Source organism: Megascapheus bottae, chromosome 6, assembly GCF_031878675.1.
Source record: "Megascapheus bottae isolate mThoBot1 chromosome 6, mThoBot2.hap1, whole genome shotgun sequence".
Classification (NCBI taxonomy): Eukaryota; Metazoa; Chordata; class Mammalia; order Rodentia; family Geomyidae; genus Megascapheus; species Megascapheus bottae.
The window spans coordinates 73,112,894-73,240,020 of NC_143514.1; the positions used below are offsets into that span (position 1 = coordinate 73,112,894).

Here is a 127,127-nt window from a genome sequence, read left to right on the forward strand (position 1 = left end):
TCAGTTAGGATTACAGGTGTCAGCTACCAGTGCTTGGTAATTCTTTTACTTTTAATCAATTTATGTCCTTGAATGTAAGAATGTGTGCTCTTATAGACAGCAAATAGTTGGATCTTGTTTTTTATCCATCATCTACTCCCTGCTTCTTAATTGAGACATTTAATAAATTTACATATAAGGTAATTACCAATAATAGAGGATTTTATATCTGCCATTTATTGTTTGTTTCCTATATGCTGTGTGTGTGTGTGTGTGTGTGTGTGTGTGTGTGGTGTGTGTGTGTACACGTCAGTCCTGGGACTTGAACTGAGGGCCTCAGTGTTGATCCTGAACTCGTTTGCTCAAGGCTCATGCCCTACCACTTGAGCCACAGTTCCACTTTCAGCATTTTGTGGTTAATTGGAGATAAAAAGTGTCACAGACTTCCTGCCCAGGCTAGCTTCGAGCTGCAGTCCTCAGATCTCAGCCTCCTGAATAGATAGGGTACAGAGATGAGCCATTGGCTTCTGGCTCATGCGGTGTCTGTTTTATTTTGTTCAGTGGATGAGTTCCAAATCAGGATAAATAAAGAGAACCTGCAAGTAGGATCTTTCACCGAAACAAAGTCTTCCACTGAGGCCAGGTAAGACTGACAGCTGGAAGAAATTCCAACCCCTGGACCCAATCAGTGGCTGCTAAGCAGTCACTGGAGCTGTGAGAGCTGGTTATCCTGGCTGCCACAGAGCTGGAGGCTGGAGGAAGACATTCAAGTTCAAATACAATTTGCTATCCTTTCTGAGAGCCAGTCATTTTTTTTCTTGAGCAAATATTCTCTGCATTGCTAAAAAGCCTTTGGCTAATTTTCAGAGCTCTGAAAGGTTAGTGTTAGCCATTTTTCCTTGTTGCTTCCACAAAGGACAGAAGATTCAGAGACTTTCAACTCTGACATTATCACTGACTTTTCCTGGATCTCACGATTAATACATTCATTTCCTTGGCCAATTCCCAGATCTCACAAATCACCCAGATATTGCCACCACAGCAATCCGGGGCAGGTTTCCTACTCATCCCATGCAGACTCTGACTTCCCATGCTAGAACATTCTGGTCACCTCACCAGAGACTCTGACACCACACCCTGGGTTACACCCCACGTGAACACCCTCCTCATCCCGCCTGGGATCTGATAGCAGATCATATCTCGCAGATGCTCGACTCGCTTCACTGAACTGTCGGTGCCAGGCTGCCAGCACAGGAACGCCCTCCCTGCCCACTCTCATCTGCAGCTTCCTGCCCCAGGCCCTGCCTGCCTATTCAGACATCGGTCTATCTCAGCCCAAACTAATCATTTTAGGACTAAGTTATTCAAGGAAAGAAAGTAGTCAAGAGCAGTTTTCTCTCTCCCTTTTTCTTTCTTTCTTTCTTTCTTTCTTTCTTCCTTCCTTCCTTCCTTCCTTCCTTCCTTTCTTTCTGACAAGAAAATGAAGGCTGGAATAGGCACCAGTGGATCACACCTGTAATCCTAGCTACTCAGGAGACTGAGATCTGAGGATCACAGTGTGAAGACAGCCCAGGCAGAAACATCCGAGAGACTTATCTCCAATTGACTATTTAAAAAGCTGGAGGTGGAGCTGTAGCTCAAGTGGTAGAATGCTAGCCTTGAGCGAAGAAGAAGAAGGAGGAGGAGGAGGAGGAGGAGGAGGAGGAGGAGGAGGAGGAGGAGGAGGAGGAGGAGGAGGAAGCAGAAGCAGCTCAGGGACAGCTTGCACCTAGGCCCCGAGTTCAGGCCCAAGACTGGCACAGAAAGACAGACAGACAGACAGGAAGAAAGGAAGAAAGGAAGAAAGCAAGAAAGCAAGAAAGCAAGAAAGCAAGAAAGAAAGAAAGAAAGAAAGAAAGAAAGAAAGAGGAAGAAGAGGGGAAAAGGGAAAGGAAGGAAGGAAGAGAAAAAGGAAAGAAAGAAGGAAAGGAGACAGAGAGAAGAGAGAGGGAGGGAAGGAGGGAGAAAGAGAAGGTGGAAGGAAAATAAAAGAAAACTATGGATAAGATGCCCAAGACACATGATGAGGGCAAGGTCAAGACTTCTAGTAAATTTGTTCGAAAGAACGAATGAACGAAAGAAACTGAGTATTTTCAGGTCATTCAAATCTCAGTTTACATCTTACCACTTGACCCGCTGATCTAAATAGTCACCTATGACCAACTCTCCCTGCTCTTATTGTGGTCATCCCGAATTAATGTCTTCCTACAGTGCAGACTTCTTTATTTCCATGCTCCCATTGACCCTGGTCGTCAGCACCAGTCTGACGACTGCTTCCCATGTGGAGTGTAGCATTATTTGGTGAACAGGTAAATGAACCATGGGCCAGGCACAAACTAGTTTCTCTTATGCTTATCATAAGACAGGTATCAGTTATCAAAGAGCTTTAGTAATTATCCCAAGATAGCACACTAGCAAGGGATATAGTTGTTAGATTACATTTCTGCAACGACCAGTAATACAATCTCAGATCTTGATTTGGCACTAAGCTTCCTAGGCAAAAACTACCTTGACTATCCTCCTTTGCGGGTAAGGATGACCACGTGACTAAGCTCTAGCCAGTAAGATGTGAATATGGTGGTTCTGTGCAATCTTGGGGAGCTGTCCTCGAGGGTTAGGCTGCTGTCTTCTACTGTCCCTTTTATTTTTCCTTTCTGTTGACTAGAATGCACATCTGAGCAGCCGTCTTGGAATACAGAGTGCACTTGGGAATAGTGGCCAACGAAAGTAGAGCAAGAAACTCGGGGCCTAAATCCATGACTATGTGGATACTATAGCAGTTCTGCATCACTGAGCGAGTCTTTATGAGGTACAAAAATAAACTTCTTTTCTGGACTGTGCTTGGGCCTCCCCATCCACTCTGTCCATACGTTGAAACCCAAACCCTGATAACACTCTCTGTGGAGACAGAGCCTTTAAGGAGATAACGGGGTTAAATGAGGATATAAGAGTGGCTCTGGAATTCTGTCTTTATGAGAAGAGACCCTCAGAGTCTGCTGTCTCCACATCTACACAGAAGAAAGGTCATGTGAGGTCACACTAAACAGGTGACTGGCTGAGAAAAGATACCTCCTAGAATAGAAGCTGTAGCTTAAGAGGTAGAATGTCAGCCTTGAGTGGAAAAAGCAAAGCAAGAGCCTGAAGCCTGCGGATTAAACCTCAACACCAGCACAAAATAAAAATTAAATTATCCAGGTGCAGTGGCGCACACCTAGCTACTCAGGAGGCTGAGATCTGAGGATGGAGGTTCAAAGCCATCCCGGGAACTAAAGAACTCTTATCTCCAATTAATCACTAGAAAATTGGAAGTGGTGCTGTGGTTCAAGGGGTAGGGTGGTAGCCTTGAGCCGAAGAGCTCAGTGACAGTGCCTGGGCCCAGAGTTCAAGCCCCATGACCAACAAAATTAATTAATTAATTAATTGAAATTTTCTTTTAAATAAAGAGTAGGTAAAAGAAGACATATCTCACTGGAAGCTAGCCCTGAATAGAACTCTCATCTTAGGTTTCTGGCCTCATAACTGAGAAAATAGATTTCTGTTGCTTACACTGTAGTCTGTGATATTATATTATGGCATCTGAGAAGACTAATACAGCTTCTATCTTATTTGATAGTGGTAGATTGCTTGCCTAGCACGCACAAAGACCTGGGTTCGATTCCTCAGTACCACATACATAGAAAAAGGCTGGAAGTGGTGCTGAGGCTCAAGTGGTAGAGCTCTAGCCTTGAGGAAAGCCCAATGACAGTGTTCAGGACCTGAGTTCAAGCCCTAAGACTGGCAAAAAAAAAAAAGAAGAAAGAAAATGAAAAAAGACCATGAGCCTCATATCTCCAATTAACCACCAGAAAACCAGAAGTGGCACTGTGGCTCAGCGGTAGAGTGCTATCCTGGAGCTGAAGAGCTCAGGGACAATGCCCAGGCCCCAGAGTTCAAGCCCCACAGCCAACAAAAGTAAAAAGAACAAAAGAAGCTAGTAGCTACCTAATAACCTAAAGAACACAGAGACACTGTGACAGTTACAGATATCTGTTCATCAACAAATATTTCTTCAGTGCAAATTAGGCACTGGGCTCTGCCTCTCACCTAACCACTGTGAAATGTCATCCAATAAGAATAAGAGGCTGAAGCCAAGATCAAAGGAACAAAAGGCACATGGTCTCCTTTATATGTGGATATTAGATCCAAACAGTACAAAAGTGATGACTCAATACTTGGATACTCAAGGTCATTGACATGAACTTGGAGATATAAATCTATGATGGGATAAATATTGTAAAGATATATTATTATATATATCTATATGTATCTATGACATACAAACTCTCAGCTTAATTTTAATTTTGTTCTTAAATTTATGTGCCAGTGATTGCATCTAGAGATTCCATTCTTGAATACCTGTTTGTTAAACTTGACATTTGAAATATGAAGTAAAAAAATCAATGTTAATAAATTCTTTTTTTGGAGGGGGTCATAGGGCTTAAACTCTGGGCCTGGGCACTGTCCCTGAGCTCTTCAGCTCAAGGATTCCTCCCTACCCTTGAGCCACAGCCCTATTTCCTATTTTCTAGTGATTAATTAGAGATAAGAATCTCATGTTCTATAGTGCCCAGGCTGGCTTTGAACTGTGATTCTCAGATCTCAGCCTCCTGAGTAGCTAGGATTATAAGTGTGAGCCACCATGCCTGGCAATAAAATCTTGTAATTAAAAAAAAAAACTGAGAGACTGAAGTGAGACAAGCCACTCATCTCACATCCTTTGCAAAAGTCAATCAATAACCCAAATGCAAAACATAAAAAGCTATAAAGCCTCCTAGAAAAGAAAATAGAACACTTCAGTGAGCCTAGCTACGGCAATAGCTTTATAGCTCCAGCGCCAAAGGCATGTTCTATGAAAAAATCATGAATAAATAAGACACTTAAAATTGTACATTTCTGCTCTGTGAAACATGTTGTCAAGAAACAGAGGGTTGGGAGTGTGGCTTAATGGTAGAGTGCTAGCCTAGCATGCTTGAAGCCCTGGGTTCCATTCCTCAGTACCACCTACACGGAAAAGGCTGCAAGTGACACTGTGGCTCAAGTGGTAGAGTGCTAGCCTTGAGCAAAAAAGCTCAGGGACAGTGTCCAGGTTCTGAAGTAAAGTCCCAGAATTGATGCGCACATTTGTGTCCGTGCGCGCGCACACGCGCACTCCCACCCACACACACATACTCCTTGAGTGAATTAATAAACTTTAGTCCATGGAATTTAGATCATGGAATTTTACTTAGTGCTGAAAAGAAATTCAAAGCATGAAAAGACAAGAAAAAAACCTTTAAATACATATCATGAAATGAAAGAAGTGAATCTGAAAAGACTAAATACTGTGGCAGTGCACCTGTACGAAGCTCTAGAAAAGGCAAAAGTGAAGTGTCGTGGATTTCCTGTGGAGGGAGTATGTAGGTGGACACAGGGCTTTGGGAAAGCTTCAGAGCTGTTCTATATGATACTATGTCTTTACACATTGACCGTATCTGTAGATCATGCACCAGAGTGAAGCCTAACATAAACTATGGACTTTAAATGGTATATCAGTGCAGGACCACTGATTATAACTAGTGTACACTCTAGATGTCCATGTTGATCATGAGAAAGGTTATCTCTGTTTGGGGGGTGGTATTTGGGAAATCCCTTCATCTTCTTCATTGTGCTCCAAATTTAAAACGGTTCTTCAAGAATGGTTTGTTGGTCATGGGGTTTGAACTCAGGGTCTGGGTGCTGTCCCTTAGCTTTTATGCTTAAGGCTAGTACTCTTCCACTTGAGCCACAGTGTCACTTCCAGCTTTTTGATGATTAATTGGATAGAGGAATCTCATGGATTTTCCTACCCAGGCTGGCTTTGAACTGCAACCCTTTGATCTCAGGCTCCTGAGTAGCTAGGATTGCAGGCATGAGCCATTGGAGCCATGCTTGCAAACAAAATCTGAGATGAACAAAAATCCCTCTCCTGACTAATGAGAAAACAGGCCTGGAAGGAGCCAACAGGATGGCCACATGGCAGAAACTCACAGAGGAGAGACAGTGTGACACAGTGACCATCAACTCAGCAGCCAGACTCCCTGAAGGGTGTTCCAGCTATTAGCTGCTAGACACATAAGCCAACTTAATCTCTCTATGACCCAGTTTTCTCACGTGCAAACCAAGAATATTTACTTCTTAGGTGTGTTATGTGATGGCTCACTAATCCTAGCTCCATTGAGAGCCACGTGATCACGACTCCCCAGATCTCCCCAGGGCCTCTCAGTCCCCAGAGTAAAGACACACCCTCCCTTCTTAGGTGATGCTATCTTACATTGAGTTTCTCCATTCTTAGGACCAAATCATTCCTGGCCCAAACACCACACCACGTTGATCTCTATCCTTTTGGCAGAGAGAGTAAAACTGAAACTCAGAGAGTGCAAAACGGCTGCTGAGAGATGCACAGCACAGATTGGAAAACCATCTGTTTAACAGGCCAGTGTACTCCAAACACAGCCATTCAGCCTCACCTTAAAGGCCTTGTCCTCAGGACCCTTGATTATTCCATGGGGGGCGAGGGGAGACTGGACATCTGTTGGGAACCAGGGAGCTGGAGTGACCGCCTTCTGACCTTGAGCTGGTCTCCATGCTGAGTAGTTAAATGGGTCGGGAGCCATGCTTGGGAGGGTTAGTTTTCATATGGCCCAGTGGTCCAGATGCCAGCTCTGTGCTCCCTGGAGTGTGGAGAGCAGAGGATGGGTGGAGAAGATTCTCTTCGAGGCACACTTCACCTCCATGCTCACATTATCCAGGACAGCATGAGCGGACAGAGGTGGAAGCCCAGGGTGGATCTTTTACACAACCCTCTCACACTCTCCTCACCACTTCTGCCCTCATTCATAAACTCAACAACTCTTTCTCTACTTCTTGTTTTCCCAGTTGGAATTATTTATAAGAAAAAGATTCAAGCTGGGTGCTGGTGGCTCATACCAATAAACTTAACTACTCAGGAGGCCGAGATCTGAGGATTGCAGTTGGAAGCCAGGCCAGGCAGGAGAGTATGTGACACTCTTGTCTCCAATTAACCAGCAAGAAAGCCAGAAATGGGAGTTGTAGCTAAAGGTGTAGAGCACTTAGCCTCAAGAAGAACAAAAACAAAAAACCTCAGGGACAATGCCTAGGCCCTGAGTGCAAAACCCCAGGACCAGCAGAAAAAAGAAAAGTATATTCCAAAGAATATAAATAAATAATAATGTATCAGAAGTCAGGATCAGTAAACCATAAAATTGGTTAGGAATAGCTGCAATTTTTGAGCTTCCTGGTGCTCAAAGCAAAACTGAAAAACAAATTATGGAATTCGGAATATTTGAGTAGCATAGATCAACAATCTGCTATCCAAGGAAGCAAAAAGCTTTTTTCAGCACTCAGTCCTTTGAGGAAAGTCTCACCCACCGTGTCCAAGTGACAGCCCTGCCACGTATACCTTGACAATGTCTCTAAGTACCTCTGCAGTCAGGAACAGGTTTCTCCTAACCTTATTTAGAATACTTTTTGAAGGATAGTCACGAGTCTTTAGAAGCACAATCAAATGATTTAACTTAATCAGCAGCCTGTCTCAATTTCTGTAACTCAGAACCACAGAGCATTAGTCTCTTGTAACTCAGGCATGTAATGCATGCCTATAGTATCAGCTCTCAGGAGTCTGATGCAGGAGGATTGCACATTCAAGGAAGGCCTGCCTGGACTACATGATGAGAACCTGTCTCAGAAAGAAAGGAAGGAAGGAAGGGAGGAAGGAAAGAAGGAAGGAAGGAAGGAAGGAAGGAAGGAAGGAAGGAAGGAAGGAAGGAAGGAAGGGAGGGAGGGAGGAAGGGTGAGAGAGGGTGAGGGAGAGGGAAAGGGAGGGGGAAAGGGAGAGAGAGAGAGGGGGAGAGAGAGAGAGAGAGAGAGAGAGAGAGAGAGAGAGAGAGAGAGAGAGAGAGAGAGAGAGAGAGAGAGAGAGAGCGCGAGCTTCAGGGATGAGAATGTAACTGAGTGGTCAAAGCAAGACCTTGGGTTTAGTTCCTAGCACTGCCAAGAACCAAGGCTACGTCAAAGGCTCTACAGGCAAATAAGTCAAAGATAAAGATAAGATTAAAGAAGATTAAGCAGAGGTTTTAACTGCAGCCGAACTCTAAGGAACTCAGACCCAGGAATTCTGGAACAAGACTGTGAGCAGAGGTGGCCAGGCATGGTAGTGCATGCCTGTAATCCAGCACTTGAGAGACTGAAGCAAGAGGATCTCATATACAAAGCTAGAGTTCACTCTATAAGCAAGCTTGAGGTCAGCCTGAGCTCCATAGTGAAGCCAGGTCTCAAAAAAAAAAAGAAAAAAGTCAAGAGTGTTGATAACCAGCCCAAAGGGGAAAAAAGGCAAGAATGGGTGAATAACAATGCAAAATATATAGAGTGAGGCTGACCACAGACAGAGAGGCCAAGCATGGGTGACTGTCTGACCTTGACCTTGAGACTCCCTGAACCCTTGCTCAAATAGATTAAATTTGGATGCGGGCACGGGCTGTTACCTGCACCATGTAATTCCCTGGTGACCTGTGTCCACCAGCAGCCAGGCTTTGGCACCTGGTGAGGTGTGAAATTCCACCCTCCTCCGGCCCACGGTATCGGCCTTCAGTGCACTGTAACCCAGGCTGTGAAAAGCCTCAAGGTAGAAGAAACTACATCCCAAAAGAGAAAAAAAAACTGAAAAATGAATTTGTAGTTGTACAATTAAACAAATATAAGATTGGGGTGTTGGTTTGAGAATTGGAGGGATTCATTTGTGTCTGGGGAATACCAATATCAGAGCAGGTGCAAATATCACACGAACTTAAGTTACAGCCCAGGATACAAAATTTACTGAGCAGATTCTGAGGGTCTAGGAGGTGGGAGGGGGGCACCTACCCGAACCTCTGTTTCCTGAGGTGTTGCTGTCTCCATTTTATCAAATTGAAAAGCTAAGCCTCAACACAGTTGAAATTCTTACCCCAAGGTCACTCAAGTAGCAGAGTGACAGATCCAGACTTCTAACTATAAAGCTGGTACAGGTGTTATTTAAATTCAGTTGTTTTTGTTTATTTGTTTAGTTGCCACTCCTGGGGCTAGAACTCAGAGTCTGGGCACTGTCCCTGAGCTTCTTTTACTCAAGCTAGCACTCTATCACTGAGCCACAGTACCTCTTCCAGCTTTTTCTGTGTATGTGATACTGAAGAATCAAACTCAGGGCTTCATGTATACTAGGCAAGCATTCTACCACTAAGCCACATTCCCAGCTCAATCCAGTTGGCTTTAAAAAATAAAGTTGAGTACTGGCAATGGTGCTTGAACTGAGGGACTCATGCTCTGAGGATGTTTTGTAGATACTAACTCCAAATAATTTCCCTTTTCAGATTTCCATCTTCCCCAACCACCTCCTGATAACCCTGCTTTCCACTGAGCTGGGTAGGAGAGAGTGAGAAAGAGGACTCTGTATCCATTTGTTGCTTAATTCTTTTCATTATCAACAAATGTGGCTGGGCAAGTTTTTTCCCTCCTCCTCCTATCCCTAAGCCTTCCTGGCTTCTAGCAAACACAAAGGCACATTGTACAATGCAAGTCAAAGCCAGGGGAAAGAACAGTCTCTTTCTGCATACTAACACACAGACCTTAGGTCACTCTGTATACAGAATCTATCTTACCAATATCTGTTCCCATCATCAAGCAAATGAAGGCTTCTTTACTTTTGAGCAAGTATTACACAGAAGTCTTTTACTTGCTTGGGGGAAAAAAATCCAATTTGAATGAACTTAATAATTAGAGGTATGGCTCAGCTGCTAGGGTACTTCCTTAGCATGCACAAGGCCCTAGGCTCAATTCCCAGCGCTATAAAACATAACAAAACATTGGGATTGATTTCATAGGTTAATAGAATCAAAAGATCCTGAGATAGATTTCTCTGACTTTGGATATGGCTGGACCCAGGTGTTCAGATGATATCTTTCGGCCTCTGTTTAACTCTTTGCTAGTCTTTCTTTCGCATTTACCTGACTCTTTCCATACACTGTAGTTTTGAAAACTCCATCCCCAAGCTTGGAAACACAAAAGAAAGTTTTCAGGAACTCTAACAAAATCCAAGTGTGGTAGTACAGGCTGACAATACCAGCACTTAGGACCCTGCTTCAATAAATAAATCAACAAGCTAGGCCCCAGTAGCCTACACATATAATCTTAGCTTCTCAGGAGGCTGAGATCTGAGGAGCATGGTTCAAACCAACCTGGACAAGAAAATCTGTGTGATTCCTACCTCCAATCAACCACCAGAGAGTCAGAAGTGAAGCTGTGGCTCAAGTAGTAAAGCACCATCCTTGAGCACAAAAAAGCAGAAAGACAATGCTTACCTAGGCCCTGAGTTCAACCCCTAGCACCAGCACCCCACTCCCCTCCAAAAAGTTCCCACAAAAGTCCCAGAATTGTCATATTTAATAAACAGGCATTTAAGAAGGGAATCTCTATATACAATCACTGACACATAGATTTTAGAACATAATTAAAATTAAGCTGTCTTTGTATATCATAGATACATATTAATCTATGTAATAAAACATTGAAATATGATATAAAAATCAATGTTAATAAAACCTTGAAGAAAAAAAAAAAGTCCCAGAGTTGAATCTCATTGGCCTGGCTTAGAGCACCCACCTATATCTGAACCAATTACGGCAGCCAGAAGAAAGGAATGCACTGATTGGTCCGCCCTGAGTCACATGGATTGCCCACCTCCCACAGAGCCAGAGTGAAAGAACAGTCCCCATGGACCCACCCAGAACGGTGGTGAGGAACTGAGTTTCAAACCCAGAGGCCCCCATGAAGCAAGAGTCACTTCATGAGGATTAAGAGCTTGGGCCAGGCCACCCCTCCCTAGGGTGAGACACACTGTGGCCTGCATGTGTGCCACCCTCTGTGGGAAACAGATCAGATATTCCTGACCTCCATGCTGCCCCTATAAGCCCTGCCAGCCTGCCTAGATGCCCGTTGCATCTATGTGGACAGATGAGGCTGGGTTCCACAAGATTGGGCACCAGACCTTGGACAGCCAGTAGGTCCTGCCCCTGTGGAAGGCCTCTTGGCAGCCAGCCAGCCTGCCCTGGCCACTCCCAGGCCCTGCACACCAGGCCTTCGTTATGAGGCCAGGATTCCAGGAGATTGCAGAGGAGGGTCCAGAGCCAGAGTTATAAATGGCAGGTGTTTTTACAACTGCATGGCTACACAGCTGCACATCAAGCATGAGACTCAAGGCAATGATTATTAGGTACTTGTATATGCAAGGCACATGAATTGGGAGATGCTAATATGATTGTATTAACCACTGAATGCAATGTTGGGGGGCAGGGGAAGGAGGTTTGCTAAGGCCCTGCTGGAAGGGTTTTCTTATTCTGCCAGTATTGGGGCTAGAACTCAGGGCCTGGGTGCTGTGCTTTTTCTACGCAACCTTTATGTTCTATCACTTCAGCCACAACTCCATTTCTGGCTTGGGGACTCAGGGCCTAGATACTGTCCTTAAGGTGGCATGCTACCACTTGAGCCACAGCTGCACTTCCAGCTTTTTTTGGTGGTTAATTGGAGGGTTTTTCTTTGTTTGTTTGTTTTGTTTTTAGGTCTTGCGGGGATTTTCTGCTGGGGCTGGCTTTGAGCTGTGATCCTCAGTTCTCAGCCTCCTGAGTAGCTAGAATTACAGGCATGAGCCACTGGCACTCGGCTTCACTCAAGGAACCCACCAGCCACCAGCATCCAACACTGTAACTCTGTTTTTCTGTGCTTCTTTTTTTTTTTTTTTTTTGCCAGTCCTGGGCTTGAGCTCAGGGCCTGAGCACTGTCCTTGGACTTTCTCAAGGCTAGAGCTCTACCACTCGAGTCTCAGCACCATTTCCGGCTTTTTATATATATATGTGGTACCGAGGAATTGAACCCGGGTCTTCGTGCATGCCAGGCAAGCACTTTAACCACTAGGCCAAACTCCCGGCCCGTTTTCTGTGCTTCTTGACTACTCTACTTCTCTCACTACTTCAGGCTCTCTTATAAGGCCCTTTGCTTACAAATGTGCCCAGGGAGCAAGCAAACATTTTTTTTCCCCATTCATCTTAACACCCAAAACCCTAGTGCTGGAAAAGTTTCTCAGCCAGCCCCAAGATTATACTATTATTCTGTGCATCCAGCTACACATCAGAATCAAGACAATGTTAGTTAATCCTGCAGAAGTTTACAAGCCTTGCAGAACCTGTTACATCTTGGTCTGTTGGTCTACAATTTAGAGACATGCATCTTTAAAAATGTTGCCGAGTCAGGTTCTAGTGGCTCAGGCTTATAATCCTATCTACTTAGGAGGTTGACATTTGAAGATCATACTTTGAAGTCAGCCCACGCAGAAAAGTCAGGGAGCCACATATCTTCAATTAATCACTCAAAAGTTGGAAGTGGAGCTGTGGCATACGGGATAGAGTGCTAGCCATGAGTGAAAAAACGAAGGCACTGTGCTCGGGGCCTGAGTTCAAGTCTCAGAATTGTCACCAAAAAAAAAAAAATATTGCCAGGGCACTTGATAGAGGTTTCTGGTTGGTGCCAAAGCTCATCAGGATCCAGGAAGGTTGAGGGTTATGAGGGCCCCTCACCAAGCAGGCAGCTTCCCCAGCAGCAAAGTCCTGGCTCATTAGGCTCCGCCCCCGCCCTGGCCCTTCTATCAGGCAATTCAAAGTCTCCAGAGCCGCGAGTTACTGATTAACCTTAGGTTTCAAGTAAAGAAATGACTGAAGGAGAGCGGAAGCCAAGGAACAAACTGGGCAGACTGGAGAGATTGGTGCCAGACGGCTGCTGTCAGATGGCACCTGGCAAATAAGAAGAAGGCTGGATGGACGTGTCCCATCCTGTGTGGAAAGCCATCCCAGTCGCAGTGACATCAGCTGACACTCTCTGTGGATATCCAGGCCCTGAGCTCTGGTGTCCCGCTGACTCAGAGTCCAGAATGTCCTGCACAGAAGCCCTGAAGCAGCCCCAGCCCAGCTCATCAGGAGATATCACCCCATCAGCCGCCATCACCACCATGTCAGAGCCCGCTGGGCATTATCACAGCTCCACAGAAAGCGATCTGGAGTGCTTGGTATGCCGAGAACCCTACAACTGTGCCCGATCACCCAAGCTGCTCAGTTGCCAGCACACCTTCTGTGCCGTGTGCCTGAAGCTGCTGCTGTGTGTGCAAGAAGACACTTGGTCCATTACCTGCCCGCTGTGCCGAAAGGTCACCGTCGTCCCAGGAGGTCTCATCTGTAGCCTCCGTGATGAGGAGGCCCTGGTAGGAAGGCTGATCCGGCGGGGGGCAGAGGTGCGGCTCTGTCCCCAGGGACTAATGGGTTCTGCTGCCTTTGCACCAGGGCACCCCAGCCTGGCAGGAGAAGATGAGCAGGAAGCCATGAGTGCCAACCGTGTGGCAGCCAGGCGTCTGGCCGTCCACCTGCTTCTACTGGTCCTGCTCATTATCCTTATCCTACCCTTCATCTACCCAGGCATCATCCGGTGGGTGCTGGCTTGTATCGTCGCCCTGGCCCTGCTGATGTCCACCCTCTTCTGCTGTTACCCACAGAGCCAGGGCATCTGCTGGCTCTGCCCTAGGACTCTCTTCTGTAGGCAGCAGAAACCTAGCCAGATCACTTCGATTGCCTGATCAGGGTCCTGGGCCCCAGCGATCTTGGTAACCCTTTGGATTTTACCAACAGGGTAAGGAACAAAGAACTGAGGCTGAGATTATGTGCCCGCTGGACTTGCCAGGCCAAAAGTCAGAATGGCCATCTTGGGTCAAGAACTCTATATTTTGACACTGAACTCACCCTTCTAACAGCCCGGCTCTACTGTAAGGGGTGGGAAGGAAGGAGGGTTCTTGGTGTCACAGCCTGGGTGACACCAAAAGGGTTTTCCGTTCCTCTTTTCCAATGTGCTGGGCTTTTCTGTCTATAACTCAATGAACACATTGCCATATTGACCTTATGGCAGAGCAAATAGAACTGGGACCGTTCTTGTTTTTGTTTTGCAATTGGTGTGGCTGGCTTTATTTTCTCTTATGACTTTGGTTTGGCTTTTTATATACTTGGGCATTGTAGGCAGGTTTTGTGTAGTTTGGGCTGTCAGACATTTTCCCTCCCCTTCTTCCCCCCACTTTCTCTAATGTTGCACCCCATATCCATCACAGTCTCTCCAGAGCTTTTGTTGCTGGGGTAACCCAAGGCCAAATCAACCCCAGGGAAGCTGCAGGGGTTCCCACGTTTAACAAGCAGAGCTGGGGTAGGGCTGGGAATGCCAGATTCCCCAGCTCCACGCTAAATAAAATTACATAAGGCATTGACTTAGACGGAGAATCACAGGATGTTGAGAACTGACCTCCCTTCTCCCCTACCATGCACCAAGGGTCCACCTGCACTTTGGAAGCCCAACCCCAACTGCAGAACTGACTCTTGATGGGTGGTGCTACTCTTGTGAAGCATCTCACATCCTTCTGCAGCCTTCCTTGTAAAGATAAGAGGCCTTGTAAATCCAACAGTACTCACCAAGAACCCCACCTGGTGACCACACCCTGAGAAAGGCAGGCCCTGTTGCTCTCCTTTCAGGACAGTCTCAACATCTGTCAGTGAGAATAAGACCCTGTGGGCTCTGGAATCAGGGCTCAAGCCAGGCAAATATGACTTACTTCTAAAGGCCCCATGAATGAATGGGAACGGGGAATAGGCTTGAAACCCTGGAGGGATTGACAAGACCACAGACTCTGGTCTGCTCTGTTTACCCCCAAGCCGCCTGTGAAAGTGAAGGGGGGAGGGGTGGCACCCAGTCAGGAGGAACAAAAAGAAATTCTTCCATCCAAGCATGGGGACTCAGCCTTCTCTATGGAGTGGCATGTAGCTGAAGAAGTTATTTTGCCTCTTGGAGTTGTGAATGAATTATTCCCAAACACCTAAGAGCTGAGGGCACAGCTAGGCTCCAGGTCATGAAACATTTGCCCTGAGAAGCCTATACCTCTCTGTGCGTTTCTGCTTTTCAAATCGGGTGACCCCTGGGGTGACAGAGGGAGAGGGAGGGCTGCCTGGACCCTCACATTTAAGCCAGGCCTTGGAGGCTTGAAGAACGCCCTGTCCCCTGAGAGTGAGTAGAAGGAAAAAGTAGTCAGTATCTCCTGGCTTAGCCTCAGGCTGCTCCAGCTTTGAATGCCTGCCAGTCTGCCAGGGAAAGAACAGTGTCTCCTCATTCACTCCTCCAGTCCTGCTCTGCCCCGATCTCAGACGCTTCACCCAGGCAAAAATCTCCACCAACGCTTCAGTGGCTAACGGCAACACCATTTCCACTACAGTCCTAGCAGAAATAGAATCATATTTCTCCTGGGTCCCACATGCCAGGTCTGGTCATGGGTTCCCATGCACCGAAGAGACCAATGGTGACAGAGAACAGAACGAGCAGACTTTCTGACTTGTGCTGGTGCTAAGGCTTGAACTCAGAGCCTAGGTGCTATCCCCTAAGCTTTTTCCACTCAACTTGCACCACAACTCCACTTCGGGCTTTTATAGCTGGTTAACTGGAAATCAGAATCTCACAGACTTTTTTTAGCTTCAAACTACAGTCCTCAGATCTCAGCCTCCTGGAGTAGCTAGGATTACAGGCATGAGCTGCCAGCACAGACCCATTGCATGGCACGGACATGCTGTGGGAAGAAGGGGGAAGGAGCACTGCAGCCTGTCTTTGGGGTACAATTGTGAGCTTTAGGCTTTGGAGGACGACATGGGGCAGAGGAAGGAGAAGGTATGCATAATTATTAAACAGTCCAAGGCCAAATGTGGCCTGGTGGACCATGATTAGTGAGTTCTATCACTGTCATTGCTTGAGGGAAGAAATCTGGTCACCATAAGCAAATTGTTGTTATCTGGGAACAGCTTCCAGTCCTGTCACAAGATGTTTAACCGTCAGTCCAATCCTTCCTGGATTACAGGGGAGAAAGGCTTGGCACAAAGGGAAAAGCTGTGAAGTAGAAGCACAGAGGCCAAGCTTGTCTTTGGCTTTTAGTCATTCCTTGGGGTTTCTCAGGGCCAAGTGGAGTGTCCTCACTCTTCAACTGTTAGAAGAATCACCTTGCTAACTGGATACAAGGCAAAGAAAGAAAGAAGGAAGGAAGGAAAGAAAGAAAGAAAGAAAAAAAGAAAGAAAGAAAGAAAGAAAGAAAGAAAGAAAGAAAGAAAGAAAGAAAGAAAGAAAATTAAGAAAGAATAGGACAGAAATGACAGCCTGGTTGGTCTTTGGGCCCAGCTCTGACCCAGCCATGGAAGGCTGGCAGTGAACTATCTTCATTATCATTTTTTTTCTTTTGTGCATGTGCCTGGGGCCTGAACTCAATGCTTAGGCACTTGTCCTTGAACTTTTTGGCTCAAGATTAGCACTCTACCACTTCAGCCACAGTTCCGCTTCCAGCTTTTTGGTGGCTAATTCAAGATAAGAGTCTCACAGGCTTTCTTACCTGGGCTGGCTTTGAACCACAATCCTCAGATCTCAGTCTCCTGAGTCGCTAGGATTACAGGCGTGAGCCACCCTTGCTAGGATTCATCACCCATTATTGAGCCTGGTGTGGTGGGTGTATTAGGCCTTTGGGGGGCTGACAGCCATCAGCGGGCCCAGCCCTGATAGGGGGTGGGGAGAAAGCTGGTGTAGAAGTTTCCTCCTAGGCTCCTGGAGAAGGTCCTGAAGATGAAGAAGAACCAGAAGAGGCAAACTCCATTCTCATGGCTGTGGCCTGGGAATTAGATACATCTGGCTTAAATTCCATCCTCACCACATGGTGTCACTTCTGTCTCTGCATCTCAAGTTCTTCTCCACAAAATAGAAGTTCTGACACCTTCTTACCACACTGTGAGGGAATTCCTCACAGTACCTAGGCCAAGCTCTTAGGATCAGGAGGTAGAGACAGAGAAGATGACTTCTAAGAAAGCACCCCACAAGGGTGATTAAAAAAAAAAACAAAACAGACTCACCTGTCCAAACGTGGGCACTATTGGGAGACTGAGGCAAGAGGATTATGGGCTCAAGGCCTGGGTAACACTGGAAGATCCTGTCCTATAAAAAGAAACAGAGGGAGCCGCCAGTTTGGCCTTGTGGTAGAGTGCTTGCCTAGCGTACACAAAGACACAGGTTCAATTCTTCGGTACCACATACACAGAAAAAAGCCAGAAATGGTGCTGAAGTTCAAGTGGTAGAGCTCTAGCCTTGAGAAAGTCCAGGGACAGTGCTCAGGCCCTGAGCTCAAGCCCAAGACTGGCAAAGATAAATAAATAAAAAAGAAAGAGAAAGAGAAACAGAAAAAGTAGCAAGAAAAATGGACGAGAATTTACCTCCTACCTTACTGGACTGTATCTACTGGAGCTACATTCTCAACAATAATATAACAACAATAATAGTAGTAATTGTTACAATAACTGCTAACACCATTTGACATTTGGCATGGTGAACATATTACATACATTATTCCACATACTATAAGATAAATATGATTACTACCTCCAAATAATCAAGAAGAACCAAGAGTCACAGAGAGCTTAATAACTTGCCAAAGATCACACAGTAAAATTTGGTGGTGAGACCAAGCAAGGTTAGACTGCAGAGTCTTCATACTTTGGGCTTTCATTCACTTTGTTGTACTAGGCAAAGCACCGCTGGAATGTAATAAGTGTTCCAGGAGCATGCTCCCTGGCCCCAGGGGTGAGGAATTAAGCATAGCTGCTTTCTCCATTTGGCTGTAGCTTCCTGACTTAGCAGTTGGAAAGAATGAGGAGGGAGAGGGACTCCACTGGGCCCCTCTCTCTGACTGTCCTGAGTCTTAGCTAGGCCCTTGTGTATTTCTGGAACCACTTCCTAAATGACTGGAGGAAATATTTCAACCTTTGCTAGGACAATAACGTCTTTGTTCTTTGTCTGGAGCAGGGCAGAGCAATTCCAGGAATGAGGGACCAGCCTGCTGTGGGTTTGTTTGGGTCTTACACTCAGCAGAGACCCTAAGCTGTTGACTCTGTTCTGGATTTTACCTTCTTGTTGAAAGATTCCAGAGTCACCTCAATTAAACAGATCTTGTAGCCAGGCACAAGCAACTAGTAGTTATCCTACCTACTAAGAAGGCTGAGATCAAAGCCAGCTCCAGCAGGAAAATCCAAGAGACCCTTACCTCCAACTAACTAGCAAAAAGGCAGAAGTGGAACTGTGGCTCATGTGGTAGTGCCAACCTTAAAAAGCCAAGAGAGTACGGCTGGGAGTTTGGCCTAGTGGTAGAGTGCTTGCCTAGCATGCACGAAGACCCGGGTTCGATTCCTCAGTACCACATACATAGAAAAAAGCCAGAAATGGTGCTGAAGCTCACATGGTAGGGCTCTAGCCTTGAGAAAGCCCAAGGACAGTGCTCAGGCCCTGAGCTCAAGCCCAGGACTGGCAAAAGAAAAAAAAAGCCAAGAGAGTACCCAGACCCAGTTCTCAGTGGTAACTAAATGGGGCTTGCCTCAGGGGCGAATAGAGAACTCTGAAGAATTCAAAACACTGTGGTGTATTGGAGCCATCCATTTTACTTATTTATCCAACAACTACTTGTGGCTGTTCTGTGTATGGAAGCAGGCATTTAAACTTCAATGAAGAAGGAAAATTTACCTGTACCTCATTGAAAATATCTTTAACTCTGTACTGATATTTAGGCCTAGGGGAAGGCAGGATAGTAGAATTAGCGAGGCCTGGGCTCAAACCCTGACTCTAAGGCCAGGATTTTGGCCTAGTGATAGAGTACTTGCCTAGCATGCATGAAGACCTGGGTTCGATTCCTCGGTACCCATACATAAAAAAGCCGGAAGTGGTGATGTGGCTCAAGTGGTAGAGCTCTAGCTTTGAGAAAGCCCAAGGACAGTGCTCAGGCTGTGAGTTCAAGCCCCAGGACTGGCGCAAAAAAAAAAGTTCAAATCCTGACTCTATCACTGCTGGTTCAGCAATCCTGGCCAAGCACAGACTTCTCCTCTGAGAACTGGGGTTAAACAATAGTATATACTGCTTAGAATTAAGTGATATGAACTATAAACAGGACTAGTTACAAAGACAAGAGCCCCTAAATAGTAGTTGTGGTCATTTCCATCATTTCTGAGAAAATTGAATCCAATAATTCATCTGTTCCCGGCCTGACTGATCTTCAGAATCATCAAGGGAGCTTGTTAAAACTATATATCCCAAGGGAAATGGGTACCAAGACATGTGAAAGGGTATCAATGTATGTGAATTAATGCACCTTCTATCTGGCAAATATCATGTAATCCTTTTACTAATTACAATAAAAAACAAAAAAGGAAAAAAAAAACAACAAAAAAAAACTATATATCCCATATGGGTACCAATGGCTCACACCTTGATCTGAGGATCAAGGTTCAAAGCCAGCCTGGGCAAGAAAGTCTGTGAGACTTTTATCTACAATTAAATCACATAAAAAGCCAGAAGTGGCAATGTGGTTCAAGTGGTAGAGGGCTAGCCTTCAGAAAATAGAGCTCAGAGACAGCACCCAAGACTAGATTTCAAGTGTCAGGACCAGAAAAACACACACACACACACACACACACACACACACACACACACACTCCATACTCCTAAGAATGAGAATTCTAAAATCAGTTATTCTGATGGGACAGAATCCAGTATCTAGACCTCCATTATAGATTTTTATTATTGTTACTATGCCTAGCCCATAGCAGGTACTCAAAAAATGCAAATCCTGGTGCCAGGAGTTTGGCCTATTGATAGAGTGCTTGCCTAGCTCGGTACCACATACATAGAAAAAAGAGCCAGAACTGGTGCTGAGGCTCAAGTGGTAGAGATCTAGCCTTGAGAAAGTCCAAGGGCAGTGCTCAGGCCCTGAGCTCAAGCCCAAGACTGCCCCCCCCCAAAAAAAAATACAAGTCCTTCCTAGGTCTGGACTATTGCAACAGCTTCCTAGACAGGTATTTCTAGACCCTGGTCTTCTCAAAGCAAACAATGGATCCTCTTAAAAACTGACACTGCCCACCCCTTCTACAATTCTATCCAGACCCTACGTAGCATTTTCTGACTGTAGGCATACATTAGGAATGCATGGTAGAAGCCAGGTGCCAGTGACTCACACCTATAATCCTAGCTACTCAAGAGAATCACAGTTCAAAGCCAACCTGGGCATTAAAGTCTGTGAGACTGTTTTTTTTTTTTTTGCCAGTCCTGGGCTTGAGCTCAGGGCCTGAACACTGGCCTTGGACTTTCTCAAGGCTAGAGCTCTACCACTTGAGCCTCAGCACCACTTCCGGCTTTTTTCTATGTATGTGGTACTGAGGAATTGAACCCGGGTCTTCATGCATGCTAGGCAAGCACTCTACCACTAGGCCAAACTCCCGGCCCCATCTGTGAGACTCTTATCTTCAATTAATCACCAGAAAACCAGAAGTGGCACTGTGGCTCAAGTGGCAGAGAGTGCTAGCCTTGAGCTAGAGAGCTCAGGGACAGTGTCCAGGCCCAGAGTTCAAGCCCCATGACTGACAAAAAAATAACTAACTAAATAAAAAGAAACACCTGATGTGCTTGTCACCAATCTTAGGCCTGGCCTGATCCCTAAACAGTGGAAACAAGAATTTGGGGGACTCAAAGCCAGGCGCAGCGGCTCACGCCTGTAATCCTACCTACTCAGGAGGCTGAGATCTGAGGATCCAGCTTCAAAGCCAGCCTGGACATTAAAGACAGTGAGACTCATCTCCAATTAACCTCTAGAAAATGGGAAGTGAGGCTGAGGCTCAAGGGATAGGGCGGTGGTAGTCTTGAGCTGAAGAGCTCAGGGACAATGAGACAATGCTCAGGCCCAGAGTACAAATCCCACCACACACACACACACACACACACACACACACACACACACGCACAGAATTTAGGGGGCCCAACTAGAGTTACCAGACAAAATTCAGGACATTTGTTTATATCTGAACTTGAGAATCACAACGAATAATTATTTAGTATAAGTCTGTAAACTACTAGAAGATACTTGTGCTAAAATTTATATATGTATATCTGAAATTCAAATATAATGGTTTCCCATATTTTTTATCTGCTAGATTTACCATACCTAGGCCCAAGCATCTGCATTTTTTTTTTTGCCAGTCCTGGGCTTGAGCTCAGGGCCTGAGCACTGTCCTTGGACTTTCTCAAGGCTAGAGCTCTACCACTTGAGCCTCAGCACCACTTCCGGCTTTTTTCTATGTATGTGGTACCGAGGAATCGAAACTGGGTCTTCATGCATGCTAGGCAAGCACTTTAACCACTAGGCCAAACTCCCAGCCCCAAGCATCTGCATTTTAAAGAAGCTGAGTCCTAGGGCTGGGAATTTGACCTAGTGGTACAGTGCTTGCCTAGCATGCATGAAAACCCAGGTTCGATTCCTTGGTACCACACACATAGAAAAAGCCAGAAGTGGTGCTGTGGTTCAAGTGGTAGAGCTCTAGCCTTGAGAAAGCCCAAGGAAAGTGCTTAGGCCCAGAGTCTAGGACTGGAAAAGAAGAAGAGGAGGAGGACGAAGAGGAGGAGGAGGAGGAGGAGGGGGAAGAGGTAGACGAGGAGGAAGAGGAAGAGAAAGAGGAGAAGAGGAGGAGGAGGGGGAGGGAGAGGGGAAGGAGAAGGAGAAGGGGGAGAAGAGGAAGAAGAAGCAGCAGCCACAACAACTGAGTCCTTTTGGTTTAAAGGCTCCATCCTCAACATCTGGCCCTATTGGAAAGGGGGGGTGGTCTAGGGGAGTTAGTGAGGTCACTGGGCATGTGCCCAGAAAGGAGACATTGCAGCCTGGCCCCTTCACTGTCTTTCTTTCTCCATCTCTCTTGGAGCCATGAGATGAACAGGACTTTTCTGACCTGTACTTCCTCCAAGATGTATTATGCCACCACTGGCCCAAAACAAACAATGCCAAGCAACCATGGATGGAAGCCATGGGCCGAAATAAAACTTTGCTTCCCAATAGCTACTTTGCTTCGGTCCTTTGTCACAGTGATAGAAAGCTGACTCACATACTCAGAGTGGTATTTGGCTGTTGATACTGCTAAGCTCTCATCTATTGCAATGTGAGTCAGCCACAACCCTTTTGCAACTGCCCAGCCTACCAGCAATGCTCTCCACCACAAACCCACTGGCTTTCCCTCTCTCCAAGCTTACCAGATGACTTCTTCAGTCTACTTCTGCTCTATACCATCTATCCCTGCCTGATGGATTCATATATGCGTTCATTACCCATCATCTTTCTGCACCTCCCCCAGGACAGAAAGTAAGTTCCATGATTTTCCTGGAGAAGAACTTTTCTCTCCCTTGCTATACTCTCAGTGCCTAGAACCCCACCAGGGGTTTCTCAAAACATCGTGGGTTGATCAACACTGACTTAAAAGATTTCCCTTCCAGGGTCAGGAATTTGGCCTAGTGGTAGAGTGCTTACCTAGCATGCACAAAGACCAGGGTTCCATTCCTCGGTACCACATACACAGAAAAAGGCTGAAAGTGGTTCTGTGACTCAAGTGGTAGAGCACTAGCCTTGAGAAAAGTCCAAGGACAGTGCTCAGGCCCTGAATCCAAGCCCTGTGACTGGCAAAAATAAAAAAATAAAACATAATAATAAAAATTCCCTTCCAACACATTCCCTAAATATTCCTTTGGTGGTGGGGAGCTGATTACACAACATCTTACCAAAAGTATCTTTTTTTCACCAGTCCCAGGGCTTGAACTCAGGGCCCGAGCACTGTCCTTGACTTGATCAAGGCTAGAGCTCTACCACTTGAGCCACAGTGCCCCTTTCAGTTTTTTCTATGTATGTGGTATGGAGGAATCAAATCTGGGTCTTTGTGCATGCTAGTCAAACACTCTACCACTAGGCAAAACTCCCAGTCACTCAAAAGTATTTTAAAAATACTTTTATTATGTTTAAGTAATTGTACAAAGTAGTTGCCATTCAACATGAAAGTGTATGTGTGTGTGTGTGTGTGTGTGTGTGTGTGTGTTTGCTGGTCTTGAGTCTTGAACTCTGGACCTAGGCACTGTCACCAAGCTCCTTTTGCTCAAGGCTAGCACTCTACCACCTGAGCTATAGTACCACTTCCAACTTTTTCTGTGGTTAATTGAAGATAAGAGTCTCGTGGACTTTCTTGCTTAGGCTGGCTTTGAACTGCAATCCTCAGATCTCAGTCTCCTGAGTAGCTAGGATTGCAAGCATGAACACCAGCACCCAGCTCAAAAGTATTTTTTAGTGGCAATAATAGCCACTAATTTTTACTGTGTAGCCTGTGCTCACACTATTTTTTTAATTGTGTACCCTATTCAAAGTGCTTTACCTAAACATACTCATGTGGTCTTCATAATTAAAGGTCCTCCTGATTTTACAGATGACATTGTAACATTTTACAATGTCTAATGTCCAATTTTTTAAATCTCAAAACCATACCAAAAGAGCTAAAGATATTGTCTCCCTTTCCTGCCTGTAGCCTTTGTAATGGACGAGGTCTCATTTTTGTCAGGGTCACCAGAACGATGGGTGTATGGTACAATGGCTATAACTGGATCCAATGTCCAGAGACGAGGAGGCCACATAAGAGATGGAGACAGAGCATTTGTTCATAGTCCCAGCTGGTCCCACACAGCCCCTCTGGCTGGAAGGAAGGGTTCACCAGCTATTGAACAAGGGAGGGTTAGCTAGAAGTCCTCTGCTATTATCTAATTCAACAGTTATTTACTTTTTTTTTCTTTAACCAGTCCTGGGCTTGAGCTCAGGGCCTGAACACTGTCCTTGGACTTTCTCAAGGCTTAGAATGCTACCATTTGAGCTACAGCGCCACTTCTGGCTTTTTCTATGTATGTGGTACCGAGGAATCGAACCCAGGTCTTCGTGCATGCTAGGCAAGCACTTTACCACTAGGCCAAACTCCCAGCCCCCCAACAGTTATTTTTATGTGGAGGTGCTGTGTCTTAACTTTTTCACTCAAGTCTGGTGCTCTACCACTTGAACCATAGCTGCATTTTTTTTTGCTGGTTGTTAATAAGACACTCACAGGCTTTCCTACCCAAGCTGGCTTTGAACCATGATCCTCAGTTCTCAGCCTCCTGAGTAGTGTCACCAGTGCCTGGCTCATATGGTTATTAATCTATTGTATCATAGGGGATCAGAGATCACCCTTCTGCCCCTGCATCCTGCATCCTGTGACTTGTTTGACCATCACACTAATCCTCTCACTGCTTTCTGTTCCTGAGTGGCTAGCTGGGAGATAAGGAGACAGAGGCTGGGGAGGGTTCCACAAGGGATATAAGTCATAGGCTCCCAACTGGAATGCTGGTTTCTGACCTGTCCACTCATCCCTTTCCACTCAAGGTACCAGTCTGCCTTCACCAGCAGTACGAGCAAGCAGCCTCTGAGCTCACCATGATTCACACAGGCTCTGACGTTCATTAGAGCTGCCAGTGGCTTCAGCTCAGGGGGAAACTAAGCTAGCTTCTTGTCTTGTGCTTGGGTGTGGTGGAAATTCACAGGGTTGTTAGATTGGCAAGATTTCTACCCCACCACGCCCTGCACAGTCTCTGGGGCTGGGCATACAGCTGGGGGAATATTTATTTATTTATTTTGACCGTAATGAAGATTGGTAGTACTTAGGGCCTAGGCACAGAACTTGCAAATTCCAGGAGGGGAGGCAGCCTAACGTTCCATGCAGAAAAATGAACAGGGTCATAAATTAAAATACAGTAGGATTGGAGCACTCTCATGGGAGAGTGCTTGCCTAGCATACACAAAGCCCTGGGTTTGATTCCTCAGTACCACATACACAGAAAAGGCCGGAAGTGGTGCTGTGACAGCCTAACCTTGAGCAAAAAGTATCCAAGGACAGTGCCCAGGAACCTGAGTTCAAGCCCCATGACTGGCAAAATGATGATGATGATGATGATGATGATGATGATGATGATGATGATGATGATGATGATGATGATAGCGTAGGATTTAAGACTAGGCTACAGACCATGCCTGATAGTGGGCTCGATCCTATAATCCTAGCTACTAGGGAAGCTGCGATCTGAGGATCAGGCTTTGAAGTCCGCTCGGACAGGGATGTCTGTGAAATTCTCATCTCCAGTGAACTAGCAAAAGACAGAGAGGTTCTGTGGCGCAGGTGGTAGAGCTTCAGCCTTATGCCAAAAAGAAAAGGTGTCCCGTCAGAGCACCTTGTCCCTCTGTGAACGCGCGCGCGCGCGCACAGGGCAGCGCCTGGCACGTACTCTTGGATCTAAGGCCAGTCGTCCAGGGTGGAGGCCGGAAGGCCGGGCAGAGCCGAAGGCCGGGCACCGGCCGGGGCCAGGATCTGGACCGCATTTAGCTAGCGGTGGCGGCTCGGCTGTCCGGGAAACTTTCCGTCCAGTCGTTCCGGCCGTCCCCTTCCTCCACCCAAGCCCCCCGACCCCACCAGGCCCCCCACCCGCCTCGCCCTGCAGGGGACGGCCGCGCCACGGTTCCGGAGGCCACTTCCCCAGGAAGTGCCGGCCGCCCGGGTCATGGCGGCGGGGCGCGGGGTGGGGGGCGGTGCTGGGACCCACGGGGGCCCTGGGAGGCCCGCGGGGCGGGAGCGGGGGACCCACGGGGCTTGGAGGGCCCGCTGCGGCGTGGGGGACGCGCCGCGGGGCGGGCCGCGCGGGGCGGCGGGGCGGGCTGAGCCGGCGCGGGGCGGCCGGGCGCGGCCGGGCCGGGCGGGGAGGAGCCGGGCCGCCCCGCCGCCGTCGCCGCCGGCTCCAGGTAAGCGCGCCGAGCCCGCCGTCCTCCCCGGCCCGGCCGGGCCCCGCGCCCCCCCCCCCCCAGCGCAGCCGACGCCCCTCCCCGGCCCGGCAGGGACCCCCGAGCGCACGGCGTCCCCGCTGCCGGCCCGGGCGCCTCTGCTCCCAGACCCGGAAGTTCCCTGGGAATCCGCGCCGGCGCCAGATGGGGAAACTGAGGCCAGGCCGAGCACTCGGGCGTCGTCCAGCCTGCGAAGCTGGTCACCGAGCCGCTCCCCTGATTAATGGGGGGCTCTGGGGGGGGGTCGGGGAGGAGAGGGGCTGCCCGAGGCCGCGGCGTCAGCGGGGTCCCCCACCTCGGCGGGCCCCCCTCGGGGCCCCGCAGCGCCCCGGCCATCGTGGGCTCCAGGCCCCATTCCCGGGTCTCCACCCGCGCCGGGGGCGGGGCTTCTCCGCGCTGCTCTCCTGCCAGTGACTTCAGGTAAACTGAGGCTGGCAAAGACCAAGTGATGGCCCCAGGGGCCCGTGGCTAGGACAGAGAAAGCCCGAGAGCCCGAATTATGCGGCCCACGGTGAGGCGTGATTGCCCTCCACCGGTGAGGCGTGATTGCCCTCCACCGTGTCCTTTCTCTGTAATTGCCCGGGTCACACGGAGACACCGCCAAGCCGGCAGGTGGGAAATCAGTTACCCAGACCGCCAGCCTCCGTCTTCGGGGTCTCACTCAAGATGCTTCTGCCATCCTGAGTGTCCCCACTGCCCGAGGTTGGAGTCAAAGAGAAGGGGCAGGTGGGTAGAGTGGCACAAAACACCCCTCCCCCCAGTAATCTCAGAGCCTACGGTCCTGGTACTGCCACCTCCCAGCTGTGTGACCTTGAGTAAACCCCTCAACCTCTCTGGGCACGCGAGAGATACCAAATGTCTCTCATACATAGTAAAGCACCGGGGCAAAGTGTAGCCTGTATCAGGCCTTGCCAGATTAGACAGAAGCAAGGGAGTATTTTATTGGCATCTTGATTTATCCATGTGTTAATTGATTTATTCATTTATTGGTGCTAGGGATCAACCTCAGGGCTTCATGCATGCACTAAAGCCATGCTCTCCCACTGAGTTGTAACTCCAGCCATTCAAGGGTACCTAGAAGCTACCATGGCTCCTGTTCCTCCGGAGATGGGGGGAAGGGGTGGTGCTGAGTCCCAGGAAAGGATACTGAGGTCTTCCAGGCTCCTGAAACAGAGGCAGCTTTAGGCAGCTGGACTCTGCTCCTAGCAGGTCAACTTCCTGAAGACTCATGAGTGTGTGTGTGTGTGTGTGTGTGTGTGTCCTGGGACTTGAACTCAAGGCCTGGATGGACACTGTCCTTTAGCTCTTCCACTCAAGTAGTGGCACTCCACCACTTGAGCCACACTTGCACATCTGGCTTTTTGCTGGTTAGTCAGCAGTAAGAATCTCCTGCCCAGGCCAGCTTTCAGTTGTGATCCTCAGATCTCAGCCTCCTGAAGAAGCTAAGATTACAGGTGTGAGCCCCCCGCACCCAGTGGTCTAAGCGGGTCTGGAGCCTGAGGAGACGTCTGTGGAGGGCCTGGTTTGCAGCCTTCCAGCATGATTGGATGGAAGTTGCTGAACACACCAGGGTGCTTGCAGGGCAGTGTCTGGTCTGGGTTTAAACTTTAGGTCCAAAGCCATGGAGTGAGTGGTCCAGGGTCGCAGTGGACTGGCTGGAATGCCAGAGCTGCCTGTGAAGGCAGAACCTGGAGAATTTCTCATAAGCCTGGTATCAGCCATCTCCCTCCATGGGTTTCACAGACCAGCCAATCACATGCTGATAGGAGCCCTGAGCACTGCCATCAGGTGGTTTTATGATCAAGTCCTCTCCGGTGGACTGACATGCCCTGAGAGTTCTATAAACACGGATCTGCATTATAAAATGGACTGGCCAGTTGGGAAAGGCTGGGGGGGGGGGCAGTCCTTGAACATGGTACAGAAGGTAGAAGGAGGCTAGCAAAAGAACCCCATTCATTTAGTTTAGCTGACATCCACCCAGGCAGCCATTACAGATAGACCCATCACTGTTGTACCACGCTCCACCTAAAACTTCATGTACTTTCCCGTGTTCTTAAGGAGCACAACCCTTGTAACCTGGACTCAGAGGCCATTTGCCTATGTCTGGCTTAGTCTTCAGCCCATCTCAGAGCACTTTATCAAGAGCCCTCCAGCCTTCACATACTCCTAGGGCCTTTGCATAGGTTCCTATGAACCATCCCTCCTTCCGGTATACACCTTCCCATTCCTCAGATTTTAGCACAACCCAGAGTCCACCATCTATGTGAAAGGTTAAACGCACGAGAGAGGTGTGCTCTGGTGACTCCTGCCTGTAATTCTAGCTTATCAGGAGGCTGGTGTTAGAGAGTCTGAGTAAAAGCCAAAGCTGAAAGATTCTTATTTCCAATGAACTGGCAAAAAGAAAAGAAAAAGCCAGAGCTAAGGGCCTAAGCTCAAGCCCCTAATACCAGCACAACTAAATACATTATAAATAAATGCTAATTTATTTCTGCCTCTGTGCAGTAACCACCAGCCTGTAGTTTCTAGGGCTGGGAGTGAGATAGCTCAGTAGTGGCACAGGGATGAAATCTATCTGCAAAGAGTTCCACTGGGGACCTCACTTTATAGAAAACCATTGTCCTCCAAAAAGATAAGCCGAAGTCATTCCTTAGCCATAGAGTGAGTAGTGCATACTCGTGTTCCTCCCTTCAGTCATGCAGAAGCCAGGGACTGCTCCAGGGCAAGTCCCAGGGAGCTGCAGGGAACAGGATATCATAGTCACTTGTCCCACAGAGCTTTCCCTAGTGGGGGAGGCAGATAAGCAAAGCTTGGCTTCACTATCTGGGAGTGACCAAGTCTGGAGGAAGAAAAATCATGCAGGGAAGGACAGGGAGGCAGTGAGGGGCAGAGTAGATAGTGAAGTTCTCACGAGAAGAGAAGATACTCTGGCTCACAGCCACCCCACCCTCCTGGTGCAGAGACAGGCCAGCCATGCTACTTAGCCACCCTGCTGAGAACACTGATCCAAAGGGACTTCAGAAAGTGCAGGTCACATAGTCACTGGCCAGATCTAGGAAGGCAGCTCCCAAGCCTCCTTGGGGTTCAGGGAAGGAACTTTGGGGTTTGCAGTCATCCAGGCCTGAGTGGGGTATGCATCATAGGCTATATCACAGGGGTATGCTAGCTGTGTGGCCTCCCACTTTGGGCAGGTGTATTTGGATTTTCTCATTGTAACATGGTCCTCTCTTCCTGGCAAGGTTGCCATGAGGCTGAGATGGAATGGGGAGAGTGAATCTCAGAGAATCTCACTACTGAATAGGAACTGGATGTGGCACCACAGCCCTAGGGAGCTCAGAAATCCCCGTATGGACTTGGCCAGCCAAGAAGCGCACTTGAGCTAAGGACTGCCTGGAAAAGGGGAGTGGAGGTAAGTCAGAAAGGCTAATTCTACACACACACACACACACACACACACACACACACACACGTGCGCGTGTGCACGCACACTGATGGGTAGGAGCCACTAACAGCTTTCTAATTATGTCATAATAATAAGAATTATTATTATTTTGCCAGTCCTGGGGCTTGAACTCAGGCCCTACATTTTCCCTGAGCTTCTTTTTTGCCCAAGGCTGGTGCACGACCACTTAAGCCACAGCATCATTTCTGGCTTTTTCTATTTATGTGGTACTGAGCAGTCAAACCCAAGGCTTCATGCATGCTAAGCAAGCACTCTACCAACTAAGCAACATTCCAAACCCTGTGTCTGAAATGTTTTGGGTCCCCTCTGGTATAAATTTAATTGAAGAGAAATAAAGTTGTATCAGAGTTAAGGCAGCTGCATTGGATGAAGACCCAGATACAAGTTTAAACACCACCTTCTTATCCAATGACCTTGAACTTAATCTCTTAGGACCCCTCTATCCCACCTATATATCAGGGATAATAGCACTACCCAGAAAGATAGTTAGGTAGAAAAGAAGGGACACACAACCAGGTCCTGGTGGCTCATGCCTGTAATTCTAGCCACTTGGGAGACTGAGATCTGAGGATCCCAGTTTGAAGTCAGTCTGGGAAGGAAAGTCCATAAGACTCCGATCTCCAATGACCATCAGAAAAGCAGGAAGTGGCCCTGTGGCTCAAGTGGTAGAGCACCAGCCTTGAGGGAAAAGAGCTAAAGGACAATACCCAGACCAATTTCAAGCCCCAATATTAGTATAAAAACAAAACATATATCCATTTTCTGAGAGGCCAAGTCAGTAAAATCAAACTCCAGTATATATATAACATATGATACATATGTATTATATGTAATACATATAATGTTTTCTTGAACCATTCATCAATTGTAGGGCACCTGAGCTGTTTTCATAGCTTGGCTATTACGAATAGTGCTGCAGTAAGCAGGTGTGGACAGCTCCATCTGTTGTGTCCTAACTTATTTGTTCAGGTAAATGCCTTAGAGTGGGACCACTGGCTCTTGCCATATTCTATTTCCAGTGTTTAGAAGAACCTCCATTACTGCACTCCATCGCAGTTGCACTAGCTTACAGTCCTAGCAACCCTGTGAGCTTTATAGGGGACTTGAGTCATGAGAAGGAACTTCTGAGGGTTTAGAGCTGAGGAAGTACGCAATCGGACTTGGGTGGAGATTGCACTGCTTTGTGGTGTCACAAGCAGCTTCAGGTGAGGCAGAAAGGACCAGGGACAAGTGAGAAAGCTCTGGCTATGGTCCACTTGAGAGCCCCAGGTGGCTTGTGCCAGAGCCCCAGTGGAGGAGGAAGAGAGTGGGATACGGGGAGACCCACCACAGAGCCTCCATGTCCCTGCTACCCCTTCCTCCCTTCCTCCTTACCCCCCAGCTCTGACAGAAGGAAGAGGGTAGCAACGCTCCTCCCTGGCCAACATCTCTCATCCCCTTTTGGTGTGTAATGTGGTTGCCCAGAATCCTCTGGATTCTTCTATGTTGGGTCTGTTGCCATGGAGACCTCTTGAGTTGCTTCATTGACCTCTGGCTTCCAGTTTGACTCCAGGTATAAAAAGGATGAGTTTTTCTCCTGCCCTTTGTGGGTGGGATTAGGTAGGTGGGTAGGAGGTAAAGGGCAGGGAATTCTGGTCCTGTCTGGAACCTTCCCTTCTAAAATCATCTTCTCTATGCATGTGCCTTCTTCTATATTTCAACTCACCATCTGTAGAATCTGCCTTAAGAGCAACATTGCAGCTCTGTGTTGTTGAAAAGCATTTCTTCAAAGTTTTGTTTTCCTTGCTCTTGGTTCAGAACAATTTATCTCCAGCCTCCCTAAGTCATTCCATTCATCTCTATGAATTTTTTGGTAAATAGAGGGGCCAAAATCTTAAAAGATTTCATCACATAAAAAATTCAAGTGTGGCCAGGCACGGTGGCTCACGCCTGTAATCCTAGCTACTCAGGAGGCTGAGATCTGCGGATCACAGTTCAAAGCCAGCCCGGGCACTAAAGACTCTGAGATTCTTATCTCCAATTAACCATTAGAATTCTAGAATGTGGCTCAAGGGGTAGGCAGTAGCCTTGAGCTGAAGAGCTCAGGGACAGTGCCCAGACTCAGAGTTCAAGCCCCCATGACCCATAAAAAAAAAAAAAAACCAAAAAACAACAAAAAAAAAGATCAGCATGGGATCTTCCAAAGAGTTGTGTTATTTGGGACAATTTCAAGGATGATGGTGACCATCTTTGGTTTTCTCCTCATTGCTGACTCTAGAATTCTTTTTTGGGGGGTGGGGGGGCATCAAGAGTGATATTGTGGCTCAGGTGGTAAAGCCCCAGGGTTGAGTGAAAAAGCTAAGTGGTAGTGCCCAGGCCTTGAGTTCAAGCCCTGGGACCAGCACTACAGTCAACGATCAAGCCTTCCACATATGGACCTTGATGGAATCCATAAAACATAAATAAAAGGAAAGCAATGTTTTTTTTGCCAGTCCTGGGGCTTGAACTCAGGGTCTGAGCACTGTCCTTGGGTTTTTTCAAGACTAGAGCTCTACCACTTGAGTCACAGCACCACTTCCAGCTTTTGCTATGTATGTGGTACCGAGGAATGGAGCCCAGGTCTTCATGCATGCTAGGCAAGCACTCTACCACTAGCCAAACTCCTGGCCCCATGAAAGCAATTTAAGTCATCCAGAATCCAGCCTCCCTCCCCTGAGAGCCAGCCACTGGCAGCATCCTGTGTCAGTATCATCATTCCCTAACTGTTCCCTCTCCATGAATAGTCATGTACAAACAGCTTCATGTTATGTATTTATGGATGAAAATGTGGAAAATTTAAGAGACGTCTTGCTATTTCCCTTTTCAGAGATAATTTTGGAAGCTCTCTTAGTCATATTTCTTCTCTGCATCTTTTCACATGATTGAACTTGTAATTTCAGGTAAAATTCATCTTAGAGGAAGGTAGCGTCTAGGGGAAGGAATAATTGACTATTTTCACCATCTGTGATCATTTATTGAAAACCTGACTGTGGCTTAAAGACATACACACAAGCTGGGTGCGGTGGCTCACGCCTATAATCCTAGCTACTTGGGAGGCTGAGATCTGAGCATCAAGGTTCAAAGCCAGTCAGGGCACAAAAAGACCTGAGACTCTTACCTCCAATTAACCTCTAGAAAATGGGAAGTAGGGCTTGGCTCAAGGGTAGGGTGGTAGCCTTGAGCTACAGAGCTCAGAGACAATGCCCAGGCCCAGGGGTAGGGCAGTAGCCTTGAGCTGAAAAGCTTAGAGACAGTGCTCAGGCCACGTTCAAGCCCTATGACTCACACACACAAAAAAGACACACACACACACACACATGTACACATGTACACACACATACACATGTACACACATGTACACAAAATAATATTCTTGGCTGGGAGTTCGTCCTAGTAGTAGAGTGTTTTCCTAGCACACATGAAGACCCAGGTTTGATTCCTCGGTACCACATACATAGAAAAAGCCACAAATGGTGCTGTTGTCCCAAGTGGTAGAGCTATATCCTTGAAAAAGCCCAAGGACAGTGCTCAGGCTCTGAGTTCAAGCACAGGGACTGGCAAATGAATAAAAAAATAACATTCTTAAGTGCTGGCATTTTAAATGGTCACACGCCAGATTTAGGAAGATGCATCTGTAATCTCAAGTACCAGAAGACTGAGGGAGGAGGATCAGGAGTTCAAGACCAGCCTGGCCAGTTCAGTAAAACCTCTAACTCAAAATAAGAATGGGGAGGGAGTGCAGCTGAGTGGTGACCTTGCTCAGCATGCATGCGTGAGGCCATGAGTCCAATCCCAAGTATGAAAGTTGGCCGAAGGACGAGACTCAGATTGAAGAGGTGCCTAAGTCTGGAGGCTGAAAATTACCTTGGGTGCTTCCAGACACTTGGACCCTGTTCTATTTCCCCATCTTGTCAGATGCTCCATTCGTTTGTCAGGATTGTGCCTTTGGGGAGAGAGAAAGCCAGGGAGATCTTACTCTTACTTGAGCCAAGTTCATTCACTCTTGTTCATATATTTGGAATATTCTGAGCAACCAATCTGGCTGGCACCTGGATGGGCACAGAAACATAGAAATGGAGGAAACAATGCTCGCTCCCTAGTGTCCAACCTAAACCCGGAGGTGAATGCTGTGAAGACAGCTCAGGGGACAAAGCTAGACCAGGAATATGATTGAGACAGTCCCCATCAAGTGCTAGAGATGTGCCTAGCACAGTGGGTATAAAACAAGTGGGAGCCTCCTGCTACCCCACTGGCATAGGGGCTAACAGGGGCACAGGCCTGGGAAGCAGTGGCATCCAGCCAGGCTCCCTGGAGCCAGAACTAACTAGTTCCCTGTCTCTTCTAGGCCCCATATCTTGTGGACCCAAGAGCCAGTTTTTCTGGTTTGCTTTCCCCCACCACCTCATGCCAGTGATTTGTATTTCTTTTGAAGCAGAGTAACCTGTCTTCAGAAAGAGAGACCTACCCTGTTTCTCAGACTCTTTGGGTATGTATTATTTAAGATCTTTGGTCATCACTTAAATATTGTATTTCAGAGCTTATGTTATTTATTGTCTATTTCTTCCTAGAATATATATTTTTTCCCATGGAGTCTTGTCTGTCTGTCTCTGTCATAATTCTTCTCCCATAGTGCAATTATGTGCTTATTTAAATTAATAACTAGTTAATCTGTAGGAGAGGTGAATATTTGCAGTTTACTTTGGTCTTAAGAAAAGATCTATAAATTTCTACAGAGACATCCTACTTTTTTTGTCAATGGTGGGGCTTGAACTCAGGGCCTGGGCATTATCCTTGGGCTTTCTCAAGGCTAGCACTCTACCACTTGAGCCACAGCACCATTTCCAGCTTTTTCTATGTATGTGATACTGAGGAATAGAACCCAGGTCTTTGTGCATGCTAGGCAAGCACTCTACCACTAGGGCAAACTCCTGGCCAGAGGGGACTAATCTTGCATATTAAGAACAAAAAGACAGCTCAGGAGTTGAGAGGTGAGCAGGGGTTTGTGGGGAGCAGAGTATATTGCAGGCATCCAGGCCTGTTTTGGTAGAAGGCATTAGAGCAGCAGAGCAGGTAAGTGACAGAATTGATATATGTGACCAAAGGACCACTCAGGCTACTGTGTAGAGGAGCCCAGTTTGCTAAGATAGACTGGAGGCATGGCTCAATTGGTTGAGCTCCTTCTCAGCAAGCTGAGCAAGTGGGAGGCCACTGAGTTCAACTCCAATACCAGCAAAAAGTTAAAAGAAGAAGAAGGAGGAGGAGGAGGAGGAGGAGGAGGAGAGGAAGAGGAAGAGGAAGAGGAAGAAGAAGAAGAAGAAGAAGAAGAAGAAGAAGAAGAAGAAGAAGAAGAAGAAGAAAAAGAAGAAGAAGAAAAAGAAGAAGAAGAGAAAAAAAGAAAGAAAACAACCAGTCCAGGAACCGGTGGCTCATGCCTGTAATCTACTCTAATTATCCTGGAGGCTAAGATCTGAGGAAGGTGGTGCAAAGCCAGCCCGGGCAGAAAAAGCTGGTGTTGTGGCTCAAGTGGTAGACACTAGCACAAGTAGGCTCAGAGACAGCACCCAGGCCCTGAGTTCAAGCCGTAGGACTGACAAAGACAACAAAAAAAATTACCCAAAGCTTGAACTGAGCTTTTCCCACACGGAGTCCAGCCCCTCTCCCTTGTAGCTGAAAAGAAACCAGTGCTTATTCTACTTATTCTTGAACTGAGAGCTAGCTAAGTCTCCCCAGATACCAGCCTAATAAAATGCCATCCTAGAGCTCCCCTGGGTAACTGGCATAATTACGGCAGCCTCCAAATGGCCTGTGGAGTTAATTATATGGCGTGGAAATTGCTGAGCCTGCTGGCTTCGTGGCTGTGCCATCCGGCGCCTTGCTCCAGATCATGGCTTTGACTTACGCTGTCCCCCTTTCTCTACCTCCGTCCGCAGTGTCAGCTGATCCTCTGAACCAGGCCAATCCACTGCAAACCTCAGTGGGTTCCTGGGGGCGCCCATGGGAGATCAATCTTACTGGGTGGCTGAGCCCATCTGAGCCTCAGTTTCTCCAGCTGAGACAAGGCAGGGAAGATTCCTATGCTGTTATAGAAGAGAGAGCTGGAGGCTTGGCATGACAAGGCTGATTTGGGCCTCCCTGCTTCCTGTGTGACATCAGGAAAATTCCTTGACCTCTCTGAGTCTGCTCCTGGCTATAGGAGGGCATTGTAATAGATCGTGTTTCCATGCTGATTTGTGAGAATTAATGGGTTGGAAAGTACTTCCCTCACTGGAAAAATGAAGGCAGTGTGTTGCTTTTAACAACCCCAGGAAGTTTTTTTTGTCAGTTGTGTGACTTGAACTCTGGGCCTGAAGGCTGACCCTGAGCTCTTGAAGAGCTCAAGGCTAGTGCTCTACCACTTGAACCACAGCGCCACTTCTGGTTTTCTGGGTGTTAATTGGAGATAAGATTCTCACACACTTTCGTGCCCTGGCTGGCTTTGAACTGCAGTCCACAGACTCAGCCTCCTGAGTAGCTAGGATTGCAGGTGTGAGCCACTGGTGCCAGGTGGGTTTTGTTGTTGTGGTTGTTGTTCTGTTTTGTTTTTTAACAAATGAAATATTAGTTGCAGAAGTAACGTACCCACGACCTGATGAATATAACTGTAACCCCTCTGTACATCACCCCAACAATAAAATAAAAAATTAAAGATTAAACAAAAGAAATATTAGTTGTGATTGATTTGCATAACTCCTGTAAACAAGTAATAGTGTAAGAACAAAAAATTTTAATCCTGAGCGGATGGAGTGAGGAAGAGCCCTTGGCAAGGAGATCATTATTTAAAACAGGTGGTGGGGCCAGCACGGGTAGCTCATACCTGTAATCCTAGCCGCCTAGGAGACTGAAAACAGGAGGATCGAGGTTCCAAGCAACCCTTACAGAAAAGCTCCAGGGCTCCCTTCTTAGCCCTTAGCTGGTGCTGGGATATACACCTGTCATCTCAAGCTAGGTGAGAGGATGACTGGAACGCTCGCAGTTCCAGGCCAGCCAGGAACTGAGAAAAGTCTTTGGAACTCCTCTCCACACAGCGAAGCTGAACGTCACTTCAAGTCTGCGATCCCACCTTTGACAGAAAATCTGAAAGTAGAAAGATTTGGGTTTGGTGATTGCTGGGGCAAGGAGAGAGATCCTATCTTTCAAAAGTAAAATACAGACAACACTGGTAGCTCACACCTGTAATCAATCTAGCTACTCGGGAGGCTGACATCTGAGGATCATGATTTGAAGCCATCCTGGGCAAGAAAACTCTCAGAGACTCTTAACTCCAATGAACCAGCGAAAACCTGAAGGTGGGACTGTGGTAGAATGCCATCCTTGAACAATGTTTTAGTAACGTTTGTCATATGTGTGCACGGCGCTAACCTTTTCGTTTATCTCTTTGTGATGCATTCACGTTTATGCGTTCATTCCTCTAACAAGCATGCGTGCAACATGAGCCCTGTGCGTCTCCATCTAAGCGCTTCACCCAGGCTGCTGTTCGCAGTCCCTGGCTTCTTCCCAGCAGCTGGACATCATCTCTCATTTATTGGTGAAGGAGTCTAAGTGCACACAGGTTGGGTTTCAGCTGTTAGGTGGTGGTGGCTGATTTCGCACCCAGGTCTGTCTGGTCCTGAGTCTGTTGCGTGTCCCTAATATACTACTGTCCTGGTTGCAGGAGGCAGAGAATCTCCAGTTCAAAGCCAGCCTGGGCTATATAGTGGGGCATACTTAGTGCATTGTTTTAATGATGCATTCATCTTTCCTTCTATGGTTAAAAGATGGCGTGTCCCATTCAGGTAATCGTAATAACCTGTCCCTTAGAAGCATCTCTCACTGGGATTTTCTTCCACAGGGTTGGGAATGGCCACTTGGAACAGGCCAAGCCAGAGGCAGCCCCCAGTGGCTGAACCAGCTGCAGAGAAAGAGCCCCAGCTGCCCATGGGCCGGGAGCTGACGGAGGCCAACCGCTTTGCCTATGCTGCCCTCAGTTCCATCTCCCTGGCCCAGTTGTTTCCAGAACCAGAGCACAGGTGAGCTGGTCCCTCTTACAGGTTCATGCTTCAGAGAGGCTGGGGTCTGAGCATCACAGTTCGACGTCAGCCTGAGCAGGAAAGTCCATGAGACTCGTATCTTCAGTTAGTCAGTCAAAAGTTAGAAGAGGTCGAGCACCAAATGGTAAACTTCAAAGAGTGAAGCATCGGCCTTGAGTGGTAAGAGCTTTAAGGACAGTGCCCAGTCCCTGAGTTCAAGTCCCAGCATTAAAAAAAAAATTACTCTGGTACCGGTGGCTCACACCTGTAATTCTAGCTACTCTGGAAGCTGAGATCTGAGGATCGAGGTTCAAAGCTAGCCCAGGCATGAAACTCCGTGAGACTCTTCAATTAACCACCAGAAAACCAGGAGTGGCACTGTGGCTCAAGAGGTAGGGTGGTAGCCTTGAGTGAAGAGCTCAGGGACAACGCTCAGGCCTAGGCCCAGAGTTCAAGCCCCACGACCAAACCTCCCCACCAAAAAAAATAGATTTATCAACCCAGCCAGGCAGTGGTGGCTCCTGCTCTCGCCTGTAGTCCTAGCTACTCAGGAGGCTGAGATCTGAGGATCATGACTTACGTGGACCCCAGGCAGGAAAGTCTGTGAGGCTTTTCCCTCCAGTTAACCACCAGAAAACTGGAAGTAGCACTGTGGCTCAAAGTGGTAGAGCACCAACTGTGAGTGAAAGAGCTCACAGACAGCACCCAGTCCCTGAGTTCAAGCCCCACAACCAAGAACAACAACAACAAAAGGTGTCAATGAGACCCTGTTCCAGGCCTGTTCTGGGCATCACCCTGGAGGGTTTCAGGAGGCAGTGAGTGGTTGTCTGTGGTCTCCCTCCCATGCCCCTCTCCTCAGTGCTGGGCTGAGCACAGGTGGTGGTGGCTCTGGCCTGGCTGGAAGCTTCACTTTGGGCCAGTTTCTTCACGGTCTGTTCAGTGTACCTGTTGCTGCCACATTTCTTAGAAACCTCTGTCTTTTTTAAAGCCTAAATAAGCAATTGGTTCCTGTAATCTTTAGAGAAACAGTCTAGCAGTTTTTGTCCACATGGGGTTTCAAAACAAAGCAAACTTTGAAAATATTTACTTTTTATTCATGCTGTAAGCATCCTAGGTGGTATTCTTTAGGATGCTCTCTTGCTGTTGGGTGTGTCTTGGCTGTTGGTTTGTGTGACAGGTCTAGCCATGTGGTCCAGGCGGACCTGTCCTCACCCATGGGGCTCCCTCTCCTCTAGCCCCCCTCACTCAGACTTCTGCTGTGGACAGCATCCCTGGACCTTGGTGGGGGGAGAGGAGACTTCCTTTGCGTGCTGTCCAGCTCTGTAGTGACTGGTGTTTTTCTAGGAAGCAGAGCAGCACAGTCTTCTGGGAGGCCACCTCCCTTCCCACCTGTCCCCTCCACAGGTAGACCTGGGATTCCCGCTTTGTCCTGGGTTGGACTCTGTCCCGGCATTACATGGCCCATATCACCACACACGTGAGCCTGTATCTTACGCCCTTTCCAAGCCTCAGATCCCAGCCTGGCTCAGGCCCTAGCACAGGGCCAGCAATGCCCACTGCCCTTTTCCCTGTGGCTTATGTACATCTTGGTGAAAGCTCTTTTTTGGGGGGGTGGAGGGAGATGTAACTGGGTCTTGAACTTAGGGCCTAGACACCATTCCTTAGCTTTTTTGCTCAAGGTTGGTGTTCAACCACTTGAGCTAGAGCTCTACTTGTTTTTGGTGGTGAAATAGAAAAAAGAATCTTGCTGGGTGCTGGTGGCTCACCCCTGTAATCCTAGCTATTCAGGAGGCTGAGATCTGAGGATTGAGGTTCAAAGCCAGCCCAGGTACTAAAGACCTTGAGACTTTTCTTTTTTATTGTAATTAATATAAAGGTTACATTATATTCCCCAGATAGAAGGTGTCTTACTTAACGATCATTGCTATCCCTTCTACCTTGAGACTCTCATCTCCAGTTAATCACTAGAAAAGGGGAAGTGGGGCTGTGGCTCAAGGGGTAGGGTGGTAGCCTTGAGCTGAAGAGCTCAGGAACAATGCCAGGCCCAGAGTTCAAGCCCCATGACCCATCAAAAAAAAAAAATCCCACAGACTTGGGGCCAGGAACTTAGCCTCGTGGTAGGGTGTTCAGCTAGCATGCACAAAGCCCTAGGTTCGATCTCCCCAGTATCACCTATTCAGAAAAAGCTGAAAGTGGTTCTGTAGCTCAAGTTGCAAAGCAGTAGCTTAAAGCAAAAGTGTCCAAGGACAGTGCCCAGGCACTGAATTCAAGCCCCAGGACTGGCAAAAAGAAAAAAAAAAGAATCTCACAGATTTTCCTGCCTGGGCTGGCTTTGAACCACAATCCTCAGAGCTCAGCCTGAGATCAGCTGCTCAGAGCTGAGTAGCTAGGATTACAGGCATGAGGCACTGCCACGTGCTTTTTGGTGAGTGCAGAAGGTAAAATCCATGTCACCTAAGATTTTAGTTTTGACTCTGAATTTCCTGCATCACAGTCCCTGAATTGTAGTTTTGTATCCATGACCTTAACCTGTCACTTAATTATTTAACAGTACTGGGGTAAGAACTCAGGTCCTTGTACATGCTAGGTAAGTACTTTGTCACTTATACCTGGCCTCTAGCCCCGTGTAACTGTGACTTAAGAGGATCTAAAGCCATGTCTCCTTCTCCCAGCTCCTTCTGCTCCGAGTTTGTAGCAGGCCTGGTGAAATGGCTGGAGTTGTCCGAATCCGTCCTGCCAACCATGACTGCTTTTGCCAGTGGCCTGGGAGGCGAGGGAGCAGACATGTTTGCTGAGACTTTATCAAAGGACCCAGCCTTGAAGGGCGACCCATCCGTGATCACACAGGTAGACCTCGCACCTAAGGGCAGGGGTTAGGGGCCAGGTGATTTCCAGATTGATCTGGAAGTCACCTCTGGTGGGATGGGCCAGTGGAGAGAACAAACAGTCCATTGTGATATTTCACTGGAGGTGGCGAAAGCTTATTTTCAATCTGTTGCTCACCGAGCACACTGTTAGTTCCTTGACCCACATTAGCTCCAGACAACTTTGGGAGCTAAGCAGTGCAGGTGGAGTGTGTCTTATCCACAATGCTTTCCACCAGAAGTGTATTTCAATTTCAGACATTCCCCCCACACCAAGGTTTGAAATATTTGCATATTTGAACATATATTTGCATATCCCAATGTGTTTGCATGTTCAGACAGAAATTTGCATGTTGGCATAAATAATCACATCTTTGATGTATTGCATATGGAGTCTTGAAGATGGAACCCAGATCTAAAACACCACATTTATTTATGTTTCATATGAGCTTGTACAAACAGCTAGAAAGGAATGTGATACCTGAATAATTTGAAACAAAGTTTCATGGTCAGGGGGTTTTCTGTGGTATCCAACAAGCACTCAAAACACTTTTAGATTTTTTAAACCATTTTGAATGGTTTTTGTTATTGTTATTTTTGTTATATTTGGAGGGTAGCATGTCCTAGGGGCTTAAATTCAGGGCCTGAATTTAAGGGCCTGGGAGCTATCTAGCTTTTGTGTTTAAGGCTAGATAGATCCTTAGATGTCAGCTTCCTGAGTAGCCAGGATTACAGACATAAGCCATGGCACCCAACTGAATTTTGTGGGTTTTGAAACTAGGGATACCCAATGTGTACAATCATATCTGTTTGACAGAAGAGAAAAATAATTTCCCCAAGGTCACACAGCTGAAAAGTGTCCAAGCCAGGATTTGAACCTTGGAGGCCTGATTTCAGAGCCTGTATGCTCCTGGAATGTTTCTTTGCTGTAGCCGTAGCTTTGCTTTGTGGCCCTAGGCAGTTCAGTCACCAGCTCTGTGTCTAGCTAGAGCAGGTAGAAGCTTCTGGAAGGCTGTTGGTGGCTATATGCTGATATAGAACATCCCCCTTCTCTCCTTTGTTTTACTACCTGATAACCTGACATCACTGTTTACTTATGATGTTACACTGTTTTGTTTTGAGACAAGTTTTCTTGCTATGTAGTCCAGGCTGACCTCAAACTCCCAGAATGCTGGAATTCCAGGCATCCACCACCATACCTGGCCACTTACTTCATTTTCTGCCCTTCTCACAGCTATCCTACGAGGCAGAGGGTTTGATGGGTCTTATTCTTCATGGGTAGGAAAGGGAATAGGTGACTATCACCTGTGCGGAGGGGTGGGGGAGTCCAGGGCAGACTGCTGGCTCCTTCCTGAGTCTTGTTTTTTCTTCCCCCCAGGACTTACTGAGCTTCTCCCTCCAGGATGGTAAGCTGATTTGCTAAATTCTGTCTGTTGTGGGTACGAGGAAAGCTAGTGTCAGGTGCAGTACCTGTGGATGGACTGGCTCACAGGCACATGTTGGCACAGAGGTTCCTGGCCTGCAGCATTGGCGCTGAGCTTATTAGCACCTTGACTCAAATGCCAAATGCTACCACTCACTGCTCACTTCCTTTCTTCCTCCACCGCCCCGTGGCTCGTCCTTCTGCACAGTTCTTGAACCCCCACTCTCCACCCCCCTGTATCTCAGGGACCTTTCCCAAGACCTCCTTGTCCCATGCCCACCTGGTGTGCTCGGGAGAAAGACCAGTCCTTCAGGTATAGCTCTTGGGGTCCTGGTGGGGGGGGTCTCCCAGCCTTTTCATGGGGACCACGCTGTCGCTTCAAGCCTCCTCAGTGTGAGTCTTCAGTTACAGCTTCTCAGTCCTGGACACCTTCAGGGACCAAACCATGGCACATTTCCCCTGCAAAAGTCCACTCACAGGATTCCTGAGTGCCATCTTCTGATGAGGAAGTGAGCTCAGCTGACAGGTTCAGCAGCATTCTCCTGCCGGGGTTACAGGATTGTACAGTGAGCCACAGTTGGAATCCCACCCAGCCATACATCCCTGGGGCTCTCTAGCCATTAACACAAGCCACTTCAGGTGCCCCCTAGAGGTGGTAGGGGACCTGTCTGCTTCGGCCTGCTCCAGCCACACGTTAGCTTGTGCTACATCTCCAGGGGCTGTCGTCTCCCTCTCTCTGCTTGCCTCCCCTTGCCTCTTGTCTTCTTCTTCTATTTCTTACATTTTATTTCATATAATCTATATGTATTCATTATGTATATTTGTTTGTATTTATTATATTTTACTTCTTTATATTTCTTCTAATGTGTATATGAGATAAAAATCTCATCTTGAGCCAGGCATCAGTGGCTTGTGTCTGCCAGCTACTCAGGAGGCTGAGATCTGAGGATCACAGTTCATGCCCGGGCATGCAAGTCCATGAAATTCTTATCTCCACCAGAAGACTAGAAGTGGTTCTGTGACTCAAAGTAGAAACATTACTAGCCTTAAGTTGAAGCGTTCAAGGACAGCAACCAAGCCCAGAGTTCAAGCCCAACAACCGACCAAAAAAAAAATCTCATCTTGAGATTGTGTGTGTGTGTGTGTGTGTGTGTGTGTGTGTGTGTGTGTGTGTGTGTGTGTGTGCCGGTACTGGGGTTTAAACAGAGCCTGAGTGTCGTCCCTGCGCTTTTTCAAGTACTTGAGCTACAGCTTCCCTTCTGGCTTTTTTGTGGTTAGTTATAAATAAGATCTCACAAACATGGGGCTGGGAGTTTGGCCTAGTGGTTAAAGTGCTTGCCTAGCATGCATGAAGAACCGGGTTCGATTCCTCGGTACCACATACATAGAAAAAAGCCAGAAATGGTGCTGAGGCTCAAGGGCTAGAGCTCTAGCCTTGAGAAAGTCCAAGGACAGTGCTCAGGCCCTGAGCTCAAGCCCAGGACTGGCAAAAAAAAAAAAAAAAGATTTCACAGACATGCTTGCCGGGCTGACTTCAGACCTTGATTCTCAGATCTCAGCCTCCTGAGTAGCTAGGATATAGATGTGAGCCACTGTCACCCAGTGATCGCATCGTTGTTGTTGTTCGTTGTTGTTGATTGTGTGGCTTAACTCAGGGCCTAGGCGCTGTCCCCTTGAGCTCTTTTGGTCAAGGTAAAGCCATAACACCACTTTTCTGGCAGGTCATTGGAGCTAAGCGTCCCTACCTCCTGAGGAGCTAGAATTACAGGTATGCACCACTAGTGCCCACCCATTTTTTTTTTAATAGTTGACACTGTCTGGTTCTTGCGGGAAGAGTTATACAGTGTGGGGCTCAGGCTGCTGGAGAGTAGAACCACACACCAGGACAGAGAACCTGACAGTGTAGTCATTGTCATAATTACAGAGCCACATCCTATTGAGTGGTAGGAATGCTGTGTCAAGTGTGAATCTAGGGGCCCATGCAGGCATGTAACTACTTTACCCTATTGTGCAGGCCTGAGGCTCATCCCTGAAAGTGAATGTGATTCCCTCATTTGACAGGGGGAGAGGTTGAGGCTCAGAGAGGCCAGGGACTTGCCAGAGGACATAGAGTGACCGAGGTAGACAGAGTCAGAAGCAGGTCACTACCTCCTGGACCAGCACAGCGCCCTCCCCTGTTCACTGCATAGAAGACCAGCCCTGCATGGTTTATCGGCACACTTTTCTCTCTTCTCCAGCATCCTGCCCGCTCCTCCTTCCCAACTGCAGACTACCACAGTCATGAACACACTCAGCACCTAGGACTGACCCAGTATGTAGCCCTCTCTGCTGCATGCCAGCTTGGGGCCAGCTCTCATAGAATCACAGAGTGAGTTTCAAGTGGCCTGGCCTGCCTTACTCCTGGCTCTTCCTGCCCCCAGAGGCATCCTCACAGACACTATCTGAGCCAACCCTGCCTTTCTGTCCTTATCTAAGCCCTACTTTGGTGAGTGTCTAGAGGTTTCTGTGCCTCTGGTTTTCCCTCAGGTGTTGCTTAGGAATAGCTTAGTGTTTACCTCGTCAAGTAGCAGTGAGGAAGGACTAAAGGAGGTGGTGTATGGGGAGAGCTCAGGGCAGAGCTGGCCCACAGAACTCTGAGTAAGGTTAGTGGCAGAATGGGAAAACCTGGAATCAGGAACCCTGGATTCTCAGCCTATATCTCAGCCCATTGCTATGCGACCTTGGTCACTTAATATCCTAGCACTGACATTTGAAGTTTAAGTAAGAGGCAGAAAAGAGCCAGAAGTCCCATGATGTATGTGTGTATGCACATGTGTGCATGCACAAGCCAGTACTAGGAATTGAACTCAAGGCCTGGGTGTTATCCCTTAGCTTTTTTTGTTCCTGGCTGGTACTCTACCACTTGAGCCACAGCTCCATTTCCAGCTTTTTGGTGGTTAATTAGAGCTGAGAGTCTCATAGACTTGACTGCCTGGACTGGCTTCAAACATTGATACTCCTAGCTCAGTAAGAGTAGCTAGGATTGCAGATGTGAGCTACTGGTACCTGGCTCATAAGAAGAAAAAAATTTTTAACCGTAGGATCCTTGATTCAGAGAACATGGCCTAGGAGCTTGTAAGGAGACAGTGAGTATCATAAGTAAACCAATCATCTAGCTATTTCCCACAAGCTGCATGAGGGTGGAGCCCTTGTCTGGCTTGTTATTGAATCTCAGCATCTGTAACACTGAGAGATAATATGCTGGGCCTTTAGTACTTGCTGAGGGAGAGGGAGGGAGAGAGTAGGGGAAGAAGGGAATGATGGGTAGATGGATAGATGAGTGTGAGTGCAGGTGTGTGAATGGATGGATGGGTGGATGTGGATGGATGGATGTGGATGGATGGATGGATGGATAGATGGATGGATGGAATAATGGGTACAGAGAAGGATGAGAGAAGGAAAAAGGAAGGTGGGAGTGGCAGAGGATGGGCAGATAGCCTTTCTTCTGAGAATGAGCTTAGAACCCAGAGTGGTTTGTCTGAGTACCTCTTCCTCCTCTGGACTGGGTGTGGGATCCCTGGTTTTCTCCCTAGTATGAGATGAGTAACCCAGGAAATCAATACAAACAGCTGCATCTCTCAGAACTTCCTGGAAGGCTGACCTTTGCTGGCAGGTTGGGGCTCTGAGTCACATAATGATACCACACTGGCAGCTGGGTGGGAATTTTTTTTTTTTTTTGCAAATCTTAATCATTTTCTTCTCTTCAGATAGCAACCTGCTAAGCTCTTTCCCAGCTGTAAAAACAAGTCAGGGCCTCACGCTTGCTAGGCATCTGCTCAACCTCGAGCCACACCCGCAGCCTTAAGACTTGTCTTAATAGGATATGGTAAACACTGAGCTGATAACGCTACCCCAGCTTGGCTCTGTTGATGTCCAGAGTTGGAAAACCCTGGGTTCGTGGGTGGAGTGAAGGTGCCTGACCGTCTCTATGGGCCTCTACCCATTGGTTGCCAGGAGCACTTCCTGAGTTCTCAAAACCAAAAATGTCTCCACACATTGTCAAATGCTGTACGGAGAACGAAACAAAATGTGTCTGGCTTGGGTGGGGCCCGTGTGTTTGTACTCAGTAATCTTTACAAGTTCTCCTGGTTGTTCTTTTAGGCCCCTATAAAGGCTGAATTATTGCATAGTGTATAACTGTCCAATAAGCTACTGAAATACATCCTATGGTCTGTGTTCATGGGGAGGAAATGAAAGCCTAGGAGGGTTTAGCCAAGTCACTCAGGATGATATTTCAAGGTTTCGAAATTCCATTTAAGGCAAGGTAACTCTCATGAGCTCTGAACGGCTCAAGGAAACTTGTAACCCAAGGTGAAGTGTGATTTTCGCCCCCTTACTCTGCATCTGTAATCTGACCTGGGGGTGGAGTGTGATCAGCAGGGAAGCCAGCAGGTGTACACACACACTCACATTTGCGTGTACACACATACACTCACATGAGCCACAGCACACCTGGCTCTACTCTGCAGAAAGTCTTTAATTACTAGATTGCACCCCTTCTCCCATGCAGAGACATGAGTCTTTGACGCTCCTGAACCAGTGATTGGGTTTCCTGTCTGCATCCTTGAGATTGAGACAACTCATATTCAAAATTGAAATCACCTTGTTTGTTTATTCAGTAAATTCAGCCTTGGAGATTTTTCCCCCCATCATGGGACTTGAACTCGGAGCCTGGGCACTGTCCCTGAGCTATTTCACTCAAAGCTAGTGCTCTACCATTTGGAGCCACAGCACTATCTCCAGTTTTCTGGTGGTTAATTGGAGATAAGAGTCTCATGGAAACCAGACACTGGTGGCTCACACCCGTAATCCTAGCTACTCAGGAGACTGAGATCTGAGGATTGTGGTTCAAAGCCAGCCCAGGCACAGAAGTCCGTGAGACTCTTATCTCCAATTAATCACCAGAAAACTGGAAGTGGCACTGTGGCTCAAGTGGTAGAGCACTGGCCTGGAGCTGAAGAGCTCAGGAACAGCACCCAGGTCCAGGATTCAAGCGCCATAACTGACCAAAACAAAAAGTCTCATGGAAGCCAGGCACTGGTGGCACATGCCTGTAATCCTAGCAACTCAGGGGAGCTGAGATCTAAGGATTGTGATTCAAAGCTAGCCCAGGCAATAAAGTCTGTGAGACTCTTATCTTCAGTGAACTATTCAGAAGAAGCCAGAAGTGGTGCTGTAGTTCAAGTGGTAAAGTGCCAGCCTTGAACACAAAGAAACTCAGGGATAGTGCCCAGACCCTTAGTTCAAGCCCCAGGATCAGGAAAAAAAAAAATGTCCCATGGACTTTCCTGCCCTGGCTGGTCCTTGAACCACAATCCTCAGATCTCAGCCTCCTTAGTAGTTAGGATTACAGACCTTAGCCACCAGCACCCAGCTCCAGGGGCTAATTTTAACTGAAATACTTGCCAGTGGCCTGATGTCTGACTGAAACTTGAGAGTTTTAGATCCCAGACCCAGATTCCAGGAACTCCACCTGTCAGGTCTGGCACTGTAAGCCAAATAGACAAGATGAAGGGCAGAGAAAGGTGATGTATTGCATAGCACAGACAGGTCATGGGAAGGAAGGCTGCCCGTCATTTGACTTTCAGTGGACTTCCAGGGGTACAAACATGAGCTTTAGGGCGTGTGTGTGTGTGTGTGTGTGTGTGTGTGTGTGTGTCGGTTGTAGGGCTCAGACTCTGGGTCTGGGCGCTATCCCTGAGCTCTTCAGCTCAAGGCTATTGCCCTACCCCTTGAGCAACAGGGCCACTTCCAGTTTTCTAGTGGTTAATTAGAGATAAGAGTCTGATGGTCGTTAGTGCCCTGGCTGGCTTTGAACCTTGATCCTCAGATCTCAGCCTCCTGAGTAGCTAGGATTACAGGCGTGAGACATGGTGCCCGGCATGAGCTTTAGGTTTTATAGACAAAGAACTGGAGGGTGAGGGAGAGAGGTGTGCATAATTATTAAATAGCCCTGGTCGCAGTGTGGCCTGGCTGATCATGACGTCGTTCCTTTTCTGGGAAGAGGTTCTAGAGCTCTTGTTACTGTCATTGTGATTGAGGAGGATAAACATATCGCCAGACATGGCACAGGGTCTGTTCCAAAGACATCCTCTTGCTCCTTGGAAGTGGTTTCTGTCCTTCCTGGATGGCCGGGGGAGTGCGGAAAGACTGTACAAAATGAAGGCACAGAATGCCTGTGTTTAGAATGAGTGTGCCCATCCAAAGTAGTTTTTTTTTTTTTTTTGCCAGTCCTAGGGCTTGAACTTAGGGCCTGACCACTGCCTTTGGTCTTTCTCAAGACTAGCACTCTATCATTTGAACCACAGCACCATTTCTGGGCTTTGTGCATACTAGGCAAGCACTCTACCACTAGGCCACACTCCTGTCCCCAAAGCAGCTTTTAAGTATCTCTTACAAGCTGAGTGCTTCCTTAGTCTTGCCTCTGTGTGTGTGTGTGTGTGTGTGTGTGTGTGTGTGTGTGTGTGTGTGTGTGTCCCAGTACTGGGACTTGAACTCAGGACCTCTAGCTCTCATTGACAGTTAGCACTCTACCACTTGAACCGTGCCCACACTTCTAGCTGTTTGTTAACTAATTTGTGGATTTGTCTGTCTAGACTGACAGATCTCAGCTTTCCAGATCTCAGCTTCTGAGTAGCTAGGATTATAAGCATGAGCCATGGTGCCCTGAATCACAGGGTTTTCTTTACAGATACTAATGTGCTTATGACCCACCAGGTCTTAGAAGACAAATACTATGACTGCTTCTGTTTTCTAACAGGGGACCACAGCAGAGACACAGTATATGGTGTCGTCCACCTTGCTGATAAGCTAGAGCCCCAAGAGGGGCTCCACCACTACTCTCTGCCTCCTACAGCAAACCCCATTCACCATTCTAAAAGCTTCAAGCCATTGCTTAGTATACTGCAGGCAGGTGACATAAGATAGGGATTTAATGTGGCTTCTGTTTCGTATGAAAACTGTCCCTTAGGATCAGAGCAAGGTCAATGCTAGCATCTGGGGGAAATGGAATTAAGAAAGTGGGTGGGTGAGCCAGGGCCCAGTGGCTCATGCTGTAATCCTAGCTACACAGGAGGCTGAGATCTGAGGATCATGCTTCAAAGCCAGCCGGGGCACAAACAGTCCATGAGACTCTTATTTCCAATTAACCATGAGAAAGCCGGAAGTGGCACTGTGGCTCAAGTGGTAGAACAATAGCTTTGAGCTGAAGAGTTCAGGGATAGTGCCCAGGCCCAGAGTTCAAGCCATGTGACTGACAAAAATAAAAAAAAAAGTGGATGGATGGAATAGAAGTGAAATAGGGAGGAACAATACGAGCATGCATGTGGTCTCAAACCCCAGGGAAGAGAGGATGAGAAGCCTGCCCTGCACCATTCCAGGCCTTAACCCTATCTCCAGGGTGGCTTCTCAGCATGACATACCAGAGTGGATGGACAAAATACAATTCACCACAGAAAGAGTATTATTAGGGCTGAGAATGTAGCTTAGTGGTAGAGCACTTGCCTAGCATGCGCCAAGCCCTGGGTTCCATTCCTCAGTATCACATAAACAAAAAGCCACAAGTGGCACTGTGGCTTAAGTGGTAAAACACTAGCCTTCAACAACAGCAGCACACAGACAGTGTCCAGGCCCTGAGTTCAAGCCCCATGACTGGCAAAAAGAAAAAAAATACACTCCTATAATGATAGCACTTGGAGGGCTGGGGCAGGAGGACCAAGAGATCAAAGCCATCTTAGACTACATGTGAAAAAAGTAATATTGACTGGGAATACACATTGAATTTGGAGTTTATCTTCAGGAGAAAAGATAAACAACAACTGTATAAGCAAATATTTTTTAAAAACATAGTTTTTTTTAAATGTATCTATGCTGGTCCTGGGTTTTAAACCCAGGGTCTTGAACCCAGGGGGTGCCTTGGTGCTTTTGAGCTAGTGCGAGTACTCTGTCACTTGAGCCACAGCTCTGCTTCTGGCTAGTTGGAGCTAAGAATCTCATGGACTTTTTCTTGCCTGAGCTGGCCTTGAACATGGATCCTCAGATCTCAGCCTCCTAAGTAGCTAGGATTACAGACCTGAGCCCCTGGCATTAGGCAAAAGCCATAATTTTCCATGGTGACTAGAAAGAATTGCTGCTGGCAGAGGGACAGAGAGCAGGAGAATGAATCATAGAGGGCTTCTCGGAGCAGGCGGCTTGGTTCCTTAACTGAACTGTGAGCAGGTCTCAGAATGTTGTAGACATTGTCAGCTCCGGGGCTGAAAACCTTTTTCCCCTTTACATGAAGACCCTACCTAGAGGAGCTGAGAGGTCCTTGCTAGCTGGTTCCCCTTCCCCCACCCCGTCTCCACATTTCCTGGGAGAGGCAGACCAAAAATGGAAGTGAGAAGCAGGAAAGACCTTGCTGTTTGGGGCACGTGAGGGCATATCACAGACTCTAGCAGGCCAACCAATGAGCCAACCTGACTTCCTTGTTTCACTGACATTGGTGAGGCACCGGGAAAAAGCAAGGAACGAGGCAAAAGGGGACTTTGTTCTTGTGATGACGGACAGGGGGTTGGGATGGGTTGAGCCCCACAATATTACCCACATAGGAAGAAGAGGAACGAGTCATGGGAAGGGAGCAGGATTTAGAAGTGGACTGCTCTTCTTCAGAAACCACCAGTCTCTCCAAAGAATTGAGATTTGGTTGATGGAAAAGGGACAGCCCTGCAGACCTCTGGGTTTAGCATATAGTGAGAAAAGTAAGTGCAAAGGCCCTGGCACAGGCATGTGTTTGGTAGGACTGATCCTGATGCATGAAGCAAGGATGCAGAGTAAGAGAAATAGGAGAGGGTAGCAGGAAGGGTTCAGATAGCTTACAGATGTAGGAAGAAATGGAGTCTCTAGCCTAGGGATATTAGAACATTGTTGCCAAGTTTTAAGCCAGGTAGAGAGTATAGATGAGTGGCTTCTGCAACTCCCTCTAGATTGGAGACAGATGGAATACAGAGGCCAGAATGAAAGATGAGGAACCACAGGGTAGCTGGAAGCTGGTGAGAAATTTTCAGTGGGGACGGTGGCAGTGGAGGGTGGAATGAAATACTTAGGTACAGGCAGTAGCTTGAACCTCTGCTGCCAACATTAGCAGGCAAATTGGGTGTCAGGATGACCAAAGGACAATGCCCAGTGCATTTATCCCAAGCGCCAAGGTGGATGTGTGAAAGAGACGAGAGAGGCAGATCTTTAGGAGAACCAAGACCAAAAGAGTCCCACCCGCCGCCAAGCTCAGCAGCCCAGCCTCCAAAGTCCTTGAAATGACCTTGAGGGACAGCAAGCTCCCAGAAATAATAATCACCCATGCACGTGGCAGCCAGGATTCTAGAAACTCTATCACTGCAACCTTGACCCCTGGAGTAGGATTAGCCACTAATTGTAATTGCAACCCATGAATCACCACGGCCAAACCTTGCTTCCCACAGCCCTGATAATCACCTGGGTGAAGCAGGTGCTTCTGTTCAAAGGCAAAGGAGCTCCTTTGTCCTTGGATCTTTCATTAATCTGGTGACTCCGAGACATGGCCCGTGCACTAGCACGTATTCAGCACCTAAGCTGGAAGGTGGCCAAGAGTAATGGGCAATCGCTGTCAGCAGGTGACTTGGGCAGGTTGTGAGAACCCAACAGACTGGGAACTCAGTCATATTAGTCCCTCCTTCATATGACATCCTGCAGCCAGAAATAAGGGGGACCTCTGGTCAGGAGTGTTGTCTAGTGGAAGAGTGGTTGCCTAGCCCTGGGTTTGATTCCTCGGTACCATATACATGAAAAAGCCGGAAGTGGTGCTGTGACTCAAGTGGTAGAGCACTAGCCTTGAGAAAGCCCAAAGAGTTCAAGCCCCAGGACTGGCCAAAAAGCAAAAGGATCTCTAAGCCAAGTCTCAGGGACTCCCCCCTCCCACTTCACTCTCAGTCAATATTAGGGTTTCAATTTGAGACTTCAAGCTTGCTAAAGTCAGGGCTCCACCACTTGAGACACAGTCACAGCCACATACATAATAAACACCCAAGGATTTGCATTTATTTTTTCAGATAGGTCTTGCTCTTTTTCTCCCCAGCTTGCCTCCAACCTTGTTCCTCCTTGCCTCATGCCTGCCAAGTAGCTAGAACTGTAGGCATGAGATGGAGCGACCATCTGGGGCTATCTAGATGCCAATGGAATTGCAACGGCCTTGCATGCAAGGAAGGAAACAGCATCAGAGAAGGAGGCATGGTGGCAGAAGCAGAGGCTGGAATGGTGTAGCCCTGAGCCAAAGGTGGTGGGAAGCCTGTAGATTTGGGAGAGGCCAGGAATGGAATTCGTCCTAGCACCTCTAAGAGGACAACACAATCTTGCTAACATTCAGGATCTCAGGCCACAGAGGTCCTAAATTTGTATTATCTGAAGTCACTAAATGTGGTTATTAACAGCATGTTGCAGCATGCAAAGGAGACTAACCCATTGGTTTTCATGGTTTTCATGCTGTTCACAGTGAAGCTATGATTTGGGGATCAGAGGGCATAGTGGCCCACAGCTCCTTAGACAGAAAGCAGCAGAGGAAGGGGTGAAATGGTGACCTTGTCGTGGAAAGTTCAGGCACTCCACAGTGGCAGTACAGCCTGGGGTGCTGGAAATGAGCAGACACTGCAGAGGACTGAGGAGGGGCTGGGGGAAGAGCTTCAGTCATGACTATTGTGAATGCCTCTGCGCTGAAAAACTCCATCTGATTGCCTTTGTTGTCCTTTCTGTCTCTGGAGGGCGCTACGATGCCCGAGCCAGAGTCCTCATCTGCCATGTGACTTCTCTGCTCCACGTTTCCCTGGAGGACCTGGATGTCCTAGAAGAGACGTTCCTTGAAAGCCTGAAGGAAGCCAGAGAGGAAGAATCTGAGTAAGAAATCTCTGCATTTCCACTCAAGGGGGCTTTGCCCATACCGGTGCCTAGGTAGAGAGTTACTGTGTGACCCTAAGAAGTCCCTTACCCTCTCTGGGCCTCAGTCCTCACTTCCAAGAATGGGAGGACCAAATAGAGGGTTACTAAAGGCTGTGCTTCTGACTTTAACGTCCTAGGGCTCTGACACCCTGCTCGACACCTCAGGCCCAGGTCGATGGGCTTGAGCAACCTGCGTTCCAAAAATCCCACTTCAGATACCCATCTACTGCCTGACCTTGGGCAGCTAGCTGTTGACCTTTTTCAGAGCTGCAATGTTCTGTGTGTGTAAAATGGCAATAAGGATAGTGGCCTTCCGGGCCATTGGGAGAAAGGAACACTGCTATAATATAAAACACTCTGCCCAGGCCTGGCGCCATAGAGAGTACTCGATGTCAGGCCTCTCACACACACGCCCCAAACACATCCGACTCCTCCACGGCAGAGGCTTTTCAATTATATCGGAAACTTGGCCACCGCACCACCTAACACAAAAATCTAAATCCCAGTGCAATAAATCAATCCCAGCCACAGCCTAATTGTAGATTGCTGGCACCAGGCACGTCGGCCCGGCCCTGAGTCTCCTTCATCTACAGTGGCTTAGGTTGCACTAGTCAATTCTTCCAGTTGTCAGGTTCAGAGTCGGAAACACCCTCCTGGCGGGGCTTATGGGGCAAAGGGAATGGGTGTTACCTCAAAAAAGGAGGAAACGTAGCTTGTTGAAATAACCTCAGAACATCTTTGCTCTCTCAGACTATCTGCAAGAAAATAACCTTGATCCAAACCAATTACCATAACCACAAAGGCTGTCCCGGTTATTGAAAGCACCAGAAATAGGTAGGGTCTTCTAGGCCTTCAGGTTAAGAAACCTAGCATTTGTTGGTTGGAAATCTTGCCAGTACCAGGGCTTTGAACTCGGGACCTTGTGTTTTTTTTTTTTTTTTTGGTAGTCCTGGGCCTTGAGCTCAGGGCCTGAGCACTGTCCTTGGGCTTTCTCAAGGCTAGAGCTCTACCACTTGAGCCTCAGCACCACTTCTGGCTTTTTTCTATGTATTGGTACTGAGGAATCGAATCCAGGTCTTAGGCAAGCACTCCAGCACTAGGCCAAACTCTCGGCCCCCCAGATCTTGCAGTCTTGCTTGGCTTTTTTTCACTCAAAGCTGACACTTTACCACTTGACCCACATCTCCACTTCTGGCTTTTTGTGGTTAGTTAGAAATAAGAGTCTCACAAACTTTTCTGTCCTAGCTGGCTTCAAACCTCAATCCTCAGATCAAACATAGCCTCCTGAGTGGCTAGGATTACATGTATGAACCTGCAGAACCTGATTATTAGCTGAAAAACCTTATCAGAAAGAAGCATATTATCCAGAGGAATTTGTTCTGTTAACATCAGTAATCCACATCAGAGAAAATGGAAAACAGAAGTTCTAATACAGCCCAGCTCAGATAGAGTGTGGCCTTGACTGCCTAGTTTAGCTTCTCTGTGGCTCAGTTTCCTCATCTGCAAAATAGGAATAATAGTAGACCCTCTTGAATGAGATTCTTACAGGCTTGAAAATGAAAATGTTAGGTAGGCCTGAGTACTACTAGTTTTGTTTTTGTTTTTGTTTTTGTTTTGGTCAATCTGGGCCTGGGCTCTGTCCCTGAACTCTTCAACTCAAGGCTACTGCCCTACCCCTGGAGCCACAGTGCCACTTCTGGTTTCTGGCTGAGATTCTCAGATCTCAGCCTCTGGAGTAGCTAGGATTACAGGTGTGAGCTATCGCACCGGGCTTTTTAGCTATTTTTGAAATAGTAATCATAATTATTACTTAGGAATGCTTTCCCCAGAAATATGGGTGGATTTAGGGACCGCAGTGATGGATCTCAGATTCTGTTTGTGGTTCCTTAAAGTATCTCAGACCCAGAGAAAGCAGCATAGCAACTCTTCACCCTGGAAGCCTGATTCTTATCTCTGATTCTGCTGCTACCTTTCTGTGTAGCTTAGGAACCTGGCTTGCCCTCTTTGGGCACCAGCCTCCATTTTTGTTTTCTCAGTGAATTATAAGCCTGTATGTAACCTGAATGGATCTGATTTTATGTAAGTTCCTTTGAACTTTCCGAACTCCTTTCTGCTTCTGGAAGGTTAGGTAATGGAATGGAATGTGCTACCCAACTGTTCTGCCCAAGCTGACTTCAAACCACGATCCTCTAGATCTCAGCCTCCTGAAGTGTGACCCACGCCACCTTAACTGACTTCTTGACAATAAATCCCCAGTGATGGTGAAAATGTTCACCGGTGTCCTGTTAGTCTGAAGGTTTCTGTTCACGTGGTAGGCCGGTCTACTCTGCCTTATACCTTTTCATTTTATACCTTACCTTTTTCTTAATTAAGACACCCCCCTGTCCCCTCCAGTTTCATAGTGAGTGGGGACACATCACTGTGGGAAGGGGGTAGTCTTGTCTACCTGCTGAAATTACCATCCTCCTGTGATCTCCCCCGCCCAGGCCCAGGGGTAGCAGCAGAAGGTGGAGAGGTGGAAGTGTTTGACCCAGCCACAGGAGCTCAGGGACTGCCTTCAGTTTCTAGCTGCAGTCCAGGCAGTGCCACTGACACTCAGAGCGCCACCCGCCCCCCCACCCCATGCCTGTTCCCATGGTAGGTTGTCAGCTGCTGGAATTCCCCAGCCTTCCCATTCCACACCTTGAATCCTGCCAAAAATCCAATAGTTTCCATCCTCCCTGTTTAAAGTGAATTAAGAACCATCAGTTAAGCATCAAAGCAATTAAGGGTCAAAGTATATCACCAGCTTCTGTGAAGAAGGAAATTCTTTTTAGTAAGAAGAATGGTAATAGCAATAAAAATATTGAACAGGTAGATAGGCTGGTCATTATATGTGAATCATCTCATCTCGTGAAGATCTCACAAAACTTTTCCTCAGAAATCATGTATTATTATTAGTTGGAGAAGAAGATTTAGATGTAAATGCAATCAATAGGTTGGGTGTGGATGGCTCATACCTATCATCCTAGCAACTCAAGAGGCTGCGATCTGAAGACTGCAGTTCAAAATCAGCTGGGGCAGAAAGGTCTGTGAGTTAGCCAGTGAAGAGCTAGAAATGGAGGTATGGTTCAAGTGGTAAAGAGCCAGCCTTGAGTGAATAAAAACCTAAGGGATGGCACCCTAGCCCTAAGTTCAAACCCTAGTACCGGCATAAATGGAATAAGTGTAAATTGTACTTTGTCATAGTAAGTGGATCCATCCATCCCGGCAGATTTGGCCGGGAGTTTGGCCTCGTGGTTAAAGTGCTCGCCTAGCATGCACAAAGACCCGGGTCGATTGCTTGGTACCACATATATAGAAAAAGCCGGAAGTGGTGCTGTGGCTCAAGTGGTAGAGCTCTAGCCTTGAGAAAGTCCAAGGACAGTGCTCAGACCCTGAGCTCAAGCCCAGGACTGGCAAAAAAAAAAAAAAAGATAAGCAGATTTTGCCTCCCTTCAATCTCAATGGTTTATAGGCTCAGCCATTATGTCTTACTCCCACTGCTTCTCTACTACAGGCTGGCTGTGTCTTGTGTCTACATTGACTTCATTCTAGAGTCTAGATACAGTGGCCCCATTCCTGTCTGGAATGTTGTCAGCCTTGAGCCAGAGGACAGGAGACCTGTCAGGCTGCCCTATGAGTTCTTAAAGCTCCTTCCAGAAGTGGCCCACAAAGCTGATCATCAATTGTCATTTAGGGCATGCTCTGTATTAGCATTTCCACATTCCTCACATTCAACTAACCATGGCTAGAAAATACTTTTAAGTTAGGTCTGGCTGCATATAGTAGTACATGCCTGTAATCCCAGCCCTCAGGAAATACAGGCAGCAAGATTACGAGTTTCAGTCCAGCCTCTGCTATTATATAATAAGAGCTAGCCCCAAACAAAATATAATTAGGTCTGATACTGAATATGTTCAGCTTTTTTATCATTATTCAAGATATACAGATAGATAGATAGATAGATGGATACATTATATAAGATGGATACATTATACGAGTTGTATACATGTGCCATTAGGTACAGTAAATAATCTAAACACGGTTAAAGTAGAAGTGAGAATCGCATAAATTAGAAATAAATACTGCACCTACAGTTATTTATTGAGCACCTCTGGATTTTACTGCCTTCATGGGATCCTGGAACCAATTCCCAATGGAAGCACAACTGTAGAATATTCTAGTAAGAGAGAGAAAGTGATGAGCAAGTGACCCCCACAGCAAAGGAAGGCATCAAGCCACTGAGTGCAGTTGAGATGTCAAGACCAGATCAGGCCTTTGGCTCTGAGCCATCGCCCTGCTTCTTCTCCCTCCCGCCCTCTGCGGAGGCATGTGGTTCTGCACCCAGAGTGTGCATAGGTTTCTGTCACAAGTTTCTACACTCTGTCTCAAAGCAGTAAGAAGAGCCATGTGCTTTTCCTGTGTCTGCCTAGGTAGGCATGGAGAGGTGAGCTGGCAGGAAGCCAAAGGGTATGCCAGCTCCCAGAAGCGCCAATGCAAGTCCATTTCTGGAAACAGGTTGAACCCCTGGGTTTTTCTGCTCACGGATGACACAGTATCCCAAGACACTTGCCAATTGTCTATCTGCCATGTAAGTCGGTTGGTGAATATCCAAAGGAGAAACAGATTTAATCCTGAAAAATCCCCAACCTTGTGAGATATCCTTGTCCCCACTTTACAGCAGAGGAGACTGATGGTAGGATGCTCGGAAGTAGCCACGATTTCTCTCTCAACCTATCTGCAATGTGAGGACCACAATAAAACCATTTCCTAGAATAAGATAAAGCATAGTAAGTCCAAAGCACAGAAGCTAGTGGATAGGCATCCCTCACTAAATATTAACCATTTTTCATCATTTCTTATCACCATGATTTGCCATCACTCCAGTGAATGTCCAAACTCCAGGTTCTGTTCAGAGGTTCCGCATAGCGGCTACTCCACCCAGCCTCTGCCCCTCCCCTCACTTCCAATCAAAAAACAATTGAGCTGGGCCCAGTGGCTCATGTAATCCTAGCTACTCTGGAGACTGAGATCTGAGGATCAAGGTTCAAAGCCAGCCTGGGCACAAAAGGATCTGAGACTCTTATCTCCAGTTAACCTCTAGAAAATAGGAAGTGGGGCTTGACTCAAGAGTAGGGTGGTAGCGGGGCCGGGAGTTTGGCCTAGTGGTTAAAGTGCTTGCCTAGCATGCATGAAGACCCGGGTTCGATTCCTCGGTACCACATACATAGAAAAAAGCCAGAAGTGGTGCTGAGGCTCAAGTGGTAGAGCTCTAGCCTTGAGAAAGTCCAAGGACAGTGCTCAGGCCCTGAGCTCAAGCCCAGGACTGGCAAAAAAAAAAAAAGAGTAGGGTGGTAGCCTTGAGCTGAAGAGCTCAGGGACACCACACAGGCCCAAGGGTAGAATGGTAACCTTGAGCTGTGGAGCTCAGGGACAATGCCCAGGCCAAGTTCAAGTCCCAGGCTGCAGATCCCCAAGGGGAACAGGATTCATGATGCCTGAGCGCTTGAGACAGCCCCGCCCCTGTGCACCTGATACCAGCTCATCCCCCATGCTTTTTTTTCCTGCTGCCAGCTTTTCCAGCACTTCCATCTCTAGCCTGGAAGTGTCTAGCAATTGCCCCTTGGTTTCCTGGGAAGAAATGTCTCTGACCCATTCTCCTCAAGGGGAAATGGGCTTCCAGTTGTCCCTGGGGGAGGTGGGAGTCAAAGGCAGGATGGGAGAGAAGGGAGGGAAAGGGGGAGGGGCAATAGAGTCTCTCTGTCGAAAAGTACTCTGTGCTTCTCTTGCAATTATTCTTAGTTGTTGTTTTCTTTTCATTGTTCAATTGCCACCCTGTTAGATGGATCTGTTAGGTAAGTAGTATGCCTTGTCCACTTAAGATTCCCCTGCTAGGTTTCAGAAAAGTTTTTCTTGGGTCTGAGAATGTGGCTTAGTAGTAGAGTGCTTGCCTAGCATGGGTGAAGCCCTGGGTTGGATTCCTCCATACCACATGAACAGAAAAAGCCATAACTGGCGCCATGGTTCAAGTGGTGAAACACTAGCCTTGAGCAAAAACAAGCTCAGGGACAGTGCCAGGCCCTGAGTTCAAGCCCTGGGGACTGGCAACACACACACACACACAGAAAAGTTTTAAAAGTTTTTCTTAAATGTACCAGTCCTGGGCCTCTGAGCACTGTCCCTGAGCTCCTTTGACTCACGACTAGTGCTCTTCCACTTGTGCCACAGCTCCACTTCCAGCTTTTTTCTGTGATTAATTGGAGATAACAGTTTCACAGACTTTCCTGCCCAGGCTGGCTTCAAGCTGAGATCTATAGATCTCAGCCTTCTGTGTGGCTAGAATTACAAACATAAGCCACTGGGTTCCAGGCTCTTTTTTCCTCTTCTTTTCTGTTTGTGCCAGTATTGGGGATTGAACTCAAGTCCTCAGGTGCTGTCCCTTCGCTTTTCCATTCAAGGCTCTACCACTTGAGCGCACCTCCACTTCTGGCTTTTTGGTGGCTAATTGGAGATAGCGTCTCCTAGACTTTCCTGTTTCTACCTGTGAGCCTGAGATCTAAGCCTCCTGTATGGCTAGGATCACAGGCCTGAGCCACCAGCATCCAACTAGCTTCAGCTCCTTAAAAGCATCGATAGGCCTGTGACAAGTTTGGTAGCCTGCTCTGCTGGACAGAGTAACTAATTCCCATCATGGCTCTTCCCTGGAGGAAAGGTGGGGTTGGAGTTGGTGGAGTAGAAGGTCTCAAGGGATCCTGGCCATAGCTGACCCTTTGAGGTCAACCTCTTACCCCCAGAACGGCTGAGGCATCCCGGAAGAAGAAAGAAAACCGGAGGAAATGGAAGCGCTACCTCCTGATAGGCCTGGCGACAGTAGGAGGCGGAACGGTGATTGGTAAGGCCAGCCGGGCAGGTACCATGAAGCAATCTAGACTCGCAGCAAGCACGGAGAGGGCAGGTGGTTTGCTGGGAGGTGACCCCAGTACACAAAGGGTCAGTGCTACATAGGCTCCTTAGCACGGTTCAAAGTTGTCATAGGCTGGGTGTTGATGGCTCACTCCTATCATCCTAAAATACTCAGGAGGCTGAGATCTGAGGTTCCCAGTTCAAAGCCAGCCCAGGCAGGAAATTCTGTGAGATTTCCAGCACCACCAAAACTACCAAAAAGCTGGAAGTGGAGCTATGGCTCAAATGGTAGAGCATTTGTCTTGAGCCAAAGAAGCTTAGAGACAGCACCCAGGCCCCGAGTTCAAGCTCCAGAATCGACACTAAAAAATAAAAATAGAAGTGTCCATGGGAGGTGGTGGTAACTTATGGAGTCAAAACTCATCAAGCCATTGCTGGGCACTGTGGCTCACGCCTATAATCCTAGCTACTCAGGAGTCTGAGACCTGAGAAGGGAGGTTCAAAGCCAGCCCAGGCACTACAAAGCCGTGAGACTCTTATCTCCATTTAACTTCTAGAAAACATGAAGTGGAGCTGGGGCTCAAAGGTAGGGTGGTAGCCTTGAGCTGAAGAGCTCAGGGACAGCGCTGAGGTCTAGAGTTCAAGCCCCTTGACCCTCCCCCCCAAAAAAAGTCAAGCTGTATCCTGACTTCCACTTTCACTCATGTGGACTGCTTTCCCTGCAGGTGTGACCGGAGGCCTGGCTGCCCCTCTGGTGGCTGCAGGAGCTGCCACAATCATTGGCAGTGCCGGGGCAGCGGCACTGGGCTCTGTGGCTGGCATAGCTGTCATGACCTCGCTGTTTGGTGCAGCTGGAGCTGGCCTGACTGGTAAGGCTGAAAGGAGCAGGGAGCCAGGCACGGGTGGCTCACGCCTATAATCCTAGCTATTCAGTAGGCTGAGATCTGAGGACTGAGGTTCAAAGCCAGCCTGGGCACGAAAGTCCATGAGACTCATCTCTAGTGAACCACCAGAAAAACACAAGTAGCATGTTGGCTCAAAGTGATAGAGTACTAGCCTTGAGCTGAAGAGCTCAGGGACAGCGCCCATCCCAGAGTTCAAGTCCCACAACCAACCAAAAAAACCCCAAAACTGTATGAGACCCTTAACTCCCATTAACCAGCTAAAAAGGTAAAAGTGGAGGTATGGCTTGAGTGGTAGAGTACCCACCTGGAACAGAAAAAAGTAAAGCGTATAAGGTCCTGAGTTCAAACTCTAGTACTGGTGCACACATACATGCACGTGCACATGCGCGCGTGCACGCGAACTAAGAGGGACTTTTTCATCCAGAGTGGCCCAGGTCACTGAAGGACTCTCCAGTTCTCCCTACGAATGGCTTCTTGGGTAACAGAGGAGATGTAGCTTTGACTCCTCTGTGTCCTAGTTGGGCCTGACTTGCAACTGACCTCTCAGAAGCTACTGGACTAGTATTCTGCATGCCAGGGCCAAGACCAAGTTTGTGAACCTGGCTTCCCTGCCCCCCACCCAAGTGCTTCTTGAAGAAGATTCCTGAGCCTGCTTCCCCACTCTGATCATGCAGGCAAGCCAGCTGCAGGCACGAGGCCTTCTCCTGGCTTTCAATCAGAAACAGTAATGGTACCTTAAAAGGTCTACAACTAAAATACATTTGTCCAGGGGCAGGGCAGCTAGTTAGTTAGAGTGGACATGAGAGCTACGGCCCTCCCAGGATTCCCTCACCTCTTCTCCTGTTCTTGTGTCCGGGTCTTTAGGGTACAAGATGAAGAAGCGTGTGGGCGCCATTGAGGAGTTTACGTTCCTGCCCCTGACGGAAGGCAGGCAACTCCATATCACTGTTGCCATCACTGGATGGCTCTCGTCCGGCAAATATCGTGAGGATTGGGGGTGCAGGAGGATTGGGGGTGGGAGGGGGGCACTGGTGGAGGTGGGCCTACTGCTCATCAGACCTGCGGCTATGTCCTTGCTTGCATGCAACTCTAGGGAGTGGGCAGGAAGAGGCCCATATTGCAGAGGGGCAAACTGAGGCTCAGAAAGGTGAGATGACTTCATTTCTACATCCAGCCACCCATCCACTCACCTCCTGACCCACACATCCATTTATGTTTCACTGCAGATACCCATCCATCCACCCACTCATCCATCTAGCAATCCATCCACCCAGTGTCCATCCGCCCATCCATCTACCTAGCCACTCATCCACCCATCTATCCATCCATCCTCCATCTCTCCACCCAGCTACCCAGCATCCATCCACCCATCTACCCATTCATTCATTTACCCATCTATTCATCCACCCACTTATCTATTTATCAGTTTGCATAGAGTATGCACTCACCCACCGCCCACCCACCATCATTCATCCAGCCAGCCAGTAGTATTTATAAAGCAATGTACTTAACTAGGTTAAGCCAAGCCTTAGTAATTCACTGATAAGATAGCCTCGTCAGATGTCTGCTTCCATGGAACAAACAAGACAGAGACTGGCCACGTATTATAGGGAAGCTTTGTGGCTGGCACAGTTGGGGAAGCATAAAGGAGCTATTCCTGGGGGAAGATTTTAGAGGAAGCAGCACCATCAAAGGTCCTGAGGTACAAAAAGACCAAAAGGATCAGAGAGTGACTACATCAAGTAGCCCGGAGGCAGGATCACACCATAGCAATAGCAGGAAGAGCCCTCAGGGCAAGAAGGAAATAAGATAGCACAGGGCTGTCTTGCTTTCTCGGGTGAGAGATCAGTACAGCTTGGCTGTGTGACTTCCCCATGCCTCGGTGACTTCATTTGTCAAGGGGAACAAATGATTCCTGCTGCTCAGGGTGGCTGCGCAGACTAGCCAGCACTGAGGCAACACGGGCCACAGATACCAGCTCCCGGCTCTGATCTGGCAGTGCATGCTTGGGTGAAGAAAAATCATCTCTGTTGTTCTTTTTAGCCATCTAGTGAGTGTGGGGCTTGGAGCAAGATGCCTAGAGATCACCCATGGCTAGGCACTGTGGGTCACACCTGTAATCCCAGCTACTCAAGAGGCTGAATCATGGCTCAAAGTGATTCCTAGACTTTGGCTGGCGGGGGGGGGGGTGCTAAAAGATAGCACCTAGGCCCCAAAGTCAAGCCCCAGTATTGGGGGGGTTGGGAAGGGAGAACCAAATTAGAGAAAGTTCAGTAAGGAACAAACCATCACTCACTTCTGTCAGCTTGAGGCCTTAATTGTCACTAAGTCTTGCTTGCAGATATGATGGGAATAATTGCTGTGTTATAATGAAGGGAAAAAGGAAGGAGGGAGGGAGGGAGGGAAGAGGGAGGGAGGGAAGGAAGGAGGGAGGGAAGGAAGGAGGGAGGGAGGAAATAATGTTTACACTTCACCATCTAGATGGCCTTTGGTGGCTGAGGTTCAGCTGTCTCTTCTATGAGGATGCTTCCATTTCCTAGGAGAGGAAACCAAGGCTCAGAACATCTTTCCCCCAGTTTCTGGATTATTTCCCACTCCATGAGTGTTGGCTTGAGGCAGTACTGCATCACAAAGCCACCCTGCTAGTCCCATACTAAGTCACAGCTTAATGTTCTACTTTTTCAAGAGAAGGAAAAAACTCTTTTATACATGAAGTCCTTCAAACTTTTTTGGGGAGCGGAGGGTTTGCCAGTCCTGAGGCTTGAACTCCAGAGCTGGGCACTGTCCCTGAACTTTTACACCCAAGACTGGTGCTCTACCACTTGAGCCACAACTTCACTTCCAGACTTTTTGGTGGCTAATTGGAGATAAGAGTCTCCTGGCTTTTCCTGCCCAGGCTGGCTTCAAACTGTGATCCTCAGATCTCAGTCGCCTAAGCAACTAGGATTTATAAGCATGAGCCTCCAACACCAGGCTCTTATCTCCACTCTAGGAAGGGAGGTACATGGTCTCTCTTCACAGAGAAACTCAAGGTCATTCCCAAGGTCACCTAACTACAGCTGACAAAAAGTTGTGATCAGAACCCTCCCTGGGGTAAACTATCTGCCCTGCTAGAGGGAGCTGCCCACTGGCTTGCCCCTAGCATTTCCATGAGTGAAGCATTGTGTGCCACAGACAGGCCAGATGCCACCTACCTGTGTTCCCCCCAGGGACCTTCAGCGCCCCGTGGGCTGCCCTGGCCCGCAGCCGTGAGCAGTACTGCCTGGCCTGGGAGGCCAAGTACCTGATGGAGCTCGGCAATGCCCTGGAGACCATTCTCAGTGGCCTCGCCAATATGGTGGCCCAGGAGGCCCTCAAGTATACTGTGCTGTCAGGTAAGCTAGCGCCCCCATCTAGCCAGCCGTGGTAAGGTATACTGGTGTCATATCCTCGCATACCTGCAGCAAAAGGAGGCTCAGCCCTGTGCTAGAGATAACACAGTTACCTGTATATGAGTCACAGGCCAACCACACAATGTATCTGTTAGCTACTGTTACATAACAAGCCTTCCCAAAAGTATAGCCTGAAATCACAATCGCTGATTCTGATAGCTCGGGGATGGTGGGGTTGAAGTGGGCTGATTCGAGCAAAAATCTGTGAGTCTGCTGACTGCCCCCTGACTTAGACCAGCTTGGGGCAGCTAGAGAGACTTGGCTCTGTTCCATATACCTCTCTACCTGAAGTCAGCAGGCTAGCCTAAGCCAGTGGGACAAGGGCGATACAGGCAGCCCTTGAGACCCCAGCTCAAGCTCCACATTTGCTGACGTTTCATGGGCTCACACAGATCACATGGATGGGCCTGGCAGGGACGATGAGAGAGGCGGCGTTGCACAGCAAGAAGGCAAACATGGAAAAGATAAAGGGTAGTGTGACAGGTGGGGACCATTTTGGGAGCTCTCACCTAGGAAAGTGCTTGGGCAGAAATTCAGACTGCTACAAGTGTCACATTTCTCCTTGAGTTTGACAGAAACTCAGAGCACTTGCAGACTCCGTGTTAGAGACTGCACGCAAGCACTCCAGCATCTGCCAGGCCAGCACTTTCCTAGGGAAAGCTCCTCATCTCCTCGCTGATATCCCCAGGTATTGTGGCAGCCCTCACCTGGCCAGCCTCCCTTCTCAGCGTGGCCAATGTCATCGACAACCCCTGGGGCGTGTGTCTCCATCGGTCAGCGGAGGTTGGCAAGCACCTGGCTCATATCCTGCTTTCCCGGCAGCAGGTACCTGGAAATGGCTGCTGGGGTGGGGAGGGTGGATAGAGGGAGGGAAAGGTGAGGTCAAGTCCACTTTGAGATGGCCTAGTGGCTTCAGGGAGAAGGTGGTCTCTGCTGCCTCTCCAGTTCAAGTCAGGAGAGTATCCTAGGATGGTCTGGATTTCTGGACAGGGCATCCCCAGCGGGTGATTAGGTGACCGCTGAACACTGAGAACCCATGGCCACAAGAAGCTTGCACGTGAAGTCATCTAGAGAGGCTGGCAGTGCTTGGGCTCATTGGGGCAAGGCTGTAGTGGAAGCATCAGGATCCATGTGTGGAGACATGAACAGACTAAACACACAGCAGCTTCAGGCCAGAGATGGGACTCCCACACACCGCAGCCAGGCTGTCACTGGAAAAAAGCCCTCCGTGCACCAGATGCTCAGCAATAGTTAGGAAAAAAAAAAAGTTGACTCTAGTAAAGGTATATTTTCCAGAGAAACGGAATTATCCTCTTTAAAATAAACTCAAGTGGGGAGCGGTGGCTCACGCCTGTAATCCTAGCTACTCAGGAGCCTGAGATCTGAGGATCGAGGTTCAGAGCCAGCCTAGGTACTAAAGACCGATAACCACTAGAAAACCGGAAGTGGGGCTGTGGCTTAAGGGGTAGGGCGGTAGCCTTGAGCTGAAAATCAGTTCAGGGACTGTGCCCAGGCCCAGAGTTCAAGCCCCATAACTGACAAAAATAAATCAATAAAATTAAGCCGGGCCAGGAGTGTGGCCTAGTGGTAGAGTGTTTACTAAGCATATATGAAGCCCTGGGTTGGATTCCTCAGTACCACATACCCAGCAAAAGCTGGGAGTAATGCTGTGGCTCAAGTGGTAGAGCTCTAACCTTGAGAAAGCCCAAGGACAGTGCCCAGACCCTGAATTTCAAACACCAGGACTGGCAAAATAAATAATCAAATAAAAAACACCCCAAGTTGGGCCGGGAGTTTGGCCTAGTGGTTAAAGTGCTTGCCTAGCATGCATAAAGACCCGGGTTCGATTCCTCGGTACCACATACATAGAAAAAAGCCGAAAGTGGTGCTGAGGCTCAAGTGGTAGAGCTCTAGCCTTGAGAAAGTCCAAGGACAGTGCTCAGACCCTGAGCTCAAGCCCAGGACTGGCAAAAAAAAAAAAAAAAAAAAAAACACCCCAAGTTATGGTTGTGAGTGCCAGCTGTGAGCAAAAACAGCCAAGCAATAGCTTGATACTCAGCATTGCTACATAAGAAATGGAAGGAAAAAATAGGATGAGGAGGAGGAAGGGAGAGAGGGAGGGAGGGAGCGAGAGAGGGAGGGAGGGAGGGAGGGAGAGAGGAAGGGAGGCAGATAGGCATTTGAGACAGGATCACAGATGAGTATGGGGCTAGAGTTTGGATGCAAGGAGAAAACCCAAAAGCATAGTGGCTTAAATAAGGCAGAAGTATATTTTTCCCAGGAAAACCTGAGACATCTCCCAGGCACTCTGGTGGCACGCCACTTGAGAAACCAGCTTCGCCATGTGGCTGCGCCACGTCTAGTTTTGACCTTCTGGCCCAACATGGCAGCACCTGTGGTATAGGTAGCCAGAAAAGGAAGAGCTGGTGGGAGAGAGCAGAGGCCTTGCTGCCAGCCGATGCCTCATTGGCCAGAGCCTTGCCACGTGACTGTACCTCATTGTCCCAGAAGCCAGGAAATATGGCCTTTGTTCTGAGAGATGAGACACCAGCTGAAATTCAATTATTGAGGACAAAAAGGCTGGTAAATACCAAGAGACAGAAGTTTCTGCCACTGTGGGAATGTTGCCTGGGCAACTGATGATAATTCCATTTCGTCTCTATCTTTGCCAAACATGTGTGCAGTGTGTGTGTGTGTGTCTGTGTGTCTGTGTCTGTGTCTGTGTGTGTGTGCCTAAAGGGATTTCAAATCTCTTCCTTTATTAGAATGGTCTAACTGATCCCTTTTTTCTTCTTTTTTGGCTGTCATGGGATTTGAACTCAGGGCCTAGGTGCTGTCCCTGAGCTCTTTTGCTCAAGACTAGCACTCTACCACGTTGAGCCACAGCTCCACTTCCCTCATTTTTTTTTCAGTCATGGGACTTGATCTCTGAACCTGGGAGCTGCCCCTGAGCTCTTCAGCTCAAGGCTACCACCCTACCCCTTGAGCCACAGCCCCACTTCTGGTTTTCTTGTGGTTAATTGGAGATAAGAGTCTCACAGACTTTAGTGCCCAGGCTGACTCTAAACCTTGGTCCTCAGATCTCAGCGCCCTGAGTAGCTAGGATTACAGACATGAGCCACTGGCACCCAACTCCACTTCTAGTTTTTGAGTGGTTAATTGGAGATAAGAGTCTCACAGGGACTTTTCTGCCCAGGCTGCCTTTGAACCTTGATCCTCAGATCTCAGTCTCCTGAGTAGCTATGATTACAGATGTGAGCCACAGGTGCCCAGCCTGGTCCCTTTAAAAAAAACAACCCTCAGGCCCACCCAAATAATCCAGAATAATCTCTCTATCTCAAGACCCTTAGCTTGCTCCCCTCTGTGAAGGCTCCAAGGCAAAGGCTGTCGATGTCCTGGTAGGAGGACTGTTATTTGTGTCCTGCCTAGGGGAATCACGATACTAGAAGCCCTGTCTCTTTCCGCCTGGTGCTCCCTCATCCTGAACGCCCAGCTTTCCTCTGGAGTCTTAGAGGAATCTGCCAGCATCCCACACACTCCAGACTTCCAAAGACAGGGAAAGAGAGGGGAAAGGCACGTCTAGACGTCACAGCTCCTCCTGGTCTTCAGTCACTTGGCCAGATCTCAGCATTGTGGCCACCCTCAGCTGCAGAGGACTGAGGGTAGCTGTCCACCCAGAAAAACCAGGAGTTCTAGCACCACACAGGAATGGGGGAGAGGGCATATTGAGAGATGACTGGCAGTTTTTGCCACAGAAGTTCTGCAGAATTCAAATCCTATGTAATGAGAAGTTTCTGACATATTAAATGGAGTAGAGGAGGAAAAGACGGGCCTTAAACCAAGGGAAAGCCAGGACAACCACCTGAGCTCCTTCTATGTGGAACTGGTACCCAAGTACCAGGTAGCATTTTGTCTTCGGAGTCTTCCCATAACAGAATATCCTTTGAGTCTGACTCCCCACTTTATTTTTTTTTTTTTGCCAGTCTCGGGGCTTGAACTCGAGGCCTGGGCACTGACCTTAGGCTTTCTCAAGGCTAGAGCTCTATCACTTGAGCTACAGCACCACTTCCAGATTTTTCTATGTATGTGGTATGGAGGAATGGAACCTGGGTCTTCGTGCTAAGTAAGCACTCTACCACTAGGCCAAACTCCCAGCCCTTATCTTATTTCTAAGCATCAATATCCTGTACTCTGAGACCTCAGAGCCCAGGGAAGGAATAGTGCATACACTAGTCATAATGTACAGACTTCTCCAGGCAGCGCCAATGCCCCTCTGCACTTCCCGGCTCCCCTGCCTACACCTCTGTGCTTTCCCCCCTGCAGGGTCGGCGGCCGGTCACCTTGATTGGCTTTAGCCTGGGCGCCAGAGTCATCTACTTCTGTCTGCAAGAGATGGCACAGGAGAAAGGTGAGTTGGGCTCATTGTCCCAGATAGAAACTTCCCACTGTGCCGCCCTCCCAGGCCAGAGGCCAAGGGCTTTACAGAGTATGTTTCTAGTTTCCCAGACAGACAAACTTACTTGGTTTAAAATATGGCAATACCATTTGACTTTGTGTGTGTGTGTGTGTGTGTGTGTGTGTGTGTGTGTGTGTACATAAATTAGATCAGATGCATAATATGATATTGGTTGTTTTGTTCTTGAACAAGAATGAAAATGGGATGACAAATCCAAAATCAGTGTATCTTCAGAACATTTTCTCTGAAGGTTCTAGAAAGGAGTCCTTTTGTGTCTTTTCTGACTTCTAGTGATGGGTAGCATTCCTTGGCAGTCCTTGGTGTTCCTTGGTGTCAATTGGCTTTCCTTGGCATCCTTTGGCTTGCAGATTGTTCGCCCCAGTGTCTGCTTCATCTTTCCACAGTGTCTGCCTCTTCCTGCCTCTTTTCTGTCAGGACAGTGTTCATGAGCTTTCAGACCCACTAATCCAAGGTGATCTTATCTCAGGGTCCTTAACTTAGTTACATCTGCAAAGACATCTCTTTCAGAAAAGGTCTGAGCCCTAAGTAGATAGACTTCCTGGGAGGTCACCACTGCACTCCTCAGATACCTCTGCCAGTGTCATCCTCTTTGCACAGTGACAGGAAGCCTGGGGGGTTGCTGCTGGCCTGGGGTGGGTGAGGGCTTCAGAACACAGTGATGCTCCCTCTACAGAGACTGGAGGGCAGAGGCGGCCTGGAGCATGAACCAGAGAGAGTCATCAGTGCACCACTGTTCCTGAGACACAGGCTTCCTTCCCTCGGGGTGGCCCATTGACCATGGGAGCCACCGCTGGGCTTCCAGAGCCAAGCAAAGGGGCTTTGCACATGCTCTCTTACTCCTGCCTCTTGATATTGAGCCCTACTAAAATCATGTCTCCAAACAGCAGGCTTAAAAACAGCCTGACTCCAGGCACCGGTGACTCCCGCCATAGTGATGGAGATTTCCATCCATGATTGCTTGACTAGTTGCTTTTGGGCTTGGAGCAAAACAGAACATCATGGTAGGAGTGCACGGCATGGGAAGTTGCTCTACTTTGGGCCAAAATTTGAGAGGAAGCGGTGGGACTCCCAATATCCCATGTAAGGGCATGTGTCTAGGGGCCTAACTTCTTCCTGTAGGCCACACCCCTTCCTGATAGTCCCCACCCCTTCTTCCTGTAAGCCACACCCCTTCCTCCTTTAGTCCCACCCCTTCTCCCATAGGCTCCTCTCTTCTTGCTTAGTCCCCACCCTCTTCTTCCTATAAGCTCAATCCTCTTCCTGTAGGCCCCACCCTCTCCTTCCTGCATGCCCCAATCCCTTATTCCCATAGGTCCCACCCCTTCTTCCTATAGGCCCCACCACTTCAGAATAGCATCACAGGCTGTCAAACAAGCTTTTGTCACCTGGAGGACGCTTAGCCAAATATTGTGGCAATGATGAGTGGAAATGTGGACCCATAATTAAGAGCCCTGTAAGACTGATTGAGCATGTATCATGTGCTGTAACTGCCCAAAGCTCTGTGAATGGGAACTGGCACATAGATGGCATAGCCACACCTACCCTGTACTCCAGAAGCCCTTGTGTGTGATTGGTAGGGCATCTTTCAGTCTCCAGCTGGCTGTGATCCTGAATGGATTCCTCGCCCTCCCCACCCCTTCTGATTCATTCCACCTCACTGTCTGGCTTCAGGCAGCCCTGGTTATTTAACACCCAATTAATCTGCACACAGAGAAGACCCTCTCTAATTGCCGGAAAGCTGTTATTATCTGAGTTAGGGATGTAAAGGGGGACTTAGTTTAACGCATTGGATCCCCTAATTGTTTTCTGGAGCCCCTTGAGAACCAGTAATGAAAATGTAGCAATAAATCCTAGAGTCACCCAGCGCCTGCGGCCCTCTAGCCAGCCACTCCCTCCTCCTCCCTCCCAACAGTGGCTTCTCCATCCTCCCATCTCCCTGAGAAAAACTGCCTGTAAAATTATGTCTTCATGCTTCTTCTTCCTTTTGAGGTGAGGCTGCAGGCCTTCAATGTTGCTCCTCTGCCACCCTTCACAGGTGCCCCTTACAGCCTGGTCGCTCTCAGGCTCAGCATGGTCAGCATCCTTATCATCTGCAAGCCACCTGAGAGCAGGGATCTGTCTGACCTCCTGTCCTTGAGATGAAAGCCCAAAGAGTGCATGCTGTATGAGTGAATAGAACTTGAACTCTATTATTGTAAAAAGCCTTCACCATGCATCAGTCAGGATAGGTGAGGTTAGACCACAGTGACAAGCATGCCCAACTCTTAGTGCTACACCACAACAAACCATGTGTTGTCTTTCCACTGTGAATGGGCACAAAGCTTGGACTGCTGCCAGCTTCTGGCTCAGTCCTGGGCACGTGAGTAGCTGATTTATTAATTAGGGGCGTGAATTGGATTGTGAGCGCTCCCTGTAGAAGATGATGCCTATGGCCTTTGAAAGGAGCCAGAGACATAAGCTGCCTCTACCAAGAGGACACGATAGCCCATGAGACCATGGTGGTATAGTGAGGCTGTTGTCCAACCCATCAGTGATTCCCCCTGTGCAGACTTCCCAGGAGGCACCATCAGCTCAAGTGTGAATGACCACCTGCCAAGGGGTTATGCCTTCAGGCAGGAAATGGACGTGCCTAGAACAGACTCCTTGGGAATGCCCCATTGCCAGGCCAAGGGCTCTGGAAGTGACCCTAGCAGATGACATGTAGAGATCTGCAGCCAAGAAGAGCTGCCATCCGAGCACTCACTGAGAGACCGCTGGGCTTCACATCACAATGGATTGCTCTCCTCTCGCTGTGTGTTTGCTTTAAAAGGATTTCAGAAACTGAACCCTTGAGAGGGGAACTGAATTGGGACTGATTCTTGCTGAGTACATTTTACCCAGGCTACAGTAGGAGAGCCTCTGGGATGGAAAATGCAAACAACCCCAGCTCTAAATACCCAGGGCATAATCCCAACCAAAGGCTGACCAGCCCCTCGGGCCTCTCCAAAAGCCTCTGACGGCCTCTCAGTCCACTTCCTTCAGAAGGCTTAAGGCAGTGCAGACTCTGGTGTGTCTGGCACTGCATGCGCCCTCACTCCGTGAAGGTCTCCTGCGGGCCCAGCCCTTTGCAAGCAGAATCCCCCAGCTGGCCTGAAGGGCAGTACTCTGCTGTTATCCCTGCTTCTTCTTTGTTGGTTTTGTTTTGCCAGTCCTGGGGCATGAACTCAGGGCCTGGGTACTCTCCTGGGATACATTTTGCTAAAGGCTGGCACTTTGCCACTTGAGCCACAGCACCACTTCCAGCGTGTTCTGTGCATGTGGTACCAAGGAATCGAACCCAGGGCTTCATACATGCTAGCAAGCACTCTACCACTAAGGCCACACTCCTGGCCCCACTCCCAGTTTTTTAGTGGTTAACTGAAAATAAGAGACTCACAGGCACTTGCCTGCCTGGGTTGGCTTTGAACCGCAATCCTCAGATCTCAGTCTCCTGAGTAACTAGGATTACAGGTGTGAGCCACCAGCACCTGGCAATTTTCCCTATTATTAAGGGAATAGACTCATAGAGGTCTGGGGACTTGTTCACAGTCGCACAGCTTGTCAATGACAGAGCCAAGGAAGGTCCAATCCCTGCCTGATACCCACACTGGAGCTCTGCCTACTACCACACGAGGACCCTGGCTCCAGCTGGCTGGAGCTGCACAACTGTCAAGCAGCAGTACCAACCCACGAGTCCTGCGCTCAGGGACCCAGGAGACGTAGTGGTAGGGTGATGCTCACCCCTGGAAGGAAGCGCCCTCCATTCTGAAGGGCTGGGGTCAGAACTGCCCTGAAGACAACTGCAGGGCTTGTGGTTGCTGCAGCACCATCTTGTGGTAGTTAGGGGAAGCACATGTCAGCGAGGCCTAGGGCCCAGCAGCCAGGAGCTGTGACTGGCATTCCTCCAAGCCCAGCTTCCAGAAAGGACTTGCTGGGGAGGATCTGCCCGCTACAGGGTCTGTGCAGAATTTGGCAGCCGCCTCTGCTCCTGGAAGGCTCCCATGCTGCCAGTTCCCTCATTCTTGTTTCCATTTACTGGATACTGGATATGCATTTATTAGGCACCAAAAATAAAATACTGGTGTAGAGCTTGGAAGAGGCCCCAGTGGCTCACGCCTGTCATCCTAGCTACTCCGGAGGCTGAGATCTGAGGATTGCGTTTCAAAGCCAGCCCAGGCACTAAAGTCTCGCCAGTTAACTGTCAAAAAAGCAGGAAGTGGAGCAGTGGCTCAAGTGATATTAGCTTTGAATAACAAAGCCAAGGGATAGTTCTTGGCCCTGAGTTAAAGCCCCAGTAGCAATACACACACACACACACACACACACACACACACACACACACACACACACACACACACACACAGAGTTTCAGAGCAGCCTGGACCACATAGTGAGGAAGAGGAAGAGAAAAAAATAGAGCTCCATGAGGGAGCGAGATGGAAGAAATGAATCTGATCACAGTGCATTGTATAGATGTGTGAGATGTCACAATGATACAACTGATGTATGCTAATTTTTGAAAAGCATGGGAAGGCGGGCAGGAAAGCGGGAAGGAAGGAAGTTACAAGCTGGATGAGCCGGTGAGTCATTCCTTTAATCCTAGCTATTTGCAATGCTAAGACTGGGAGGACTGGGCTGGCACGTACTTAGTGGTAGAGTGCTTACCTAGCATGCACAGAGCCCTGGGTACAATTCCTCAGTGCCGCATATACAGAAAAAGCCAGAAGTAGCACTGTGGCTCAAGTGGCAGAGTGCTAGCCTTGAGAAAAAGAAGCTCAGGGACAGTGCCCACGCCCTGAGTTCAAGGCCCAGGACTGGAAAAAAAAATTGGGAGGATCAAAGTTTCAGGCTAGCCCAGGCAAAGAAAAGGAAAAAAAAAGCCCACAAAACTCCATCTAAATGAAAGAAACTGGGTGTGGTGGTGTGTGCCTGCCAGCCCAGCTACCCTGAAAATCCTTAAATGGGTGAAGTGGCCATGTATATGTCTGGCCAATAAACAAGACTGTACCTCAAAAACAGCCAGTGCAAGAAAAGGTTGAGAGCGCAGCTCAGCAGTAGAGCACCTGCCTAGGTACCGAACGTAAACCCTCCCTCTCCAGTTTCAGTCCCCACTTCCACATGAATTTTGCTTTCTGTGGAGTTTGCAAGATGAACCCCACATATGAAGCCATCAGTGTGTCACAGATGCATCCCCACTCCCAACCTTTGAACCCTCAACTCCCACTTAGTTGGAAATTGGACTGTCCCCCAAGAGCAGAAGAAATACAGAACAGACAGCTGCTTGTCAGCTGGTTCTTTCATCTCCGTGATGGCAGACATCCTAATTGATGTGATTTAGACCCCTGCCATGGAATCTCCATCCACCTGGTGAGTTATCCTGAGACAGACCCAGCTTCCTTCCCCCGGAGGAGCGGGGAGAGGTCAGGCAGAACCAATCGATTTCCAGGGTCTTCTGAGTTCCTAACAGCCTAGGTCCTTTGTAAGGCCAAATGAAAGAAGAGATGGCTTAGCCAAAGAATCCATCAGAACAGGCCCTTCTGAGCAATTCCTCCTTGCGTGAACCTCCTTCCCCTGGGCGAGCCAGGGGGTTCCATCAAAGCCCCCTTCCTCCCTTCTCAGTCTCTCTCCCCTTTGTTGCTTCTCTTGGCATTTATCATGCACAGGCATGCACATCTTTGTAGCAGCATTCCTTTGTGTTGAACGTTGTTTCCATCACTGCCTTCAAGGGCCGGCTGCTGGACCTGCATCCAGGAGATAATTTCTTCTTTCCATGCCTACCTTATCGCTTGCTACCCACGCACAACCCCTGCCAGGCAGGAGCAAATCTATCCACTTTGTGTCCCCACCTTGAGACGTTTTGGTCTTTGCAGCCAGGAGAATCTCATTATTGGCAACGTGAAAGCCATGCATGATGGGATTTTCACACAGCTCCTCACCAGGCCGAGGGATGCATTGGAGAGTGGGCAGTTTGCCTCTGGGATCTCAACATATCTGTGGTAGGGGGAAAAAGGTCAGACTGGCAGTGGCTGCCCCTGGGTGCAAAGGCCCCAGGGCCTGTTCAGATGACTTCTACCTAGGACCCTCTGGGAAAGAGCAGGCCCCACTGGTCTGAATCATTGCTTTTACAAATATTTCATGAATATAATTTTCAAGGCAGTCATGGAAATCCATGTTCATTAACAGGAAAAAAAAACTGTCCATTCTCAGCCCATGATGGGTTTTGAAAACTTGCATGGTCTCCAGACCTTCCCCAGAACTAAGAAGGCAGAAGTGCATTCCCAGCTGGGAATCCTGTGATCCTAGCCACTCAGGAGGCTGAGATCTGAGGATCCTTGTTCAAAGCCAGCCCGGGCAGAGAAGTCCCTGAGACTCTTCTCTCCAACTAACAAGCAAAAAGCCACAAGTAGAGCTGTGGCTCAAGTGGTAGGGCATAGTCTTGGAGTAAAAAAAACAAGAGTGAGAGGGCCAGGAGTTTGGCCTAGTGGTAGAGTGCTTGTCTAGCATGCATGAAAACCTAGGTTCAATTCCTCTGTGCCATATACATAGAAAAGACCAGAAATGGTGCTGTGGCTCAAGTGGTAGAGCTCTAGACTTAAGAAAGCCCAAGGACAGTGCTCGGGTTCTGAGTTCAAGGCCCAGGACTGGCAAAAAACAAAAACAGGAGTGAGAACACCCAGGCCCTGAGTTCAAGCCTCAGAACCAGCACAAAAACAGAAAAGCCTACCTTCCTTTTTGTGAAATGTACATAGATTTGTGTGTGGCCTTGATTTTCACTCCCAAGATAGTTCATCTACATATGCTAATATTCCAAAATCAGGGGAAATCCAAAACCAATACATCTGATCCCAAGCATTTCAAATAGAATTCCTCAACCTCCAACTCCATTTCAGATGAGGAAACCAAGGCTCCAAGTTCTTTTTCTTTTTATTGTTATTATAAAGATGATATTCAGAGGGATTACAGTTACATAAGTCAGGTATTGAATGCATTTCTTTTACTCTCTCCCAGTTAAGGCTCCAAATTCTCAAAGACCTAACTTTCCATTGTGCGAGAGCAAAACAAGGATTTGAACCTGGTTTAATGCCAAAGGCCAGGCCAGCCCACTGGACCTGGTAGCTGCTGTCCTCTTTGAGTCTGGGGCCCCTTTCCAGTGGCAGCTCTGTTCACAGGAGACTGACTCTTCATTGTTGTCATATCTTTAGTCTCTGTTGACTGACAGAGTATGTAAGGGAACAGAAGTTACTCTGAACTCACAACAGCATCTGGTGGTTGTTTTTAGGGTTTGTTTTTTTTGGTCGGGGGAGAGGACTGTAGTTCATTTGTTGTGTGGGTCATGGGGCTTGAATTCAGGGCCTGGGTGCTGTCCCTGAGCCTTTTCACTCAAGGGTAGCGCTCAACCATTGTGAGCCACGGCACCGCTTCCAGGTTTCTGGTGGTGAATTGGGGATGAATCTCACAGATTTTCCTGCCAGGACTGGCTTTGAACTCGCATCCTTAGCTCTCAGCCTCCTAAGTAGCTAAGATGACTGATGTGCGGCACCAGCACACAACTGTGGGGTTTGGTTTTTGGTTTTTGTGTTGCGGGTCCTGGGGCTTCAACTCAGCGTCTGGGTTTTTCCCTGAGCCTCTTTGTGCTCAAGATTGGTGCGCAGTCACTTGAGCCACAGCACCACTTCTGGCTTTTTCTTAGGAGTTTATTAGAGATAAGAGTTTCACGGATTTTACTGCCCAGACTGGCTTTGAACCGTGATCCTCTGATCTCAGCCTCCTGAGTAGCTAGGATGACAGATATGAGCCACCAGTGCCTAGCTGTGGGTTGTTTTGAAGCCAAGGTCTTGCTGTGTTGGCTGTCAAAATGACTTTGACTCCATGCAAGCTGGGTCCCCTGGAAGGACAGGGGTGACATGACCTAAGGTTCCTGCTGTGGCATTTATACTAAATCTGCCCAGTGGAAGTGTAAAACTCAGGGCCTTTTTTTTTTGTGCAACCATCACCATAAACCCAATTTTAGAATATTTCTGTCACCCAAGAAATATACTTCATGCTGATGACTTACATGTAAAATGAATCATTTTTGGCTTATTTGTGAAAAAGTAAAAATAGCCGGGAATTGGCAGCTCACGCCTGTCAGCCTCACTGCTTGGGGACACTGAGATCTGGGGATCAAGGTTCAAAGCCAGCCCTGGACAAGAAGTCCATGAGATTCTTATCTCCAATTAACCACCAGAAAACTGGAAATGGCCCTGTGGCTCAAGTGGTAGAAAACTAGCCTTGAACTGAAGAGCTCAGGGACAGTGCCAGGCCCAGAGTTCAAGTCCCATAATTGACAAAAAAAAAGAAATAAATAAAAACTAAAAATAAACTGTGCTCTCCAAGGCTTATTTTTATAGTCCTAACTATTCAGGAGTATGAGGTTTAGAGGATCAAGGTTTGAGGACAGGTTGGCCTCAGATTATCTTCTGTTAACTAGCAAAAAATTCTAGGATGGAGGTATGGCTTAAGTGGTAGAGTATCACCTTAATAAGCATGAAGTCCTGAGTTCAAACCCCAGTACCTTCAGAAAAAAAAAGAATTAGAAGCAAAGAAAACACTGGAAAGCAACGTGTTCCTTGTGCCATATGAAGAACAAGTCCTGAGAGAGGAGAGTGAAGGGTAAAGACATGACAGACAGCTTTTCTTATCACCACCTGAGATTTAACGCCTCCTTCATGCTAAAGTTATCAGAGAATGAAAAGCTCTCTTCTCCAACGTCAAGAGCAGAATATTAATTAAATCCAGAGCACAGTTTTAGAAAAGGAAAACCCAGGTACAGAAGCCGCACATGTCAGTGACTTCTGAAACCAAAGATGGCCCCGCCCGCTTTTACATAAAAATCTGAATATTCATAAGAGGCCACACAGCTGCTTTGTACCTGCAAGCTTCCTGAGTGGAAGCACTGAGGGCGGCTGTAGGAATAAATCGAGAAATCTTTTCCCTGGAACAGAAAGGCGGCTGAGTCTTCTCAGTAATGGTCAAGTCTGGCTTCTTTCTTGATCTTGAGAAGAGGAAGCCATTTGCATTAAATATCTGGACAGAAAAGTCTGTAAGACTCTTATCTCCAATGAACCAGAAGAAGAAAAGGTCACAAGTGGCTCAAATGGTAGTATGCCAGCCTCGAGCAGAAAAGCCCAAGGGAAAGTATGATGATGTTCTTAAGTTCAAGCCCCAGTGCTGGCACCAAGAGAGAGACAGAGACAAAAACAGAGAGACAGAGACAGAGAGAGAAGAGAGAGAGATCACCTGTCCCCAGAGAGGGGCCGCAGCACACTGAAAGCTAGACCTGAGTACTTTTGTTTTTGTTTTTACCAGGACTGGGATTTGAACTCCCGGCCTCGAGCTCACTCAGCAGGCACTCTTACCACGGGAGCTCCGTCCTCAGCCCTCCATCCTCCTCCCCGCTCTATGCTGGGGATGGAACCAGGGCCTGGATTGTTGTATGAGGCTCAGCTACTAGTTTCACTCCGTTCACTAAATAACCTTTCCTGTTTTCCCCATCTATTGGTCCTGGAGCTGAGTGCTTGCCAGGGGGATGATGCTATTGCAGATACTGACCACCAGGGGGTGCTGCCCCCTTCCCGGGCAGCGGCATCAAGGGTGAAAAGCAACTGTCCAGATTCCTAGGGCAGAAAAGACATGGTAGCTGCCACCCTTGAGAAAGCTTCTGGCAACCCTGTGGTGTGTCCTGGTCCACACTGCTTAGCACTGGAGGAGCAACAGTTCCCTGTTACCCCAGCCCTGGAGATGCTGAAGCTTCCCACATAGTCTAGGTGATGGCCTCAGCCTGCTGAACTCTGAATAATGGGCACACGAGGGCTTCATCAGGGCCTGGGCCCCAGGAAGCGGAAGGCCCATTGCTGTGCTTGTATACGTGTGTATGCACATACATGCATCGGTGTGCCTGTGTGTGTGCATGTGGGGGCCATGTTGCGCATGTACGTGCAGGTGCATGACATTTAGTCTCTCGCGGCTGGGACCCTGACTGCCTTTTCTGGGGTCTCTCCCTAGACTGCGAGGGCATCATTGAAGACGTGGTCCTGCTGGGGGCGCCCGTGGAGGGAGACCCCAGGCACTGGGAGCCTTTCCGCAAAGTGGTATCGGGGAGGATTGTCAATGGCTACTGCAGGTCTGTCCTCGCCGGGTGCCTGGGAGGTGGCAGCTCTTCCCCTGCCCTCGCAAACAAGATGGATCCCACATGGGGGTCCTTTGGGTCCCTGGACCCCAGCCATTGGCTGTTCACAATAGAGGAAGAGGAGAGCAGACTATGCCCAGGGTTCGGGGGCGGGGGGGTTGGTTTGTTTCTTTCTGCTTGTGTGTATACACACGCGTGCCAGTAATGAGGCTTGAACTCTGAGCCTGAGCACTGTCCCTTAGCTTTATCACTCAAGGCTGGTGCTCTGCCACTTGAGTTACAGCTCCACTTCCAGCCTTTTGATGGTTAATTAGAGACAACAGTCTCAGGGACTTTTCCTGCCTGAGCTGGCAGCATCCTAAGTAGCTAGGGTTACAGGCGTGTCCAGCTCGTCAGCCCCCCTCCACCCAGTGCTCACCGCACAGCTCAGCGGCAGAGTGCATGTGTCATATATGTGTATCACCCCAAGTTTATCCCCAGCAACACGGAGCACACCTCAGTGTTCAGGTGACAGATCTGGATCTGGATCTGCATGCCAAGCACCATCCTTGGCTCTGAGGATCCAAAGCAGACAGCCTCATGCAGCCTCTCGGGTGCCTGGGCGCAGCCTTTGACATCACGCCTAGCCAGGGACCAGCTGCTGGTCCTCCATCACACCAGACTCCCGGCCTTAGGCTGATGTCACCTGTCTCTGCCCCCCCCCCCCCCAGGGGAGACTGGCTGCTGAGCTTCGTGTACCGCACATCTTCCGTGCAGCTTCGCGTGGCAGGCCTCCAGCCCGTGCTGCTTCAGGACCGGAGGATGGAGAATGTGAATCTGTCGTCCGTGGTAAGTGCTGCTGATATTCCATTCCCCGTCCCTGAAGACAGGCAGCTCACAGGCTCCTCCCTCCTCCCTCTGCCACCGGGTCTCTCAGCTCCCAGCTTCTCACAAGACTTCCTGGTCATAAGTGCTGTCTCCATTTCACAGATGAGGAAAATGAGGCTAAGAAAAGGGCCTGTCTCACAGCCAGCACTTAGCAAGGCAGGCTTTTCAGCTTGAGGGGATCAGGTTCAATTCCTCCTGTGAGGATGTGTGGCCCGGAGCCTGGCTCTACCCTGATCCCATCCCAGGCATTAAATTCCTGTTATACACCTGTGAACACTGAGACCTCAGTGATGCCAAAAGAATGTAAATAAAAAGGAATCAAGGATGAAGGAAACAGATAGAAGTTCTTTCTTAGGAAAGTTCCTTTGGCCAGACACCAGTGGCTCACACCTGTAATCCTAGCTGCTCAGAAGGCTGAGGTCTGAGGATCATGGTTCAAAGCCAGCCTGGAGCAGAAAGTCCATGAGACTCCTGTCTCCAAAATAGTTACTCGGAAAAAGCTGGAAGTGGTGCTATGGCTCAAGTGGTAAAGAACTACCCTTAAGCACAAAGAGGGTTAGGGAAAGTGCCCAAGCCCTGAGTTCAAACCCAAGACCGGCCAAGAATGAAAAAAAGAAGGAAGAAAGGAAGGAAGGAAAGAAGAAAGGAAGGAAGGGAGGGAGGGAGGAAGGAAGGAAGGAAAGAAGGAAGAAAGAAAGGAAGGAAGGAAGGAAGGAAGGAAGGAAGGAAGGAAGGAAGGAGATTCCTTTGAATGCCCAAGTCCCTTGCATGATCCCCTCCACCCCAGAGCAGCAGTGCCATGGGATGGAGCACTCCCATAGACTGGGCACCCATCTCTAGGGCCAGCTTTGGGCCTATAGATACCTAGTTTAGAATCCTGACCTGAGCCGGGCACGGCGGCTCATGCCTGTAATCCTAACTACTCAGGAGACTGAGATCTGAGGATCAAGGTTCAAAGAACCTGAGACTCTTACCTAAAATTAACCTGTAGAAAATGGGAAGTGGGGCTTGGCTCAAGGATAGGAAGGTAGCCTTGAGCTAAAGAGCCCGGGGACAGCGCCCAGGCCAAGTTCAAGCCCCATGACCCACCAAAAAAAGAAGAAAAAATGGGAGTGGGAGTGGTAGAGTGCCTGCCTAGCACACACAAAGACCCGGGTTCAATTCCTCAGTACCACATACACAGGAAAAGCTGCAAGTGGTGCTGAGGCTCAAGTGGTAGAGCTCTAGCCTTGAGAAAGCCCAAGGACAGTGCTCCTCAGGACTGGAAAAAAAAAAAAAAACAAAAAAGAAGAACCCTGACCTGAACCACTGGTGTGCTGTGCTGGCTGTGGATCCTGATTGGCAACCTTTGCCTTTTTCAATGAAAAGACAGAAACCACTTCACTCCCAGGAAAGCCCAAGTAAGACGTTTGCACACAGTAGGCCCTCACTGAGCCCTCCTCCTCCCCTCCTCTTCCAATGCTGCCACCACCCTCACCTCTGTGCCTCTGAGCCAGGCAGCCTCTCTCCCGCCTCAGCCGAGCTCCTCCAAGCAAGCAGCTCCCGGGTTCCCATCTAATAATAGTACTTTATCGCATTTATTGCAAAGCCAAGGCCTACGGCTCACTTCCCTCCACCGGGTGATTAGAGGTAATTAGCATTGCTTCGGTATGGCACCCCAGTTTCCCTCAGACACGCTGCTGGAGCAGCTGGGCTCCTGGAGATCTTGGGGCTGCCAGGAAACCTAGGTGCTCTGTCCTGAGCAGACCACAGGCCGCCACCCCCCACACCCACCCAGCCACTGAGGTCATCACTGTTGTGAATGCAGACCGAGGTCAGGAGGCATTCCTGACCTTTCATCCTCAGAATTGCAGAGAGCAGGTGGGGGGGATGGGGAGGAAGTTCTGCCACACCAGGGCCCAATGGGTACGGCTTCTGGGGTCCCCTGGGAAGAACCACATCCGGAGGAGATGCCATCTGGAACTAGAACTCAGCATGTCTCCACGCTCCAGCAGCCCATGCCTATACTCCTAGCTATTCAAGAGAGACTTGATGGAGGTCTGAGGATGGAAGTTCAAAGCCAGCCTGGGCAGAAAAGACCAAGAGACTCTTGGTCTCAATGAACTAGCAAAAAAGCCAGAAGTGAAGCTGTGACTCAAGTGGTGGAGCACCAGTCTTAGGTAGGGGGGAAAGAGAAAGCTAAAGAGGAGCATGAGACCCTCAGTTCAAGCATACACACACACACACACACACACACACACACACACACACACACACAGGAAAAAGGAAGTACCAGCCCATTCCTGCTTACCTGGATCTGAATTTGCATAGTGACCAGAGGTGGGCACCAGTGTCCAAAGACTGTGGCGCCCCCTAGCTGTGACATGTTCCAGCTGTCTGCCCTTAAGGACTGCCTTGTTCCCTGTGGCTCAGTTTCTTCATCCATTGTTAGCAGCCAGCAACCATGAAAGGAGTTTATCCAGTAAAGCTAGTGGTTAGAATCTATGATTGACCTACTGTGTGTCCCGTACTGCTCATTATTACAGGCTATGGGCATTGCAGTTGCACCCCAGCAAGACACAAGACGAAGGGTTTTATTCTCTGAGCGAGGGGCACTTCTAAGGGTTTTTTTGTTTTGTTTTATCTTGTTTTTATTGTTGGTCATGGGGCATAAACTCAGTGCCTGTGTGCTGTTCCTGAGTGCCTATGCTCAAGGCTAACATTCTACTACTTTTGCCTAGCGCCACTTGCAACTTTTGAGTAGGTAATTGGAGATAAGTCTTGGGCCGGGAACAGGGCCTAGTGGTAGAGGGCTCACCTAGCATGCATGAAGCCCTGGGTTCAATTCCTAGGTACCACATACACGGGAAAAAGCTGGAAGTGGTGCTGTGGCTCAAGTGGTAGAGCGCTAGCCTTGAGGAGAGTCCAAGGAGAGTGCTCAGGCCCTGAGTGCAAGCCCCAGAACTGGCAAAAAAAAAAAAAAAAAGTAGAGTCTCGGGTGCTTTTCTGCCAGGCTGACTTCAAACCTCAATCCTCAGATTTCAGCATCCTGAGTAGCTAGGATTATAGATGTGAGCCACCAATACCCAGCTGAGGATTGTTTGTTGTTGTTGTTGTTGCTGCAGTATTTTGGTTTTTGTTGTTGTTTTTTGCCAGTCCTGGGGCTCGACTCCAGGCCTGGGCACTGGGACACTTTTTGACCAAGGCTAGTGCCTTGAGCCACAGTGCCACTTCCTGTTTTCTGGCAGTTAATTGGAGATAAAAATCTCATGGACTTTTTTTCATGGCCAGGATGGCTTTGAACCATGATCCTCAGATCTCAGCCTCCTAAGTGGCTAGAGTTCCAGGCGTGAGCCACCACGCCCAACCTGTTTTCTTTTTTGGTAATTAATTGGAACTAAGAGTCTCACAGACTCTCCTGTCCAGGATGGCTTTGAACTTCCATCCTCAGATCTCAGTGTCCTCAGTAACTAGGATTATAGGTGTGAGCCACTGGCGCAAAGCAGCTTCTAGGTTCTTCACCCTTACTTTACTTAAGACCATGTTCCAGAGCAATGCCAAGTGTCTGAAACATTCAACACCCTTGAGTGTTGCATTAAAGAAGCCAAGAAAGGCAGTAGAGAGCTGCTCGGATGGCTTAGATGGGTCAGGAGCCCATAGTCTGTCTGGCTGCTTGTTTTGCCCGCCAGTGGGGCTAACTCTTGATCCAAGGTGGTGCTCCAGCTCTGGCCATCCTGTCTGAATTCCAGCCATCAGGAAAGAGGAAACAGGGAAGTAAGAGTCCTTTTCCCCCTCAAGATTCTCTTTAGGAGCACCACATAACAGTGCTACTTCCTTACAGATCTATTTGTGTTGCTACAAGTGAATACTTGAGTCTGGGGAGTTTCCAATGAGCAGAAATTGGTCACCCAGAGGTTTCAAAGTCCAAGGGTCTGGCCTTCCACCTGCTGCTTCATCCCGTAGCAGGAGAGGTGGTAAGGGAGCGAAGAACCCACTTTTATAACAAACCCACTCTCCTGATACCAGCATTAATCCATCTGTCTCTTAAAGGTTCCATCTCTCAAAACTATCACCTTGGTGCATGGTGTGGGGGGGATGGGTTTACAGTAGATAATCTTTGGGGGACATACTCACTGGCCAAAAGACACTCTGCTTGGGCCCAGTTGTGATGGCAGCTGGGGGATATGATCACAGCTCTTTGCAGTCTGGGCTGTAGCCTCATTTCCAATATAGAGCCTTTCCTAGGATCCCTTACAACCAGCCTCCATGAAGACCCTTCATTCTCAGTGAAGATAGTAAGTTAGGAGAAGAAAGCCTGCTTAGTCCCATATTTGGGTGCCATAGGCTCCTTCTGCTACAGGGGCAGGCGGCAGGCAGAGAACAACAGCTTCCTGCTGTCCATCAGGAGGGTACTTCCTGTCCAAGGACCCGCCCTTTTAGAGAACCCTCCTCCTCATAATAAACTCCAGTAGTGCTGCCACCACTCTTTGAATTGGAGAGGCCTTGAGCATTGGACTTGGGGCTGGTAAGTGGTTGGCTGAGGATTCTCAGGTCCAGGAGTTGGGCTTGGCGTCCCTGCCCTTCCCCTAACCACAACACCCTTACTCTGGTCCTCCTGCAGGTCAGTGGTCACCTGGACTATGCCAAGCAGATGGATATCATCCTGAAGGCTGTGGGCATCCACACCAAGCCAGGCTGGGATGAGAAGGGGCTTCTGCTGGCCCCCGGAGGCCTCCTTCAAGAACAGCCCAGTCGGGCAACAGCAAGTCCCCCGCAAGAGACCAGGTCCACCGACTCTAGCCAGTCCCAGATGTCCACAGAGCTGGACCCGCCTGGAGGGGCCCCCCTTCCTGCAGAAGCAGCTGGCCCACCTGAGAACTCCTATATCTGCAGTCATGGCGTGGGCTCCAACCCTCTGGGCTGCCCTGACTGTGCCCATGAGACTCAGGGGTCCTGCCCAGGGCTGGACTGAGCCCAGTGAGGAGCCTGAGTGTCCCCTAGATGTCCCTATGCAGATTGCTTCTCCCCCCTGGAAAAGTGGGGTGTTTCCACAAGGGCCTTTCCCCAGGAGAGAGAGTTAAAGGTGACCAAGAACTGGAAAGCCAAGAAACGAAAGAAGACACACACTGGCCTCCCTGGGAAGCAAGGGCAGAGAGCTTCAAGGTCAGTGCAGCTCCATGTGAACCTTAAGACTGTAATCCAGCTCTGGACATCCTACACCTCAAGTCCCAGTGGTGAGGCAGGCCTGGCTATTCATCGAGAACCCCAGGGATCTCTCTTGGCTCTAAAGGCACCAAGCCACCTCCTTTTCCTGGCCTCTGGAGCCAGGTGTCTGCCTGCACTTCCATCCACACCCCAGCCTGCCTTCCAGCCTCAGGCCCCAATGGGCACTACAGAGCAGACCCAGGAGCCAGCGATGGCATCTTCTGCTGAGAAGATTGAGTCGGCATGGACATGTTCAGCTGAGGAAGCTGTGAACTGTGCAAAGACAGTAGCAACAGCTGTTCAGACATGATATGAACATGTGTGCAGCACGGTGGGCCTGGATTCTAATTATAATAAATGCTGAGCCAGTCCGTGTTCCCTGCAATGGGAACTGGGCCTGGTGGCAACTGTGGATGATATGGAAAGGATCCTGTAGTAAACACAAGGGTGATAACCTAACAATAATAAACACAAGACAGGTACCAGTGACTCACACCTGTAATCCTAGCTGCTTAGAGCACCATAGTTCAAAGCCATCCTGGGCAAGAAAGTTCATGAGACTCTTATCTCCACTCAATAGCCACTAAAAAGCCAGAAGTGGAGCTGTGGCTGGAATGGTAGAGTGCTAGTTTTATGAAAAAAATAAAATAAAAATCTCAGGGATAGCACTCAAGTTGTCAGTTCAAGGCCCAGTACTGGCACAAAAATAGGTAAATAAAACAAGAACCACTACCACACATTGAGTATTCACCATGAGCCAAGAGTATCCTGTGGAGTTGGTATTATTATCTTAGGAAAATTACATAGCCTGGAGAAGATCTCCTGGCCTGTCAGTGTCAGAGCCAAGTCTCAAAGCCGGCCTGTGGGAGTCCAGGCCTGAGCTCTTAGCCACCTGGTGTGCATTCGTAGGAGTCTTGCTTCTTGCTCCTCGCTGCATCCCTGCATGGGTGGTGGCCTTGCCCCCTTGCAGACCTGGGGGAGTGGGAGGTAGGCAAGAGGCCATGCACACAAGCTCTAGCGGAGCTGGGAGGAGAGGAAGCCAGCTGGAGAACATGGAAGTCGGGTGGCAGCTCAGGCATATTTGCATTTGTTCATTCTGTAAACGTGGACACCATGTCCAAACTTCTCCTGCTGTGCACAGCACACAGAGGCCACTCGGAAGCAAATTGGGGGCCAAGTCCAGAGCTGAGCACAGGACACATGGGCCCAGGATCTCTTCCCATGCCCCAGCTGCTTCCCAAGCCCACACTGCTCCCTCCACAGAATCCAGTCCACACCACATCATTTCCAACTAGAGTTTATTGAGAGTCCCCTCCAGCAGCCTGGAGGCAGAGGGAGCCCCACCAAGCACCATGGCCCTTCCGCCCCCGGCAGCCAGGGCTGACTTGAGTTGGATCAGCACCGAGGACAGCACCCAGCCATGGGCAGAGGCCCCTGGGGGACCTGAGTTGATGGAACTTCAGGACTTTAGAGAAATCCTGGGGCTGGAAAGCAATCTAGGGAAGGTAAGTGACAAACCAAGAGTCCCTCTCCCCCTGCCCAGGAAGATAAGGCCCCTGTGCCCAAGCCCAGCCACCCCAGGCCCAAGACTCACCAACTCCATTCTGCTGACTCAAACTAGCTGCAGTCCCCCTTTCCCTCCCTGACCTCAACAGGGCCCACATTGAGCCCAGAAGCTGTTTCCTTCTAGGTCTAAGGAAATCCAGGGAGGTAAACCCATCCCTGAGGTTGATCAACCACTGCTGTCGGCCCCTGTGCCTGGGTTGGGAGCTGGAACAGGCCCTGAGTGGCGGGAACACACCCACACGCAACCAGGGAGTCAGAGTCAAGATGTAGGGGTCTGACTGGGGTTGAGGACAGTGCTGGGAGGCTGGGACATGGGATCAGGGGCAGAGCACCAGCATAGCATATATGGGGCCTGCACTGAGGTGAAAACAAAGAGCCCTTCCTTGGCCCAAAGTCAGAGCTAGAACGCTTCATGGCCAGGAATTAGAGCACTAGAACAGACCACCTACCAATCCCTCATTGGTGCTCTGCACACCACACACATACACACATTATGAGAGGATAGCAGGTCTGCCAAATGCCCAGCCAGCCATCTTCCGGGTGAAAGGTCATCTCAGCCAGCACTTCTCCTGTAGTGGTACACGCCCCATTCATTCACTCAGGGACCTCAATACTGTATGGTTCTGGCTTAGCAATCCGTGTGAGAAGAGCATGTGTATAAATCCCCAGGGATGGTGAGAGTGCCCAGCACCTGCACAGAGGAGGGCGTGGCCACGCCAGCACAGCACTGCTGTCACTCAGAACCAAGGGCCCCTGCCCCTTACCCAGAGTCCTCCAACCTTGATCTGCCCCAAACTCCAAGTTTCCCATGACAGTGGAGTCAGACACATCTCCAGCTAAGGGGACTGGCTCAGGGTTCCCTCCCCTCCCAGGAAACCTACAATTTCCTGGCCTTAGCCAAGAGTTAGCCAAGGCTTCCAGCCTCTGCTCTTTGCTGGTCAGCTCCAAGTGTGGTCAGTTGGTGGGGGTGCCAAGAGGACGCTGCCGCAGCTCAGGCTCTACTGGATCAAGATCAAAGAAGTTGACGGCTGCAGTGGCCCTGCTAGGTGGTGGGGGGTCCCGGGTAGCCTCCCCCGGCAGCAGTAGCTGGGCTGTGAGCTTCAGGCCTGAGGAGCCACCTGAGTCTGGGTCAGAGTCCGAGTCTGGAGGCAGGGGTAGTGGCATGACCTGCTGCAGGCTGAGGCCTGGCCGGGCACCGCTGTGAGAGGTCCACACGGAAGGGGAGGCGGGACTGCCCCGGAGCTCCTGAGGCCAGTGGGGACATGGCAGGAACCGACCCAGGGCTCGCTTGAAGTCCCGCATGAAAAGCGGGTAGATGATAGGGTTCATGGTGCTGTTACAGTACCCCAGCCAAGTGAGGACATCGAAGAGGCCGGGGGAGATGCAGTCACACACAGCCTGGGGAGGGGGGGGCGGGCAAGAGAGAGCATGTCTCACCTGACCCCAGGGCAGGGACCCAGCCTACCCCACAAAGCATGGAAGAGGAGAAAGGCACCCTCTCCCCTCCCCACACCCTGGAGAGGCTTGAGGCACCCCGAGACAGCCTGAATACATCTTACCCCAGGCTGTGGTATTACCTGAGCAATGTTGGCCAAAAAGAAGGGCAGCCATGTCACAAAGAACATGCTGAGCAGAACGCCCAGGGTCAGACTGGCTTTCAGGGCTTTCTTGCTGTGTCTGGTAGCTAGGCGCCTGCTGTCCACCCCTGGGTGTACCGTTCTGGGGACCTGTAGAAAAGAAGGCCACCCGAGTCACTGACCTTAGCCAAAGAATGAATTGTAATCTTAATTCTAGACTGAACCTAGTACCATCCATTAATGGAGCCTGACTCGGTGACTTAGCCCCTAGACTGAGACTCCACCCTGATGCCCAGCGGACATCAGCAGTGAGCTGGGCACTGGCCATGGGCCTGAATGGCACCCTGCTGCCTACCACGTGGTCTAGAGTCTTCCATCACTCAAGTCTCAGACTCAAGTCTCAAGCCTGGATCTGTGCCCTGACCCTGGTCCTACACGGACTCATGACCTGGACTGGGTACATTACAAAGAGCTCCTGTCAGAGCAACACCCCCAGAGGAGAGGTCAGAGAACAGCGCTGTTTATATAGCCAGCATCCCACGGAGGCCACAGCTCAGCCAGCACCTGCGAGGCCCACAGCACCTCAGGAATCAGTTACGCTTGGACTAAACTTGACTAAAGAGGACCTGATGCTCTCCAGGGCTGAATGACTTCTGTGAAAATAGATTTTCTTTCTCTATATTTTGGAGTAATGGTTGACCTGCACAATTACTCTTATTCTTCACCAAATAGAAATGATTTTTGGAGGATTTATGCACAGTACTATCAAGTGCAATTAAATCTTTTGTGGATTGCTGAGGATGATAGTGACCTTGGCATTTTATGCCTCAGTTCTGTCATGGACTGGTAAGACATCTCCACGCTGTAGGAGGGAGAGAGTGAGGAGGGGAGGGAGAGCCAACTGCCAGCCAGCAATTCCCAAACGCGTAAAGCCTCTCCAAGCTGGTGGTCACACTTCTTGACCACTTTGAAAAATTTCATCCCACAAAATAAAATATTTATAAAATCAAAAAGTACAGCCAAGTGAGGTGGTTCAGGCCTGTAACCCCTGCTACTTGAGAGGCAGAAATAAAGGAGGACTGGACTTCTGAGGCCAACCTGGGGGAAAGGCAAGCCATCCCCTATCTCAAAGTGTAATTATTCATGGTGGTACACATCAGTGACCCTGGATATTCAGGGGTACAGGCCGAAGAATCACAGTCTAAAGCTGGACCCCAGCAAAAGTGTGAGACCCTATCTGAAAAGTAACTGAAGCAAAAATGGCTGGGGGCAGGCTTGAATGGTAGAGTGCCTGCCTAGCAACCATCAAGTCCTGAGTTTAAACCCTCATATTGCCAAAAAAATTACACACACACACATACACACACACACACACACACACACACACACACACACGCATATGCATGGGGCAGGGGGAATGTGTTATGCTTTCAGAAGGCCTAGAGCCTCCAAGAAGCCATGAATTCTGGAGTACAAAGGTCTCCCCCAGACCATGTCAAAACCAGTTTCGATGTTCCTACACCCGTGTAAGAAAGGGACAGCCACCTACAACCACAGTTTAAGGAAGTTCAGGTTATGTGGGCAAGCAGAGTGGGTGTGTGCAGCCTTGGAAAATGCTTAGATGGGGGGGATAGGGAGTCCGAATATCCAAATCCTTCCCTATGTTGTACAATAGCACAGTTTTGTTCCTGAGAGCAGGGGGAGGCAGGACAGGTGTGGGATCCGAGGAGGCAGGAAGGGACCCAGATTCTGCAGCAAGCCTTGCAGATGGAGAGGGGGTGGAGGCAGCAGAGGGAAGATTTGACAGGGCCTTTCCACGACTGATGCCAGTGTCACAGCCAACAACCCGATTCCTGGCTGAGCCCTCCTCTCCCAGCAGCCTTGGCTCCCAGAGGTGGTACCTGTCCGAGGTGCTGAAATTCCCTTCTCTTCCCACAGGACCCAGGGGTTGGAGGGATGGAAAGGGGAATGTAGTTCCTGTGTCTCCATGTATCTAGCCTAATGAAATCTGCCTAAACACATAGCAAGGGGAACTCACAGCAAAACAGCTGAGAGAGAGATGGGGCTTAGGCCTGGCTGTCTCCTCTCCATCTTAGTGGGGTGGCATTTGTATAGAGGCAATAGCTGGGCTTTTGGGACTTCTGGCGTCACACCATGACTCTGCCACTCAGTCACTCAGTCAGTCACTCTGAACTTGAGAATGCCTCGATGTCCACATCTGTAAATAGGAGACGCCACAGGTGGCTCACAGAGTCACTGAGAGTCTATGGATTCGAAGGGAATGCTCAGATCCCGACACACTTGGCTTCGTCACCATGGTGCTGGTTCAGCAATATGTGCAGAAAATCAGGGTGATGTGGACTATGTTGGCATCCTGCCATGCTGCTAATATTCGTGCCCCCACCCCAGACCAGCACAGACAGTGAGATGGATGCTCTGACTCACCATGCACAAGCCTGGACCTCATGCTACTGGAGGCATTCGCTCCACCCCTCCACCCCCACAGACACAATCCCGCCAAGCCTGCACTCAAGTCAGCAGGGAGAGTGTGTGTCTGCCTCTCTCCTCCCCTTTCCTCCCCTCCTTTCTTCTCCTCTCCAGGTAGACTGCATGCAGTGTCTGTGACCGAGACTCCTGCTTCCCCAAGAGACTCTCCTAAAGCTGCCACCCCATCAACTGGCTGCCATCCACAGGAACAGAAAATATGGGCTAGGAGATGACCCTTTCTAGAAGATTCCAGTCATAAAGGTGTTCTTAGAGGCATTCCTGTTTGTCAGAGGTCTGGGCCCTGGGGTGCCAGGGGGAGCTCAGAGGATATTTTTGGGGGCCACAGCTCCAGAGAAGGGGTGAAGGCAATCTCAGATCTCTCTCATCTTAAACCTAGGAATAACTCCAGGCCAAAGAGCCGCAGCACAGTGGCAGAGCACTTGCCTAGCCTGTGCCAGGACCCAGATTCCATGCCTGCCACCACAGGGGAAAGAAAGTAAAACAGAACTGAGTGCCAGTGGTTCATGCTTGTAATCCCAGCTACTCGAGAGCCTGAGATCCAGAGGATCAAGGTTTGAGGCCAACCTGGAGCAAAAAGTTGGTGAGACTCTATCTCCAAAATAATCAACACAAAGTAGGGCTGGAGATGTGACTCAAATGGTAGAGCACTGACTGAGCAAGCAAGCTGAACAAAACAGGAAGCCGGGCCGGGAGTTTAGCCTAGCGGTAGAGTGCTTGCTTAGCATGCACGTGGACCTGGGTTTGATTCCTCGGTACCACATACATAGAAGAATGCCAGAAATGGTGTGTTGTGGCTCAAGTGGTAGAGCTCTAGCCTTGAGAAAGCCCAAAGACAGTGCCCAAGCCCTGAGTTCAAGGCCCAGGACTGGCAAAAAAAAAACCAAACAGGAAGCCCTGGTTCAAAGCTAGCACTACCAAAACTTTAAAAAAAAAACTTAACAAAAAGGACACAGAACAAAACACTAAGTTTCTTTAGGTCTTGATACAAATAAGAAAACATACAGAAGGAAGTTTGTGTGGAGTGTGCCTGGAAGCTGATGGGAGAGAATTCAATGAATCCATTATTTTACTGTTGAATGTTTAAGGTGTACTTTGTGGAGCTACAATAGAGCTTAGTGGTAGAGCACGTGCCATGAAGCACAAATGCACTTAATCCAGGGCCCAGTGGCTTACACCTGTAATCCCGGCTACTGAGAAGCCTGAGATCTGAGGATCCAGGTTTGAAATCAGAGCAGGCAGGAAAGTCTGTGAGGCTCTTATCTCCAAGAAATTAATAAAAAGTCAGAAGTGGAGCTGTGGCTCAAATGGTAGAACGCCAGCCTTGGGCAAAAGAAGCCCAGGGACAATGCCCTGAGTTCAAGCCCCAGGACCAAAAAAAAAATCTACCCCTTAGAGTATATTAAGGATTAAGTAAGAAAATGCAAAGCTAGTTTCTGACACATAGAAGGTACAGTGTAAGTACTAGCTGTCACTGAGATTCATAGCTGCCAGCTTAGCTCACTGATACTGGTAATGCCACCAATGCCAGCCAGGGTGACCCTTTGTCCCCAATAAAAGGAGGCATATGGATGGGAATGTAGCTTAGTGGTAGAATGCTTGTCTAGCATGTATGAAGCCCTAGGTTCGATTCCTCAGTACCACATAAACAGAAAAAGCCAGAAGTGGTGCTGTGGCTCAAGTGGTAGAGCAAAAAGAAGCTCAGGGATAATGCCCAGACCCTGAGTTCTAGTCCCAGGACTGGCTAAATAAATAGATAAATAAATAAATAAATGGGGCACATCCACAACTGCATATTTTACCACCAACAGAAAGGGGGAGAAACAAACATTTTTGTGTACCCCTATGTGACTCAGCCTTCAAGTATACCCTCTAATGAAGTCTTCAGAAAATCTCCAGGTATCTGTGGTCCTGGGACACAGAACTAGGACAGAGAAAAAGCAAGACTTGAACTCTGACCTGCAGACACCAAGCTCCTGCTCTGGCCTGGTGGCCCCCCAGCCAGCCGCCTCCAAGCAACAGCCAAGGCTTTCAGCGCTGCACAGCCACCCTGTGGCCTCCCCCACATAGATATTTCTGTGATGGAAGACTCCGAAGGAGGAGGAGGAGGAGGAGGAGGAGGAGGAGGAGGAGGAGGAGGAGGAGGAGGAGGAGGAAGAGGAGGAGGGAGGACAGAGATGGAGAGAAGATGGATCACATTGAGATAAGTTGATGTAGAGTGGGATGAGAGAGGGTGCAGAGGGTGAGAGGAGGAAGAGAGGGGAGGAAGGGGTGGGTAAGAGAAAGAGGAGGAGAAGCAGTAGGGAGAGTAAAGGGTCACAGAGAGAAAGAATGGGGACAGACAGAGCTGAGAAAGGGGAGGAAGATGAATTACAGCAAGGAGAGGATTAGGGACCAGAAGCATAAAACAGGAGAGGCTGGGAGATGGTGGGGACCTGTGGCTGGCCTTTCCTACTCCTCTGGGGCAACCAGACTGATCCCTTCCCTCCAACACACACTCTCTCTCTCCCTCTCTCTCTCTCTCTCTCTCTCTCTCTCTCTCTCTCTCTCTCTCTCTCTCTCTCTCTCTCCCTCTCCCTCTCCCTCTCCCTCTCCCTCTCCCTCTCCCCCCCCTCTCTCTCTCCCCCCCCTCTCTCTCTCTCTCTCCCCCCCTGCCATGACACCATCTCACAGAGACACTGTTACCTCCATACCAGATCTAAACACAACAGCCCCCCCCCACCATCTCTCCCAGCCCCTGAAGATGCTGGGAAAGTCCAGTGGGCATTGTGGAAAATAAAGTCAGTGATGGTCCAGTTTCACGACAAAGCATCTGAACCCCCAGAGAAACATCACTTACATAACAACTTAAAAGCTTACAGACAGATGTGACAATCGTGAAATCCCTGCACTTGGAAGTTTCCTAGGTAAACAGAGTAGGTGTGGCTCAGGTAATAGAGTGCCAGCCACGAGCACGAAAGCCTGAGAAAAATCATGATCCAGAAAACAGTGAGAGAACTAAAGGGACGTGGTGTCGTAGCCCTTATGGCGATGCTGTGACTCATAGCGAGATCTGCACAGATCTGAACTTGATCTTCAGCTATCAGCTATGCAATTCTGGACTCCAAGCTTCCCCGTCTGTCAGATACTACCCTTGCCTCGGTGGCTGTTTGGTGAACTAGGCGGCTTGACTTGGTGTCTGACACACGGAGCTGCAGCCGTGGACACCCAGGGAGGCTCCTGCCCAGGATCAAGCCAAAAGACCCAGGAGATTGGCTGTTCCAACTCTGTGTGAAATGGGATCCTAGCCTCACCAACCTCCCTCACAGACCAGCCAGTTTCTCAGAATGTGGGCTGAGTGTGGGAATGGAGATGTTTTAGGCTCTAGGAGTACGTTCATGAAATAAGGGGATCACAAAGGGAGCATGACCCCCCCAAGCTCTCCTCCACCCCTCCACCCACAGAAAGCCTCTTTTGAACACTGCTACTCATAACTGTTTGTTTGTGTATGTATGTTTGTTTATTTGTCTATGTGCCAGTCCTAGGGCTTGAACTTGGGGTCTCATATTCACTTGGCATTTTTTTTTTGCCAGTTCTGGAGCTTGAACTCAGGGCCTGATCTCTGTCCTTGGGATTTCTTCAAGGTTAGTGCCCTACCACTTGAGGCACAGCACCAGTTCCAGCTTGCTTGCTTGCTTGCTTGCTTGCTTTTTTTGTGTGTCATGGGGCCTGGGCACTGTTCCTGAGCTCTTCAGCTCAAGGATACCGCCCTACCCCTGGGCCTGGGCCTTGTCCCTCAAGGCTACCGCCCTACCTCTAGAGCCACAGCCCTACTTCCCTTTTTCTAGAGATTAATTGGAGATAAGAATCTCTCCGTCTTAAGTGCTCAGGCTGGCTTTAAAACTTGATCCTCAGATCTCAGCCTCCTGAGTAGCTAGGAGTACAGGCGTGAGCCACTGTGCCAACTCCAGCATTTTCTATGTATGTGATACCAAGGAATTGAACCCGGGTCTTCATACATGCTAGGCAAGCACTCTGCCACTAAGCCAAACTCCAGACCTCTCACTTGGCTTTTCCACTCGAGGCTGTTGCTCTACCACTTAGGCCATGGCTCCACTTTAGACGTTTTGGTGGTTAATTGAAGATAAGGATTTCACAGACTTTCGGCCCAGGGTGGCTTGGAACAGCAATTATTAGATCTCAGTAACTAAAATTACAAGGCATGAGTAACCAGGGCCTGGCTTAACAATTCTACTCTTTTATTTTTATTTTTGCCACTCCCTGGGACTTGAACTCAGGGCATGGGTACTGTCCTTGGGCTTTATCAAGGTTAAAGCTCTACCTCTTGAGCCACATCACCATTTACAGCTTTTTCCGTGTATGTGGAACCGAGGAATCGAACCCAGGTCTTCCTGCATGCTAGGCAAACACTCTACCACTAGGCCAAATTCCCGGCCCCTGCTGTAGGGTTTTTTTTGTTGTTGTTGTCTTGTTTTGTTTTGTTTTGATGCAGTGTATGCCACTATAACCCCACCTAGTTGGGAGGTAGAGGCAGGAGGATGGAGAATTAGAGGCCACGTAAGCAAAGTTAGACCCTATTCTGAAATCATGATACAAACCAAAAGGCTGCATGTTGTAGCTCAAGTGATTGAGCGCCTGTGCGAACCTCCAAGCACGCAATCTCCAGCTCCTGTGCAGAATATGCATGGTAAGTGTGCCCAAACTGTAAGTAACGGTGTCATGGACCAGGACTTGGGTTCGGGGGGTTGCAGTGGAGATGATATCTCCCCGGAAGACAGAACTAGCAGGCCTGAATAGTGCATACCATAAATGAAAGAGGAATGTTTTCTAAGTGAGGCCCTGCTGGACCTGGGCCAGCCCAGGAAGGGCTAGGAGAGGAAAAGTGCAGAGGTCTGGGCGGCACTACGTTGCTGCTCCACCGTAGCCCCCGGCCCTACACCCTGCACGGACAGCTGGGCACTGGCACCGAAGACAGATGCCAGTTAGAACTGCCCTGCCAAGAGGCTCAAGAGGTCATAGGATGGACACCCCGGAGGGCCCCCCAATAGCTCCTCACCCCCCCAACACACACACACCAGGAGAAACCGGATCTCCCAGCGCACCCCAGGTACCTGCAGTGTCTCCGAGGCCTGGCCGGCAATGCCGGTGGTGAGGGAGGCTACCTGCACGGCCTGCTTGCGGGCAGCCAGGAGGATCCTGCAGTAGGTGAAACAGATGGCACCCGAGGGCAAGAAGAAGGTGAGACCTGAAGCCACGAGGACAAAGGGCAGGCTGGCCAGCAGGCGACACTGGCCTGGGGTGGGCGGCCGCGGAAGGCCCAGCTCGTGCCAGCCCAGCAGCAGGGGCAGGAAGGAGGCGAGGGCGGCCAGGCTCCAGGCGGCCGAGATGAGGCCCAGGGCGCGCGCGGGCGTCATGCGCAGCTTGTAGCGCAGCGGCGAGAGGATGAGCAGGTAGCGGTCCAGGCTGATGAGGCACAGGTTGAGGATGGAGGCGCTGCAGCACATCACGTCGAAGGCGGCCCACAGCCGGCAGAGGCCGCGCGCCAGCACCCAGCGCCCGTACAGCGCGTTCAGCATGGCGGGCGGCATCACCACCAGCCCCACCATCAGGTCGGACGTGAAGAGCGACACCAGGAAGAAGTTGGACGTGTGGCGCAGCGCGGGCTGCGTGCAGATGAGCGCGATGAGCAGCAGGTTGGCCGCCGCCGTCAGCGCGATGACCACGCAGAGCGCCGCCGCCACCCAGCCGCTACCCCCCGGGGCCGCCGGGGGCCCCGACCCCCAGGTTGGGGTGCTGTTGTTGGCAGGGCCGGGCTCCGGGACCATGGGGCCTGGGAGGGAGGGGGGAGGACCCAGAGGTGACAGCGTGGACGTCGAGGCTGAGCCCGGCCCTGGAGGGGAGTGGGCGCTGAGACGGAGGTCGTGGGGCGCGGCGGCGGCCGGAGGGCGGTGGGCAGGGGTTACACGGGCGCCCCCGGGAGTGGGGCTGGGACCCATGGGGCGCCTGGGGGGGGAAGCTGGGGGGGAGGGCACCCGGACAGCAGGTGGCAGAAAGTTAGGACGGGGTTGGGCAGGCGCTCAGGCCCCTGGGGCAGGTGGCCCACGACCAGGGGCCAGCCGGCCATCTAGGGGCGCAGCCCGGGGAAGGTGGGGGCGGGCGGTGCGGCGGCGCCCCCGGGGCGCAGGAGGCTCCCAGCCGAGGATGGGCGAGTGGGCACGCGCTCCATCGGAAGCCGTCACGTGGGGGGGGTGGCAGCTTGGCGGCCCCGAGGCAGGTGCAAAGCCCCGGCGCCCAGGACCCGCGTCCCCCTCGATGCGCCCGGCCCCTGCGGCGCGGGGAGGCCCCGCGGGCGGAGCAGCCTGGCGCCGCGCTCCGCCCTCCTCGCCGCGCGGAGCCGCCCGCCGGCCTCCCACCCGCGCGATCCTACCTGCGGGCGACTGCGGCAAGCGAGCGCCGCGGGGCTGGGGGGGAGAGGCGGCCGCGGCGGGGCGGAGGGCGGCGGGGTCCCCGGCCCCAGGGGCGCGGCGAGGGCCCGGCGCGCGCTGGGGAGCCGCCGGGGTTTCAGCAGCGCGCGGTCCCGGAGCGCGGAGCGTGCGCCCCGCCCCGCCCCGCCGTGGGCGGGGAGAGCCGAGCCCGGCCGCGCGGGGGATCGGGGTCCGGGCACCCCAGGCCTGGGGGACGACGATCAGAGCGCCCGGACTGCGCCGGGCACGGCGATGGCACACACGCTCCCTACACCTCCGCGCTCCCCGCCTACCCCACACGTGGTGATGGCGCAGGCGGAGCTCAGGGAAGGGGCCGCGACCTGCCGAGCCCCAGGGGCGGCTCTCCGGTGGGGTCTGGCCACTGGTGGCAAAGGTCACCGCGCCTGCCTGCAACTGCTGTGTCCGTCAAGTGAGTTTAGAATTCCTGGATTTTGTGTGTGTGTGTGTGTGTGTGTGACACACACACACACACACACACACACACACACACGGCGTGTTTCCTGTCTGTAATCCTGACATCTGAGGATTGAGGTTCAAAGCCAGCCTGGGCAAAAAAAGAAAAAAAAGCCCGTGAGACTGATCTCCAAATAACCAGCAAAAAGGCGGAAGTGGAGCTGTGGCGCAAATGGTGGCGGTACTAGTCTTGGAGGAGGAGAACACGAGGTCCTGAGTTCAAGCCCCAAGACTGGCACAGAAAGGGAAGGGGAGGGAGAAGATAGAAAATAAATAAGCAAGCCAGGCGCCAGTGGCTCACGCCTAGTAATCCTAGCTACTCATGAGGCTGAGATCTGAGGATCGCGGTTCAAAGCCAGGCTGGGCTTTGATTCTTTTCTCCGATGAACCACCAGGAAACCGGATGTGGCGCTGTGGCTCAAGCAGTAGAGTGTTATCCTTGCGCTGAAGAGCTCAGGAACAGCACCCAGGCCCTGAGTTCAAGTCCCACAAATGCCATAGATGTATATGTATGGATAGGTACACATACGTGCATGCATACATGAGTAAATAAATGCAGAACGAACGTAAAATGATAGAAAAAATGTGCATCAATATAAAGAAAATCCGAGGGCTCATACTGAAAGGAAAACATACCCAGGCCTGCTCTGTTACACAACTCCTCCTCCTCTGGCATGGCTTGGCAAGTAGCACACATAAAACTGGGGCTCAGAGAGGGCAAAGGTGTCTATCAAGATCACCAGCAGGAGCTGAACCTCGGATCTGCCCCATTCCCAAGGTAGAGGGAGTCCACGATTGAAGGTCCAGGCACTGCAGCACCCTCCCCCCCATCTCTAAGTAGTTAGGGGCGGATCTAGACAGTAGGAAGAGAAGGCCTGCCCTCCCCACACCGCCTGGCCCAGTGAACTGGGTGTAGTACCCCAAGGCTGGACTGAGCCTCGGAACTAGATCCTCCGCTCTGCAGCCCTCAGGACTCAGAGCCAGTGACGCAGGCTCCCAAGCTGAGCAGAAGGCCGCATGCACTTCACAGGGTTGCGAAGGGACTGGAGAGAAGCAGTCCTCTGTTAACCAGGCAGTGCTCTGTCCTGGCTGGCTGCCTCAGTGTTCCCATCTGTATGACAGGAACTCCTCTGCCCTGGGGAAACTCCAGCCTCCCATGGACTCCCAGAGTAACAGCAGATTTGAGAGCCAATCACCCAATCACCTGGGTTTTTAAACATGATTCTGCTACTTCCCCTGGAAGGTTCTAAGCTGGCCTAGAACTCACCATTCCATTTCTAGGTCTGGGATCACAGGCACGCCCATGCCTGCCTAGCTAAACCTCTTACATAGTCTATTTCTCTTTTGTATTTTTTTGGGGGGGTCATGGGGCTTGAACTGTGGGCTGGAGTGCTGTCTCTGAGCTCTTCAGCTCAAGGCTACTGACCTACCCCTTGAGCCACAGCTCCACTTCCCATTTTTTCTAGTGATTAATTGGAGATAAGAGTCTCTTATTCTTTATTACCCAGGCTGGCTTTGAACCAAGATCCTCAGATCTCAGCCTCCTGAATAGCTAAGATTACAAGCGTGAGCCACCATGTCCAGCTCTCATTTTTTCTTTTTTTATTAAAAGATTTTTATTAACATTGATTTTTCCAGCTTTATCAGTTTTATTGAGGATACATAGTATCCATGATTTATGACATTGATTTTTTACATCATATTTCAAATGTCAAGTTTAACAAACATTTAAGAATGGAATCTCTAGATGCAATCACTGGCACATAAATTTAAGAACAAAATTAAAATTAAGCTGAGAGCTTGTATGTCATAGATACTTGATCTATATATCATTATATCTATAGAGTATATATCCCACCACAGAGTTGTATGTCTATATAGTTATATTTATATCTCCAAGTTCATGTCAATGACCTTGAGTACCCAATTATTGAGTCATCACTCTTGTACTGTTTGGATCTAATGTCCACATATCAAGGAGACCATGTGCCTTTTGTTTGTTTGTATTTTTTAAGAATAAATTGTATTTAATGCTGGGGTTATTTGTGGGCTGGGAGTTGAACCCAGAGCCTAGCACATGATAGGCAAACACTTTACCTCCACACTTCACCTTGAACCCTGCTCTTCTGTGGGGGTGTGGATGAGCTAAGCATTTAAACTTCTCAGCACAGAAGCACCTGATAAATTGTAGCTTTGCAAAATTACACATAGTGGGATAGAATGTGTCCTTTGCTTCCTTTTATTCTCTAAAAAAATGTAAGCTGGGCGTAGTAGCTCATGCCCGTAATCCTAACTATTCAGGAGGCTGAGCTCTGAGGATCACAGTTCAAAGCCAGCCCAGGCACAAAAGAATGTGAGAATCTTAACTCCAATTAACCACTAGAAAATGGGAAGCGGGGCTGTGGCTCAAGGGGTAGGGCAATAGCCTTGAGCTGAAGAGTTCAGGGACAGCGCCCAGTCCTAGAGCTCAAGCCCCATGACCAGCAAAAAATAAATTCATAAAATTTGAGATTGGGCTAGGGTAGTGGTGCCACCTTGTGGCCAAACTGTGATTATCATGATCAGCTTCAAAGTGACATGTTGATGGAAAAATGGTCAAATCCTAGACTTCCTTGCCCCTGAGGGGTTTGTTTATTCATTTATTTATTTTTCTTTCTGAGACTATGTCCAGCATGGCAAGCTCCCTCCATAAATATCTGCCCACGATGGATGTGGTGGTGCAGGTTTGCAATCCCAGTTCTGTGGAAGCCTCAAGTAGGAGGATCCAAGTCCAAGGCCAGCCCCTCAGAAAAAGTGCAGGACCCCATCTGAAAATTACGCAGTCGGCAGCAGTGTTTTGGGTGTGCTGCTCAGGAGGCTGAGACCTAGGAGATCCAGGCTGTCAAGCTAACTCAGAAAAGTTTTGGAGACTCCATCTCCAAGGAACCAGCCAAAAACTGGGCTGGAGGCATGACTCAAGTAGAAGAACATCAGCTGTGAGTAAGCAAGCGAAGAGCCCAAGGCCTTAAGTTTAACCCCCAGTGTCAGGCCATGTCTCAAGCTCTCTGTGCAACTCACTCATGGCACACTGCCATCACCTACCTTGGAAGCAAACTGGGGTGATTACTAAGGAAAATGAAGCCTCACAGATCTTATTGCCTTGCTCAAGATTGGTTGGCAGGGAGAAGAAAGCTAGTCGATAGCTGGAGATAGGAAGCTAGTATTATTATCCCCAACTCCCCAGCCATCCAGGCCTGTACTGACACAGTAGAATCTTTGTTAATTCCTTGTAAAGCCTGTAAGCCCAGCCAGTACCCTGTGGAGAGCCCTCTGAGGCTCTCTTGGTGGCTTGGGTTTGAGCCTACTGGAGGAAAAATAAAACTCTCAGAGAGAGGATGGGGGAGATCTGTCATTCTTTAAAACCAGCTTCACCCCTGAGCTCCTACATCCAATCAGCACTGATTCTTCCATGTGGCCCAGCTCTGAACTCTGGTCACCCCTGCTGGTCCTCAACTGTTTGCTCCCTCCCCTCTTTCACTCCACCTCCTTCTGCTCTGCAGTCACCTTGTTTCAGACCAAGCCTGACCCCTGCCTCTCTGCCCATCTTCCTTCTGCATACAGCTAGGAATTTCAGACCCTGCTTAGACCAAGGCTTCTTCGGCCACGGAGGGAATACTCAGACCAAACACCCCAGGCTCAGAGGTCCTGCGCCCAGGACTTGTAGGGTTTTCACAGCTGTGTCGAAGTGTCTGAGCAGGACATGACAGCCACCTGTGAGCGCATACAAGTCACCTCCTTTCCCAGAGCCTCAGTTTCCCCTCTGGGAGACAGAAGTGAAGCCTTTCTGTGGACTTGGGGATCCTGCTGACATTTCTAAGCCCCATCACGCTGGGGAATGGCTGCGCCCTGGCACCTCCCATCCTCTCAAGCCATTAAGTGTGGGCAGAGTGGAGCATGGTATCTTATGTATATTACCCAGCTACCTTGTAACCAGTGGCTTTGTTTTATTTTTGCCAATCCTGGGGCTTGAACTCGGGGCCTGAGCACAGTTCTTGGGCTTTTTTTTCCCTCAAGACCAGTGGTCTACTACTTGAGCCACAGCACTACTTCCAGCTTTTTTCTATGTATGTGGTACTGAGGAATGGAACCCAAGTCTTGGTGCCTACTAGGCAAGCACTCAACCACTAGGGAAAACTCCTGGCCCATCAGTGGCTTTTATTTATGTATTTATTTTTGGTTGGATATGGGGCTTGAACTCAGGGCCCAGATGCTGTCCCTGAGCTTTTGTGCTCAAGGCTAATAACAGCCTTGAACCACACTTTGAACCACAGCACCACTCCAGTTTTGGAGCAGTCAATTGGAGCTAAGACTTTCACGGGGATTTTTCTGTCTCACTGGCTGCAAACCGTGATCCTCAGATCTCACCCTCCTAACTGGCTAGGATTACAGGTGTGAGCCACTGACACCGGGCTGACCAACGGATTTGGCTTCCTGTTTGTTCTTCTCCTGGGGGGACGACAGGCCAGACTGGGGCCACCAACAAGCACTAATGCAGGGGTCACTGAGATTGAAGACAGGGCAGGAGGCAAGTCCAGGGAACCAAGGGTCAAAACTCCAGTCCTGGTGGACAGAAACAGGCACCACTGGGAAGGGATGGAGGCCACACGCCAGTGAGCAGGGCACACGCATGGGGAAGGGAGTCAGGGGATACAGGGAGGGGGAGAGGGAGACGGCCCACAGGGAAGAAATCGCAGGCATTGAAGGCATTTATTGGTGAGGAGACTCAAGTGGGTGGAGAAGACATCTACTGGTCACAAGCTCTGCGGAAGCTCTTGTCAGAACAGCCGTGGATGGGGCAGCCCGGGGTGGGGGGAGGAAGGGGCAGGATGGTAGGCTGGCAGCACCCTGGGCACAAAGGAACCACACAGGGAGGACAGGGACAGAGGGCCCTGGCCACCTACCTGCCCCTGTCCCCACCCTCCATCTAAGGGTAAAGTGCAGCTGGGAGGGGCGGGGAATCTGGAGCTAGATGTGGGGGGACACACGGGGGCCTCCTGTCCAAGAGGCTCATTCGTCATCGATTTGGGGTCCCTGCCATCAGATACCAGCAGAGGCAGCAGGGCTGGCTCTGCAGTATTCTAAGGGGTTTAGAACCCAGAGACGTGGCGTAGGAGACACTGGGTGCTCTACAGGGGGGAAGGGGGCAGGGGTCGCCTTCCTGCGGTGATGCTCAGGGCTCACCCACTCCCTCTGGCCACCAAAGCTCTTCCTTTGCCCCACCCCCACCCCACCCAACAGCAGACAAGCCACTGGTGGCAGAGCAAGGCCCAGACTGTCCGCAGGGTCCTGCCCCGGCCTGCCCCTAAGTCTGTGTCCTAGCAGGAAGACATGGGGAAGGGGAGCTGGGGAAGAAACTAGGGCTGGAGCTGCCTGCTCCTGCCAGTGCGGGTCCTCGGAGCCCACCCTTCCTGCAAGGCAAAGGCCAGCCTGGTACCCACCCTTAGCCCCCACGTCCCCGGGGATCCTGCCCCACCAGGAAACTGTGGGGGGCCTCTGGCCATCTCAACGTCTCCCCTCACTCCTCAGCAGCTCCCAAGGGTACAGCTCTAGAAGACAGCAAGGAAGGGCACCCCCTTCCCCAAAGAGCCCCCAAGACCTGGGCTCCCCTCCCCCCCTTGCATATATTAACTGGGGCAGCCTGGCTCTGGCCCCGCCCCTTCAGGTCTCCATGGCAACCCAGCAGCATTCCAAGTCCAAGTCAGATTCCAAGTCCATCCAGTGCCAAGGGGGTGGGGGGGCTCCTGCGTTTCCCCATGCTCCCGCCCCCAGAGGATGAGACCCAACATTCCACAGGGGGACGGGTGGGGAGGAAGAGTTGGGGGGCACATCAGTCCTCAGCCCCCTCATCCTCGGTGTGGGGGGCTCCAGGAGGCTCCTCGGGCTCTGGGGTCTGTGCCCCCAGGTGGGGGTGAGGGTGGGGGTGGGTGCCAGGAGGGGAGCCCGGCCCGTCCTCGCCCTGCACATACACGCTCAGCCCCTCATGGCTGGGCTCCTTGCCACAGGCCTGGCAGCTGCAATGCACAATCTTCTCCACCAGCTTCTCCACCCTTGGCACCTCCTCATGGCCGGGGCATTCCAAGGTCACCTGGGGAGGGGACAGGGATGTTCCTTGAGGCCCAGGGAACTCCCCAGAGACCATCCCCAGTCCTGTCATCGCTGCTTATCCTCCCTCCCAGACCCTGGCCCAGGGAGGGTGGGGGCAGAGACCTTCCCTCAGCATTCCAAGGAGAAAGAGCCTGACTCCTTTCTTAGGCCATCCAGGAAATACAGGCTCACCCTGGCTGATGTCTCCACCCCCTACCTTTACCACTCCCCAGACCTGTGACAACTCATCTGCCACAGAGCCTTTGCACATGCTGCTTCCTCTGCCTAGAACGATTTTTCCAAGCTGGGCACAGAAGCTCACACCTGTAATCCTAACTACTCAGAAGGATGAGATCTGAGGATCAAGGTTCAAAGCCAGCCCGAGCACAAAAGGACCTGAGACTCTTATCTCCAATTAACCTCTAGAAAAATGGGAAGTGGGGCTTGACTCAAGCATAGGGTGGTAGCCTTGAGCTGAAGAGCTCAGGGATAGCGCCCAGTATGAGTTCAAGGCCTATGACCCCCCTCCCAAAAAAAGAAGGGTTTTTCCAGCCCATCCACCTACTACTTGCCAAATGAGGCATATGAAATCCTGAGCAGTCTTTGAATCAGAGCTAAGATAGATATCACATCCTCAGAGAAGCCCCACTCCCAGCCTTCTGCCTTCCTTCCATCCAGCTCTGAGGCATGAGAACGAGCACTTTCCCTCAAGGAACTGGTCTGGCTGAATCACCCTATATGTCTGGAGGGCTGCAGAAGTGACAAGTATTCAAGGAGGAGGCACAAAGAGCTCTGAGGGCCCCTGGCACAGTGATTTCACTCAGGGGGTCTGAAAACGAACTCTGGGAAATGGTGTTTGAGCCAAAAGCAGAAGAATAGAAATGAACAGAGGAGGAGGAGGAGGAGGAGGAGGAGGAGGAGGAGGAGGAGGAGGAGGAGAAAAAGTTTTCCAAGCAGCACAAAGAGCAGATGCAAAGGCTCTATAGTAGAAAAGACAGGTAAGGAGGACTTAAAAAAACAAAAAACCAAAAATGTGGCTCTAAAGTAGGGAGTTTGGCTAGTAGCAGAGTGCTTGCCTAGCATGCACAAGGCCCTGGCTTCAGTTCCTCAGTACCACATAAATAGGAAATGCTAAAAGTGGCACCGTGGCTTAAGTGGTAGAGTGTTAGCCTGGAGCAAAAGAAGCTCGGGGACAATGCCCAGGCCTTAGGACTGGCAAGAAAAAAAAAAAAAACAAAAAGAAAAGTGGGCAAGACTAGTGACCCAGGCTGTGCAGGCCCCCACAGGGGGAACAGAAACTCTGGACTCAGCCCATAACTGTGGGCAGAACTTCAGGACGGAGTGACATGCACACAGCAGCTTCAGAAAGATCCCTAGTCCACTACAAGTTAGTGCAAACAGTGTGCCCGCCCGTGGAAGGCCCCCAGCGTTTCTCCAGCACACGGCAGGGGTGGGGAGGCTTCCTGACTGCCCCCCACCTCGTACTTACAATCTCCCACGTGGACCGGGCTGGCATGCAGGAGTCACAGTGCACCAGGGACTCTGTGGACTGCGGAAAGGTGTTGGGCACGCTGTAGCTGAAGCACTGTCCTAGGCAGGCCCTGTGGGAGCAGCAGGCACGGGGCATCACCACCGGGGAGGCAGCCCTGATCTTCCTCCCTCCTAGGCCCCTAAGCTCACCCCCCCCCCAGGACGGGTTGGGGGGGGTCCCCACCTGTTCTGGATGGACTTGGCCTCGCAGCCGCTGTGGCCCACAATCTGAGTGATGTTCTTGGCTTCACACCAGGCGCTTTTGTCCGGGAACAGGGCCAGCTTGTTGATGGGCGGGGGCGCAGCCAGCAGGATGGCAGGGAGGACAGCCCCCAGCAGGACCCGAAGCATGGTGCCCGCAGCCTCCTGAGCCCTGAAACTGAGCACAGAGGGCAGGTGAGGGCGAGTGGTGGTGTTATGAGCATGGACTCAGCCCTGGGTTCAAAGCCAGCTCTCCCACTCAAGTATGCCTGCAATAAGGTATTTAGAATCCCCAAACCTCCAAACTGTCCTGCTGTCATATGGGTACAAAGAAGAGTGGTGCCTGGCACTGGTGACTCACGCTCACAATCCCAGCTACTCAGGAGGCTGAGATCTGAGGATTGAAACCAGCCTGGGCAGAATCGTTCAGACTCTTATCTCCAATAAACCACCGAAAGCCAGAAGTGGAGCTGTGGCTCAAGTAGTAGAGTGCTAGCCTTGAGCAAAAAAAAGCTTAGTAATAGCACATGCGCACGCACGCGCGCGCGCACACACACACGCACACGCACACACACACACACACACACACACACACACACACACACACTCTCGCGTGGGGGAAAAAGAAAAAATGGAGGGAGGGAGGGTTTGAGGAAGGAAGGAAAGAAGGAAAAGAAAGAGGAGGGTAGACCGGGAGTTTGGCCTAGTGGCAGAGTGCTCGCCTAGCATGCATGAAGACTCGGGTTCGATTCCTCGGTACCACATACATAGAAAAAAGCCGGAAGTGGTGCTGAGGCTCAAGTGGTAGAGCTCTAGCCTTGAGAAAGTCCAAGGACAGTGCTCAAGCCCTGACCCCAAGCCCAGGACTGGCAAAAAAAAAAAAAAAAAAAAAAAGAAAGAAAGAAAGAGGAGGGTAAAGGAAGTAGTTCTGTGTGTGTGTGTGTGTGTGTGTGTGTGTGTGTGTGTGTGTGTGTTTGCTGGTACTAGGGCTTAAACTCAGGACCTGAGCACTGTCCCTGAGCCTCTCTGTAATCAAGGCTAGCACTCTACCACTTGAACCACAGTACCACTTCTGGCTTTTTCTGAGTAGTTTATTAGAACAAGAGTCTCATGGAAACAGCCACAAAGGACGAGCTAACACAGCAGTGATACTCTCTAGACGCTGTTGAAAATAAACTTCATAACTTGGAGGGAGGGGCAAAGCAGTATAAAATGAGGGAGGGAATACTTGTTTATTAAACTCGTCATTTGAAATATGATGTAAAAATCAATGGTAATAAATTCTTTAATAAAAAAATGAGGCAGGGGGTTAACAGTGTTCAAAAAGAAACTCATTACTTTATGTAACCGCAACCTCCCTGTTCGTCACCTTTACAATACAATCTCATGGGCTTTCCTGCCCAAGCTGGCTTTGAACCTTGACCCTCTGATCTCAGCCTCCTGAGTAGCTAAGATTACAGGTGCGACACTGGCACCAGCAGTAAAGGAGGCATTAAATGAGCCTCACAAATAATAAAGTAACTAATGTGATACTTCATTCATTTATTATATATATATATATATATAGTTTTCCATTATTAGGGCTTCAACCCTGGGCTTGGCCATCTTGCCTAGTTTTTTCTCTCAGTGCTGACCCTCTACTGTTTGAGCCATCCCTCCACTTTGGACTTTTTGCTGGTTAACTGGAGATAAAGGACTCATGGGCGTTTCTGTCCTAGGAGGGCTTTGAACCATCAACCTCAGATCTCAGCCTCCTGAGGTATGAGCTACACTTGGAGAAATGTGCTGCTTTTATAAATTACCACATAACCTTGAGCAAATTACTGTATCTGTGTGTTTCAGTTTCCTCAGCAAGGCAGACGCTAACGCCAGCAATTACCAAGAGGGCACTAAATGCCCCAGGACACGTCCAGCAGGGAAAGTTACAAGCTCCTACCTCCCCCCCCGCCCCGCCCATACTGGGAGTCCTCCAGGAGAATGGGGAGTGTAGAGAAAGTGGGAGTGAGAATGCAGCTCAGTGTGGCAACATCTGCCTGACACTAGCAGGGCCATCTGGATGTGAACCCAGCACCACTCACAATTGACTGTCCACACAGCCTCTGGGTAGATGACCCCATTCTGTTACCTGGAAAGGTACTGCCTAGTTGTCCCTGGGAGTTCAGCTCAACCTCCCTGGCACAGTGAAGTCTTATGCCATTCAGTTGGATATACTTCCTCCTAAGATGCCCTACTAGACCACCCTGGCCATAGGAATCTGAGATGATTAAAGCTGAGCCCTGGAAGAGCAATACCAAAACTGACCAGAAGATGGCGATGCAGGATAGCCTGTGTCTCAAGAAGTCACTGGAGGGGACCCAGCCCTCGGGGCTTCAACTGTACCTTTCTCCAGGTTTCACCCCCATCTCCACCTCAAAAAACAAACAAGCATTGGGGGTGGGGCTCACAGAGACTTGGAAGTAAGAATGGTGCCTAAGATGGGGCACCCCTCACTGGGACAGTGATACTGGGTGATGGACACACATATGCTGGGTAACTGTTAGGCTCTCAGACCTGTTTCCTCATCTGTAAAATGAGAGAGGTGACCTAGGCCCGCGTTTTCACAGCCCGAGAGCTTGTCAAGAGTCCCCTTGGGGACTTGAGCAGTGAAAGCTCTTAGGTGGAAGTGGAACTTGTTTTGTTCTTGTTTTTTTGTTGTTGTTCCAACTCGGTCAGGGGCTCTGACTCGGGTGATCCCCAGAGGGGCATGAGTGAGGCCAAAGGGCAGTAGAGGAAGCAGGCCCAGGCACCAGGGTGAGGATGGACTAGCCATATAAAACAAGCCCTTGTGGCCCATCTTCTCCAGAAAGCATGTAGGGGTGACAGCAGCAGGTGCTCTGTCAAGGGTCCAGAGTGTCCAGGGATTTGGGGCTGGCCTGCCCCTGCAGAGAAATCGGGGTGGGCTAGCTGGGCAGGGCTAGAGGCCAGTGGCAGCCTGCCCACTCCACGGCCCAGCTTTCATCCAGCACATCTCACACCCTTCTCCCCATCTCCCTCTGCAGTGGCCTCCACCCCTGGCCCAGCAAGAAACAGAGAAGCTGGGGAGAGAGGGTGGGCAGTCCCCCACCCCCTTCATCTGCCCCATCCCTGCTCTCACCCACACATTTCCAGTTGGCCCACAAGATGCACGGCAAAACCTGTGATTTTGGTACAACTCTATCTTACCAAATAGAACAAGCTTGTTTCTAGCTGCTTTCTACAGCAAGCTGAGTATCCAAGAGACTTCCTGCCCCTGAGAGGTCCTCTGCCCTCCCTAGAAAATCAGCCTGAGCTCAGGGCCCTAAAGCCCATGTAAAACTAGAGCTCCCTGGGCCCTCCCTGGCGGCCAGGCTGGCTCCTCTTGACATCTCTGCTGCCTACCTGACCCCATTGTGCCTCCTTGAGAACAACAAGCCAGGTGGGGCCAGGACAACACTGAGGCACGGAGTGGTGCTGGGGTCTCAGAGGATTTGAGATTGACTGCCTGTAATGACCCCAGGGGAGGGTGAATGAGTCTGAGTTGGAGTAGGATTAGGAGTAGAACTGAGGCTTCAGAGCAGGTTTGGGCTGAAGTTAAGCCATGCTGAGACCCTTGGAGAGGAGGTGATGGTGCACTTGAGGTGGACAGTCAGTGGTCTGGAGATCAGGCACAGTTTATTGGGGCCAGCTGTGTGGACATTTGGGATGAAATATAAACAAAGGCAGGCCACCTGTAAACAGAATGCACCCTGCCCTGCCAGGAGCTCAAAGCAGGGCAGTGAGGCCACTCCAACAGCCCAGGTTCCAGCAGACTGAACACTCCTACCAGAAGCATGGCTCTCATGTTGGCCCCAGCCCTCTTACCTACACTTTACCTCTTTTTTTTTTTTTGCCAGTCCTGGGCTTGAGCTCAGGGCCTGAGCACTGTCCTTGGACTTTCTCAAGGCTAGCACTCTACCACTTGAGCCTCAGCGCCACTTCCGGCTTTTTTTTCTATATGTGGTACCGAGGAATCGAACCTGGGTCTTCATGCATGCTAGGCAAGCACTTTAACCACTAGGCCAAACTCCTGGCCCTACACTTTACCTCTTAGAATTCTTCCCCAACCCTAAACAGGAAGCCTAAACACTCCCCTTGGGGAAGAACTGAAATGACTGGAAGAAAATGCCCACTGAGGCTCACTCTTTCCCTAGGGGGGATCATGGGAAAGGACGGCCAGCATCTGGGACAAGGCTGGAGAGGGAAGCCAGGATTTGACCCTGTACTGTTAGCAGGTAGCTATAGGTGGGCTGCTAGAGAAAGAAACAAGCAACAGTGAGAGACCCCCTCACTTCTTCCTATCAGCTCTCTGGTGTTCAGCTACTGCCCCAGCTGAAACTTAAAGAGGCCACACAATAGAGTTCAAATTCCACTGATTCTCCAAAGTCAAACATGTGGCTGTGGCAGATCCTAGAGCCTCATGGCCAGAGTGAAGCCTAGCCAGGTGCCTTTAGCAGTAGTGGGCTCCTCCGAGGGCCCTGCACCACCAGACAGAAAAGAACCAGCAGACCCATTTCAACTCTGGAAACTCACAAGAACAGCCTGGGAAGGGAGCCACGACAGGCCCTGTGGTATCTCTTGGGGATGTTGAACAGGAAAGTCCCTCAGCAAGGCCAAGGAGGTCAGGTGAGCAAGGACACAGCCCTGGACTTCCAGACAGGCCTTTGGGGCCACTCCAAACTTACCAGAACCCAGAGAGCCCCAGTGAGATGCTCTCCAGAAATGCAGATGCTCAGGCCCAGCGTGCACAGAGCAGGGTATGACCATCCAGGCATCTGTAGGTGCTCCCCACCCCCCCACCCAGACACCCAGTCCTGGAGATTGAACTCGGGGCCTGGGCACTGTCTCTGAGCTACTTTGGCTCAAGGCTAGCAGTCTACCACTTGAGCCACAGTGCCACTTCCAGCCTTTTCTGTGTATGTGGTACTGAGGAATCAAACCCAGGGCTTCATGCATCCTAGGCACATTCCCATCCCTGTAAGTGTTCTTAAAGACAAGAAGGACCAGTGGCTCGTGCCTCTAATATCAGCTACTCAGAAAGCTGAGATCTGAGGATTCAGGTTCAAGGCTAGCTCAGGCAGGAAAGTCCATGAGAGTCTTATCTCCAAGTAAACACCCCCAAAAAAAGTCACAAGTGGATCTGTGACTTAAGTGCTAGCGTGGAGCACTCCTGGCTCCCTGGAGACGACCCGCTGGAGAGGGTGACACGGCAGGCTTGTGTTTCAGAATGCCACTAAGCATGGAAACTCAATTTGAGGGACACCTCAAGCAAATGAGAGGATGGCTGGAAGGGTTTATACACTGTGCAGTGGCCCCTAACACACCCACTTGCTGAGCCCACCCAGAAGACAGGGGTCAAGGAACGACACCTCCTCTAGATACAGTGGCCTGGATGCCGGGCTGCGCATGCGGGGTGGCACAGAGGGTGTGGCACCGGTGGCCGCAGCCCTAGGCTCAGTGATCCACCAGGGTGGGGCAATCCTCAGGTCTTGGAATGAGTTCAGGGACTTCCTTGAATGGTGCAACTGAAAACGCTGCTCTCGGTAGGGACAAGGCAGTGCCAGGCCTGAGGTCCATACTCACTCAGGCCAGGCCCAGCCATGGTCAGCCTGCAGGGTTTCACAGTCAGGGTTTCCAGGGGGCTTTGGGGGTCCCAGGATATGATTGAGCCAAAGACAATCTATTGCCTCACCATGTGCCCGGAGGCAGGACAGTCCAGTGGTTACAGACCCAGCCTCACCTAAAGGCCATGTTTGCCACATGTGAAATGGGCAGCGGGACCTGGGCATGTCTGTTTTGCCAGATTCCCTAGGGAAGTTTGGCCTCCGCTACTGTGATTCCACGACCCCAGTCTCACCACAGGGCGGCTTCCTTCCTTCCTTCCCACTTGCTTTTAGTGCTGGGCTGGCCAGGGCATGAACCCGCTGTCCAGCCGGCTGATATGCAAGGTCATGCTCATGCCAACTGGGCCAGCCTGCTTCCACCAGGCAGTTCTGCCTTCCAGCCCTGGCCACCTCGGTGTCAAGACCCCCAAGCTGAGCCATTAGCCCTGCTACCCACAGACCCAAAACAGTCTCCAGCACACATCCATGCTAACAAGCCACTGCGGGCTGGCCTGCACATCTGCTCAGCAGAAGTCCCAAGGCTCACCAACAGCCCTGCCTGCCCGGCCAGTCACAGCCTCCGACCCCTGGGGTTGCGGGTGGAAGGAAAGGAGCTAAACTCAGCCTGAAACTTCACTTTAAATTAATGAGGCCATATCCTTGGCTAAGGCAGAACACCTACTCTCCCCACTCCTCCAACACACAGGTCCAGGAGACAGGTGGGGCTCACAAGTGTGGGTAGAGACCCATGGGGGATCACCAAGCAAAAGCTGCAGCCTGTGTCTTCTTTGGCCCCAACTGCAGGCAAACCACAGAGGCAGCCATAGCATCTGGGGGCAGTCTCCTGAGGCGGGAACAAAGGGTGGGGGGGGGGGGCTTGTGGACAAGTTACTCCTCCCAGGACCCAACCTGGGCCAGCAGGCAGCTTTCCTGGGGTGTCACCCGTTACAGGCTTGATGGCCTCAGGAAGCCCAGAACTGTGGCCTTCTTTCTCGATGCCCACCGGCCTCCTGAGCAGCCCTAAGCAGACAGCTGCTCCCTTCCCCAGCCTTGTAAACTTTCGAATCTGAATCGCCCCGCCCTGGCAGCGGGCGGCGGGCAGGCAGGTGGCCGGCAGCCGGGCCCTGTTGTGCAAGCGGCCTCGGGAGGGTGGAAACTCTTCAGAAACCGAGCGGGGGGTGAAAGCTGGCCGTCCCTGTCCCAGCCTCTGCTCCACGGGGGTCACCTAGGCCAGGTCCGGAGCGAGCAGCGGGGGGGAAGGGCTTGGCCAGGCCTGATAAACTATCCACAAACCCACCTGGGGGTGCGAGCCCCGGACACCGGGGGTCTGGGAACCGAGGCTGGGGCTCAGGGAGGTGGGCAGACAGCACCCAGAGAGGAAGACCGAGGGAAAACAAGAGGGCACCGACGCAAACCCAGGAAAATGGAACACGGAGGAGGAACCAGCCGGACAGAACCCGAGAAAGAGTGGGGTGGAAACGGAGCGAGGGAAAGCCGCGGCCACCGTGGTGCGGGCGCAGACTCGAGAATGGGGCGAAGGGAGGCCGGAGCGTCCGAGAATCCGGGCGGCGCGGCGAGGCCCGGCGGAGCCGCAGGGCGCGCGGACCCGGCGGCCGGACCCTGGGGCCGCCCCCACTTTGTCTCTGGGCCGCGATCGGAACCCCGGGACGAGGTCGCGGCCGGGCTCCGGACGCAGCGGTACGCCCGGGCCACCCGTGGCCGCGCCCGCGTCCCCCGGAGCCGGCGTCCGGAGGCGCCCGCCGAGCCCCCGAACTCCAGACGCGAGGCGATCGCAGCTGGCGGCCGGGGGCGCGGCGCTCCGCGGGCACGGCCGGAGCCTCCAGCGGCTCGGCGCCCGCGCGCGGCCCGGGCGGGACTTACCACTCAGGGCGGCGGCGGCGGGGAGCGCGGCGCACCCGCCGGGTCCTCGGAGCCGGGTGCGGGCCCCGGCGCTCCGGGAGGCTGAGCGAGGCGGCAGGCAGAGCCGGGGCGGCCCCGCGAGGCTCGACTGGACTGTGCGGCGCGCCGTCTGCAGCCCGGGCGGGCGCACGGTGCGGGGGAGCGGCGAGAGGAGCGGCTCCGACGTCAGGGAGTCTCCGCTCCAAATAGGGAGCGAGGGCGGGGGCAGCGAGGGGAGGGACGCGCGGGAGAGCGCGGGGCGGGAGAGCGCGGGCGGGCGGGGAGAGGGGCCGGGACCCGGCGGGCGCAGCGCCCCTCCTGCGCGCCCGAAGGGAGCGGCCGTCCGCCCGCGATCGCCTGGCCGGGCCACGGCGCGGCCCGACCCGACGGCGCGGTGCGGCGGCCCGGACGCCTAGCCGGCGCCGAAGAGAAAAGGGCACGCGCCGGGCGCCCCAGCCGGTTCTCAGGCGCCCTCCCTTTCGCCTGACTTTTTCCAAGACTGGGCTGTCAGGTCATGCCAAGCCTTGGGGTGACAAAGATGCCCGGAGGCGCCCTTTCTGGTGGGAGCTGGGCTTTGTAGACCTGCTCTGGGCGCGGCCGCGCTCCATTCCGCGTCGTCCGGCGCCCATCCTAGCTGCTCCCGAGAGCGCGGCCCGGCTCAGCTGGGCGCCCTTGGTACCTCGGATCGCCACCAGGCCACTGGGTTTAAGCATCCCGAGAGGGACCCGAGCGCCCAGCCTGCCTCTCCGGATCAGAGCTCTGCAAAACCGACTCATTTCCTGGGCCCCTGGGACGAGCGGAGCGCCCCGGTCCGGGTCCATCTGGATGGCTGGGCGGGGCCGGGGAGGGGGTTATCCACCCAGTGACTTCCTGAGCTCCGCTTTGTTCCCCGAAAGTACCGGCGAGAGGCACGACGGGGACAGTTGTGGGACCTGAAGACTGCAGCACATCAGAGTTACCAACGTCCATGTATTTACCCCACCTTGCCGGGTATTAACCCGCTTCCTGCGTGCCCGAGGAGGCCCTTCCTGCTCAAGTGAAGCCCTAAGGCCGGGCAATACCCGAGGGGCTCCTGTGCAGGCTACCCCAGCCTCTTGGCACTCTCAAACCCAGCGAGTCTCCTCTCGGTACACGTTCTCTCCTCCTTGGGCTCCTCTGTCCTCCTGCCCCAGACTGGAAAGCCTTCCCAAGACCACCACTCCGAGTGTGTGTGTGTGTGTGTGTGTGTGTGTGTGTGTGTGTGTGTGTGCAGCTGTCTGATGTATATAGTGTAATGAAGTAATCTATAGATAACAATTATCATAACTCTGTGTGCTCAGAGAGACTTTCTAAGTAGTTTCCATTCTCACACCAGATGTATGAAACAGCCACTGTCAGCTCCATCTAAGAGTTGTCAAAAGCCAGGCTCAGAGGGGTAAGTCGCTCACCTAAAGACACACAGTAGGAGGTAATGCCACTCTCCACAGAAGCCAGCCTTGCTGCATGGTATACAGTAGGCACTCAGGAAATGTTCATTGTTTTGCAGACCAAACCTGCCACTGCTGTTCTTCCTGTGGACTCTAGCTGGGCAGGAACACGTCGTCTTTCTTTTCTTTTTTCTCCCCCGTCTGTCTGTCTCTGTCTCTGTCTCTGTCTCTGTTTCTCTCTCCCCCTCCCTCTCTTTCATCCCCTCCCCCCAGTTCTGGGCTTAAACTCAGGGCATGGGCACTGTCCTTGAGCTTTCTCAAAGCCAATGCTCTACCACTTGAACCACTTCCAGCAATTTTTGTTTTTTAATGTATATGGTACCAAGAAATCAAACCCAGGGCTTCATGCATGCTAGGCAAGCACTCTAGCCCTGAGCCACATTCCTGGCCCAAGCACCTGTTTTCTAAAAACCCACTCCGCACGCTGCAGGAGCCTAACAGGGTAGCCTAATGGGCTCGCCAGATCACACACAGAGCCAGGCTATCAGGCGGTATCTTAACTGGTGCACTTGATAGTGACAAGGAGCTTCTGGAATAATCCCAACACTTAATCAAGGACACAGAGAGCCACTGGGACCAGCGGGTGGTGCCTGTGATCCTAGCTACTCAGGGTTGCAGCTCGAAGTCAGCACAGGCAAAGTCCATGAGACTCCAAGGTATCACCAAAAAGCTGGAAACAGAGATGTGGTTCAAGTGGCAGAGCACCAGTCTTGAGCAAGGAAGCTAGAAGACAGCACTCAGGTTCTGAGTCCCATTACTGGCACACACAAACACACACACACACACACACACACACACACACACACACACACACACACACTGAAAAGGGGGGCACAGAGTTTGCAGTTGAGATGATGACAGGCCACACAGCTGGCCAGGCCACCTGTGAAGAGGGGACCTGGAGGGCCAACACGTGCAGTTTTATGGCAGGCATTAACTAAGCACTGTATCTCATCTAATGCCTATCTATCTCAGTCCTCTCATTGCCCCATCATACAGGTAAGGAAAATCAAGGTAACTAAGAGTAGTTAGATGCCCAAGGCTTCATGTCTAGTGACTAACAAAGGCTGGCCTAGACCTCACAGCCCATGCTCCTAAGTCCACCTTCACCTTCTGGCTGCCTCAGCAGGGATGCTGTACCCACAGGACCCAGGGGAGTGGGGCCCCAGCGGGAAAGGCAGAACCTGTCAAGTCAGAGTCTCCAAGCTTCAGGAGATGCACCTGGCTGGCAGTGCAGCTCCAGCTGCCCTGACAGGCCTGGCTGGCACAGGGCATGGGCTGGCAGCCAGAGCCTGCTGGCCCTAGGCCAGCCTCTTGGGGCCAAGCTAATGTGGGGCCCAGAGCTAGGGGCTGGAGGGCTGAAAAACCCCTTCCCTAGCTCATTAGCAAACATCTGGGCTTTGGAAAATGACCGACCTGGAATGTGACTGGGCTGCGGGGAGCTGCTCCCTCCCTGAAGCCTGGGAATGTGAGCTCCCTCCCACAGGGCACTGGCTCGGGCCAGCTGTTTCCTCTAATCCTGTCAGCCTGGCCTCCACGGGGGGCCAAAACCTCTGTACTCTCCCAGAGAAAGAGAGTGAAAACAAGCCAAAGGCCTTCCTTCCTGGTTAAGCCCCCAGTCCCGCCTTCTCTCCTAAAGGAAGATGGTGAGTGTCCACCTTGGCCGGATGGGAGCTGGGAGCAGCCAGCCCAGCTCTGAGTCTCCCTGTTTGGTTTGATTCCTTGCCCCATTCCTGGAGAAGGAAATTAGCAGAGGTACACTTGCCACAGAGTCATTGCTGGGATTCATCCCTTGATATAACAAATATTTACAGGACCTACTGTGTGCCAGACACTCACAAATATCTTTGGAGACACAACAGGACAGACCAATAAAGTCCCAGTCTCCAAGAAGGTTGTATTCTTTAGAACTTAGGAACAGGGAGACCAACGGCTTAGGTAGTAAACTGATAAATGGCTTTCCCAGACTCAAGGTGCATGGATGATGGGGGGTGGGGGAGGACAGGGGAGAAGAAACTTCAGAAAACACTCCAAAGAGGTAAACACTGGAGGTGAGATTCTGAAGAGAAGGAGCCAGGATTCAAGGAGATAAATGGATGTAAAATGCTGGGCATGGTTCCTGGAAAATAGCACGTGCTCCATAAAATGAAAAGTATTTATAGCACAGGAAAGGTGCAGGAGGCAGATTCCTGGGTAGACTCCAGGCTTTAGCACAAAGCTCTCACCCTTTCTGAGCCTCAGTTTCTTCATCTGGGAAATAGGAATGAATTTACTGAGTGGGCACAGGTGGTCACTATAGCATGTTTACCCTCTGGGCTGTGTCCCCCACCCCCAAGGCTATTGAGAGTGTAGGAAGTAAAGCCCTGGGTAGGACTGGAGAACAGAAACAAGGGCCCAGATGGGAGAAAAATTATGTTGGTGCAGGTTCTCAGGGCCTAGGTACTGTCCCTGAGCTCTGTTGCTCAAGGCTAGCACTCTACCACTTGAGCCACAATGCCATGTCAGCTTTTTGGAGGCTAATTAGATGTAAGAGTACCACAAACCTTCCTGCCTAGACTGGCTGTACACCACGACCCTCAGATTACAACTTCCTGAGTAGCTAGGACCACGGGTCTGAACCACCAGCAACTAGCTAAAAAAAAGAATTAAATGCCCTTTGTTAAGTATAGTTGGGAGATCAGGAATCAAAGAAAGGGGCTGAGACTTTGGCCCCTTTGGTAGAGTGCTTGCCTAGCATGCAAAAGACCAGGATTCAATTCCTCAGTACCACATAAATAGAAAAAGCTAGACGTGGCACTCTGGCGCACATGGTAGAGTGCTAGCTATGAGCAAAAGTAGCTTAGGGATAGTGTTCAAGCCCCAGGACTTGCGAAAGCAAGCAGGCAAGCAAAAGAAAGAAGGAAAGAAAGAAAGGATGAGGAAGGAAGGAAAGAAGAGAGGGATCAAGGATTAAGAGTGGGGAAAAGAAGAAGGAAGCGGGTCACAGATAAGAGCTGAATTCTAGGAATTTTGGAGTAGAGAGGAACTCCAGTGTGACATCAGCATTGTCCATAAAGTGGAGCAGTGAAGGTTGTCTCCTCATCTCCAGAAAATAAATGCTCTGTAGCCAGCAGCATGGCCTAGATGCCCAGATGGGAACCGAGGGCTGAAAAGGAACAAGCTTGAGCTGCAGCACCCCAGGTGTTTGCGGACTTGTCCCCCATTACTTCCCACTCCTCACAATGGGCAGCGTTCAGTCCTTGTCAGGATCATTCAGGCTAGACATTAGACAAATTTGTTTACAGTATTGCCTCTTCGTTCTTTCTCCCGTTTTTCTTATGGTTGGTCATAGACCTTGAACTCAGGCCTTGGGTGCTATCTCTGAGCTTCTTTGATTCAAGGCAAGAGCTTGATCCAGAGTTCTACTTCTGGCTTTTTGGGAGTAGTATGTTGGAGTAAGAGTCTCACAGGACTTACCTCCCTATGCTGGCTTTGAACCACGATCCTCAGAACTCAGCCTTCTGATACCTAGGATTAAAGGTATGAGTTACCAGCACCTAGCCTTTTTTTTTTCTTTCTTTTCTTCCCCCCCCCCCCCGCCCGCCTCCAGCTCTTCCAATTTCAGCTCCCAGCAACCCACACATAACCACAACCAGTGGGAAAAGCATTTTTCCTTCTCAAAGAGTTGGTCCTTTGTGTAGATTTCATATTCCACAGAGGGTAAAGATTTTTGTTTTGGCTTAGTTTGGGGTTTTTTTTTTAAGTTTTTGGGCTCAAGACAAATTCTTGGGGTGGAGGGGTGGGGAGGCCCCCTTTTGGAAGATAAAAGTTGGAAAATAAACAAAAGAAACAGGTAGGCTCCAGAATGAGCCACTAACCACATGTACAAGTACATCTGGGACACCCCACTAGCCATAGTTATTCTATATGAGCCTATCATGTTGAACAAAGGGGATTGGACCACAGTGGACCCCTGACCCAGACTGGCCAATCAGATGTTTTCTGAGAGGCACAAGGACATGCCTGGCTCTGTATCTCATGATGTGAGAGTTTTCTGAATGGAACTCTGGCTGCTGAAGCTGTTGATGAGATCCTGTGTCTAGGTCAGCTGAGCATCCTTGGTGGTTGCCTTTTCCTTAGTGACCAGAAGCTTCTCTGGCATCTCACAGCTGGGCACCATTGGCTCATGCCTATAATCCTAGCTAGTCAGGAGGCTGATATCTGAGGATCAAGGTTAAAACCCAGCCACGGCACTAAAGACTGTGAGACTCTCATCTCCAATTAACCACTAGAAAACGGGAAGTGGCCCTGGGGTTCCAAGGGATAGAGTGGTAGACTTGAGCTGAAGAGTCAGGGCAGTGCCCAGGCCTTGCAAACAAAAAGGCTCAGAGACAGTGCCCAGGCCCTGAGTTCAAGTCCTACAACCCAAAAAAAAGTTATAAGAAATTATTTGGGCTGGGAACGTGGCTTAGTGGTGGAGTGCTTGTTGAGCATGCATGAAGCCCTGGGGTCCATTCCTTAGTATCATATACACAGAACAACTCAGAAGTGGAGCTGTGTCTTAAATGGTAGCGCGCTAACCTTGAGAAGAAAGAAGCTCAAGGGACAGTACCCAGGTTCAGTACCCTGAGTTCAAGCCCCAAGACTGGCAGAGAGAGAGGGGGAGGGGGGGGGAGAGGGAGAGGGAGAGGGAGGGAGAGAGAGAGAGAGAGGGAGGAAGGGAGGGAGAGAGAGAGAGAGAGAGAGAGAGAGAGAGAGAGAGAGAGAGAGAGAGAGAGAGAGAGAGGAAGGAAGGAAGGAAGGAAGGAAGGAAGGAAGGAAGGAAGGAAGGAAGGAAGGAAGGAAGGAAGGAAGGAAGAGAGCAAATGAGGTCTGAAGGGAAGTGATCTTTAATTTCTCTAGGACACAGTCAGCTGGGTAAGATCACAATAATGTACTCCAGTGTAGATAGGGACAGTTCTTTTAAAAATGATTCGTTATACATATGATTGTGTTATTAAGTAAAATTAGATAGCTGACCATTTCACCTTCCTCCTCAATGACAGAGTACCTGGCATCCTGGGTGTACAGTGTGGCCAGAAGAGACAGAGGTCATTACAACCACCTTACAATGAGGCCCAAGAGATAAAGGGATCTGTTCACATTACTCAGGGTTCTGAGGGTGCTGGTCTGACAACAGAGGATACTCTATAGCAAGGATTGAGGAAGCTTTTGACCAAAAGGAGGGGAGGCGTCTGAGACACCCATTGAAGAAGCAAGTTAATTTAGAGGGTTAAAAATACAGAAAAATTGGGCTGCGAGTTTGGTCTAGTCTTTGTGCTTGCTAGGCAGGCACTCTACCACTAAGACAAACTCCTGGCCCAGGGACAAGGAGAAAAACAATAAATTTAACAGTGTAAAAACCTGACAATCACCACCTTATCCCAGTGAGTGAGGCAAACACCACTAATACTGAGACAAATGCACACCAGGTTGTCCCCTGCCACTCTGATGACATCCTGAGGACCTCTGACAAAAGCACAACCCCCCTGAATCCACTCAAGAGGAAATGTCAGCTAAACCCAAACTGAGAACTTGAATAGCTTGGCTTGTACTCTTCAAAAGATGTCAAGGTCAGAAAAAGGAGAGCTGGTATACTATTTAGATTAAGTGAAAAAGATTTAAAATGATTAAACATAAAAACAATTAAATAAGGCGGGCATGGTGGCTCATGTCTGTAATCCAAGCTACTCAGGAGGTTGAAATCCTGGCTCAAAGCCATCCAGGGCACTAAAATCCGTGAGACTCTTATCTCGAATTAACCTGGCTCAAAGCCAACTTGGGTAGACAAATCTGTGACTCCTATTTCCAATTAATCAGCAAACAACAACAACAACAAACCTTACTAAAGAAATCGCTCAAGTGGTTGAGCATAAAATTCCAAGTGAGAGGATGAGGCAGCCCTGTGTTCAAGCCTAGTACCAAGATTAGGGAAAATAATATACTACTTTATCAATTTACAGAATTTGGACTACAGACTAAATATGATGTTAATTTGTTCATTTTAACCATAGTATTATACCGATATAAGAGAACAAACATTCTTATATTTTAGACAAAACACAGCGAGGTATTTGGAGTAAATGGCCCTGTCCATGGCTCAGAAATAGTTCACACATGCGCATGCATGTATAGCACATGATAAAGAAAATGAGGGCGCTGGGACTGTGGCCTAGTAGTAGAGTACTTCCCTAACATGCATGAAGCCCTGGGTTCCTCAGTACCACATACACCAAAAAAAGCCAGATTTGGTGCTATGGCTCAAGTGGTAGAGTGCTAGCCTTGAGCAGAAAAAAGTTCAGGGACAGTGCCCAGGCCCTGATTTCAAGCCCCAGAAATGGAGAGAGGGGGGGTGTGGGGGAGGGAGGGAGGGAGGGAGGGAGGAAGGAAGGAAGGAAGGAAGGAAGGAAGGAAGGAAGGAAGGAAGGAAGGAAAAAATGAGAAAATAGGAAAGGGATAACATAAAATTTGTCTTGTATTATTTTTTCAATATTCCTATAACTTGGTATATCAAATCAAAGTTACAAAAAGTTGAACTCCTTAGAAAACCTGCTCAGCTGAGTCTGGAGCTAGACACAGGCAGTAATTTCTTTTCTGTTTTTTTTTTTTTGAGCAAAGAGTAGTGCAACTTTGTCCTAGTGTAGAAAAGTTATTCAGTACTGATGCAAGTTAGATGTCAGCAGAAATGTTTGAGGATCTCATGATGTGGTTTTTTTTGTTTTTGTTTTTTTGTATCACTAAATAGATTTGATCCTGTCTTACTAGGTAAATTATGTTTAGCAACTCCTGAACCCACCTCTCGATTCTTTCCCTGTAATCAACACAACCAGCGGTGTCCATGGGTGCCTGATTTGTTGGGGCGGGGGTCCTGTTTGAAACTGGGACAGTAAACAGGCATACCTTGGCAGGATCCCCCTTCTTTCTAGGCTGGAACTAGAAGCACCTTTTCTTTTTTTTTAATCAACCCTAGTGAATCATGACAAAACTACAGCCTGTTCTTCCTGCTTCTGTGTCACTTTAAAGTGAAATCAGTTGGATGCCATTTGGTGGATAACTAAGGAAGAAAATAGAGTACTAGTACTATGTTGATCTTGATAAATGGATGCTGGTTCTTTGTGTGTGTGTGGGGGGGGGTAGCTAGACATTAACCAGGGTATTGTGTACTTTGAGTAGATGTGCAATTAGTATGACCTCATTTTGATTTCTTTTTTTTCAAGCTAGGTGCATAAGACTTTTTAAAAAATGTGGAGAGGCAATTCATTTTTCCAAGAGCATTTTCCCACCAAAACGAGCCTCATACTTTGTGGGAAAACACATCCTCTATTTCTCCCTGCTGTGTTCATCACCGGCCCAGATTCTTGCTGTGTTTTGGGTGGTATTTTGTTTACAGAAAGAGTTCACCTCATAGAGAAGCCCTGGAGTCTAAAATTGTCAGAAAAAGTAATTTATTTGTGTCTTTGTTATATCACTTGTACTGACAATAAAAATCCTTACTTTCTCAACTTCAAAAAAAAAAAATGGAAGGGCTGGTTAGGAATGTGGCTTAGTGGTAGGTAGAATGCTTCCCTGGTATGCAGGAAACTCCTAGTACCACATAAACAGAAAAAGCTGGAAGTGGTGCTGTGGCTAAAGTGGTACAGTACTAGTTTTGAATAAAAGAAGCTTAGTGGGGCCGGGAGTTTGGCCTAGTGATTAAAGTGCTTGCCTAGCATGCATGAAGACCCGGGTTCGAATCCTTGGTACCACATACATAGAAAAAAGCCGGAAGTGGTGCTGAGGCTCAAGTGGTAGAGCTCTAGCCTTGAGAAAGTCCAAGGACAGTGCTCAGGCCCTGAGCTCAAGCCCAGGACTGGCAAAAAAAAAAAAAAAAAAAAAAGAAGCTTAGTGCCAGGCAAGGTAGCTCACATCTATAATCCTAGCTACTCAAGAAGAGCTTGAGATCTGAAAATCAAGGTTCAAAGCCAAGCCGGCCAGGGCACTAAAGAACGTGAGACTTTTACCTCCAATTCATCACTAGAAAACAAGAAGTGGGGCTGTGTCTCAAGGGCTAGGGTGGTAGTCTTGAGCTGAAGAGCTCAGGGACAGAACCCAGGCCAAGAACTCAAGTTCCATGACTGACAAAAATAGAAACTCAGGGACAGTACCAAGCCCTGAGTTCAAGTCCCAGGTCTAGAAAAAGAAAAAAGAAAAGAAAAGAAAAGAAAAGGCATACGATACTAGTAGTAAAACTTGTGGTATTGTAGCAGCCTATCAAGAGCAAGACTTTGAGTTCAAATCTCCACTACCACAAAAAGTAGTAAAAAATTAAATGTTTCTAGTGATGAATTTATTTCACTGTGTAAAACTGTCTAAGAAAGCTACTGGAAAAGTATTTTAGGATACACAGGCTAATAAAATGGCATGCTTTATTACATTCACAAGATTTAACAGAAGTAGCTGATGAGCTGAATAGCTGATTGACAACTATATTTCTAATGATTATATAAACAGGAATTGTTGTAAGAAATACAGCTGATTTCAGATTTAATCAACTTATCAACTTAATGAAAGTAGAACTTAAATAGGCTCAAACCACTCTGAAACAACCCATTTCCAATTTAAACAGCTTTTTTTCTTTTTTTTCCTTGCTTTTGGTGCTGGTCCTTCGCTCAGGGCCTTGTCGCTGTCCCTAAGCTTCTTTATCTTTTGCTTAAGGCTAGGGATCTACTACTGGAGCCTCAGCTCCACTTCTGGCTTTGTTTTTTGGCAATCATTTGGAGATGAGACTCTCACAGCCTTTCCTGCACAGGCTGATTTCACACTCTGATCCTCAGATCTCATCCTCCTGAGTAGTAGGAAGATAAAAGCATGAGTTACCAGTGCCTGGCTTAAATAGCTTTTCTTCTGGTGAGGGGAGGGGGGCCTTGGATACCGAGGCTTGGATTTGGGGCCTCCTACTTGCTACGCAGGCATCCTGCCACTTGAGCTCATTGCTGCCCCATCTTTTGACCAACATAGAGCGTGGTAAGAGCCCAGGCTCTCACCAGTTTAAATTCTACTGACATTATCTCTTACCTGTTTTTCCTTAGATAAATTAATTTATCCTTTTGAGATCATTCTTCATTTATGAAACCAAAATAGGAATAATTGCCGTAACAATTATCACAAAAGACATGAAGCATTTGATCAGTAGCAAACACAATACATGCTTTAACTATTGTATACTCACTTCTGTTGATCAAAACCAGCCATGCTGCTTCCTGGCTAGACAAAAAATACAGAAAGTTAGCTTGATTGACAGTTAGTTGATAATAAGCTCTTGTCTCTACCTCAATTTCTTCCCTACTGAAACCATTACCAGTCATTACTTCCCTCAAATTTTCCTGACATCTCATCCCCACAGCATCTCTGAAAACTCAAAACCCGTATGTGAGCTCCAACCATCAAAGCCAATCATTCTGAACTGGAATAGTCAACAGTAGTACACAACCTGGCTGGATACCCTCTGCGTTGTTGGGTTTCCATTCTATTTCTTCAGCTTGAAGGCACTGGGTTCAGCCACCAAATCTGATCTCTTTTCCCTTTTCTTTCTCTTTTTCTTTTCTGCCTTCCTTTTCTTCCTTCTCTTCTCTTCTCTCCCCCCCACTTTCTTTCTTTCTCTCTTGTCTGACTAGGACTCTAACTGGGTATCTGATGCTCTCATTTATTACTAGTGCTCTACTAACCAAGCCACAAGCCTACAACCCCTACATGTCTTGATTTTATTTTTTTTTAAGCTGGGGATTTCATTTCAGTAGAGAAGCCACAATGGCCTTACCTTAAAAACTTACCTATGAAAACACAGTGTTTTCCAGCCATGTCTTATTAGGCTTATGGACGAGATGTTCCTTCTCTCCCTTGGAACTTATGATTTCAACCACAAAAGTCAAATCCTTGAGCCCAGCACCTGTAGACTTTTCTCTTCTGAAACCATCTCCTGACTACTACTGATACCATGCATTTCATTGTAATCCAAGCAGCAAAAGCCTCTTATGTTTTGTGAGGATGGAGACAGGATCTCTAGGACTTCGTGTATGTTGGTCAAGTGTTCTGCCACTGAGCTACCCTCCCAGCCCCAGGTACCTCTTTATATACCCCCAGCTCAGGAACCTTTTACTGTCAGTCCTGGGACTTGAACTTAGGGTTTGAGCACTGTCCCTAAGCTTCTTTTGCTCAAGGACTCTACCATTTGAGCTACAGCACTACTTCCAGCCTTTTCTGTTTGTGTGATACTGAGGAATCAAACCCAGGGGTTCATGCATGCTAGGCAAGCACTCTACCACTAAGCCATATTCATAACCCTAGGAACCTTTTTCATACACTTGTGTCAACACATATCTGACCCTCAAAGCCTATAGGGGAACCACCCAACCACCTTGACAGATGAGCAATCTGAAGTTTGTGGCCAGCTGACAATCAAGGATGGAGCAGGTACTAGGACGCAGGTGCTGCCTCTCCTTGTCTCAAAGTGTTCTCATCCTACTGGGATCTTCACTTCTGTCACAGTTATCTCTGCCCCACACTCTCCCGAGCCCACTTGCTGTACCTCATCCATGTGTGCTCTGATGCCTTTGGTGTCTCAGGCAAAGTGGTATTCATGGCACACTTGAATGGGACAAGTGGTGATAGCTTCCAGATGAGCGTATTATTCTAAATGTAACATTCCTTTCGGTACTTAGAATTTCCACTTTCTCCTTTCCACCCTTTTGCATTGATGTAATTAGAACGCATGCCACAGGAAACCATTCGTGTCTCTGGATTCTTCAGGACACAGGCTGTCCCAGACTCTGTGGAAGTACATCCTTGTGGAAATGCTTTGCAGTTTATTTGGACAGGTTCAAAAATAGTCCTTCCAACAATACAATCAGATTGAACCATGACAAGTAAAATGTAATTATGGCTTGGTTACATAAAAAAATGTAAACAGTGAGGTCTGAGAGAACTAAAACTACATAAATGACATTAAGTCATCTCCTTATTTCCAGTGTCTGCATTTCCTACAGCAGGATTTCAGGACTGCATTCTTGGGTCTTTTGAAATGACTCTCAGTAAAGGAGACAGCTCAGCAGAGAGTATTCTGAGGCCATTTCTCAGAACAAAGGCCCACTTCTGCGCAAGGCAAGTATGCCTGATAAAGCCTCCCTCTGGTGGGTACTCGGAATTGCCAAAGTCATTCACCCAAATGAGTTCAAAATACATATTGTTCTGGGCCAAATTATACAGTGTCAGGCTCAAGACTGTATGTATTTATATATGTTGGCAGAGCAGGCCACTTTTGGGGCGCCACAGCTTCTCCCAGTATCCTGTGCTCAACAGAGTTCCCATTTCTCTCTCCCCAAACACATGAATTTCTCTGACCTTGGTTCAGAAGGGCAGACAAGAGGCAAAGTCCAAGTTCCACATCCCCACAAGGGAACAGGGTCCCCAAGGACTTGAATTTCTTTCTGATGAAACTTAAAAGTAGAACAGAATGTGGGCCTTTGCCAACAAAGCTGGAACTTACTGGAGGTCGAGTTGAGATGGTAAGGGCGGGTAGGGGTAGAGACAAGATTGAGTATTGTGCTTTCAGCTGAGCTATCTATGAGAAGTACGAGAAAGGAATATAAAGTACCCTGTCCTATCCTAGGATGAAGACAAACAGCCAAGGCTTCCTTCCACTGGCCTTTGCCAAGAACTGTTCCCTCAGAGCTGACCACTTCAAAGGTGTTGGGCGGCCAGCTCTATCCAAATAGACACTTTTCTAAAAACTAGCAACTGATCACAGAGGTCCTATTCCAATGGCCTCATGCACTGCACATTCCCCCCCCCCCGGCATACCTAGAATTAGTGGGCACACTTGTTTTAGATAGGAGCCAGTTATTCTTATCTCTGCCTGAGTGAAGATGGAAAAAATGGAGTGGGGGACACTAATGCTGAGAGCAAATGTGGAGAGTACCAGTGGAAAGGATGAATCAGGTTTCGTGGCTATGGTGCTTTTTCTGCCAGTTACATGGGTTGCTTTGATTATGGAATGAAGTGGGCCAGTGAAAAGGGGCCAAGTGGCTTGGGCAAGAGATGGCCATGACATGCAGTCCTGAGCTCGGTCCAGCTTTGGCCCTCACCAGTGCTGTCCTGGCAGGTCTACACTTATCTTTCTGGAAAGAGGAGTGGGGCAAAGAATAAAGTAGGAACCAGTAGGCCAGCAAATTACCCTTGTTAAAAACTGAGGTGTGGCCGGGAGTTTGGCCTAGTGGTAAAGTGCTTGCCTAATGCACGAAGACCCAGGTTCGATTCCTTGGTACCAAATACAAGAAAAAAAGCTGGAAGTGGTGCTGTAGCTCAAGGGGTAGAGCGCTAGCCTTGAGAAAGCCCAGAACAATGCTCAGGCAATGAGTTCAAGCCCCAGGACTGGCAAAACAACAAAAAAACCAAAACAAAAAACAAAAAAACAAAACTGAGGTGTAACCAGGGTGCCAGAATTGGGGTGACACACCATTCTACAGAAATCCAGCCTTTTCCCCTTCACTCATCTCCCTTATCCCACACTATGGCTCCACAAATGGACCCCAAGCTAGGATTCACAAGCTTTCCCAGTAGCTACCTTCCTCTTCTTTCTCATTCTTTTCCCTCGGAGGGGCGGTCCTACCAACCTAACAGTTCCTTCTCTCATTGCTCTGATCCATAACCCCTTTCCCCCTCCTCTGTGACCATCTTTAGAGTTCTGTGTGTCCATCCACCACCAGATCGTAAGCTCAATGAAGGCAGGAGTCTGTGTCTTCAGCTATTCCTCCAGATGCCCAGACAAGGCCTTGCGTGTGCAAGATAATTAACATTCACAAAATGGAGGGCTGTGGGCCCCAAGCTCTGCAGTGATGGCTATTTAGGGCAGACAGAAAAAAGAAACAAAAGACCAAACTCTAAGGTTCCACACGTTCTCAGAAAAAAAAAAAAAAGTTGTAAAATATTTTTGTGTCTCACACCTCCCTGGTTGA

The 127,127-nt window shown here is 49.6% G+C and overlaps 4 protein-coding genes and 1 long non-coding RNA gene across 5 annotated transcripts; 2 read left to right on the forward strand and 3 right to left on the reverse strand.

The window, feature by feature from the left end:
• Positions 1-12,858: 12,858 nt before the first annotated feature.
• Positions 12,859-14,074, forward strand: Rnf186 (ring finger protein 186). The gene has a single exon (XM_090333883.1). The coding sequence runs from the start codon at positions 12,929-12,931 to the stop codon at positions 13,736-13,738; it is 810 nt and encodes a 269-aa protein (XP_090190009.1). The 5' UTR covers positions 12,859-12,928; the 3' UTR covers positions 13,739-14,074.
• A 19,759-nt stretch (positions 14,075-33,833) lies between these two features.
• Tmco4 (transmembrane and coiled-coil domains 4) lies at positions 33,834-85,403 on the forward strand. Its single transcript, XM_090335692.1, has 14 exons — positions 33,834-33,879; positions 37,261-37,438; positions 40,111-40,285; positions 41,681-41,708; positions 52,531-52,663; positions 59,521-59,618; positions 60,355-60,498; positions 61,399-61,518; positions 63,744-63,908; positions 64,654-64,790; positions 68,289-68,373; positions 78,505-78,622; positions 79,339-79,456; positions 84,096-85,403. The coding sequence occupies exons 2-14, from the start codon at positions 37,269-37,271 to the stop codon at positions 84,444-84,446; spliced, it is 1,842 nt and encodes a 613-aa protein (XP_090191818.1). The 5' UTR covers positions 33,834-33,879; positions 37,261-37,268; the 3' UTR covers positions 84,447-85,403.
• On the reverse strand, positions 52,547-62,931 carry LOC150062396 (uncharacterized). The gene is made up of 3 exons (XR_016536008.1): positions 62,831-62,931; positions 56,822-56,906; positions 52,547-52,634 (listed from the first exon to the last, which is right to left on the reverse strand). It is a non-coding gene; the product is annotated as an uncharacterized LOC150062396 (long non-coding RNA).
• A 583-nt stretch (positions 85,404-85,986) lies between the features above and the next one.
• On the reverse strand, positions 85,987-96,570 carry Htr6 (5-hydroxytryptamine receptor 6). The gene is made up of 3 exons (XM_090333884.1): positions 95,439-96,570; positions 87,823-87,972; positions 85,987-87,643 (listed from the first exon to the last, which is right to left on the reverse strand). Exons 1-3 carry the CDS (start codon positions 96,321-96,323, stop codon positions 87,200-87,202), a joined length of 1,479 nt encoding a protein of 492 aa, XP_090190010.1. The 5' UTR covers positions 96,324-96,570; the 3' UTR covers positions 85,987-87,199.
• A 6,465-nt stretch (positions 96,571-103,035) lies between these two features.
• On the reverse strand, positions 103,036-112,819 carry Nbl1 (NBL1, DAN family BMP antagonist). The gene is made up of 4 exons (XM_090335693.1): positions 112,637-112,819; positions 105,103-105,297; positions 104,878-104,989; positions 103,036-103,389 (listed from the first exon to the last, which is right to left on the reverse strand). The coding sequence occupies exons 2-4, from the start codon at positions 105,267-105,269 to the stop codon at positions 103,132-103,134; spliced, it is 537 nt and encodes a 178-aa protein (XP_090191819.1). The 5' UTR covers positions 105,270-105,297; positions 112,637-112,819; the 3' UTR covers positions 103,036-103,131.
• Positions 112,820-127,127: the final 14,308 nt, after the last annotated feature.

Coding starts and splice junctions, on each gene's coding strand:
- Rnf186 (XM_090333883.1), top strand. CDS start 12,929: ATGGACGTGTCCCATCCTGTGTGGAAAGCCATCCCAGTCGCAGTGACA.
- Htr6 (XM_090333884.1), bottom strand. CDS start 96,323: ATGGGTCCCAGCCCCACTCCCGGGGGCGCCCGTGTAACCCCTGCCCAC. Junction 87,973..95,438: donor AGGCCTCGGAGACACTGCAG/GTACCTGGGGTG, acceptor TCTTTTCTACAG/GTCCCCAGAACGGTACACCC. Junction 87,644..87,822: donor TTTTGGCCAACATTGCTCAG/GTAATACCACAG, acceptor CCCCCTCCCCAG/GCTGTGTGTGACTGCATCTC.
- Nbl1 (XM_090335693.1), bottom strand. CDS start 105,269: ATGCTTCGGGTCCTGCTGGGGGCTGTCCTCCCTGCCATCCTGCTGGCT. Junction 104,990..105,102: donor GCCAAGTCCATCCAGAACAG/GTGGGGACCCCC, acceptor CTGCTCCCACAG/GGCCTGCCTAGGACAGTGCT. Junction 103,390..104,877: donor CCCGGTCCACGTGGGAGATT/GTAAGTACGAGG, acceptor TCCCCTCCCCAG/GTGACCTTGGAATGCCCCGG.
- Tmco4 (XM_090335692.1), top strand. CDS start 37,269: ATGGCCACTTGGAACAGGCCAAGCCAGAGGCAGCCCCCAGTGGCTGAA. Junction 37,439..40,110: donor TTTCCAGAACCAGAGCACAG/GTGAGCTGGTCC, acceptor TCCTTCTCCCAG/CTCCTTCTGCTCCGAGTTTG. Junction 41,709..52,530: donor GAGCTTCTCCCTCCAGGATG/GTAAGCTGATTT, acceptor CTGTCTCTGGAG/GGCGCTACGATGCCCGAGCC.